Raw genomic sequence first — 144,179 nt, 5'->3', positions numbered from 1 at the left:
TCAATGTGGTTATTCCTAGAGAATAAACAAGGAGCTCAGAAGTGGGTATCAGCAGTTTTCTCAAGAAGCCTTAGAGTTAGAGTTAGAGTTAGAGTTAGAGTTAGAGTTAGAGTTAGAGTTAGAGTTAGAGTAGGATATCAACCTTTGTTACAACAAGAAACTGATGTGGGCAGGAAAGTACATGACAAGGAGGAAGCCTTATCACTCTTTGATCTGAAAAGGCAAAGGAGGGGAAAAGTAGAGCCTGGTGAGCACTGGAGATGTGGAAGAGGGATCGTCTGACAGGAGCCACAACTGCAGAGGAATGAGGCTACTGCCAGGGTGGTAAGGAGGCAAGCACTGGGAGTAGGGGATCGGGGAGAAGAGAGAAGAATAAATATCTCAACCTCTTTGCTTTCACCCTCCAATCAAACCTTTGGTGCCTTCCATTGGCCAAACTCAAATGGATTCCAAAAGGTAGGAGAGCCCAGGAGATGCACTGTTGAAAGTTATTCTCTGGAATCATAGTTCAAGGTGGAAAAGAGAACATAATGGACAAAGATTGGGAGTAGGGAAAATGGAGACTAATCAGCACAGGTGGATTGAGGAGAAAAAGGGGAAGGTAGGTGAGCAAATACATGAGACAGGAGCTGTCGTCCATAGCTGACTTTTACATGGATGCAACTTCCGTCAGTCTAGGCTGGTACTTTTCCAGTTCATCAGATCATGGATGGACAGTCTTAATTTATTCTAAGATTAATGCATTCCAAAACTTTCCTGCAGTTGGAGGTAGCTCCATTTTTCCTTCTGGCCCAAATTCTTCTCAGTGAATCAGGTGCTAGAGCTAAACAACATGTCACCAGGAATCTAACATCTTTTTAAAAAAATTGATATGTAACTCAGTGTAGATTCATTCTTTTAAAGTATAAAATTATGTAATTTTTAGCATATTCATAAGGTTCTACAACCATTACCACTATCTAATTTTAAGAGCATTTATCACCTTAAAAATAAAACTCATACCCATTAGCAGTCACTTCCCATTCCTTTCTTTCCCCAGCCCTAGGCAACCACTAATCTAGTTCCTGTCTCTATAAATTTGCCTATTCTGAACATTTTGTATCAGTGAAATTATACAATATGTGGCCTTTTGTTACTGGCTTCTTTCACTTAGCCTAACATTTTTAAGGTCTGTCTATGTTGTAGCATATCTCAATACTTCACTCCTTTTTAAGGCTGAATAATATTCCTTGTATTGATATGCTGTATTTTGTTCATCCATTCATCAGCTGATAAATATTTGGGTTGTTTCCACTTTTTGTCTATTACAAATAATGCTACGGGGAATATCCATGTATAATTTTCCATGTGCCATATGGGACATACACCTAAAAGTGGAATTGCTGGGTCATATGGCACTATATTTTTAACTTTTTGGGGAATTCTCAACAAGACACCCTGCTGCTCCTTCAACATTTATTCTCCAAAGGATATCAGGTATCCCCCACAAAGCTCAAATTTCTTCTCTGTCCATTACCTACCTTGGCATAATTATTCATAAAAACACATGTGCTCTCCCTGCTGATTGTGTTTGACTGATCTCTCAAACCCCAACACCTTCTACAAACAACAACTCCTTTCCTTCCTAGGCATGGTTGGATACTTTTGCCTTTGGATACCTGGTTTTGCCATTCTAACACAACCATCATATAAACTCATAAAAGGAAGCCTAGCTGACCCCATAGATCCTAAATCCTTTCCCCACTCCTCTTTCCATTCCTTGAAGACAGCTTTAGAGATTGCTCCCACCCTAGCTCTCCTTGACTCATCCCAACCCTTTTCATTACACACAGCCAAAGTGCAGGGCTGTGCAGTCAGAATTCTTACACAAGGACTGGGACCACGCCCTGTAGCCTTTTTGTCCAAACAATTTGACCTTACTGTTTTAGACTGGCCATCGTGTCTCCATAGAGCAGCTGCTGCTGCCCTAATACTTTTAGAGGCCCTCAAAATCACAAACTATGCTCAATTCACTCTCTACAGCTCTCATAACTTCCAAAATCTATTTTCTTGCTCACACCTGATGCATATACTTTGTGCTCCCTGGCTCCTCCAGCTACATTCTCTTTGTCGAATCTCCCACAATTACCATTTTTCCTGGCCCAGACTTCAATGCAGCCTCCCACATTATTCCAGATACCACACTTGACCCCCATGACTGTATCTCTCTGACCCACCTGGCATTCACTCCATTTCCCCATATTTCCTTCTTTCCTGTTCCTCACCCTGATCACATTTGGTTTATTGATGGCAGTTCCACCATGCCTAATCACCACTCACCAGCAAAGGCAGGCTATGCTATAGTGTCTTCCACATCTATCATTGAGGCCACCACTCTGCCCTACCTCCACTACCTCTCAGCAAGCCAAACTCATTACCTTAACTCAGGCCCTCACTCTTGCAAAAGGACTACGCGTCAGTATTTATACTCACTCTAAATATGCCTTCCATATCCTGCACCACCATGCTGTTATATGGGCAGAAAGAGGTTTCCTCCCTACACAAGGGTCCTCTATCATTAATGCCTCTTTAACAAAAACTCTTCTCAAGGCCTCTTTACTTCCAAAGGAAGCTGGAGTCATTCACTGCAAGGGTCATCAAAAGGAGTCAGATCCCATTGCTCTAGGCAATGCTTATGCTGATAAGGTGGCTAAAGAAGCAGCTAGTGTTCCAACTTCTGTCCCTCATGGCCAGTTTTTCTCCTCATTGGTCACTCCCACCTACTGCTCCAATGAAACTTCCTCCTATCAATCTCTTCCTACACAAGACAAATGGTTCTTAGACCAAGGAAAATATCTCCTTCCAGCCTCACAGGCCCATTCTATTCTGTCATCATTTCATAACCTCTTCCATGTAGGTTACAAGTCACTGGCCCATCTCTTAAAACCTCTCATTTCCTTTCCATCATGGAAATCTATCCTCAAGGAAATCACTTCTCAGTGTTCCATCTGATATTCTACTACCCCTCAGGGATTGTTCAGGCCCCCTCCCTTTCCTACATTTCAGGGTCAGGGATTTGCCCCTGCCTAGGACTGGCAAATTGACTTTATTCATATACCCCAAGTCAGAAAACTAAAATACCTCTTGGTCTGGGTAGACACTTTCACTGGATGGGTAGAGGCCTTTCCCACAGGGTCTGAGAAGGCCACCACAGTCATTTTTTCCCTTCTGTCAGACATAATTCCTTGGTTTGGCCTTCCCACCTCTATACAGTCTGATAACAGACTGGCCTTTACTAGTCAAATCACCCAAGCAGTTTCTCAGGCTCTTGGTATTCAGTGCAACCTTCATATCCATTACCATTCTCAGTCTTCAGGAAAGGTAGAATGGACTAATGGTCTTTTAAAAACACACCTCACCAAGCTCAGCCTCCAACTTAAAAAGGACTGGACAGTACTTTTACCTCTTACCCTTCTCAGAATTAGAGACTGTCCTTGAAATGCTACAGGGCACAGTCCATTCGAATTTTTATATGGACGCACTTTCTTGCTTGATCCCAACCTCATCCGAGACACCAGCCCTCTAAGTGACTATATTCCAGTCTTCCAGCAGGCTAGACAGGAAATTCTTCAGGCTGCTAATCTTCTCTTGCCTACTCCAGATTCCCAGCCATTTGAAGACACCCTAGCTGGACAATCAGTTCTTGTTAAGAATCCGACCCCTCAAACTCTACAAGCTCGATGGACCGGACCCTACTTAGTCATCTATAGTAGCTCAACTGCCATTGCCTGCAGGATTCTCCCCACTGGGTTCACCATTCCAGAATAAAGCTGTGTCCATCAGACAGCCAGCCTAATCTCTCCTCTTCCTCCTGGGAGTCACTTCCCTTAAACTCACTCACATTTCTGAAGAATAGTAATAACCCTTATGAGCCTAATACATCCCTTCGTTCTATTAGGTCTGTTCGTCCTTACCCTACTTTTTGCAACAGGGCTTTACGCAGTCACCCCCACTACTTGGACTGAGCCCTAAAAACTAGTCATCCCTACTATCTTCTGTCTAGTCATACTCCTATTCATCGTTCTCAACTACTCATAAATGCCCTCCTCTTGTTTACACTGCTGGTTTACACTGTTTCTCCAAGCCATCACAGCTGATATCGCTTTGTGTTATCCCCAAACCATCACTCTTAACTCCCTCTTAGAGTGGATAGATGATCTCTTCTCGCAGGGCACCCTCCAATACTTCCACCCTGATGAAGTTGTATTCTTTACTTTTATACTCACTCTTATTCTCATTCCCACTCCTATGCCACCCTCTACCTCTCCCCAGCTATCTCCAACATACTGTCAATCTTACTCACTCTCTCTCCTAGCCATTTCTAATCCCTCCTTAGTGAACAATCACTGGCTTTGCATTTCCCTTTCTTCCAGCACCTACACAGCTGTCCCCACCTCACATACAGACTGGGCAACATCTCCTGTCTCCCTACACCTCCGAACTTCTTTTAACAGCCCTCACCTTTACCCTCCTGAAGAACTTCTTTACTTTCTAGACAGGCCCAGCAAGACCTCCCCAGACATTTCACATCAGCAAGCTGCCGCCCTCCTCTGCACTTACTTAAAAAACCTTTCTCTTTGTATCAACTCTACTCTCCCCATATTTGGACCCCTCACAATCAAACTACTATTCCTGTGGCTGCTCCTTTATGTATCTCTCGGCAAAGACCCACTGGAATTCCGCTGGGTAACTTTTCACCTTCTCAATGTTCCTTCACTCTTCATCTCCAAAGCCAAACTCACACATCACTGAAACAATTGGAGATTTCCAGCTCTGTATTACAGATAAGCCCTCTATCAATACTGGCAAACTTAAAAACATTAGCAGTAATTATTGCTTAGGAAGACACTTACCCTGTATTTCACTCCATCCTTGGCTACCTTCACGTTGCTCGTCAGACTCTCCCAGCAGGCCCTCTTCTTGTTTACTTATACCCAGCCCCATAAATAACAGTGAAGAGTTGCTCATAGACACTCAACGTTTTCTCATACACCATGAAAATCGAACGTCGCCCTCTACGCAGTTACCCCATCAGTCCCCATTACAACCTCTGATGGCTGCCTCCCTGGCTGGATCCCTAGGAGTCCGAGTACAAGACACTCCTTTCAGCACTCCTTCTCATCTTTTTACTTTGCATCTCCAGTTTTGCCTTGCACAAGGTCTATTCTTCCTCTCTACCTACCTACATGTGTCTACCTGCTATTGGACAGGCACATGCACACTAGTTTTCCTTACTCCCAAAATTCAATTTGCAAATGGGACCGAAGAGCTCTCTGTTCCCCTAATAACACCGACACGACAAAAAAGAGTTATTCCACTAATTTCCTTGCTTGTCAGTTTGGGACTTTCTGCCTCCACTATTGCTCTGGATACTGGAATAGCAGGCATTTCAACCTCTGTTACAACCTTCTGTAGCCTCTCTAATGACTTCTCTGCTAGCATCACAGACATATCACAAACTTTATCAGTCCTCCAGGCCCAAGTTGACTCTTTAGCTGCAGTTTTCCTCCAAAACTACCGAAGCCTTGACTTACTCACTGCTGAAAAAGGAGGACTCTGTATATTTTTAAATGAAGAGCGTTGTTTTAACCTACATCAATCTGACCTGGTGTATGACAACATAAAAAAACTCAAGGATAGAGCCCAAAAACTCCAAGAAAGTAATCATGCTGAACCCCCTTGGGCACTCTCTAATTGGATGTCCCGGGCCCTCCCAATTCTTAGCCCTTTAATACCTATTTTTCCTCCTTCTTTTATTTGGACCTTGTATCTTCCATTTAGTTGCCCAATTCATCCAAAACCATATGCAGGCCATCAACAGTCATTCTATATGACAAATGCTCCTTCTAACAACCCCACAATATCACCCCTTACCACAAAATCCTCCTTCAACTTGACCTCTCCCACTCTAGGTTCCCATGCCATCCCTAATTCTGCTTGAAGCAGCCCTGAGAAACATTGTCCATTATTTCTCCATGCTACCCCAACACTTCAATACTATTTTATGTTATTTTTCTTATTAATATAAGAAGGCAGGAATGTCAGGCCTCTGAGCCCAAGCTAAGCCATGATATCCCCTGTGACCTGCATGTATAGGTCCAGATGGCCTGAAGCAAGTGAGGAATCACAAAAGAATTGAAAATGGCTACTTCTTGCCTTAACTGATGACATTCCACCACAAAAGAAGTGAAAATGGCTGGTCCCTGCCTTAACTGATGACATTACCTTGTGAAATTTCTTCTCCTGGCTCATCTTGGCTCAAAAGCTCACTGAGCACATTGTGACCCCTGCCCCTGCCCGCCAGAGAACAATCTCCTTTGACTGTAATTTTTCACTACCCACCCAAATCCTATAAAACGTCCCCACCCCTATCTCCCTTCACTGACTCTCTTTTCAAACTCAGCCCGCCTGCACCCAGGTGAAGAAAACAGCCTTGTTGTTCACACAAAGCCTGTTTGGTGGTCTCTTCACATGGATGCGAGTGAAAGATCTACCATGCAATGTCCATGTTAACATGTTCCATCAGTCTGAGAGTGGTGAGTGGATACTAGAGGGCTTTGAAAATATTCTTCAAAACTGCCATACAAAGTGGGTAATGGAGAGATGAAGTTCACGGACAGAAAAAATATGCCTTGATAAGCAAAATAGAGGTAGTGAGAATAGAAGCACATGCTGTATAGAAGAATAGTACATCACTGGTGAACTACAAATATCATAATGGTATGGGAGCAGACCCGGTGAAAATGAAGTCTACGTGAGTGAGTCCCAGGGTAACAGAAGTGGGTACAGCTATTCTTTAGTTACTGACCAGATGTCATAGGTGCTTAGTCATTGGATGGGTTATATCAAAAGTGGGGCCAACAGAAGTGACTTCAGACTGAGGCAAAAGTTTTAAAGTGTGTCATATGAAGACTTGTTGTAGGCAGCCCTGGATTCAGATGTCTCTAGTTAGGAATGACACGCAGCCATCCCTGGCAAGTAGTGCTTCTTTGTCCTTCTTTCCAAGGTAGCCCTCAGGCATTGCTATGCATGGAATTCTTGGGTGATATCAGCAGAAAAGAGGGCCGTTTGGACCCAGGAAGGAATAATCTCATTTGACTTTAAAGAAGTTGTCAAGGATTGACTCTGTCTCGATCTCTCTTTTAATTAATGTTTGTTTTATGCTGGAAGTTTGTTTTTTAAAGGAACTAGCAATGGATTAGCACATTGAGTATTAGAGATAATTTCTGATAATAACTAATAATAATAATGGTTAGCAGGCTAAGGAGATTTGTGCAGTAATTGCTAATCTGTTTTACAAGTTTTTCTCAATAAGTATAATTAAATGTGTGACCCAAATAAGCTTTGAATCTGAACACATTATGTATTTTTTTGTATGTGTAGAAACTTTACTATAGATAATTAAGAAATGATCCCTAGCCCCAAAATATCAGTTTCCATACATATGAGATTAGAACACTGCATAACTTGAAGCCTGTAATATTACTTCAGCCAATTCCCTTACTTTAGCGTATTAATAACATTGTTCATTCTAATTCTTAAAGAGGAGCAAATGAAAAAACATTAAAAACTCAAACTTGTTTTTAGAGTGGACTTTTATCACTGCATGCCAGTTTCTCAATTTCTGAAATAATGTGTTGCTTAAATAAATTGGGCATAGGAAAACAAGGCTTATTCATCCTGGTAGAGAGCAGAGGTAGAATTTAGAAACAGCTTTGCTAGAACTTCATTAGTCATTCTCTTCAATTCTTCATGTCAATTGTGTAATGCTGTTTTGGCATCACTCTTAATAAGAATAAGAATTCTTCAACCTCTCTAGGAAGCTTTAAATATTCAGAAAACAAACAATGCCTTAGAAGCTTCAACTGGTGAATGTGAATAGAAAGTGCAAACCATAATGCTTCAAGAAGGTTTAAGCAAATTTATTGTTAATGTTCCCTGCTATTCCTAGAAAACTCTGATTTCTAAGGTAAAGATGTTTTCAGAAAAAAATTTGCTGGCTTCATGCAATTTTTTTTTTTTTTTTTTCTCGATCTGTCGCCCAGGCTGGAGTGCAGTGATGTGATCTCGGCTCACTATAAACTCCGCCTCCTAGGTTCACACCATTCTCCTGCCTCAGCCTCATGCAATTTTAATAAATAACCCCAGGGTTATTTTAATAAATGACTTCAGGATCATTTATTAAAATGCTATAACTATTCTATTGTGAAATTAAATATCTATATGATTAAAAAATTAGAATTGTTCTATCAGAACCCAGTTGTGTTTTTCTTTTTCTTTTTAACAGCTTCATTTAGATATAATTCATATACCATAAAATTCATACTTATAAAGTATACAATTCTGTGGATTTTAGTATATTCAGAGTTGAATATACTCAATATAAATATGCACATATCTATATATAAATATATTTAATTATGTGGATATACCACATTTTATTTATTTATAATGTACAGGAGATGGACATTTGGGTTGTTTCCACTTTTGTGTCTTTATGAAAAATGGTGCTCTGAAAATTCTTGTGCAAGTCTTCGGACATATGTTTTCAATCCCAGTGTTTTGAATGCACATGTGCATAGCTTGTTGGCGTGCTTTTTTTCTTCTGTGTGCCTTCGGAAATGAGAAAGATACTTTTATAATCATTTACGCTCTCATATGCTGTCTTTGACCCTGAATAAAGAAGAGAGAAGGTACTGGGGAGGGGAGGCAGGTGAAAGGAAGAGGGGTCTGAAACCCCAAACACACTTTTTCTGATGTAGAACCAAGGGTGAGTTCGCCACAGTTGTTTTATAATGGCACATTTCTTTTTTTTCTGTGAAAAAAATGTAAGCAAGCAAACTAAAAATACACACACACCCATGTGAATATATATATATATTACATGAGTGTGTATATGTATATGTGTATGTGTATGTACAAGCTTTATCCAAAAAACAAATAAAAAGTAATTGGTAAAGAAGACTTTCAAATCTATACATTAATGTTGTTTTTAAAGTATCTCTTTTGAATATCTAATTTCTAGGGCTTTTTGAGAAAACCAACTTTGTACAACTAGGTCTTGAAAGGTTTTATTTTACCCTTATTTTAAGAAACCATACGCCCACTCAGGCCCAGTTTTATAGGATAAACTCAAGTGAAATAAAGATACTTTCCACTTGCCTATTTTCTAAATTTAATTGCTAAATTGTTTTTGCTTTTATAAAGCCTATTACAAAATTCTTGTTCTGTTGCTTTTGTCTATAATCAATAGAACAATGCTCTGGGCATAATTTCCACTTCACACTGCAAAGTGAGCTGGCTATACTATACTGACAAAGTCAACTCATCAGCAGACAGAGACCGAGGCAATACTCTCACCTCCTGCTGGGCCTTCTCAGTATAACAACGTGCATTATCTTTTTACTGATTTCAGACACTGTGCACTGTATCATTACATATCCATTTTGTCTTAGGAAACATTATCCTCATTTCACAAATGAACAAACGGAGGCTTAGAGAGGTTGCCTAACTTCCCAAAGTCACCTGTGGAGCTCAGATTCAAACCCAGGTCTTTCCGACTTTTCAGATCTAACCCCAGAGCTCAAGTTTTTACCCATTCCATTATAGTAACTTTATATGTTATGATCTAGATAGGGGCAAAGAAACCAGGAAAACAAATTGTCAAAGAATTTCATCTGTTTAGGACTAAACTATTTGGCAAGCTTCTTTGAATAAAATATAGCCGGGAATCAGGAAAGAAACAAAAAGGATGTATAAATAGTCAAAGCAGATTTTATAAACTTCATGCACTAAAATTCACACTCATTGCTCATAGGAAAATTCCTCAGATTCCCTCTCAGATACTTTTTAAAAATTACAGTAAAAGACACATGACATAAAATTTATCATTTTAACCATTTTTAAGTGTACAGTTCAGTGGTATATTTATACTGCTCTGCAACCATCACTGCCATCCATCTCGGAAACTCTTTTCACCTTGCAAAACTGAAACTCTATCATCAATAGCTCCCCAATATATTCTTCCCCTAGCCTCTGGCAACTATCATTTTACTTTCTGTCTCTATGACCTTGACTACTCTAAGTACCTCATATAAGTGAAATCATACAGTTTTGCCATTTTGTGACTGGCTTATTTCACTTGGCATAATATCCTCTAGGTTCTTCCATGTTGCAGCATATGTCAATGCCCTCCTTTTTAAAGCTGAATACTGTAACACTGTATGTATATAGCATATTTTGCTTATCCATTCATCCATCCATGAACACAAGGAGTTGCATCCTCATTTCAGCTATGGTGAATGATACTGCTGTGAATATGTGTGTACAAACATCTCTTCAACACCCTTCTTGCAGTTATTTTAGGTATATAACCAGAAGTGCAACTGTTGGATTAAATGGTAATTCTATTCTTAATTTTTTGAAAAGTAGCCATATTGTTTTCCACAGTGGCTGAACAATTTTACATTACCACCAATAGTGCACAAGGGTTTCAATTTTCCCACATCCTCAACAAAACTTTGTTTATTTTATAGTAGCCATCCTAATGGGTGTGAGTTGTTACTCATTTTAGCTTTGATTTACCTTTTCCTAGTGATCAATAATGTTGAGTCGTTTGTGGGGTTATTGGTCATTTGTAATGTTGTCTCTTGAGAAATGTCTATTCGAGTTCTTTGCCTATATCTGAATCAAGTTGTTAGTTTTATAAGTACTCTATGTATTCTGGATATTAATCCTTTATTAGATATGTGATTTATGAATATTTTCTCCCGTTCTATGGGTTGTTTTGTTACTCTGATAATATTGTGATTTTTTCCATTTTTTGTAGCAAAATACACACAAGATTTACCATTTTAACAATTTTTAGGTATACAGTTCAATGACATTAAATACACCTATAATGTTGTGCATCACCACCAATAATGACTTTTGATACACAAATTTTTTAATTTTTTCATGAAATCCAATTGTCTAATTTTTGTTTGTTGCTTGTATTTCAATGATTTTGGCAAAATCACTGCCAAATCCAGTGTCATCAAGTTTTTGCCCTATGTTTTCTAATTATAGCTTTAGGCATTACATGTTACATCATGAGCCAATTTTGAGTTATTTTTTGCATATAGTGTTAAGTAAAGGTCTAATGTCATTCTTTTCCATGTAGAGATCCAGTTTCCCAGCACCATTTGTTGAAAAGACTATCTTTTTCTCCATTGGATTATCTTGGCACCCTAACTGAAAATAACTTGACCGTATTTGCAAGGGTTTGTTTCTGGGCTCTCTAGTCTATTCCATTGGTTGATATGTCTGTCTTTATTCTAATACCATAGTATTTTGATTACTGCTGCTGAGTAGTAAGTTTTGAAATCAGGAAGTGTGAGTCCTCCAGCTTTGTTTTTTGTTCTTTGTTCTTTTTGCTTTGGCTATTCAAGGTCTCTCGAGATTTCACGTAAATTTTAGATGGGTTTTTCCATTTCTGCAAAAAAATAATTTGGATTTTGATAGGAATTACATTAACTCTGTAGGTCATTTTGGGTAGTATTGACATCTTAACAATAGTAAGCCTTCCAATCCATGAACATGGAATACCTTTCCATTTATTTTGCCTTCTTTAGTTTCTTTCAGCAATGTTTTATAGTTTTCATTGTACAAGTCTTTCACCCCCTTGGTTCAGTTAATCCCTAACTAGTTTATTCTTTTGATGCTATTATAAACAGAATTGTTTTCTTAACTTTTTTGGATTGTTTATTTTTAGCATATAGACATACAACTGATTTGTGTGTGTATGTATGTATGTGTGTATGCATGTTGACTTGATATTCTGCTAATTTTCTTAATTTGTTTATTAGTTCTAACATTTATTGGTAGAGTTTTTGAATTTTCTACCTATAAGATTATATAATCTACAAACAGATAATTTACTTCTTTCTTTTCAATTTTGATGCCTTTTATTCCTTTTCCTTGCCTAATTGCTCTGGCTAGAACTTCCAACACTATGTTGAATAAAAGTGGCAAAAACAAGCATCGTTGTCATGTTCCTAATTTTAGAGGAAAACTTTCAGTCTTACACCATGGAGTACAATGGTTGCTGTAGACTTTTTATACATGGATTTTATTATGTTGAAGTAGTTTCCTTCTATTGCTAGTTTCTTAAGGGTTTTTATCATGAAAAGATGTTGAGTTTTATCAAACGATTTTTTTCTATATCAATTGAGATGATTATGTGGTTTCCTTCCCTCATTCTGTTAATGGTGTATTACACCAGATCTGTATTATATTGATTGATTTTTATATGCTGTGTCATGCTTGCATTTCAGGAATAAATCTCACCTGGTTATGGTGTATAATCCTTTTGATATGCTACTGAATTCAATCTACCAGTAATTTGTTGAAAATTTTTGCATGTTCATAAGAAATATGAATCTGTAGTTTTCATTTCTTGTAATGTCTTTTGTTTTAGCATCAGGATAATGCTAGCCTCAATAAATGAGTTAGGGCTGGGCACAATGGCTCACACCTATAATTCTAGCACTTTGAGAGGCCAAGCCAAGAGGATCTCTTGAACCCAGGAGTTTGAGAACAGCCTGGGCAACAAAGTGAGACCCTGTATCTACAAAAAACTTAAAAAGTAGCTGGGTGAGGGGGCATGTACCTGTAGTCCTAACTACTTATGAGGCTAAGGCAAGAGAATTGCTTGAGCTCAGTAGTTTGAGGCTTCAGTGAGCTATGAGCATACTACTGCACACCAGCCTGGGTGACAGAGTGAGGAACTGTCTCAAAAAAAAAAAAAGTTAGGCGGTACTTCTTCCTCTTAAAATTTTTGAAAAGTTTGACAAGTATTGGTGTTTGTTCTTTTTAAAAGTCTTGGTAAATTTCAACAGTAAAGCCATGAGGTCCAGGGATTTTCTTCAGTGGAAAATTTCTAATTAGTGATTCAATCTTTTTACTGTAGGTTAAGCATCCCTAATCTGAAAATCCAAAATTCAAAATCTTCCAAAATCTAACTTTTTGCGTTCTCATATGACATCACAAATAGAAAATTTCATACCTGACTGTCATGTGAGGGTTGCAGTCAAAACTCAGTCAAAACCTTATTTCATACACAAAATTATTTAAAATAGTGGATAAATTATCTTCACTTTATATGCATAAGATGTATATGAAACATAAATAAATGTCATGTTTAGACCTGAGTCCCATCCCTAAGACATCTCATTATGTATATGCAAATATTCCAAAATTCAAAATCTGAAACACTTCTGGTTCCAATCATTTCAGGTAAGGGATACTCAAACTATAGTTGTAGGTCTATTCAAATTTTCTATTTTTTAGTGATTTAGTCTTAGAAAGTTTTGTGTTTTTAGGAATTTGTCCATTTCATCCAGGGTAACCAATTTGTTGCCCTACAGTAATTCATTTACTCTCTTATAATCCTCTATATTTATGCAGAATTGATGGTAATGTCCTCACTTTCATTTCTGAGTCTGGTAATTTAAATCTTCTCTCTCCTTTTCTTAGTTTATCTGGCTAAAGGTTTGTTAATGTTGTTGATCTTTTCAAAAAACTAGCTTTGATTTTCTTGATTTTCTGATTTTTCCCTCCCTGTTTTCTTTATCTCTGCTTTAATTTTTACTATTCCCTTTCTTCTGTTAGCTTTTTGTTTAGTTTGTTCTTCTTTTTCTAGTTCTTTAAGTTTTAAAGTTAGGTTGTTGACCTGAGGTCTTTTTTTTTTAATGAAAAAAAAATTGATAGCTATATTTCCCCTTTAGCACTGCTTTCACTGAATCTCCTGTGTTTTAGTATGTTGTCCTTTCATTTTCATTCATCTCTAAGTTTTTTCTAATTTCCCTTGTCACTTCTTCTTCAATGCATTGGTTGTTTAAGAATGTATTGTTTAGGCTGGGCGCTGTGGCTCATGCCTCTAATCCCAGCACTTTGGGAGGCTGAGGCGGGTGGGTGGGTCATGAGATCAGGAGTTCAAGACCAGCTGGCCAAGATGGTGAAACCCTGTCTCTACTAAAAATAGAAAAATAATAAAAAATTAGCTGGGCATGGTGGCAGGTGCCTGTAATCCTAGCTACTCAGGATGCTGAGGCAGAGAATTGCTTGAACCCAGGAGGTGGAGGTTGCAGTGAGCCAAGATCGCACCACTGCACTCCAGCCTGGGCAGCAGAGTGAGACTCCATCTCGAAAAAAAAAAAAGTATTGTTTAATTTCCACCAATTTGTGAATGGTTTTCCTTTTCTTATTGATTTCTAACTTCATTAGGTTGTGTTTGTAGTATATGCTTTGTATAATATTTAGCTTTTAAAATCTATTAAGGCTTTATTTGTGGCCTAACATATGGTCCTGTGTTGTGTTTGTAGTATATGCTTTGTATAATATTTAGCTTTTAAAATCTATTAAGACTTAATTTGTGGCCTAACATACAGTCCATCCCAGAAAATGTCCCATGTCCACTTGAGGAGAATGTGTATTTTGTTGTTGGGTAGACTGCTCTACATTCATCTATTAGATCTAGTTGGTTTATTGTGTGGTTTAAGTCTTCTATTTCCTTGCTTATCTTTTGCTAGTTGCTCTGTTATTGAGAGTGGGATATTGAAGTCTCAATTTCTCCTTTCAATTCTGTACATTCTTGATTCATAAATTTTGATAGTCTGTTATTAGGTGCTCAGACATTAATAATTGTTATATCTTTTTGCTGTAGTGGCCTTTTAATGTATATATAATGTCACTTTTGTCTCTTGTAATCTTTTTGATATGTCTATTTTCTCCGATATTAGTTATAGCCATCCCAGCTCTTTTCTGGTTACTATTTGCATGAAAGAGCTTTTTCCATCTTTTCACTTTCATTCTGTTTGTCTGGATATAAAGTTAGTTTCTTTAGACAGCATATAGTTGGATGATGTTTCTTTTTTTAATCCATTTTGCCAATCTCTGTGTTTTGATTGGAGAATTTCATCCATTTATATTTAAAGTAATTACTGATAAAGAGGGACTTACTTCTGTCACTTTGCCATTTGTTTCCTATGTGCCTTACAGCTTTTTTGTCTCTCATTTTCTGCATTATATCTTCTTTCATGTTTAATCAATTTTTTTGTAGTAAAATATTTAAATTTCTTCTTCATTTCTTTTTGTGTATATTCTATAGCTATTTTCTATATGGTTACCATGGGGATCATAACACTAACGTTATAACACTCTAATTTGAATTTATAACTTCAATGACATATAAAAATTATACTGTATATCTCCATCCATGCCCTTCAGTTGTTGAGGTGACACATCTTTATACATTTTGTGTCCCAAAACATAAACTAATATTTTTTTAAATGCACTAGTCTCTTAAATTATGTATCCTTTCATTTCAACCTACAAGATTTCCTTTAGTATTTCTTGTAGAGCAGGTCTAGTGGGAGCAAAGTCCCTCAGCTTTGTTTATCTGTGAATGTCTTAAATTTTCCCTCACTTCTGAAGGCTAATTTTGACAGGTGTAGGATTTTTCATTGACATGTGTTTTTCTGTTTAGCACTTTGAATATATCAGTTCACTCCCTTCTGGCTTCCAACGTTTCTGATAAGAAATCTGCTGATATTCTTATGGAGGATTTCTTGTATGTGATTAGTTGCTTCTCTCTCACTGCTTTCAATGTTCCCTTTTTATATTTGTATTTCAACTGTTTAATTACAGTATGTGCTGGTGTGGGTGTCTGTATTAGTCCATTCTTGCATTGCATAAAGAAATACCTGAGACTGAGTAATTTATAAACAAAAGAAGTTTAGACTTCAGCAGGCTGTACAGGAATCATTATGCTGGCATCTGCTTGGCTTCTGGGAAGGCCTCAGGAAACTTACAATCATTGTGGAAGGTGAAGGGGATGCAAGCACAGAGCAGTGAGAGAGAGTGAGGGGGGAGGTGTGACATGCTTTTAAACAACCAGATCTCACGAGAACTCACTTACTGTCAGGAGAACAGCACCAAGGGGGTGATGCTAAACAATTCATGAGAAATCTGATCCCATGCTCCAGTCACCTCCTACCGGGCCCCACATCCAACATTTGGGATTACAATTGAACATGAGATTTGGGTGGGGACACAGATTCAAACCGTATCAGTGTCTTTGAGTTTATCTTATTCAAAGTTCATTGTGCTTATTGAACTTTGATTACTCTAAGTACCTCATATAAGCGAAATCATACTGTTTCGTCATTTTGTGACTGTCATTTTTGTGTTTATAATAATGTCTCTCATTAAATTTAGAATGTTTTGGCCACTATTTCTTCAAATATTCTTTCTGTTTTTTATCTTTTTTTCTTCTTGGACTCCCGCAGTGCATGGATCAGTCCATTTGATGGTGGTCCACAGGTCCCTTATATTCTGTTCACTTTCTTCAATTTGTTTTCTTTCTCTTCCTCAGAGTAGAAAATTTCTTTTGTCCTATCTTCAAGGTCACTATTTCTTTCATCTGTCTGCTCAGATCTGTCTTTGAATCCCTCTAGTGAAATTTTATTACAATTATTATACTTTTCAGCTCCAGAGTTTTTTTGTGGTTTCTCTTTAGGTTTTCTGTCTCTTTACTGATATTTCCATTTTTGCATACATTGTTTTCTTGACTTTCCTTGTGTCTTCCTTTAAACCTTTGAGCATCTTTAAGATGGTTGTTTAAATTTTTTGATCCATTCAGAATTAGGTGTTTTTCAGGAACAGTTTCTCTTGGTTTATTGTTTGTTTTTTCTTTTGTTATCATTTTTTTTTTTTTTTTTGAGATGGAGTCTTGCTCTGTCGCCCAAGCTGGAGTGCAGTGGCGCGATCCTGGCTCACTGCAAGCTCCGCCTCCTGGGTTCATGCCATTCTCCTGCCCCAGCCTCCCGAGTAGCTGGGACTACAAGCACCCGCCACCGCGCCGGGCTCATTTTTTGTATTTTTAGTAGAGACGGGGTTTCATCGTGGTCTCGATCTCCTGACCTTGTGATCCGCCCGCTTCGGCCTCCCAAAGTGCTGGGATTACAGGCGTGAGCCACCGCGCCCGGCCTTGTTTTTTCTTTTGAATGAGTCTTTCTTTCTTGTTTCTTTTTATGCCTGGTGATTTTTTGTTGAAAACTGGACGAATCTAATAATGTGGTAACTCTGGAAATCATATTCTACCCCTTCTCCAGGGATTTTTTGTTTTTGTGCACATCTATCTCTGTGCTGAGGGTCAGCCAGAGGCATAAACCTAAAGTCCTCTCAGGGCTTTTCTGAGCCTCTGCCTTTCCCTGGGCAAGTACTATGACTTTCTAATTTCTCTGTATATGTAGTTGCTTTTGGATGTTCTAGTTTTTAATGTATTGTCCCCAAAGAGGAAAAAGACAAAATGAAGGGGAAAAAAATGCACCAGCCATTTAAATGCTCTGGAAATCACTTCAGCCAGAGAAAGAGGGACTTCCAATAATAGAGAGAGGTGCAACAATAGTGGCTTCCTGCCCCTTTGTTTATACCTCCTTAATCAGAAGCAGCAATCAGCAAACAGGTCCCAAACACTAGGAGGACAGGGCCCTTTTTGCCCATCCTACTTCCCTCAAGCTGTGTGCAGTCTGCTCCAGGAACATGTGTACAGCTGCCTGCCAGAGGGTTGAGGTAGCTGTTACTGTGCCAAGAACTGAAATGGACCAAAAGTAACTGTAATTTACTTTCTGAGCCTTTCCCTGGAAGTTGCAAGCCTTGGAGATACTCCAGAATTCCAAAATAGTTACATCAGCCAGATTCTGCCATTGTGATTGTTGTGTAGGTGGGGAGACAGACTCCTGGTGCTTCCTATTCTGCCATTTTCCCAGAATCCTCCTTTCAGGGACCTTTTATTGTGATTTTACACACAATTCTGACAAGGTTAAGTATCTGGTATCCAAGCCTATAGTAGATCAGAAGTGGCAATTCAGAAGGAGGAAAGTAAGCTTCAATGAGCAGGCCCACTGCCTCACTTATACTCAGTGGTGCCTAAAGCAATGCTCTCCCTGCCTCAGTGTCTGCTGTTTGAGCCATCCCCGCTCCACCGATGGCTACTGCTCTGCTACCCACACACCCCTGCTTGTCCTATTCACTCTAGACTTTTTCTCACTTTCCAGCTGGTGAGAGACATCTGCTTTTCCTAGTTAGAGACCAGCCATTTCAGAGAAAGGTAGCCACAGCAGAGATATGCTGCACATGATACAGTTCTTCTCCTTCCTCTACTCCTTAATCACCATCTTGTCTTTCTAAACCCGCAGAACACCAACTCTTTCCAGCAACCCAGACCCTGCAGTTAAGCCTGAACCACTCTGTCCAATATATATCTTTATACTAAGAGAATTTTCCTTAAAGGCTCAATTGCCTCTTCCTGAAGTTTAGTGATTTTTGTTTTGGGGGGCGGTTCTCTCTTTTACCATTAAAACTTTCTACACATTGTAAGCCCCAGTTGTGAGCTGAATTCTATCTAGTTCATTTACCCTGAGTTTCTGGATCATTGTAAGTTGAGAGATAAAACTGAACATCTAGCAACAACATTCTAAGGGAGTTAAATTTCTGGAACTTTCTAACGCAGGTAGGAAATCGGTCAGCCCAGATCAGGCAGATGACCTCTAGGGGGCAGTGCTTCCTAGTTCCACAGGCCAGCCTATCAGAGACTTTGCTCTGGCTTAGCAAAAAATATTCTTACATCATCTTTAGCGTCCCATCAAATTAGTGAGCATACACAAACACAGGCACGTGTGTACATGCGTGCACACATGCACACATGCACACACACACACAAATTAACTTTCATATTCAGTCCTGGCAATGCTACAGTAAAACTATTGCTTTCAAATATTGATGATGATATTGGCAGGTATTTGGAAAGCAATACCCCATAATATGTCAAAAATTCTAAAAAATGTTTGCTGACATAGTAATTCTGTTAACCTATATATGGTCTCAAAAGATCATCTAAAATGTGGGGACAGGTATGTCCTGCATTATTTATAATGTTAAAAACTTTAAGAAAATTAAAGGCCAATAATAGATTAAAGATATTATATGACCTTTATCCAATGGAATTCTATGTTGATATTAAAATAATTAACATAAAGTCTATGTAACACTATATACATGGTACAATAGCTACCATTTATTAAATGCTTACTATGTCCCAAGGTGTATATTAGATATGTATGGATATTACTTCTTTTCTGTCTCACAATAACCTTAGGAAGCAGAGTTTAAGGCTCTCTCTCGTTTCTTTTTTTTTTTTGAGATGGAGTCTTGCTCTGTCGCCCTGGCTGGAGTGCAGTGGCATGATCTCGGCTCACTGCAACTGTATTTTCTTAGTAGAGACGGGGGTCTCATCATGTTGGCCAGGATGGTCTTGAACTCCTGACCATGTGATCCTCCCTCCTCAGCCTTCCAAGGTGCTGGGATTACAGGCATGAGCCACCGCGCCCAACCTGTTTAAGTCTCCCTTAAAGGTTCTTCCTTCGTGGCCGCTTCCCTCTTCCTATCTAGCTAGTCTGACTTACCTTTTCCACCTGATAAAAAGAGAACTCCTTATAGAAGCTTACAGCTGACTCCAGAGCCTGGGAGTTTAACCACTATTCTAAACTGTCTCCTATCTAGTATGATATTAAACACAAAAGCAAAAAGGAATTAGATTTACAAAATTATTACATCCACTACAATTAAAACTTGACATATGTTGCCTTTAGAAAAAATCTTGAAAATAAATACACAGGATTGATGACAGTTGTTTTAGGGTAATAGGATGCTATTTTTTTCAAAATTTTTTAGTAATATAGTTTAACTGTTCTTATAAGCTTAAATATTTTAAGGCTCCAAAATGAAAATAATTGGGTTCGCAAATGATGGATCATTCTTTCCTTGCTCTAAAACATTCATCATGGTCATTGTAATATTTTCACATTTTAAAAATATGCTAAGCAATTAAAAAATTTTCCACAACATATATGAAAGTAATGGTGATTAAGCATTGAAGCTTTAGAGCTTACGGGGAGAAATATTGATAGTCTCACAGAAACTCATCATTATAGTGCTGTGTAGGGTTTTATTTTATGTACATGGGCTCATTTGATCTTTCCAATGCCTGAAAGGTAGAACTTCAACTTTCTGAAAGTTGTCCAGAAAGTTAATTCCCTAAAGGTTCAATGCAGTCCCAGCTCTACCATATTACTGGCTAGTCTACATGTCCCAGAAAAAAGCCACCAGGGCGCTTTGCCCATCCCCACTTAGCACAGCTGGAAACACAGCTGCAGGATGCAGCTGGCCGAATTTCTCAAATAATCATCACTGAAAAATGCTGAAGAGGAAGGCCGTTTTGAAGATTCCTCCTTTATCACCACCCCCTCTGCCTGTCCCTGCAGGCTGGCTTCCCTTTCCCACTTAATAGGAAGAACACTTCTGCTTACTGTTGTTAAACAACTAACCTCTGGTGAAAGAGGAGGCACCTGACTTCTTTCCCGCACTTAAGACTCCCACAAACATAAATGCAACTGCAGAAATTTGGGGGGCTAATATTGCCCCCACTGGGCAAAATCTCAGCAGAAACTGCAGCTTTTTTTTTTTTTTTAAAGACAGAGTTTCGCTCTTGTTGCCCAGGCTGGAGTGCAATGGTGCGATCTTGGCTCACAGCAACCTCCGCCTCCCAGGTTCGATTCTCCTGCCTCAGCCTCCTGAGTAGCTGGGACTACAGGTGCGTGCCACTATGCCCAGCTAATTTTTTGTATTTTTAGTAGAGATGGGGTTTCACCATGTTAGTATGGTCTTGGATGTCCTGACCTTGTGATCCGCCCGCCTTGGCCTCCCAAAGTGCTGGGATTACAGGAGTGAGCCACCGCGCCTGGCCAAAACAGCAGCTTTAATTCAGACTTAAAACACCTAACAGGGAAAACAAACTCTAAATGCCGCTCTTCTTTCTTAAAAGTAGGATTTTTTTTTCTGATTATAAAATTAATGCCTCATGTAGAAAAATGCAAAAATGAAAATGAGTTTAAAGAACATAAAATCACCCTAAGTGCTTTCACCCAGAAATAGCCTCTAATAATATATATATATATATTTTTAAGAATCCTGACCTTTAAAAACTATGTGATTATATATATTTTTCAAAACCATACATTTACATGCGCTTTCAAATTCTGCCATTTGAGAATCATACTGCATATACCAGTTTCCTAATTTATTTTCAGTTAACATTACTTGGGTCTTCCCATTTTATTAACTAAGCTGCAAAATTACATTTTTAATGTTTTATGAATAATATCATAACTTTAGAAACCATTCCCCTACAGTTTTGTTGTAATATTAGCACCATCTGACTCCTTTTCCTGTATTCCTTAACTCCACTGTATCCTCATGGGCATTTAACACTCTCTGGCTTCAATGAGAATTAAGCACAGGAAAAGGAAAAGCAGGCCATCTGTGCAGGAAGGCAAAACCAGTGTAAATTAAATGGGGTGTGAAAAAAAGGCACTTATGCTCTTTAAATATGTGCTACTTGAAAGAAATGCTTACCTATGTACAGAACTAATCACTGGACACACAAGCTTCAGGTGAATGATGGGTTCTAAGTGTTCTTTGTTCACAAAGCAAAAGCAGTCCTATTTTTCAAAATAAGCTTTATAGCTCCAAACTGAACCCAAGAGATTTTGATCAAATCTTAAACATTTCAAGGACATTAAGCCAAATACAGAACAAACCTCTACCTCTGGTGATGGTGCCACTCTCCTCCCGGCTCTACTTATCAGCTCAGTTATTTTTGACTCTTTCTGTTCATCCAGAGCTGTTTGCTCACACATTGCCATCTCCTTCTCACTGATGAGTTTTTGTTCTTCCATTTTTTTTCTACTTCTCCCACCACTCATCTCCTCCTTGTCTTCATTGGAACACTTGTAGTGGAATAGCGTGGTGATAGAGAATGTGGGGTTTGAAGTCATGTTGAGCTTTCGAATTCTGTCTGTGGCAACTTATGCAAATAATTTATCCTCTCTGTCCCTCAGCCTCCAATTTTACAAATAGGGATGACGGTACGTACCTACCTCATAGGACTGTTGTGAGGAGTACATGTGTTACTTTCTGTAATGCACTATTAAAATAGTGCCCAGCACACAGTGAGCACTTGACCAATATTGCTATTGTTCTTACTACAGGAGGAGCTCCCTCAACGTTTTCTCTGCTTTCAGGCTCTCAACCCACACACAAGAATAACTATAGTGACCTCTGTTGCCAGCTAAGTGCCTCTTATGTGCCAACTTTGGTCTGAGCTCAATACATGTTTTATTTTTATTCCTTACAACATTCTGCCCACTAGATATTATGCTCCATTTTACAGATGGGAAAACAGACTTGAAAAAAATTACAGTCCATCTTTTACAATTTCATTAAAAAACTGCAACATCCATTTTAGTCACATGATTTATTTGTTCAAATGTCCCTAAGATATTCTATTAACTGCACACACCCCTCTCATCCACCTTACTTCAGCTTTCCAATCACAGATATTGGGTTAGTGTCTGTTAACTCATTCTCAGTGCAACACAACGTAGCCATTCCAAGTCTCTCTCTCTGCCTTCTCAGCTCCAGTCCTGAGATTCCTTTTTATTTCGCTCATGCTCCTTCCTTTCCTTGTTACCATTTTTTATCATAAGAAAAGATTTAAATCTTCACCTTCTTCTAGAAAGGCAGTGAAATACTCTATTCTTGTACTTCTGGGAGTACTTCACTCACATTGAACGCCCCTAATTTAACTATGGACATCTTTTTAAAAATGAATGCATGCAGTCAAAGATTAAATTATTGGTATATGTTGGTGGAATTTTGGAACAAGACATTGTGATTTTAAGATTTTTCCAGCCACTGACAGAGAAGCATAATTTAGATGGCTGAGGTGGTCAAGCTGGCAGTGATGGTTTAGAGCTTCTGAGACTTCAGTGTGCACTGCAATCACTTAGGGAACTGGTTAAAATCACTTAGGGACTGCTTAAAATCGCTCAGGGAACTGCTCAAAATACAGATTCTGATTCTGCAGGCCTAGAGTGGAGCCTGATGTTCTGCATATCTGATAAAGTCTCAGGTAATGTTGATACTGTTGATTCTTGAGTAGCAAAGGTTGAGGAGACATTCTCAAGGAAAAAATGGAAAAACTAATTGAGAACCATAGAAAAATACTAACTAATAAAGAGATAAAAAGCAAAAGTAACCTACAAATGACAAATATTTGCCAAGGAATAGAAAGACCCAAAGTTTTAAGGGATTTCAGGAATAAATTTGACTAGATGTACTTTTCATCTTTTATATTAACTTTAGATCCAAATTCTGCACGCCTCTCGTGCACCTCTCTGTCACATAGGATTTATCATCTGCACCCTCTCCTAGCACTTTCTGGTCACTCCTGCATTCCATGTCCACTAGCACTTTAGAATAATGTTTAAACGCCTCTAGAAGTCAGCACCTTTTACAGGTAAATGTGCAAAGCATTTAGGAAGTTGCAATGGGTTGAAGAGGGAGGAAAAGAACAAGATCAGGAGTTAGAATTAGAGATTCTTGGAAGCAGGGTGATGTTCTAGAGAAACATCTTCAAACAAAATCTGGGACCAATAGATTTGGCTATTCACAGTAGAATAGCCAAACTGAGCACAGATCATATATTTGAAAATTTGAAGCATGGGACATATAGTCAAAACACATATAGAAAATAGTTGAGGACACTAGAAGTACTTATGCTGAGGAAGAGGGAAAAAAGACAGATTGGCAGGGAAGGAGAGGAGAAGGGCATGGCAGAGAGAATACATGAGAAGCTACCGCAAATATCTGGAGTATCTGTCATCTCATGAAATAACTGTTTATTTCCAGCCCAAGGGGCTGGAAGACCATTTATCAGGAAGTGATTATAGAAAATTATCATATGGAGAAATATATTATGAAGAAAATTCCAGCATCCCAGCTTGGATTGCTGTCTTTCTATGATGGTTTCAAGATCTGGCCACTTATTCAGCTGACACCTGCATTGCCACTGGTAAGTCTAGTCTTTTCAGGGACTTTGCAAGCTTCCTGAGAGGTTCAACCCCACAAGTAAATCTCTTTCTCCTTCTTCTTCTTCTTTTTTTTTTTTTTTTGACAGAGTCTCGCTCTGTCGCCCAGGCTGGAATGCAGTGTTGTGATCTCAGCTCACCGCAACCTCTGCCTCCTGGGTTCAAGCGATTCTCATGTCTCAGTCTTCTGAGTAGCTGGGATTACAGGTGCCTGCCACTGTGCCTAGCTAATTTTCATGTTTTTGTTAGAGACAGGGTTTCGCCATGTTGACCAGGCTCGTCTGGAACTCCTGACTTCAAGTGATCCGCCTGCCTCAGCCTCAAAATGCTGGGATTACAGGTCTGAGCCACCGCATCCCGCCCTCCTTCCTCTTTTTAGTGTGTCCTCTGCCCCACTTCTCCTTTTCTCCACCTAAAAAAGTGAAAGTTTCTTGTGGAACAGAAGTCAAAGAGACTGACTAGATGTCTGGTGATAACATTTTTAAGGCAAATATAAGAAGCCCTGCTTTGACTTATGATTTAGTAACAGAGCCCACCGTTGATGTGGGTTGTGTCTCCCAAACTCAGCATATATAACCCCAGCCCCACCAGAGGAGTTGCAGGTAGAGTCGGAATGGTTTCCCTGCTCCACTTGCGGCAGGCTGTCACCACAATGGGGACAGGTATTGAAGAAAAGCGGAAGGACTGGAGGCAGGGAAGCAATGAAGCAAGCATTGCTCCTTCCTCCTCGAAAAAAGGAAAAGTTCCCCTATGAGGTTTCCTAGTTGAATTTATCAGCAAATACCTTAATCAAAGTTCATACTTTAGCAAGGACTCTTCTGAAATTCACTGGATCCAGGGAATGGACATAGGGGAGGCCCTGGGGTGGCAGTGGAGGGTGGGAGTGGCACAAGGAAGGAAAGAGGCTGATAAGGGAGGTAAGGAGGGCACTGGGATACTCTGTCCAGAGGTGGCTGTGCCACAGGTTGCCCTTTCCTCTTCTGTTATCTTGCCCATAGATTCCGTACAGGAGTTATCTCCCTTTCTCAGATAAAGAGCTGAGGTGGAGAGTATTTTAGTTGGAGAGTAGTGCTTTGATGGTTTCCCTAGAGAAGGAACTGCAGCCAATTGGACTATGTGTAACGTGTGTATGTGTATGTGTGTGTGTATGTGTGTGTGTGTATACATACTAATGTGTGCATGTGTGCCTGACAGCTTGTGTGTTTTGCAACTTCAACTGATCAGAGGAGCACATATCTTTAACGACCCAAGTAGTAATGATAATGATGATGGCTAGGATTCACTTGGCTCTTTCTATGTGGTGCTATTCTAGAGGCTTTACGTACATTAATTCACTTAATTTTCACAAGAACATTATGAGCAGGAGCTGTTATAATCTGCACTTTACAGGCAAGGAAATTGATCGACAACATGGTAAAGTAACTTGCCCAAGGTCATACAGCCAGCACGGGGCAGAGCCTGGGTTTGAACCCAGACTGCCTGATTCGAATCTGCTTTTTTTTATTTAAAAAAATTTTAATTGATACATAAGAATTGTACTTATTATGGGGTACATGTGATATTTGGATACATCCATACAATGTATAATGATCAAATCAGAGTATTCAGGATATACATCATCTCCAACATTTATCATTGCTTTGTGTAGGGAACATAGAAAATCTCTTCTAGCTATTTTGAAATATACAATAAATTGTGAATTATAGGAACCCAACTGTACTATTGAACACCAGAACTTACTCATTCTATCAAACTAATGTTGATTACCCATTAATCAACCTCTCTTCATCCCCCTACCTTGACCCTTCCCAACCTGTGGTAACCATCATTCTACTCTTTACTTCCATGAGATCAACTGTTTTAGCTCCCACATATGAGTGAGAACATCTGTTATTTGTCTTTCTGTGCCTGTGACTTCCAGCTCCATTTATGTTGCAGCAAATGGCAGGATTTCTGTTTTTATGTCTGAATAGTATTCCATTATGTTTATATACCACATTTTCCTTATTTATTAATCTGTTGATGGACACTTAGGTTGATTCCATATCTTAAGTACTGTGAATAGTGCTACAATCAACATAGTGTGCAGGTGTTCTTTTGATATACTGATTTCCTTTCTTTTGAATAAATACCCATTAGTGGGATTGCTGGATCATATGGTAGCTCTATTTTCAGTTTCTGAGAAACCACCTTACTATTTTCCATAATGGCTGTACTAATTTACATTCCCACCAACAGTGAGTAACTTCTCTTTTCCACATCCTTGCCAGAATTTGTTAATAATTTTTATAATAGCCATTCTAACTGGGGTGGGGTGATACATCATTGTAGTTTAATTTGTATTTCCTTGATGATTAGTTATGTTGTTTTTGTTTTTGTTTTTGTTTTTGAGATGGAGTCTCGGTCTGTTGCCAGGCTAGAGTGCAGTGGTACAATCTCAGCTCACTGCAACCTCCACCCCCCAGGTTCAAGCAATTCTCCTGCCTCAGCCTCCCAAGTAACTGGGATTACAGGTTCACACCACCATACCCAGCTAATTTTTGTATTTTTAGTAGAGATGGAGTTTCACCATGTTGGCCAGGATGGTCTAAATCTCCTGATCTTGTGATCCACCCGCCTCGGCCTCCCAAAGTGCTGGGATTACAGGTGTGAGCCACTTGTATGTCTTCTTTTGAGAAATATCTATTTATATCCTTTGCTCATGTTTTGATATTATATTTTTTCACTGTTAAATTGAATTCCTGTATATTCTGGATATTAGTTCCTTGTCAGATAAATACTTTGCAACTATTTTCTCTCATTCTGCAGGTGTCTCTTCACTCTGTTGATTGTTGCCTTTGCTTTGCAGAAGATTTTCAGTTTAATATAGTCCTATTTATCTTGTTTTGTTTTTATTGTCTGTGCTTTTGAGGTCTTAGCCACAAAGTCTTTGCTTATACCAATGTCCTGAAGCATTTCCCTTATATTTTCTTCTAGTAGTGTTATAGTTTTGAGTCATACACTCAAGTCTGTAATTCATTTTGATTTTTTATATGGTGAGAGACAGGAAATTCATTTCTTTTTTTGGTATATCGTTGTCCAGTTTTCCCAACACCTTTTATTGAAGAGGGTGTCCTTTCCCCAATGTACGTTCTTGTCTTTGTCAAAAATCAGTTGGAACCTGGTCAACAAAGGGAGACTCCATCTATGCAAATAATTAAAAAATTTAGCTGGGCGTAGTGGTCCATGCCTGTGATCCCAGCTACTTGGGAGTCTGTGGTAGAAGTACCACCTGAGTTTGGAAAGTCAAGGCTACAGTGAGCCGTGATTGTGCCACTGCACTTCAGCCTGGACAAGAGAGTGAGACCTGGTCTCAAAAATAAATAAATAAATAAGTAAATAAATAAATAAATAAGTTGGCTGTTGATATGGTTTAGCTGTGTCCCCACCCCACTCTCATCTTGAATTGTAGCTCCCTCATTCCCATGTGTTGTGGGAGGGACCCGGTGGGAGGTAACTGAATCATGAGGGCAGATCTTTCCCCACCCTTTGTGATTCAATTTGGAGGGAAAAGTTTGGAGGGCTCAGAAGAAGACAGGAAAATGTGGGAACATTTGGAACTTTCTGGAGACTTGTTGAATGACTTTGCCCAAAATGCTGGTTGTGATATGATAATTAAAGTCCAGGCTGAGGTGGTCTCAGATGGAAATGAGGAACCTTTTGGGAACTGGAGCAAAGGTGACCCTTGTTATGTTTTAGCAAAAAGACTGGTGGCATTTTGCTCCTGCCCTAGAGATTTGTGGAACTTTGATTTTGAGAGAGATGATTTAGGATATCTGGTAGAAAAATTTCTAAGCAGCAAAGCACTCAAGAGGTGACTTGGGTTCTGTTAAAGGCATTCAGTTTAATAAGGGAAGGAGTGCATAAAAATTCAGAAAATTTGCAGCTTGACAATGTGATAGGAAAGAAAATCCCATTTTCTGAGGAGAAATTCAAGCCACTGCAGAAATGTGCATAAGTAATGAGAAGCCAAATGTTAATCCCCAAGACAATGGGGAAAATATCTCCATTGCATGTCAGAGGTCTTCATGGCAGCCCCTTCCATCACAGGCCTGGAGGCCTAGGAGAAAAAAGTGGTTTCATGGGCTGAGAAGGGTCCCCATGCTGTGTACAGTCTAGGGACTTGGTGCCCCATGTTCCAGCTTCTCCAGCCATGACTAAAAGGGGCCAAAGTACACCTCAGGCTGTGACTTCAGAGGATGCAAGCCCCAGGCCTTGGCAGTTTCCATGTGGTGTTGAGCCTGCTAATGCACAGAAGTAAAGAATTGGGGTTTGGGAAACTCTGTCTAGATTTCAGAGAATGTGTGGAAATGTCTGGATGCCCAGGCAAAAGTTTGCTGCAGGGTCTGGGCCCTCATGGAGAACCTCTCCTAGAGCAGTGCAGAAGGGAAATTTTGGAGCCCCTACACAGAGTCCCTACTGGGGCACCACCTAGTGGAGCTGTGAGAAGAGGGCCACTGTCCTCCAGAACCCAGAATGGTAGATCCGCTGACAGTTTGCACTGTTCACCTGGAAAAGCTGCGGACACTCAGTGCTAGCCTGTGAAAGCAGCCTGGAGGGAAGCTCTACTGTGCAAAGCCACAGGGGCAGAGCTGCCCAAGACTATGGGATCCCACCTCTTTCATCAGCGTGACCTGGATGTGAGACATGGAGTCAAGGAGATCATTCTGGAGCTTTAAGATTTGACTGCCCTGCTGGAATTCAGACTTGCATGGGGCCTATAGCCCCTTTGTTTTAGCCAGTTTCTCCCATTTGGAATGGTTGTATTTACCCAATACTTGTACCTCCATTGTTTATAGAAAATAACCACCTTACTTTTGATTTTATAGGATTATAGGCGGAAGGGACTTGCCTTGTCTCAGATGAGACTTTGGATTGTGGGCTTTTGTGTTAATGCTGAAATGAGTTAAGATTTTGGGGGACTGTTGGGAAGGCATGATTGGTTTTGAAATGTGAGGACATGAGATTTGGGAGGAGCCTGGGGTGGAATCATATGGTTTGGCTGTGTCCCTATCCAGCTCTCATCTTGAATTGTAGCTCCCACAATTCCTATGTGTTGTTGGAGGGACCTGGTGGGAGATAATTGAATCATGGGGGTGGGTCTTTCCCCTGTTGTTCTTGTGATAGTGAATAAGTCTCAGTCACAAGATCTGATGGTTTCATAAGGGGGAGTTTTCCTGCACAAGCTCTCTCTTTGCCTGCTGCCATCCATGTAAGAGTGATGTTCTCCTCCTTGTTTTCTCCCATGATTGTGAGGCCTCCCCAGCCATGTGAAACTGTAAGTTCATTAAACCTCTTTTTCTTCCCAGTCTTGGGTATGTCTTTATCAGCAGCATGAAAACAGACTAATAGAGCTGTCAAAAACATGTGTATTTACGTCTGGGTTCTCCATTCTGGGTTCACACATTTATTGATTTGTGTATGTTGAATCACCCTTGCATCCATGAGATGAATCCTACTTGATCACGGTGTATTATCTTTTTGATGTGCTGTTGGAGTTGGTTGGCTAGTATTTGGTCAAAGATGTTTGCATCTATTCTCATTAGGAATGTTAGCCTGTAGTTTTCTTTTTTTATTGTATCCTTGTATGGTTTTGGTATCAGAGTAATGCTGGCCCTTAGAATGAGTTAAGAAGAGCTGCCTCTTTAGTTTTTTGTAACACTTTGAGAAGAATTGGCATTAATTCTTCTTTAAAAGTTCTGCAAAATTCATCAGTGGAGTCTTCAGTATTGGGCTTTTATTTATTAGAAGACTTATCATTACTGCTTCAATCTCATTACTCATTATTGTTCTGTGCATATTTTCTATTTCTTCCTGATTCACCCTTGTTAAATTATATATATTCAGTAATACATCCATTTCCTCTGAGTTTTCGAGTTTGTTAGCATATAGTTGTTCATAATAGTCTCTGATGATATTTTGTATTTCTCTGGTATCAGTTGTAATGTCTCTTCTTTCATTTCTGATTTTATTTATTGGTGTTCTCTCCTTTCTTGGTTAGTCTAGCTATCAGTTTATCAATTTTGTTTATCTTTTCAGAAAACCAACATCAAGTTTTCTTAATCTTTTTATCATTGTTTTTCAGTCTCTATTTCATTAAGTTCTGCTTTGCCATTTATTATTTATTTTCTTCTACTAATTTTAAGCTTGGATATTCTTGCTTTTCTGGTTCCTTGGTGTGGATTGTTAGGTTGTTTATTTGAATCTTTCTATATTTTTGATGTAGGTGCCATAAAATTATAGCAATAAGCTCTTAGCTATGTTTTCAGTGGTTATTCAGGAACATGTTGTTTAATTTCTATGTATATGCACAGTTTTCAAAGTTTCTCTTGTTCTTGATTTTTAGCTCTATTTCATTGTAGTCTGAGGAGACACTTGACATAATTTTATTTTTAAAAATGTGTTCAGACTTGTTTCATGTTCTAACATATGGTCTATCCTGGAGAATGCTTTATGCACTGATGAGAAGATATGTATTCTGCAACTGTTGGATAAAGTGTTCTATAAATGTTTGTTAGGTCCATTTTTTTTAACTTCAGAGGTACATGTGCAGGATGTGCAGATTTGTTACATGGGTAAATGTGGTTTGCTGCACAGATCATCCCATCACCTAGTTATTAAGCCCAGTGTCCATTAGCTATTATTCCTGATGCTCTCCCTTCCCCCACCCACCCATCCAACAGGGCCCAGTGTGTGTTGTTTCCCCACAGTATGTCCATGTGCTCTCATCATTCAGTTCTCACTTGTAAGTGAGAACCTGTGGTGTCTGGTTTTCTGTTCCTGTGTTAGTTGGCTGAGGATAATGGCTTCCAGCACCATTCATGGGTCCATTTGGTTTAAAGTGCAGTTTAAATCCAAAGTTGCTTTGTTGATTTCCTGTCTAAATGATCTGTCAAATGCTAACAGTGGGATATTCAAGTCCCCAACTATTATTGTATTGGAGCCTATCTCCCTTTTGAACTAATAATATTTGCCTTATATATCTTGGTGCTCTAGTGTTGGGTGCATATATATTTAGAATTTTTGTATCCTTTTGCTAGTTGATCTATTTAACACCGTATTATGAAACTCTTTGTCACTTTTTATTGTTTTTTACTTAAAACCTGTTTTATCTGATGTAAATATATCTACTGCTTGCTTTTGGTTTCCGTTTGTGTGAAGTATTTTTATCCATTCCCTTTGCATTCAGTCTATGCATTCAGTCCTTACACCTAAAGCAAGTTTCTTGTAAGCAGCATGTAGTCAAGTTTTTTTTTTAATCCATTCAAACAATTTATCTCTTTTAAGTGGGGAATTCAATTCATTTTCATTTGGTTACTAGTTATAAGTGAGGGCTTATTTCTGTCATTTTATTAATTGTTTTCTGGTTGTTTTGTATATCATTTTTCCCTTTATGTCTCTTGTGTTGTTTATCATTGAAGTTTGGTGATTTTCTGTAGTGGTAACATTTGAATTCTTTCTTTGTCTCATTTGTATCTCTGTGAGTTTTACACTGCTAGTGAGTTTTATATTTGTGTATGTTTTCATGAATGTAGATATTGTCCTTTTGCTTTCAGATGTAGGACTCCCTTAACCATTTCTTGCACGATCATTCTAGTGGTGAATAAATTCCCTCAGTTTTTGCTTATCTGGTATAGATTTTATTTCTCCTTCATTTTGGAAGGATAGCTTTGTTGTCATCACTGGCAGGCTTTTTTTTTTTTTTTCCTTTGGGACTTTTATTTATTTATTTATTTATATTATACTTTAAGTTCTAGGGTACATGTGCACAATGTGCAGGTTTGTTACATAGGTATACATGTGCCATGTTGGTTTGCTGCACCCATTAACTCGTCATTTACATTAGGTATTTCTCCTAATGCTGTCCCTCCCACAGTCCCCCACCCTACATCAGGTCGCAGTGTGTGATGTTCCCCATCCTGTGTCCAAGTGCCCCCACCCTACATCAGGTCGCAGTGTGTGATGTTCCCCTCCTGTGTCCAAGTGTTCTCATTGTTCAATTCCCACTTATGAGTGAGAACATGCAGTGTTTGGTTTTCTGTCCTTGTCATAGTTTGCTGAGAATGATGGTTTCCAACTTCATCCATTTCCCTTCAGAGGACATGAACTCATCCTTTTTTATGACTGCATAGTATTCCACAGTGTATATGTGCCACATTTTCTTAATCCAGTCTATCACTGATGGACATTTGGGTTGGTTCCAAGTCTTTGCTATTGTGAATAGTGTTGCAATAAACATACCTGCGCATGTGTCTTTATAGTAGCATGATTTATAATCTTTTGGGTATATACCCAGTAATAGGATCACTGGGTCAAATGGTATTTCTAGTTCTAGATCCTTGAGGAATCGCCATACTGTTTTCCATAATGGTTGAACTAATTTACACTCCCACCAACCGTGTAAAAGTGTTCCTATTTCTCCATATCCTCTCCAGCACCTGTTGTTTCCTGACTTTTTAATGATCGCCATTCTAACTGGTGTGAGATGGTATCTCATTGTGGTTTTGATTTGCATTTCTCTGATGGCCAGTGATGATGAGCATTTTTTCATGTGTCTATTGGCTGCATAATGTCTTCTTTTAAGAAGTGTTGGTTCATATGCTTTGCCCACTTTTTGATGGGGTTGTTTGCTTTTTTCTTGTAAATTTGTTTGAGTTATTTGTAGGTTCTGGATATTAGCCCTTTGTCAGATGAGTAGATTGCAAAAATTTTCTCCCATTCTGTAGGTTACCTGTTCACTCTGATGGTAGTTTATTTTGCTGTGCAGAAGCTCTTTAGTTTAATGAGATCCCATTTGTCTATTTTGGCTTTTGTTGCCATTGCTTTTGGTGTTTTAGACATGAAGTCCTTGCCCATGCCTATGTCCTGAATGGTATTACCTAGGTTTTCTTCTAGGGATTTTATGGTTTTAGGTCTAACATTTAAATCTCTAATCCATCTTGAATTAATTTTCATATAAGGAGTAAGGAAAGGATCCAGTTTCACCTTTCTACTTATGGCTAGCCAATTTTCCCAGCACCACTTATTAAACAGGGAATCCTTTCCCCATTTCTTGTTTCTCTCAGGTTTGTCAAAGATCAGATGGCTGTAGACGTGTGGTGTTATTTCTGAGGGCTCTGTTCTATTCCATTGGTCTATATCTCTGTTTTGGTACCAGTACCATGCTGTTTTGGTTACTGTAGCCTTGTAGTATAGTTTGAAGTCAGGTAGCGTGATGCCTCCCGCTTTGTTCTTTTGGCTTAGGATTATCTTGGCAATGCGGGGTCTTTTTTGGTTCCATATGAACTTTAAAGCAGTTTTTCCCAATTCTGTGAAGAAAGTCATTGGTAGCTTAATGAGGATGGCATTGAATCTATAAATTACCTTGGGCAGTATGGCCATTTTCACAATATTGATTCTTCCTATCCATGATCATGGAATGTTCTTCCATTTGTTTGTGTCCTCTTTCAGTTCATTGAGCAATGGTTTGTAGTTCTCCTTGAAGAGGTCCTTTACATCCCTTGTAAGTTGGATTCCTAGGTATTTTATTCTCTTTGTAGCAATCGTGAGTGGGAGTTCACTCCTGATTTGGCTTTCTGTTTGTCTGTTTTTGGCGTATATGAATGGTTGTGGTTTTTGCACATTGATTTTGTATCCTGAAACTTTGCTGAAGTTGCTTATCAGCTTAAGGAGATTTTGGGCTGAGATGATAGGGGTTTTCTAAATATACAATCATGTCATATGCAAACAGGGACAATTTGACTTCCTATTTTCCTAATTGAATACCCTTTATTCATTTCTCTTGCCTGATTGCCCTAGCCAGAATTTCCAACACTATGTTGAATAGGAGTGGTGAGAGAGGGCATCCCTGTCTTGTACCAGTTTTCAAATGGAATGATTTCAGTTTTTGTCCATTCAATATGCTATTGGCTGTAGGTTTGTCATAAGTAGCTCTTACTGTTTTGAGATAAGTTCCATCAATACCTAGTTTATTCAGAGTTTTTAACATGAAGGGATGTTGAATTTGTTGAAGGTCTTTTCTGCATCTATTGAGATAACCATGTGATTTTTGTCATTGGTTCTGTATATGTGATGGATTACATTTACTGATTTGCATATGTTGAACCAGGCTTGCATCCCAGAGACATAGTCAACTTGATTGTGGTGAATAAGCTTTGTGATGTGCTGCTGGATTCAGTTTGCCAGTATTTTATTGAGGATTTTTGCATCTATGTTCTTCAGGGATATTGGTCTAAAATTCTCTTTGTTTGTTGTGTCTCTACCATGCTTTGGTATCATGATGATGCTGGCCTCATAAAGTGAATTAGGGAGGATTCCCTCTTTTTCTATTGATTGGAATATTTTCTGAAGGAATGGTACCAGCTCCTCTTTGTACCTCTGGTAGAATTCAGCTGTGAATCCATCTGGTCTTGGACTTTTTTTGGTTGGTAGGCTATTGATTATTGCCTCAATTTCAGAGCCTGTTATTGGTCTATTCAGAGATTTCACTTCTTCCTGGTTTAGTCTTGGGAGGGTGTATGTGTCCAGGAATTTATTAATTTCTTCTAGATTTTCTAGTATATTTATGTAGAGGTGTTTATAGTATTCTCTGATGGTAGTTTGTATTTCTGTGGGATCGGTGGTGATATCCCCTTTATCATTTTTTATTGCATCTGTTTGATTCTTCTCTCTTTTCTTTGTTAGTCTTGCTAGTGGTCTATCAATTTTGATGATCTTTAAAAAAAAAAAAAAAGCAGCTCCTGGATTCATTGATTTTTTGTAGGGTTTTTTGTTTCTATCTCCCTCAGTTCTGCTCTGATCTTAGTTATTTCTTGCCTTCTGCCAGCTTTTGAATGTGTTTGCTCTTGTTTCTCTAGTTCTTTTCATTGTGATGTTAGGGTGTCGATTTTAGATCTTTCCTGTTCCTCTTGTGGGCATTTAGTGCTATAAGTTTCCCTCTACCCACTGCTTTAAATGTGTCTCAGAGATTCTGGTACGTTGTGTCTTTGTTCTCATTGGTTTCAAAGAACGTCTTTATTTCTGCCTTCATTTCATTACCTACCCAGTAGTCATTCAGGAGCACGTTGTTCAGTTTCCATGTAGTTGTGCAGTTTTGAGTGAGTTTCTGAATCCTGAGTTCTAATTTGATTGCACTGTGGTCTGAGAGACAGTTTGTTGTGATTTCTGTTTTTTTACATTTGCTGAGGAGTGCTTTACTTCCAACTATGTGGTCAGTTTTGGAATAAGTACAATGTGGTGCTGAGAATAATATATATTCTGTTGATTTGCTGGGGAGAGTTCTGTAGATGTCTATTAGGTCTGCTTGGTGCAGAGCTGAGTTTAAGTACTGTATATCACTGTCAACCTTATGTCTCATTGATCTGTCTTATATTGACAGCGGGGTGTTAAAGTCTCCCATTATTATTGTATGGGAGTCTAAGTCTCTTTGTAGGTCTCTAAGGACTTGCTTTATGAATTTGGGTGCTCCTGTATATTTAGGATATATATATATATATATTTAGGGTGCATATAAATTTAGGATAATTAGTTCATCTTGATGAATTGATCCCTTTAACATTATGTAATGGTCTTCTTTGTCTCTTTTGATCTTCGTTGGTTTAAAGTCTGTTTTATCAGAGACTAGGATTGCAACCTCTGCATTTTTTTGCTTTCCATTTGATTGGTAGATCTTCCTCCATCCCTTTATTTTGACCTTATGTGTGTCTCTTCATGTGAGAAGGGTCTCCTGAATACAGCACACTGATGGGTCTTGACTCTTTATCCAATTTGCCAGTCTGTGTCTTTTAATTGGGGCATTTAGCCCATTTACATGTAAGGTTAATATTGTTATGTGTGAATTTGATCCTGTCATTATGATGTTAACTGGTTATTTTGACCATTAGTTGATGCAGTTTCTTCACAGCATTGATGGTCTTAAAATTTGGCATGTTTTTGCAGTGGCTGGTACTGGTTTTCCTTTCAACATTTAGTGCTTCTTTCAGGAGCTCTTGTAAGGCAGGCCTGGTGGTAAAAAAAATCTCTCAGCATGTGCTTGTCTGTTAAGGATTTTATTTTTCCTTCACTTACGAAACTTAGTTTGACTGGATATAAAATTCTGGGTTGAAATTCTTTTTTTAAGAATGTTGAATATTGGCCTCCATTCTCTTCTGGTTGTAGATTTTCTGCCAAGAGATCTACTGTTAGTCTGATGGGCTTCCTTTTGTGGGTAACCATGCCTTTCTCTCTGGTTGCCCTTAACATTTTTTCCTTCATTGCAACCTTAGTGAATCTGACAATTATGTGTCTTGGGGTTGCTCTTCTCGAGGACTATCTTTGTGGTGTTCTCTGTATTTCCTGAATTTGAATGTTGGCCTGCCTTGCTATGTTGGGGAAGTTCTCCTGAATAATATCCTGATGAGTGTTTTCCAATTTGGTTCCATTCTCCCCATCACTTTCAGGTACACCAATCAAACGTAGATTTGGTCTTTTCACATAGTCCCATATTTCTTGGAGGCTTTGTTCATTTCCTTTTACTCTTTTTTCTCTAAACATCTCTTCTCATTTTATTTCATTAATTTGATCTTCAATCACTGATACCCTTTCTTCCACTTGATCGAATTAGCTATTGAAAATTGTGCATGTGTCACGTAGTTCTCGTGCCATGGTTTTCAGCTCCATCAGGTCATTTAAGGTCTTCTCTATGCTGTTTATTCTAGTTAGCCATTCGTCTAATTTTTTCAAGGCTTTTAGCTTCCTTGTGATGGATTTGAACATCCTCCTTCAGCTCGGAGTAGTTTGTTATTACTGAACTTCTGAAGCCTACTTCTGCCATCTTGTCAAACTCATTCTCCATCCAGCTTTGTTCCCTTGCTGGCGAGGAGCTGTGATCATTTGGAGGAGAAAAGGCACGCTGGTTTTTTAGAATTTTTAGCTTTTCTGCTCTGGTTTCTCCCCATCTTTGTGGTTTTGTTTACCTTTGGTCTTTGATGTTGGTGACCTATAGATGGGGTTTTTGTATGGATGTCCTTTTTGTTGATGTTGATGCTGTTACTTTCTGTTTGTTAGTTCTTTTTCTAACAGTCAGGTCCCTCAGCTTCAGGCCTGTTGGAGTTTGCTGGAGGTTCTCTCCAGACCCTGTTTGACTGGATATCAACAGCAGAGGCTGCAGAAGAGCAAATATTGCAGAACAGCAAATATTGCTGCCTGATCCTTCCTCTGGAAGCTTCGTCCCAGAGGGGCACCCACCTGTATGAGGTGTCAGTCAGCCCCTACTGGGAGGTGTCTCCCAATTAGGCTACACAGGCGTCAGGGACCCACTTGAGGAGGCAGTCTGTCTGTTCTCAAAGCTCAAACACCATGCTGGGAGAATCCGTGCTCTCTTCAGAGCTGTCAGACAGGGACATTTTAGTCTGCAGAAGTTTCTGCTGCCTTTTGTTCAGCTATGCCCTGTCCTCACAGGTGGAGTCAACAGAGGCAGCAGGCCTTGCTGAGTTGCGGTGGGCTCCACCCAGTTCGAGCTTCCTCGGCTGCTTTGTTTACCTACTCAAGCCTCAGCAGTGGTGGATGCCCTTCCCCCTGCCAGGCCGCTGCCTTGCAGGTTGATCTCAGACTGCTGTGTTAGCAGTGAGCAAGTCTCCATGTGTGTGGGACCTGCCGAGCCAGGCGCAGCACATAATCTCCTGGTGTGCAGTTTGCTAAGACCATTGGCAAAACTCAATATTTGATGGGAATATCCCATTTTTCCATGTACAGTCTGTCATGGTTTCCCTTGACTGGGAAAGGGAAATCCCCTGACCCCTTGTGCTTCCTAGGTGAGGTGATGCCCCACCCTGCTTTGGCTCCCTCTCTGTGGGCTGCACCTACTATACAACCAGTCCCAATGAGATGAATCAAGTACCTTGGTTGGAAGTGCAGAAATCACCTGTCTTCTGAATCGATCACACTGGGAGCTGCAGACTGGAGCTCTTTCTATTTGACCATCTTGGAATGGCCTTCCCTTGGCACTTTTAATATATCATCCCATACACTCTTGGCCTGTAAAGTTTCTGCTGAGAATTTGCTGTTAGTCTGATGGGTATTCCCTTTTCTGTGATTTGACACTTTTCTCTTGCTGTTTTTAAGAGTTCTGTCTTTGTCTTCGACTTTCAACAGTTTGACTATAGTGTGCATTGGAGAAGACCTTTTTGAGTTCAGTCTGTTTGAGGTTCTTTGACTTTGTTGTGTCTAGATGTTTATATCTCTGCAAGACTTTGGAATTTTTCACCTATGATTTTGTTAAATAGGTTTTCTGTGCCTTTGTCCATCTCTTTTTCTTATGGAACATTACAATTTGATAATTTGGTCACTTTATGGTATCCCACATGTCACAAAGGGTGTCTATGATTTTCCACTCTTTTTCTCTCTTCCTTTCTTCTTTCTTTTGTTTTGTCTGACTGAGTTATTTCAAAAGATTTGTCTTTAAGTTCAGAAAGTCTTTCTTCAGCTTAATCTAGTCTATTGTTGAGGTTATCAATTATATTTTTTATTTTACTTATTGAATTCTTTAGTTCCAGGATTTCTAAATTCTTTAGTTCCAGGTTTTCTGTTTTTCTTTTTTCCATGACATTTATCTCTTTGGTGAACTGCTTATTCACATAATGAATTGTTTTTCTACTTTCTTCATATTATTTATCTGTGTTCTCTGGTATCTCACTGAGCTTCTTTATTATTTTAAATTCTTTTTCAGGCATTGCATAAATTTTTTGTTGGAACCTGCTACTGGAGAATTATTGTGTTTCTCTGAATTTATCATGTTTTGTTGCTTTTCTTTTTCTTTTTTCTTTTTTTTTTTTTTTTTTGTACTTACATTGATATCTACTCATCTGTTATAACAGTTACCTCTTCTAATTTTTTGGTCTGGCTTTCATAGGTAAGGATTTTTTCCTGCAGATGTATCTGTGGTGTTGGTTGGGTAAGGCACTTTAGCTTTGATTCTGGGTGGATGCAGCAGTGTAATCTCTGTATGATTTCTTTGGCTGTAGACAGCATCATGTGATTTCCTCAGTGGCTTAGGCTACAGTTGTTAGCGGAGGCTGTCATGAGGCTTTGCTGGGGAGGGGGATACCAAATGGACCTGTCCTAAGGCCCCAGTAGTGGTGGAAGTAGGCCAACATGCCTTTCCTTGAGCTCTTGGGTACAGTTTTAGCTGGTTCTGGGGGGACACTTATTGGGCCTCCAGGTTGCTTTTCTGTGTACCAGCAATGACAGTGGTAAGTTGGGTGTGTGGGCAGGTTCTTGGGCCCTTGGACAGTATGCATGGCATCAGCAATTTCAGTAGTGGCAGCAAGCCAATCCTTAGGCTCCCAGTCAGCACACATTAGCTTCAATGGTAGCAGCAATGGGTTGAATGGGCCAGTTCTCAGCCTTTGTGGGATGGTGCAGGTGGGTGTTGGTGGTGGTGGTGGCAACATGCTGTGCAGGGCCATCCTCAGACTCCTGGGATGTGTGCATGTGTTTGTGTGTGTGTGTATGTAGTGGTGGTAGGCAGGACGTGACAATCCCCATCCCTCTGGACAACATGCTTGGGCAGTGGGGGTTTGAGTAGTACCCATGGGGTCGGCTTGTCCTAAGGCCCCTGATAATGTGCTCAGGCACGGTCTGTGATGGGCAGAGTGGAGTGATTTCTAGGCCCCTCGGATAGCATGCTTGGGTGCTGGCAGCAGGCAGTCTGGGCCTGTTATGAGGCCCCTTGATGGTGTAGGCACATATCAGAAGTGGCGGGTAGGGTAGGTTGATCCCCAGGCCCCCAGATGCCACACTCAGGGAGTGCAGGGAGCTATGTCAGATAAAATCGGCCTGTCCTCAGGTCCCTCAATGGTGCACACAGGGGCAACTGTGGTGGCTGGGTTTGGGCATTCTTCAGGCTCCTGTATGGCATTGCATGCTTGGATGCTGGCAGCAGGCAGTCTGGGCCTGTGTTAGGCCCCCAGATGTTACACGCATGTGTCAGATATGGCAGGCAGGACAGGTTGATCCCTAGGGTCCTGAACACTCAGGCACTGTAGAGGGTAGCACAGGGCAGGGTAAGCCTGTTCTCAGGTACCCCGATGGTGCACATGGGCCAGGCTGTGGTGGGCAGAGCAAGGCAATCCCTGGGCACCTAGTGGTGGCGGCAGTGAGCAGGGTAAGCCTGTCTTCAGGCCCCAGGATGGCATTTGGGCAGGTCAGTCCTCAGGCCCACTGCAGGCATGTGCAGGTGCATGGCAGCCCCACTACTGAAGGTGTGGGAGAGCAGAGTTGCTGTCAGTGGCCATGGCCTCAAACTCTGGGGAGTGCACACTTTTGCTCTTTTTGTCCTGGTGGCATCTTCTCTGGTGTGCTATACTGCCCATTTTTTGGGTGTAGGACACTGTGGGCTAAAGTACTAGGGACCTGGCCACACTGCTGGGTCCAGCCAGCATTGTGCCACTGCAGCCCTCCAGGCAGACTTGGGAGGGGGTCAGTAGGGCTCCATGAATGTGGAAATACAGGGATTATTGGGTTCCAGGGCAGGATGCAGTCTGTTGGGGGCTGGGATCTCAAAATGGCATGGTGCTGCAGCTGCTTGGGGTGTTTTGGTTTTTGTTTTTGAGACAAAGTCTTGCTCTGTTTTAAGGCTGGAGTGCGGTGGTGCAATCATGGCTCACTGCAGCTTCGACCTCCCGGGCTCAAGCAATCCTCCCACCTCAGCTTTCCAAATAGCTGGGATTACAGGTGCACACCACTACATATGGCTAATTTTTGTATTTTTTGCAGAGGTGGGGTTTCTCCATGTTGCCCACGCTATTCTCAAACTCCTGGGGTCAACAATCCACCCACCTCAGCCTCTCAAAGTGCTGGAATTACAGGCATGAGCCACTGTGCCTGGCCAGCTGCTTGGGTTTTGAGGGATGTGTGGGACCCAGCACAAACTATCTGTCTGGAACAATGCTGTGGTATGGACCTCAGGCAGTTCCCTACACTAGTCTCAGGGCCTGTGAGGGCTGAGGGGCTTTCCTATGGCTAGCACTGTAGGAGTCCATGGTGGGAATGTGGACCACTAGGAGTCTCTCACTTACCCTTTTGCTGCACCAAGGAGCATCTCCTGGCTCCCAGTTGATGCCAGCTGGACCAGCTGATGCCAGCTGGACCAGCTGCCTTGCTTCTCTTTCCTTCCATGCCTCAGATGTTCCCTGTCACTTTCCTGATGAATTCCAGTGTTCTTTCACAGACACTCTGTTTGAGGTGTGATTACTTGCTGTTTAGGTCCTTCCTTTGGGAGGAAGTGAGTACCTGGTACTTCTATCAGCCATCTTGAAGCCACTCCTCCCGTATCAGGTATTTTTAAATGTTGCTCTTTTAACCCTGTAATTCTACTTCCAGAAATTTATCTTATGGACATAATCAGAGATTGGGACAAAGTATTATACGTACTTACACAAAATGAAAATCTGAAATTAATAACTATTATAAAACTATATGGTAGAATATTTTGTAGTTAATAAAATTTAGGTTTTTGAAAAATTTTAATGATATAATAAAATGATCATAATTTAATGTCATATACAAATATGAAATTGGACATGATTCTGAATGTAAAAAATACATGCATACAAACAAAACGAACTAAAAATCAATAGTGGTAACCGCAGTATATAAATTTATAGATGGTTTTGATTTTCTTCTTTACATTTTGCTGCATTTTCCAAGTTTTCTACAGTGAGAATAAATTAATTTTGTGAGTTGATGTGGGTATTTAAAGAGTGAGTGGGAAATAAAAGTTTTGAAATTTATTAACCATTCTTTCAAAAATCTTGGCTCTTAAATAGAAGAAATATGAGAGCCATAGAAAGAGAAAAATGTAAATTCAAAGGATATTTCTTCTCTTTCTATTCCTGTCTCCCCTTTCCTCTCTTCTCCCCATCTCTTTCTTTCTTTTTTAATGAGAGAGGCTTGACGACTTTACAGTCAATACAAACGAGGATGAAAATATAAAAGCAAAAAATAAATTAAGGAGGAAGTTTCCAGAGGAGACAAGAATCAGATAAAGAGTGCTGCAAAAGGAATTAGCTTGGAATATATTCATTGAATAAATGAATAAATAAACAAGTGAAAACAATGCCAAGCTGTAAGATGGTTTTCTACCATTCTATTCCTTTTCATCACTGAAAAGGAAAGATCAGTGCAGTTCTTTTTTGAGCTAAGTAACAAGATTGAATAAAGAAAAATAATTGTTGACTCCATTATTAAGCTGATTTTGTGAAATGGTTCATATCTGAACCACAATGCTTTTCCAAAATACTAATTGTTATAAAAATAGCAACAAGAAACAACAGAACAAATTAACCGGTAACTCTTCTTTTAAAGTACAAAATTTAATTAGACTTCATTTACAAATGTTCATTTCTTTTTCCTTTTCTTTTTTTTTTTTTTTTTTTGAGATGGAATCTCGTTCTGTCACCAGGCTGCAGTGCAGTGGCGCAATCTCGGCTCACTGCAACCTCTGCCTCCCGGGCTCAAGCGATTCTCCTGCCTCAGCCTCCCAAGTAGCTGAGATTACAGGCACACGTCACCATGCCCAGCTAATTTTTGCGTTTTTAGTAGAGAGAGGTTTCACCATGTTGGCCAGGATGGTCTCGATCTCTTGACCTCATGATCCACCCGCCTCGACCTTCTGAAGTGCTGGAATTCAAGACATGAGCCACCGCGCCTGGCCACAAATGTTCATTTCATACCAAGAAAGTGACTTGGAGAATGCTGGCACTTATCCAGATGATTCTGGAAGCAAAAACCACACTTACTCTTAAGGAAGATAATTTTTAGGTGATTGGGGTTCTGAATTCTCCAGATAATTTGCATAAATTAGAAAACTGTTAAATGAAGTATGTTACTTTTTAAATACAGACTGTTTCTTTTTTCCTTTAAAAATGACATTCAATAGGCACTTAGTGCTGATGTTTTAAAATTATAATTTATTCACACAAGATTCCAAAAATAGTTACAGTTCCAAATATTGCTATTCATTCGATGTGTGCATATAGCCTACTAAACTTTAAAAATTTAGCTAAATGTATATTTGATATTTCATATTTTTTCAATTCTTCCTCCTTTAAGGACTTGAAATTTAAAGTAAATATAAAATAATTAAAGGTATTTAACTGTAAAAATATTCTGTTTACTCATTTATCCATTCAACAAATATTTATTGAGCCTCTGTTATGTGCTATGTGCTGGGAAACCATTAAGAACATGGCATCTACCTTTGTGAAACTTGCAGATTAGTGGGGAAGGCAGCCTCTGAATAATTTCAATGTAGGGTAACACATAAACTGGGGGTTTCAGAAATGGCCTTCTGTGAAAGTAATTTCTAATCTGTAGTAGAGACATTAGGTGCCCAGGGGTGGATGGAGGGATTCCAGTTAGGAGACTCTTGTGGAAGGCTAAGAAAGGGTTACAAAGTGGACTGCAGGGTGAAAATATTGGAACTTCTGTTCAGGTTACTAGATTGATGGTGGCCCCGTTAGCCCATACATCAAATGGCTCCCTGTCACTTACAGTACTCAAGGTATCTCGAAGAAGACACAAAGGAATACAGTGATGCCCTCACTAACTTGTTCTCTTTGGCAGATTTCAATGTATTATAGTTCTGTGCACTTAGTTGAGGGAATTTATAAATTACATTATCTAGTTTAGCTTGTCTTCCCAAATAGACAAGTAGAGTTAGAAGATTCCTCTAAACTTCAGATTTTAAAAATAATAATAACATGAGAATAAAGAAGCAAGAAAAAGTAGAGCTGACACTTCTAGTCCTATTAAGACCTCTTTTGCCAGCCACAATGTCAGGTAAAGCAATGGCCCTCTAACCGACTGTGGAAAAGAATCTGTCAAAACAAATTCAGAATTATGAAGTAGGTTTCATGGGTTCACATTCATAATTATTAAGAATGACTCTCATTTTAGTGTCCATTTGCAGGCTAACAATGAAAAATAAGCAAGTCTTTGTAAATTAGTGAACGGGATTGAGAAATGAATGGCTTGATTTGGGAAGTATAGCCAATAGGGCACTGCCCCCACTGGGTCTCTGTGAGGTCCCTTTTCAGCTATGACAGCCATTACATGAAAGAATCAAATTTGAAAGCCAGATTTGAAAGTACACTTGTGAACTGCTGTATCACAGAGTATTAAACTAAGATTTAAAAAATGATATTGTATAGTGAAGCAAATTTCTCTAACATGAAAGTATCTTAATGACAATTAGGAATATATGTTTAGTAATAGAATAAAGTATTGTTATCAAATAAATAAATGTAAAATCTAACATTTGAATTTTTAATTTTTTGTGAATGCTTTTAATGTACATAATAAATAGGATAGTAATACATATATATTATTGTCAAATACATACATGAACATATTATGTTGGGGAGGTATATGTGGTATAGTTTTAATGAGATGTGTTATCAGTGCCCTATGAGGGAAACTTCCCCCACAGTGAGCTGATGGAGGCCCATACCAGTGAAGGTTGTGAGGATGGAGGAAAGTGAACAGATGTCAGAAATATTTAGGAGGTAAAGTAATAGGACTCATGATATTCCTCTAAAAATGTACACTGGATCATGTCCATCACCTGCTCCTTATTAAAATCCTTAGCATAAACAGAATAGAGTCCAAACAAGGGTCACATCCTCAGGGAAGTCTTCCTTGATTCCTAGGTCAGAACATGGTCCTCTGTTCCTCTCACAGAGCCATACTCCTTTCTGCAGAGCACTTATCTCCACCTGTAACTTGTACATTCACTGGCAAGATCATTTGAGTAATATTGATCTCTCACTCTAACTCCAAGCTTCAGGAAAGACTAGCAGAAGGCCTGGCATTTAGTAAATGTTACTCAGAAGAGTGAATTAATTAGATGTGAAGAGTGAAGGGGATGAGCCAAAATACCCCCATCCTTCTAGCTTGAGCAACTATGCCCATGGTGGTGCCATTTCCCAATACGGGGTTTATGAGAAGAGAAGAGGGTTCGAGTTGGAAACACACACACACATACACAATGATTTCAATTCTGGACATGTTACTTTTGAATCAAAAACTTTGAACATTTTATTTTAGGAACACATAAATATGTGTATAAATAACTATAAATATATGTCAACAGAAGACTATCAATTCTAAATCTCATTAAATTAGCCCCTTTGTGATTATGAAATAGCTTCATATGCCTAAAATATAACCAAATAAAGAGCCCTTCAAAATCAAGCACAGTGAATATTATGTGGTGTTTCTTATTTTAAGAACAATCATGGGCCGGGCGTGGTGGCTTATGCCTGTAATCCCAGCACTTTGGGAGGCCACAGCGGTTGGATCACCTGAGGTCAGGAGTTCGACACCAGCCTGACCAATATGGTGAAACCCCGCCTCTACTAAAATTACAAAAATTAGCTGGGTGTGGTGGTGTACTCCTGTATTCCCAGCTACTCAGGAGGCTGAGGCAGGAGAATCACTCAAACACAGGAGGCGGAGGTTGCAGTGAGCTGAGATCACGCCACTGCACTCCAGCCTGGACAACAGAGCAAGTCTCTGTCAAAAACAACAACAACAACAACAACAAAAAAAAAACCAAAACAAAACAAAAACAAAAAAAGAACACAATCATTTAGAATGGAAGCTTATTTTAGTAAAGCATGTTACTCTACTCAAGTAATAAATAGAATTCTTCCTCCGAAATACTGCCAGCAGAAAAAAAATTTTTTTAAATGCTTCTTCCCAAAGGCACCTTTTCTTTTCTTTTTTTTTCTTTTCTTTTTTTTGAGATGGAGTTTTGTTCTTGTTGCCCAGGCTAGAGTGCAACGGCATGATCTCAGCTCATCACAACTTCCGCCTCCTGAGTTCAAGTGATTCTCCTGCCTCAGCCTCACGAGTAACTGGGATTACAGGCATGTGCCACCACACCCGGCTAATTTTGTATTTTTAGTGGAGAAGGTGTTTCTCCATGTTGGTCAGTCTGGTCTTGAACTCCCTACCTCAGGTGATCCGCCCACCTCGGCCTTCCAAAGTGCTGGGATTACGGGGGTGAGCTACTGCGCCCGGCTCACTTTTACTTCTTAATTAACACATTCTTATAGGTTCAAAACTTATCTTTCTCACCTTAAAGTTAAGATTGAGAGTTGAATTGGAGGCCTAACTCTTCTTTAATACCTTCTTTCTCCTCATTCCCACTGTACGAGAAATGGGAGTGGAGGTGTGGGCTTAACAGCTGTTTCAGCATGAAGTGAACACAATGGAATACCTTGTGCCTAAAAACTTGGACTTTAAAACTTCATTGCCCCATTTTTATTTCTGCAAAGTGTGCAAAATAATAACAGGTACCATTTATTGGACACTTATTATATACCCAGCACTGTGCTTAGGTACTCTGTAGACTTTGAGTCATTTGATCACCAGATGGGTATCTGTATTAGTCCATTCTTGCATTGCTATAAAGAAACACCTGAAACTGGATGATTTATAAAGAAAAGAGGTTTAATTGGCTCACAGATCTGCAGACTGTACAGGAAACATGGGAGCATCTGCTTCTGGGGAGGCCTCAGGGAGCTTTTACTCTTAGCAGAAGCCAAAGCAGGAGCAGGCACTTCACATGGTGAAAGCAGGAGCCGGAGAGTGAGAACAACTAGATCTCTGGAGAACTCACTCACTATCATGAGAAAAGCACACAAGGGGATGGTGCTAAACCATGCGTCAGAAATCTGCCCCCACGATCCAATCACCTCCCAACAGGCCCTACCTCCAACATTAGAAATTACATTTCGATATGAGATTTGGGTAGGGACACACATCCAAACTATATCCGTATCATTTTCCCCATTTTGCAACAAGCTAGGGAACTGCACTCACAGTTGATCTGCAGAATGTTGCATATCAGACAAGTTAGATATTAAACTTCCAGGACTGATTATTTGGTCCTGGGTCTTTAGTTAACTTGAATAAATGTCACAGTATTGCCACACAGTTGCAATTCCTAATAAACTCCACTTCCACTTCCCCTAACAGATAAAAAATAAATAAGTGACCTTACAAATATGACTCAGGCCAAAATCAGAGACAGACATTTTTAAAGCGTCTCGAGTCGGGTATGGTGGTTCAGGCCTGTAATCCTAGCATTTTTGGGAGGCCGAGGCAGGAGGGTGGCTTGAGGCCATAAAGTTGAAACCAGACTGGACAACAAAGTGAAAATCTGTTTCTACAATAATAATAATAAAGAATAACCAGGCATAGTGGCACACACCTATAGTCCCAGCTACTCAGGAAGCTGAGGCAGGAGGATCCCCTGGTTCTATCTGAGGCTGCGGTGAGCTATTATGATTGAACTACTGCACTCCAACCTGGGCAACAGAAAGATACCTTGTCTCTAAAATTAATTAACTAATAAGATAATAAAAGATAGTTTTGTTCTGGGATTTTAATTTACCTTCAGTTTAGAGTAAGTGGGGGTATTTGACCTCTTGCCAGAATCGGTTATCCATCTGGTGAGGTAGAATGTTCATTTCAATGATGGAAGAGGTAACAATAGCCCCTGACGCAGTGCTACCCACCAAGGAATGTTAGGGCACACAGTGCCATGTATCTGCAGAAGGCTGGCCAACACAATTTGGGAGCTCTTTTAATTGCAAATGTGCTTTTTCCTATCGCTGCTTTACTAACTTCTAGTGTCAAAATATTGTCATCTATGGATGAGATCCAAAGAACATCAAGTATGATAAAAAGAGTTAATCAGGCAAAAGAGAGTGAAAGTCAAGGAAAACCAATCATCTTAAAGACCATTTGTTGTTTAGGGTAGACCCTATAAATAGGAATAAAAGACTGCAGAATAAACAATTTATTTTCCAATGAGATTGGATTTGTTCATCTAATGGCTGCAGTGTTTCTGTAACAAGTAGAAGACATGCAGGACACTTGTTCTGAGATAATCTTACCAGCTGACTTTCCTACTTTTTCATCATCATTAAAAATCAGATTTTCCACTGGTAGTCCTTCACAGATTTTTAAAAACACTATATTCAGAAAATAGTTTTGATCTTATTACCCAAAACTTCTTATACAAGAAGACTGCTGGTATCAAGCCAGATGTATTTGGAAAGCTTTGAAAACCAGTGCAGGAAAGCACATATTCTCTGTAAGTGCACAGCTGGTGGTGGCCCCTTCTGCAGCTGTCTTACTGGGCAACCCAGGTAGGGAGCAAGTGCAACCCGGGTGAGTACAGGGTGAAGCTGGGATGAGAGCAGATGTGGCTTAAGTTCAGGCTGAATCCTCTTTGGGGTATAATTGATTTTTCTTCACAAAGCTGACCCACCTTCCTGGAGCCATACCAAAAAGAGCTATGGGGGCTACAAGAAAACTCTCAAGCCACCTAAAGTTACCCAATTCTCCTTTCATAGTACAAATTCCTTCCCTAACCTCACTTCCAGAGCAGATACAGAATTTTCTCAGTTCCATAGGGCAGCCTACAATCAAACCTGGTAATGTGTCCTGAATACCTTAATAACATTGGAAATCTGCTCAAATGGGAAAGGTCCACAAATAACATTAGATACTATCCACAAGGCTCTTGAATCTCACAACCCTATTACTGAGATAACTCCCTGAAAACTCCTGTTACTGAAAAAAAATCCCTGGACTCTACTAAAATAGGGCGGTGGTTCCTATTCAGAGGGAGAGTGGCCTGAGACCCTTTCCACCCACTAGCCCTCCAAAGATGGTTATTCCAGAATCAGGGAACATTTTAGATCCAGCCACAGAAAACTGGCTTAGCAGTCAGCTCTGGATGTAAGATTTGGATGTGCCACTTAGGGCTATGTGGACTTGGGATAAATTCCCTAACCTTTGAGTCAGGGATTAGGATAGACTGCCCTATTAGGAATGTCATGAGAATTAAATGAGAGACCATCTGTGAAGTGTTTAACCTGCTGTTTGTCTCTCAGTAAGCACACAGTGAATAGAGGAATCATCCAGACATCTCTGGCCTCAATTTGAGACCACAGCAGCCTCCATGTTGATGTTTACTCTGGTTCTAGGTTGTCAACTAAAATCCAGAGGAGGGGTGAAGATCCTTCAAACTCTAGGCCCAAGAATGTCTGATTGCAAATGGTTGTAGTACCACTGTGAAGACTGAGCATGGATTTTGAATTCGGACCTGAATGGGAATCACTTCCCCTTCACTAATTACTGTCTTAGGTGAACATGGCTAATTCAACTTTGTATTTGTTTTCCTGTTTATACAATGAGGATAATATCCAATTGAGGGATTGAAAGCTTTAAATGAGATATTTACATGTAAAGTCCTTAGAACAATAGCTGCCATATCATAGGAGCTCAATTCATAACTATTGAATCCAATTCAAAAAGTGCTAAATAACTGCAGTCATTTTGGTATATAGAAACTAGCCAGTAAGTTAAAATTGGAACCAAAAGATAAGCTTGGTTCAGATAATCTTCAAACACTGATGAATACACATTCTGCCTTTAATAAGGTAAATATTCCAACAGGCCTATTAAGCTATAACTCATAGTTCATCTACTTTACCTATTCAGATTTCTTACCTTATTGTTAAGAATTATTTGTGCCAGGAAAGGTGCATACTACTTAAAATCATTAATTTCACACTAAATTAGCTTCCTTTAGTAAGGTAGAAAGAACCAACTTTTTGATGACCTATAGAATATTGCTATGTTGTGTGTACTCTTCTCCCCTTTTTTACAAATTTAGAAAACAGGATTAGTACAAAAGTTAAGCAGATGAGGGAAGCAGTAAGCGTCAGAGGAAGAAATTGAATGCAGGTCTGTCTGAGCTAGCCTGCCCATGTGTTTGCCCTTTCTGTTTGCTCTGAACTTTCCATTTCTCAGTATTTCTCAAGAGCATGCCTTCTAAATAGGATTCTCAGGAAGCCGCTATTGAATTAATAAAGGCCATTTACAGCCATTCGAAGGGAATAAGAAGTTTAGTCGGTGATGAGTTACAAATTTGGTTATCATCTCGCTTTTCCAGTGGTGATGAAAAAGCAAAAATCACTCAAATACAATGACTACTGTCTGCTTGAAACGCTCCAGGTAATTTTTGAATTATGATTCACCTTGCCCCTCCTGTTTTGATGAGCCATGAACAGGAGACTGAACCATCCCTGTCAATAAAAAGCTCGCATTTCCACCCTGCAAATTCGCGCTATAATGACAGTGTAATTGGCTGAGGCGCAGGTGGGATTTCCTGTCGCCATTTTAAGACACAACTCTTCTGCAAGGAAGTGCCCAGCCAGTAAAAGGGGGCTGTGTCTGAAACAAAGAGTAAGCGGAGAAAAAAGGGAACCAGGCCCAGTTGCCCCTGTTCCCCTCCATCGCGCTCCCTTGTCCCCAGGACTTGGAGCGCCCCAGCTCAGTTAACCTGGACGCACCAGGTCCTTCGGTCGGAACCACATGGGGTCTCCAGGCCCTCTAAGAGCTGGCCCCCGCCTCTTGCGCCTAGGCCGGTGCTTTCTCGGCGCTCAGCAGATCCTTCTGGTTGCCTCACACCCAGTCCCCAAAGCAGAGCTCCACAGGGCAGATCTCAGGAAGGGCTTGCCAGGTCTGCGGATGCTGGATCCGGAAGAAGGGAGGTGCCTCCCGCTTCAGGATAGGGACAAAGGGTTTCTAAAGGTGCCCGAGCTCCCCGCTCCCCCTGTCGCTTCGTTCCCCTTCCCGCCAACCCGGGCCATCTGCGGGCTGTACCCAGGGCCAACCCTCCGCTCCAACGCTGCTCGTAGTCCCAGGCGCTCCCCGCTGCTCTCCGGGCTGGGCTCGGACCGGCCACTCCCGCGGCCATCCTCATGCTGCGCCCTTCCCACAATGCAACTCCCTCGCTCCTTCGGCCCCGGCGGGGCTCTGGCGTACCCAAAATGCAGGCCCCAGCGAAACGCACAGCCCTCCTGTCCTCCTCCGGTGCCCCTTTAGCCACTCCACCCCCATCTCTAAGGGCTCTCATTCTCCAGCTGCCGCCGCAGCTGGGTTCCGAACACGCCGCCGGGCCCCGGGAGGGAGAGGGGCAGGTGCCAGGGCGGTGCGCAGCCTCCGCTCCCGGTGCCACCTTCAGTGCGGCGGGCACACGCGCGCCCCGCAACCCCTCCCTCACCCTTTCCCCGTTGCTCAATCTCCGCCAGCCGCGGTCGCTGCATCGTCAGAGAGCTGCAAGAGGGAGGCAGCAAGGCGCGGCCGCTAGCAGTGACACCATGTGACCGGCACGGCTCAGTGACACGCAGCTTTGGTTAAAGAGCGGGCGCACAGGAGGGGAGGAGACGGCGCGCGGGACAGGGAGGAATGTCCTGTCCCCCTTAAACCATCACAAGCCATGGTTGCGGAAGGGCCACGCGCCTCCCAGTAGGAGAATGACTCCGATTCGTGACCCTCAGCGCGGGTGCATGTGGATGTAAGTGCGAGGCCGGCGAGCAGAGTGTGAGTGGGGGTTGGTGGTGAGGGGAGATTCTGATGCAATCGGCCCGGAAAGGAGGAGGAGAGACAGGCGAGCGCGGACTGGGGCAGCCACGCCACTCCGCCTGAAGGTCGCCAGGAGCCTCCGCCCTTCACCTTCCTCGGAAATCCGCCAGGCCACGCCAAGCTCCCTGCCCAGCCCTGACTGACGGGAGCCACCTTTTCCCGGCCTCCGCAGCCAGACCTTGACACAAAGGACATCAAACTGCCGAGGGTAAAAACCCCGGAAGGGCGGACACATCCACGTCGCCTTTCGCCACCTTTCCCTTTATCTGCGGAGGTAAGGTGATTATCCGTTCCCTGGGAGGGCTGGGCAAGCGGCGAGGGGATGTTTAGATGTGGGAGGAGGCGGTAACGTAGAAATCATCTCTGCTGGCGTGAAAGCAGAGAGAGCTAGGCTGTGCCGGATGCTTTCGGATGTTGCTTTTAGGAGAGGAAAAGTCCAGGTCTCCTGTGCTTCCCGAACGCATGCGGCAGAGCGAGGAAGCGCCAGGGCCCCCGAGTTCACCTTTGCGTGGGCTGTGGCTTACTTTTTGGTTTGTTTTCCTGTGGCTTTGGTGTGTTTTCCTGTGGCTGTGGCGGAGTGTGGTACCAGATCTGGTTCCATTTTTACGAGGGCCGGGAACCACGCAGGTCTGGAGGGAGAGCGCATCTGACCCGAGGGCGCGACCCTGTTATAGGAGTGTTTGAATCCCCGACCTTTGGGGAAAATTTCCTGTGTCCCCAAGGCCCAGGGGAGATCGTGTGATGTCCTGGGGTGCTGCGTGTGGCCGGCTGGGTAGCCGCGGCGGACCACCAGTAAACCCGGGCACGTTTGCCGTCCTTCCTGGTGCTCTGCCCCTCTGTAACGCGGGGAAGTAGGAGGGCGCGAGGAGAAATTACTAAAGGATGTTTGCAAGTGACTCACTGTCCTTTCCTGCCCTGAAGAGGTTTTTCTAAAATGCAGAGGGTGGCGGGGGACAGGGATAGTGTTTTTTCGAGAGTCGGGATGTGCTGGAGCCAGCGAACAAAAGGCCACCTCTTGCGCGGTCTTGGGCGCTGACTGCTCTCGCTTCCAGTCCTACCTCCTTCCCAACCCCCGACAGCAAGCTCGCGTCCCTAAACATCGCCACAGAGGCCTTTAAATGCGTGGATCGGTGCCGGGAGGAGAGCGCACCTTCGTCCTTGTGCGAGCCCTTTGCCCCCTAAATTACCCACCTCCCGGAGCATGGGGCTCCTCAGTACCGTTGGGATCCGGTAGGTTACCCGGCTGCCTGGGCGCCGATTCCCTGCCAAATCGCCCGCCCGAGGTTTTTGCTGAACTGTAGTCAGTGAAGGCACAAGTGCATATGGCAGCAAAAGGAATTTCGCGGTAACCGCGTCACGCCGCTCCCAGTGCCTTTCACAGGCTGCCTTGGACTGGGGAAGGTGGTGCTACAATTCAGAGTCCTTTGTCTTGCTCTGCGGCGCGGACCCGAGGCTTATACAAACCCTCGTTCTCTGTTAGAAACTAACTGCCGCCAGGATTCGTTTACTTTCTCAGACGAATCCACGGTGATATATGTAGTAACAGTGAAAAAAGACGCCTCTGCTAGAAAACGGTATTCATTTGCGTTTGGAAGGGGTTTTGACCTCTCTGCAGTGGGTTTTTACATTTTTAAATACAAGGGGGAGGAGGAAAATACATTTATGGTTTGCAGAATGCAGGGCCCAGCGAGAGTGTAATTTGTCACCTTGATAAAAGAAACTGTGCAGCAACTCGTGCTTTTTCTGACGTCAGAAGGACAACGGAAATAAAACCTGAGCTCGGTGCATGGCTGGCCTCGTTGTCAGATACCTCATGCTAGTTTGGTCCTCCCGAAATCTTGCAAAACAGCCAATTCCGGGGTACTGACCTGGTGTGGACCCCCTGGATTTTGGTTCGACCCCAGCCTCAAAATGGCTTTTCTCTTGAGAGTCACTCGAGTTCTCAGTATGTTGCCGCAAGCAATTGGAAACTGGCCTAGTTTGGTTTGAGGTCTTAATCTTGAGATTTATTCGCTTTTTAAAAAAACGTGGCCAATAAACATTTTCTACAGAGGGTTTACTGTGCGACTGGTAGCAACTAACAAGATTTGTTTCACCTTCTATGAAGCTTCCGTTCTCAGGGGGAAACAGACTATATAAATGTAGGCATATACATTTCGGGTATTCTTAGTGCAATGAAGAAGTAAAACAGGATCATGTGATGGGGGAGGATGCTTGAAATAGAGTGACTCACCGGGAGGGCCAGTGTGAGGGTATAACATTTGTCCTCAGACCCGAATGATGAAAAGGGACCAGCTATTTCTATAATTGAGGGAAGAAGGCCAGCAGAAGGAACAGGAAGAAGGAACAGCAAGTACTTACTGCACTCTTCTTTGACTGTAATATAATTGAACAGAGAGATGAATAGATTTTAAAGGTGTTTTGGATCTTTAAACCTATATGTATGTTGTTTATGTATTTTTTTTTATGATGCTCCATGAATTAAGGCCGTTTAATGAAAGGAGCACCATGTTTAGGAGTCCTGACATCGGACGGTTGCTACTCTTTTCCTTACTCTGGGTGATGCTTGTGGACAAAAACCGATTTTACTCATTGTTCCTCTAATGTCCAGCACATAGTACCTGCTTAATAAATACTTGTTGGATTGAGACCTTGGTCAAGCCATCTTGTTCATCTCTTTGTGATGTTATTGACCATCCCTTCCTTTCTATATCTCATCTGTTCCCCTTCTCCTCAGTTTGAAAATTACAGTCTTTCTCTTCTCTGCTTCTCCTTCTCTTACTGCCCTCCCCACTTTGAGCAGTGACCAGGCCCTTGAAAATACCCCTCACACTTGTCCTCTTGTCTCCATTTCCACTGCCCAAGTTCAGGTCCCTGTCACCTGACCTAGACTTGGAGACATATGAAACAGATATAGAGGTGCCTTCAACAATCTCGGGGAAGTGGGAGTGGGCGGTGGAGAAAAATGCAAGCACAACACATGGTTAAGAGTGAAACAGCCAGTTACTGAGGTGCAACAGCTTTCCTGTTGGTCTCCTCCATACCAAATTATGCTCCCCTAATTAAATCGCCATTCTTTCATGAGATTTATATTTCTAAAATTCAGTTCACATTTTGTTAAAGGACCTTGCTTTTAAAAACTTCCGTGGGTTTCCATTGCACACAAATACAGTCTAAATTCCTTAGTCATGCACTTAGGACCCTTTGCAATCTGCCTCCTCATCTCTTTCCAACTTTTTCTCTTGACATTTTCTTTCTCACAGTTCACCCTATTCCCTCCCTATTACTTTTCTGCTTCAATATCTGTGTGGATTGGATTCCAGTCCAGAATGCCTACTGAAATCCTGCTTGTGATGGCCTATCCCTGATGCCACTTTTCCACCTCTTGGGAGAAGTGTTCACTGATCGCCTCATTGGCGTTTTCATAAAGATTTGTTTCTCTTTCACGTTTTGCACTATTGTTACTCCAGATGATAGAAGGTGGTGAATAGGGGTTTAAGCTCTGAGTCAAATGTAAATATCAGGCCTCAATTTACTCACCCAGGAACCTTGGGCAAGGTGTATGGCATCTCTAAGCCTCAGTTTTTTCATTTGCTTAATGGGAATGATGATGGTGGTGGTAGTGTTGGTGGTACTTTATTTGAGTTATGGTAAGAATTTAATTAAGATAATGAATGTGAAATATTTGGTATAGTATTAGCATTCCATATGTATTGAATTAAACCAGACTCTCATCTATCAGAGGAGGGAGAGAAAGTTGATCAGTAAAGTTCACTTTACCTCTGAAATTCTATGACTATGTAATCTTTTAAAAATACTTTTCTGAAAATAATATCTTAGTGGAAACTACCTGGATCTTTTTAGTATCTGGGAGAATATACATCTATGAAAGGTGGTGAGGAGATGGGAGAAGAACGTGTGCAGAAGTACTTTGAAAACCTGTGATAGACTTAGAAAAAGACATCTTGTATGCACACAGAGTAATATAATGGACTGTGGAGACTCAGAATCCAGAGGTTGGAAGGGAGGATGCAAGATAAAAAGCTACGTATTGGGTACAATGTATACAACTCAGATGACAAGTGCGCTAAAGTCTCAGATTTCATCACTTTCATTTGTATAACCACCAAAAATCACTGATATCCCAAAAGCTATTGAAATAAAAACATTTTAAGTAAAATTAAAAGATTAGCTTCAATAACCTACAAAAAGACACTGACCCTAAATTTAAAGTAAAATTTTAAATTTAAAAATATTGTTGTACTTATTTCTGAATATTGATCACATTTGTTTTCTAGTGATAACCTTACTAACAGCAGAGGAGTTCCCCTAACCTTGTTACCTTCCCAATCACTGAATTCCTCTAGTATTAGTAAGTAACTCTGTTTCAAGTGAGGTTACAATGTGTCTTTGCCAATAACTAGCTGGGTACCCTTGAGCAACTCATTTCACGTTTTTATGCCTCATTTTCTCATCTGTCCAATGCTAATAATAGTATCAGAGCTGCCTACCTCAGAGTTGTGAAGATACAATGAGAACAGAGCTGAGAAAGTCCTTGAACAATTCAAGATGATAGTTGTCTGGCATTAAGCACACTGCTGATCTTCCGGGTCAGGTGATGGTTTTAGATTAGTGAGTCTCAGAGCAGACTTCACATTAGACTCATCTAGGGTGTTTTAAAAGCTATCAATATCAAGACTTCATCTCCAGAGATTCAGATTTAATTGGCCTGGGATGGAGCCCAAATATGGGAGCTTAAAAAATATCAGGGGTGATTTTGATATGCATTGGTTTAGATTTAAAGCAAGGAAAACAAAACAAAATCAGAAATTAAATGAGGACCTCCATATGTTGCTTGACAAAGTCTTAGTCTTAGTAGTGTGAAATTATGAGCTTGACTGATTTTCCCCCTGATTTTACTAAACCAACCATTTGTTGACATCATGGAGCCACAGCCTCAGGTTACAGTTTATAACCTGAATTTTCCCAGGCATAGAAGCCTGTCCAGTGATACAGCCAGAGCCACATGAAGATTTAATGTGTGGATCTCAGTTTCCATCTCTTAGGAGTGATGAAGTTGGAAAAGAAAAAGACAATGGAAAGGAAAAAGAAAGGGATAGGCTATGGACCAAGGTATAGAAGAAAGAGGCTCTGGGCAGGAGACAGACAGGGCAGAGCACAGAGAAAACATTGTGCTTGATTTATTGAACCAGTTTTGTTTAGGTTGCAAACTGGTGGCTAGAGAGCCAAATTAAGCTTGTGAGCATATTTTATGTGACTTACACTTTCTTTTAAAATTAGTTGAAATTAGTTGCCAACTCTTAAATATCAGAATTTCACTTAAAATTTTGATTTCTGGCATTTATTGAAAAAAAAAAAAAAAAAGACTAGGCTCATTCTTCCCACTGATTGGAGGGAAATAGATGGGACACGTGTTCTCCAGTTCCTTATGTCCAGTCTGCTTTGCCCATTTATCTTGCCTACCTGAGCACTAGCTGCTTTTGTTTTAACTTTTATTCTAAATCTGGGGATCTTAACACTGGCTGCACATAAGAATGCTCTCCCCTGTACAGCATTTAAAATAACCATGCTTGGATCCTGTCCTATACCAACTAAGTCAGAGACTGTTGCCTGTGTAGTGTCCCCTTATCACTTTTTTTTTTTAAAGCTCCCCAGTTTGTTCCAGTGTCCTGTTAGACCTGAGGCCTACTGGCCTACCAAGGCAAATATTCAAGAGATTTGTCTACAAGTCCACCTTCTTATCTTTGAAAGTGATCCATTAAGAAATAGTGTATAGAATCGTTAATTCAGAGAACTGGGAGAGGTTTTTGAGAGAGCAGCCATTAATCCAATCTTCTTATTTTAAGGTGAGGAGACAGAGACCCAGAGAGGAGAAAGGAATTTTTCTGAAACTATAACAGTCATCTGGTATTGAATTATATAGTGTCTTTTATTACATTTTCTCTTTTCAAATAAAAGTCTATTTTTAAAGTTTCTTTTTATAAATGATCCTCTTTATATGCACCACTTTGAGAAACTTTAAAGTTCTCATTATTTCTGTTTTTCCTTGAGTATTTTGTTAGGAGTCATAACTTAGCTAGGGCTTAAAAACAAACACACAAAACTGTATCCATCTTTTTTAGTACAATAGCTATCCTTGATCAGAAATATCTTTAGAACAAAAAACATATATGTGCAAAGAAAGGGATTTTTCTCAAGGGCTGAAATATTCCAGGCTGTTTTCAGCTACATGAGTTTTTAGTAATTATTTAAATCCATTAATTTTCAATTGATGAGAAATATTTTTATTTTTGTTGGTATTCACACTACTCATATCTACTCACTGTTCTAATTAATTAAGATTCAATTCTTTTGGTGTTTTTTTAAAAAGGAATATACAGTCTGTCCTCCTATATCCAGTTACAGGTAGACCTCATTAACTTTAGAGTTTATTGATATTTTCTGTCTTAAATAAATTGGAATAGTTTCAAAATTTCTGAAATATAGATAAGTTAGTTACCAACATCATAAGCTGGTCACGTTGATAATGGGCATTTAAAAGGTCATATGGGAACTTGAAGACAAGAGGAATTATGGAGCGATTAAGAGCAGGTGTTGGGATCCTGTTAAGATAGGATGCAGTGGGCAATTTGTCCAAGGAAGTTAGCGGTTCATCTCCATGCCCCACAAAGAGAGGGTCCATACTCACCCCCTGTGAGCTTCCTTTAACACAGGGCTTCTTGTCCTTCACACTACTGACATTTGGTGCCAGACAACTCTTTGTTGTGTATGGCTGTCTTGTGCACTGTATGATGTTTAGCAGCATCCCTGGTCTTTCTCAACTAGATGTCTGCAGCACCCCCTCACTTATTGCAACCCAAAATGTCTCCAGGCATTGCCAAATACCTCCTGGGGGCAGGGAGAGGGACATAATTGTCCCCAGTTGAGAACCATTTCTTTAATACAACTCATTCTCTGGACTTTTAGAAATCATGCCAAGAATTCTTAAACATTCCAGGCATAGTGGCCGGGACAGTAATGATAAATACCTTCCATTTATATGGTACCTTACAATATTAAATGTATTTTTACATAAGTCCCACATGCCCAGATCAAATGTAAAGGAAATTATATGGTAAACTTAATGAAAACTGTGAGTTAGGGTTATCCACATTGCTTCATGTTCCCATTTTTGTTCTGTTTTCCATGGGGAGATGGCATTTGTGATGTTCACTGAATATATTGTCTGCAGGCAGGGGATCATAGCTTTCTTTTTAAATTTAGTCCTCATTTTTATGTTAACACGTGTTTACTGTCACCATGTACTAGACCTTTGAGGTGTATGGTCCTTGTCCCCAAGGAATTGAAATAAAAAGATTACTAAAATATGAGAGCCCTTGCCTTAAGCCAGTGAGTACACAAAACTGCTGTAAGAATTCATCACAGGTAAACAGTCAAGCAGGTTCTCAACTGGGGCAATTATGTCCCTCTCCCTGCCCCCAGGAGGTATTTGGCAATGCCTGGGTTGGTCATTGGAGAAAGGCATCACAGAAGAGTCAGCTTGAATTTTTTAAAAAAGCAAGTAAGCTGGGCTTTGAAGGAAAGTCATACTTAAGTTAGCATAGGCTTCACGGGAAGGTAGAAAGAGTGTGTCCAGGACCAGGGGGATGGTGTGAACAAAGCAGAAAACTGCGTAAGAGTAGACCCATTGCACGAATGGAAAGTCAGAAGGAATGTAGTGGGAGCATAAGTTAAAGAGAAAGCTGTCTGAGATTCTAGATATTAGACCTCATCCTGTAGAGGGAACAGTTATGATTGGCAAGGCAGAAAGAGGAATGTGCAAGACCGTGTTTTCAGGAAGAATCTGCCTCTCTAGGTGGGAGAGGGCAAGAAGCAGGAGGTAGCATGGCGGAGAGTGACTGTGGCAAAGTTCAAGCTGTGAAACTGTAAGGAATAAGGGAAAGGAAAGGGACTTTGTGAAGGAATGTTGGCAGGACTTGGCAACTGATTAGATATGAGGCTGTATGAAAGCCATACCCAAGTTTCAAGTCTGAGTGACAAGGAGAATGCGCATTATATCTTTAACAGAAATAGAATGCTGGCATGTGAGGTCAGGTAATGCGTTCTGCTTTAGGCATGTGGAGTCTGAGGTAATGACAGACATCCTAATGGAGTAGTCCAGAAGGCAGCGGGAGTCTGAAAATAATTTGTGGAAATGTTTCTGAGAAGGAAAGAACCTGAGAGATGACCTCTCCCTCCTGCCCTCTCATTTTACAGATGAAGAAACATGTGACATGTTAAGTGGCATGATCATGATCAAGTTGTATTTATGAGGGAGATCCTATTTCATAATGCAAAGGAATTCTAGTTTTATAAAGTGAAAAAGACTGGGAAGAAAGATCTGAAAGATGCTTTTGTAGAATGAAAGTTGACACTACAGCCCTGAAGCCCTAAAAAGGAAAGAATTTGGAATGCGTGGAGCAAGAAGAGTGGAGGCCCAAAGAGCTACTTCTACACAGAAAGTTGAGAGGAGGAGGGATCTGGCAGAGGAGACCAAGAAGCAGCTCTTGGGAGGATGCATTGTGGAGTTATTTGGGAGAAGTCAGAAAACAGGAACAGTGGTTACAGTAACTTACAGGACCCGGGCCAGACACTGTTCTAAGTGCCGCACATGTACCAAGTCATGGAATCTTTATGACTGTATCAGACGGGTATTTCTTTAAGTCCATTTTACAGATGAGGAAACTGAGGCAAAGAGAAGTTAACCTTCTTGCCTGGGGTTACACAGCTCCTAAGTGGTGGAGCCAGAATTTACTAATCAGGCATGATTTCAGAGGAGTGGTGGCAGTAGTAAGTAGTTTAGAGACTGCTAGCAGTAAAGAAAGGGGTGTAGTGATAGTTCAAGGTTCTAGACAGAGTTATATTCCAGATAAAGAGCTCTGAGAATGATGGCTGTCAAGAAGTCAGGGAAGGCAGAGAGGAATTAGAGAAACAAGATCCTAGTGGAGGAGCCGGGATCTTAAGCACAGGTTAAACCGATAGTCTTGGGCAAAAAGAGACTAAAACTACTTATTTTTCTGAGACCATTTACTAGTTTCCCAGGTTTTTCACTACCAAAGGCCATTTTTATTATTCCCCACCTTTCAAGAGGCCCAGATTTTCAAAGATTTTGATGATCAGCTTTAATTTTTTATTTTAATTAAAGTACAAATTATATGCAATGCAGGGTCCAGATATTAAGTATGCTGTTTAATGAGTTTTGAGTGTTGACTTTAATATATTAATTCATTTCCTATTTTTATTACTCAAAGGTATATAAAATTCCCAATCAAAATTTAGGATTATCACATCAAGTTAATGCAGTCTTGCTAACAGTATGGATACCTGACCATTTAGTTAACTTGTTTAGCCTGTTTGAGGCCTTTTGAAATATAGGTACATATTAGTTCTTAGATCCTTATCACTATCATCTATGAACGCTGAGAATCCAAGAACCCCAAGTGGGTAAACAAACACAGTCAGTTATGGGACTAGCTGGCCCGGAATTATAGGACCATTGTTGACCTTAGGCTTAACCCTTTCTTTCTCCGCTTTAAAAATTATGTGTATTTAAGGTGTGCAACATGACGTTTTGGTATACATATGCATGGTAAAATGGTTACTAGAGTCAAGAAAATTAATATATCCATCATCTCACATGGTCACTTCTTTTTTGTGGCAAGTGCACCTAAAATCCACTCTTCTAGCAAAAATCCCAAATATACAATACAGTATTACAGATATATACAGATATAACATTCCTAATCCAAAAATCCAAAACCCTGGCTGGGCACAGTGGCTCACGCCTATAATCCCAGCACTTTGGGAGGCTGAGTTAGGTGGATCATCTGAGGTTAGAAGTTCAAGACCAGCATGGCCAATATGGTGAAACCCCATCTCCACTGAAAATACAAAAATTAGCTGGGCATGATAGCATGTGCCTGTAATTCCAGGTACTCGGGAGGCTGAAGCAGGAGATTCTCTTGAACCTGGGAGGCAGAGGTTGCAGTGAGCGGAGATCTCATCACTGCACTCCAGCCTAGGTGACACAGCAGGATTTCATCTCAATAAATACATACATAAATAAATAGGTAAACACATTCTAAAAAGTCCAAAACCCACAACGTTCCAAAACCTAAAACTCTCTGAGCACTGACATGATGCCCAAGTACAACATGTTACATCTAACCTCCTGTGATAGGTCACTGTCAAAATGCAGTGAAAACTTTGTCTTATGCACAAAATTATTAAAAATATTATGTAAAATGCCTTCAAGGTATATTTGTAAAGTGTATACGAAACAAATGAATTTCAAGTTTGGACTTGGGTCTCATCCCAGTGTATCTTATAATATGTATGCAAATATTCCAAAATCCAAAAAATCCAAAATCTGAACTATTTCTGTCAGAGGCATGTGAACCAGAGCAACTCCATCTTAAATAGGAGCTGGGTAAAATGAGGCTGAGACGTACTGGGCTGCATTCCCAGATGGTTAAGGCATTCTAAGTCACAGAATGAGATAGGAGGTCAGCACAAAATACAGGTCATAAAGACCCTGCTGATAAAACAGTCTGCAGTAAAGAAGATGGCTAAAACCTACCAAAATCAAGATGATGATGAGAATGACCTCTGGTCCTCCTCACTGCTACACTCCCACCAGCACCATGACAGCTTACAAATGCCATGGCAATGTCAGGAACCCTATATGGTCTATAAATGGGAATCATGAATAACTCATCCCTTGTTTAGCAAATCATCAAGAAATAACCATAATCAGCAACCAGCAGCCCTTGGAGCTGCTCTGTCTATGGAGTAGCCATTCTTTTATTCTTTTACTTTCTTAATAAACTTGCTTTCACTTTACTCTATGGACTCATCCTGAATTCTTTCTTATGCGAGATCTAAGAACCTCCTCTTTTGGGGTCTGGATTGGCACCCTTTTCCTGTAACATCTTTCTGGCAACGACGAAGGGGCTCTAGTGCAGAAACCCCCAGTAAGTGTTGGGGTCTTGTAACATCTTTCTGGAGACCGTGGAAGCGAATATTGTGAGGAAACCTCTGGTCCAAAGGCTAGCTTTGGGTAAGTGGTGCGGTCCTATAACATCTTTCTGGCCACCGCAGAAGCAACTAGTGAGGGAACCACCCAACCCAAAAGCTAACTTTTTTGAGTAGTAAGTGGTGGGGTCTGGTAACATTTTTCTGCCAAACCCTGAAGGTACAATACTGAAGAAGCCTCCCAACTCAAAGGCAATAGACTGATCAGCCGACTTTGGGTAAGTGATGGGGTACCTGGGTAAAGAATGGGATTGGGTTAGAGGGTCCAACTTAGGAGAGTTAGAGTTTCTCCTAAGACAGAGATGGTTAAAGGGTCCTCTTGATAAAAAAGCAAGGACACTTGACCATAATGGGTTAGAGGCCCAAATTTGGAGGGTTAGAAATCCTTCCAAGATTTAGGGTGTTAGAAGTCCCTCTCAGTAAAGTCCTTCTCAGTAAAGTCCTTCTCCTCTCAGTAAAGTCCTTCTCGGCTAAGAATGGGCTTGGTACTATGGCCTGTTAACTGCTATTCTCTTTGGATTAATCTGCTTGGCAGTCTCTGCTGGTGGCTGTGGGCGACAGGACTAGGCATGTACAGAATCTTGGGGCATGGAGTGCTTTTTCCTCCCTAAAAGGGGAAACTTGAGAGCTGATGGGACTGCTGGAAAAGATCACTTCTTGACTGACAAGTGACCATCTGAACTTTTCAGTAGTGCTGCAATGGGTGGGTCTTTCTCTGGCCTCCCTGAGCATTTCGCCTTCTCCACCCTGCCACGGGCAACGTTTTTCTCTCTCTCCTTTCCCTTTCTTATCTTTTCTATTACTCAGGGTGACCATCTTACCCCAGACCACATGTTGAAACTCTTGGTTGGAGGTTGGGTTAACAATGATGGGGGCAAGTTTGAGCCTTGCCAGTTTGATATTGGGTGTTAAGCAGAGTGGCTAGTGTCTATGTTTTGTCACACATATTTTGTTCTGGCCAGATGGAAAAAGATGATTTTCCTTTGTGTTGCAGCTTGGCCCCCAGGGCAGTGATGCAGCCAGCCAGGTCTCAGGGAGAGGGAACCCAGAAGCCTGGCATGCTGGCAAAAGGGTAAGAATTTCTTACCAGCCAGACTTCTGGTCTCTGTATGTGTGTGTGTGTGTGTGTGTGTATTTTGTGTATGTGTGTGTGTGCAAACTGGATGAGGTTTCCTTCTGGTCAGTCCTTGGGAGCTTGACCTTGCAACCACGTGGCAGTATTTTCTCTTGTTCTCTGCCATTACAATGGCAGCCCGGGTTCGGGATTGAATTCCCAGCTTAAGGGATCATCCTTTGTCTTCTATTTGTCTATGTATTTATATGTATTATGTGTGTGTAATACAAAAGAACTTTAATTAATTGGTTTAATAATAATGAGTTTAAATCAAATATTTGTCACATAAGTAAAAAGTGTAATGCCTTTTAGTTCATGTGACTTAAGTAATCTTTGGGAAATAAAAACAGTTTTAAAGATTATTGGTAAAATGAAGACATTTGGTCTAAATTATGAAGGTCAGATATTAAGTTTGCTAAATGCCTTAAGGTTGTAAACTGCCGCTTTGACTCTTTTTTTGAGACGGAGCCTCACTCTGTTGCCCAGACTGGAGTGCAGTGGTGCAATCTCGGCTCACTGCAAGCTCTGCCTCCCAGGTTCACGCCATTCTCCTGCCTCAGCCTCCCGAGTAGCTGGGACTACAGGCGCCTGCCACCACACATGGCTAAGTTTTTGTAATTTTAGTAGAGACGGAGTTTCACCATGTTAGCCAGGATGGTCTCGATCTCCTGACCTTGTGATCCACCCGCCTCGGCCTCCCAAAGTGCTGGGATTACAGACTTGAGCCACCACACCTGGCCCTTTGACTTTTGAAAATTGTTCAATTTACCTACTTTGGCTACTTTGGAGCATTAAATTCTAGATAAGGCAAGGGACATGTGGAGTTAGCCACACACCGTAGCTATGCTGGAAAAAGTCAGTCCTTATCTGCATTTCTGTGTGTTATCCTAGGCTGCACACCTAGTACATAATTAAAATCCCAAACTTACCAAAGTTTTCATCAAAAGTAAAAGAGTTAGCATTGTAACATATAATTAAGACTACTGAAAAAACAGTTCTACATGCAAAGTGTGTAAGAAAAGTGAAATGTGTTTTTGGTGAAAGATTATAAGAACGTATGGGAATGTGGATTTTTCTTGCCCAAATTAAAGGATTAAAGAATTGTTTTAAGTTAGATAGAATAAAGCCAAAGGTTTAAGCAAGTTATGGAAAGTGTGTAAAAAACGAATCTTGTAAAAAAAGATTCTGTATGTGGACATTGGCTAAAACTAAAGGGGTATTATTATTCAGTTTTTCCATAAGTTAAACATTGGAATAAAAGCACAACAGGTTTTTCTTAGAGGAAAAACCTTCTCATGCTCTGCTCTTTAACAAAAATTTGTAAAGGCTTATAAAAGGTTTATGAAAATCTTACCTTATGGTCAAACTGATCAAGATTAAATACTTTATCTATAAGGTTTCATTAGGAATTAGGTTTGACATCAATGATGCATAATGCAACAGAGACATTTGGCTTTTTTGGTATAAGAGTTATGTAGGAAGCATTATCAAATATAAAATGGTGTTTGGTTTTCTTTGGGCTATATTCATATAAATATGTTACTGGTATGTGTTCCAAAATAATGGGAAACTCCTACAATTCTGATACAACTTAGTGTATGTTATTAATAATTATAATTGTTACATAAAATTATTGCATGCACAGAGGTAACCCAAATTTCCTAGTCAATCGTGGCTTTAATAGTGGCTGTTCTAAAAGATTTTTTCATCCACAGACAATCGTTTTCTTGTTTTAATCCTCTTTAAAAGGTGGTTTTATAATCAACAATAGGACTTTGACAGATGTCCTAAAATGCAAGCTTCTGATAACTTTGGAAATTGTGACATTAGAATAGAAGAAAACATTTTCAGAACTCTCATAGAGAGGTGAAATGTTCATGAATATCAAGCAGAACAGGAATTAACTAAATTAACCAAAACAATAGAAGACTAAAGTAATCTTTTGACTTTGCTTAAAATGTTGCTGACCCTTTGTTTTGTTTTTCAGAGTCAAGGAAACTTTTCTTTTGAGCTATTTACAGCTTGTAGCAATTATGTAAAGTATATTCCTCTGAACAAAATTTGGAGCATGTTTGTTTCTCTCTACCTGATTTCTCCAGAATCTGGAAACTATCTGTGAGTATTCTTAACTTTTAACAATATAGTTATTTGCATAAGTGCAGTAAGAATCTGTTTTCTATTGTAACAGAACGCGATTGGAGAAACTGGTTATTTTACCAAGGCTTTGACTGGAATAGCATGCTTTCCTTTGAGGAATCAAACTTGACTTGTAAAGCCAATAAAATCCCTTTGGGGAACTGGCCTCATATTTGCCTACACAGTCCCTGTACAGGGTTTCTAACCTGTTGTAAGAATGTCACTTTCTAATAGGTCCAGGAGTCCCAAGTTATCTTGGGACCTCAAAAGGAGAGAAATTTACCCAACTCATAGATGTTTCAGGGTTCAAACTCATTGCAAGGCTTGGTTCTAAAAAAGTCTTATCTGAGATTCCTTCTATGGAGCAGAGTTCCATCAAAGTCAAATTACAAAAGGCTTATGTGAAAAATAATTATTCTTGCTGCACTTCATACAAAAAATCAGGCCATGTATAATAAAGCAAGTCAGTGTTACTATGACTTGTCTTTAGTAAAAAATGGGAAACTGGAGAGAGAAACTGTGTTTCAAGAGCTATGCTACACTTGTTATTAAATTCTAGTCTCATCAGTTGCTTTTAAGTTAGTTCCTGCAATTTAGGCTAACCCTGCTTATTCCTGTGAACCAACCAGTGATCTCTAGCTGTTGCTCAGAAGAAACAAGACGGATGAGTAATGTAAAAATCTAGATCAATATTCTAATTCTGGACATAATGGAATCATCTAGCAATGTCATATCAGCTTGGTTCCATCAGTTGCCCTTATAATTTGGAAAGCCTTATAATTTAGTTTACTTGAGATAATTTTACTTATTTTGCTTTACTCTTGTGGAATACACTGCTATTGCACTCTGTATAGGAATAAGGATAAGCTTACTCAACGTTTTCTTAAATTGAACACTTATTAATCTTCCAAATATCACTTTTTGTCAGAACTTAAGAGTCATGAATGTCCCTCACCATACTGATGCTTTCTGACTGAGCTCCTCTCTACCCTGAACACAAGATATTTCATAGTTAGGCAGGAATACCATCACTCCTATTCAGCCTGAAGAAGTTACTAGAGATGGATCTTCATCCCTTTGCAACCCTTAGGATTAAGGGTTCTGTTATAAAAGGAAGGGGGGAAATGTCAGAGGCGTGTGAACCAGAGCAACTCCATCTTAAATAGGAGCTGAGTAAAATGAGGCTGAGAGCCACTGAGCTGCATTTCCAGATGGTTAAAGCATTCTAAGTCACAGAATGTGATAGGACGTTAGCACAAAGTACAGGTCGTAAAGACCTTAATGATAAAACAGGTTGCAGTAAAAAAGCTGGCTAAAACCCACCAAAACCGAGATGGTGATGAGAGTGACCTCTGGTCGTCCTCACTGCTCCACTCCCACCAGTGCCATGACAGTTTATAAATGCCGTGGCAACATCTGGAAGTTGCCCTGTATGGTCTAAAAAGGGGAGGCATGAACAATCCACTCTTTGTTTAGCATATCATCAAGAAATAACCATAAAAATGGGCAACCAGCAGCCCTTGGAGCTGCTCTGTCTATGGAGTAGCCATTCTTTTATTTCTTTACTTTCTTAATAATCTTGCTTTTGCTGCCGGCTGGGCGCGGTGACTCACGCCTGTAATCCCAGCACTTTGGGAGGCGGAGGCCGGCGGATCACAAGGTCAGGAGATTGAGACCACGGTGAAACCCCGTCTCTACTAAAAATACAAAAAATTAGCCGGGCCTCTCTAGTCCCAGCTACTCAGGAGGCTGAGGCAGGAGAATGGCATGATCCCGGGAGACGGAGCTTGCAGTGAGCCGAGATCGTGCCACTGCACTCCAGCCAGGGGGACAAAGCGAGACTCTGTCTCAAAAAAAAAAAAAAAAAAAAAAAAAAAACAAACATCTTGCTTTTGCTTTGCACTGTGGGCTTGCCCTGAATTCTTTCTTGCGTGAGATCCAAGAACCCTTTTATGGGGTCCAGATCAGGACCCCTTTCTTGTAACACCTCTGGTCTCAAACATTTTTGATAAGGAATACTCAAACTGTATTAACTACAGTCCTCGTGTTGTTCATTTGCTCCCTAGACTTATTCATCTTACATATCTGCAAATTTATATCCTTTGACCTACATTTCCACATTTCCTCCCCAAACTCTTTGTAACACCTGTTTTATTCTCTATGTCTATGTATTACTTTTTTTTTTTTTTTTTTTCAAAAAAAGATACCATGTATACATGAGATCCTGCAGTATTTTTCTTTCTGTTTCTGGCTTATTTTACATACCGTTATGTCCTACAGATTCATCCATGTTGTGGCAAATGAAAGGATCCCCTTCTTTTTTAAGGTTGAATAACATTCTATTTTATATATGCCTGTGTTTCTTATCCATTCACATCCATGGGCACTTAGATTGTTTCCGTATCTTGGCTATTGTGAATAATGCTGCAATGCACATGCAAATAACATTTCTATGTGCATAGAAAAAGCATGGAAGACCATACAACAATATATATACAGTGATCGTCTCTGCTTGCTGAGATAACAGGTGAACTGTTTTCTTTCTGCTTGTATTATTCCATTTGAAAAATTGTATTTTCTAACTTTTCTACCAAATCTATATTAGTTAATTCATTCATGTATTCATTTTTAATAAATAAATTAGCAAGAATGAATATATATATTATACTTTAAGTTCTAGGGTACATGTGCACAACATGCAGGTTTGTTACATAAGTATACATGTGCCATGTTGGTTTGCTGCACCCATTAACTCATCATTTACATTGGGTATTTCTCCTAATGCTATCCCTCCCCCAGGCCCCCACCCCATGATAGGCCCTGGTGTGTGATGTTCCCCTCCCTGTGTCCAAGTGTTCTCATTGTTCAGTTCCCACCTATGAGTGGGAACATGCAGTGTTTGGTTTTCTGTCCTTGTGATAGTTTGCTCAGAATGATGGTTTCCAGCTTCATCCATTTCCCTTCAAAGGACATGAACTTATCCTTTTTTATGGCTGCATACTATTCCATGGTGTATATGTGCCACAGTTTCTTAATCCAGTCTATCATTGATGGACATTTGGGTTGGTTCCAAGTCTTTCCTGTTGTGAATAGTGCCGCAATAAACATACGTGTGCATATGTCTTTATAGTAGCATGATTTATAATCCTTTGGGTATATACCAAGTAACAGGATTGCTAGGTCAAATAGTATTTCTAGTTCTAGATCCTTGAGGAATCGTCACACTGCCTTCCACAATGGTTGAACTAATTTACACTCCCACCAACAGTGTAAAAGCGTTCTTATTTCTCCACATCCTCTCCAGCATCTGTGATTTCCTGACTTTTTAATGATTGCCATTCTAACTGGCGTGAGATGGTATCTCATTGTGGTTTTGATTTGCATTTCTCTGATGACCAATGATAATGAGCATTTTTTTCATGTGTCAGTTGGCTCCATAAATGTCTTCTTTTGAGAAGTGTCTGTTCACATCCTTTGCCCACTTTTTGTTGGGGTTGTTTGTTTTTTTCTTGAAAATTTATTTACATTCTTTGTAGATTCTGGATATGAGCCCTTTGTCAGATGGGTAGATTGCAAAGATTTTCTCTCATTCTGTAGGTTGCCTGTTCATTCTGATGGTAGTTTCTTTGGCTGTACAGAAGCTCTTTAGTTTAATGAGATCCCATTTGTCTATTTTGGCTTTTGTTGCCATTGCTTTTGGTGTTTTAGTCATGAAGTCCTTGCCTGTGCATATGTCCTGAATGGTATTACCTAGGTTTTCTTCTAGGGTTTTTATGGTTTCAGGTCTAACATTTAGGTCTGTAATCCATTTTGAATTAATTTTTGTATAACGTGAAAGGAAGGGATCCAGATTCAGCTTTCTACATATGGCTAGCCAGTTTTCCTAGCACCATTTATTAAATAGGGAATCCTTTTCCCATTGATTGTTTTTGTCAGGTTTGTCAAAGATCAGATGGTTATAGATGTGTGGTGTTAATTCTGAGGCCTCTGTTCTGTTCCATTGATCCATATATCTGTTTTGGTACCAGTCTCATGCTGTTTTGTTTACTGTAGCCTTGTAGTATAGTTTGAAGTCAGGTAGCATGATGCCTCCAGCTTTGTTCTTTTTTTCTTAGGATTATCTTGGCAATAAGGGCTCTTTTATGGTTCCATATGAACTTTAAAGTAGTTTTTTTTTTTTTTTTTTTTCCAATTCTGTGAAGAAAGTCATTGGTAGTTTGATGGGGATGCATTGAATTTATACATTACCTTGGGCAGTATGGCCATTTTCACAATATTGATTCTTCCTGTCCATGAGCATGGAATGTTCTTCCATTTGTTTGTGTCCTCTTTTATTTCAGTAAGCAGTGGTTTGTAGTTCTCCTTGAAGAGGTCCTTCACATCCCTTGTAAGTTGGATTCCTAGGTATTTTATTCTCTTTATAGCAATTGTGAATGGGAGTTCACTCATGATTTGGCTCTGTTTGCTGTTACTAGTGTATGGGAATGGTTGTGACTTTTGCACATTGATTTTGTATCCTGAGACTTTGCTGAAGTTGCTTATCAGCTTAAGGAGATTTTGGGCTGAGATGACAGGGTTTTCTAAATACACAATCATCTCATCTGCAAACAGGGACAATTTGACTTCCTCTTTTCCAATTGAGTACCCTTTATTTCTTTCTCTTGCCTGATTGCCCTAGCCAGAACTTCAACACTATGTTGAATAGGAGTGGTGAGAGAGGGCATCCCTGTCTTGTGCCAGTTTTTAAAGGGAATGCTTCCAGTTTTTGCCCATTCAGTATGATATTGGCTGTGGGTTTGTCATAAATAGCTCTTATTATTTTGGTAAACGTTCCATCAATGCCCAGTTTATTGAGAGTTTTTAGCCTGAAGCACTGTTGAATTTTGTCAGAATCCTTTTCTGCATCTGTTGAGGTAATCATGTGGTTTTTGTCGTTGGTTCTGTTTATGTGATGGATTAGGTTTATTGATTTGCGAATGTTGAACCATCCTTGCATCCCAGAGATGAAGTCAACTTGATCGTGGTGGATAAACTTTTTGATGTGCTGCTGGATTCGGTTTGCCAGTATTTTATATTTGCATCAGTGTTCCTCAGGGATATTGGCCTAAAATTCTCTTTTTTTTTGTTGTGTCTCTGCCAGGCTGTGGTATCGTGATGATGCTGGCCTCATCATCATGAGTTAGAGTGGCTTCCCTCTTTTTCCATTAATTGTAATAATTTCAGAAGGAATGGTACCAGCTCCTCCTTGTACTTCTGGTAGAATTCAGCTGTGAATCCATCTGGTCCTAGACTTCTTTTACTTGGTAGGCTGTTAATTATCGCCTCAATTTCAGAGCCTGTTATTGGTGCATTCAGAGATTCAACTTCTTCCTGGTTTAGTGTTGGGAGGGTGTGTGTGTCCAGGAATTCATCCATTTTTTCTAAATTTTCTAGTTTATTTGTGTAGAAGTATTTATAGTATTCTCTGATGGTAGTTTGTACTTCTGTGGGATTGGTGGGGATATCCCCTTTATCATTTTTTATTGCATCTATTTGATTCTTCTCTCTTTTCTTCTTTATTAGTCTTGCTAGTGGTCTATCAATTTTGATGATCTTTTCAAAAAAGCAGCTCCTGGATTCATTGATTTTTTTGAAGGGTTTTCTGTGTCTGTCTCCTTCAGTTCTGCTCTGATCTTAGTTATTTCTTGCCTTCTGCTAACTTCTGAATTTGTTTGCTCTTGCTTCTCTAGTTCTTTTAATTGTGATGTTAGGGTGTCAATTTTAGATCTTTCCTGCTTTCTCTTGTGGGCATTTAGTGCTATAAATTTAAAGACACTGCTTTAAATGTGTCTCAGAGATTCTGGTACGTTGTGTCTTTGTTCTAATTGGCTTCAAAGAACGTATTTATTTCTGCCTTCATTTTGTTATTTACCTAGTAGTCATTCAGGAGCAGGTTGTTCAGTTTCCGTGTAGTTGTCTGGTTTTGAATGAGTTTCATAATTCTGAGTTCTAATTTGATTGCACTGTGGTCTGAGAGACAGTTTGTTGTGATTTCTGTTCTTTTACATTTGCTGAGGAGTGCTTTACTTCCAACTATGTGGTCAATTTTGGAATAAGTGCAATGTGGTGCTGAGAAGAATGTATATTCTGTTGATTTGGAGTGGAGAGTTCTGTAGATGCTGTTAGGTCCACTTGATGCAGAGCTGAGTTCAAGTCCTGGATATCCTTGATAACCTTCGTTCTCATTGATCTGTCTATTGTTGACAGTGGGTGTTAAAGCTTCCCATTATGATTGTGTGGGAGTCTAAGTCTCTTTGTAGGTCTCTAAGGACTTGCTTCATGAATTTTCGTGCTCCTGTATTGGGTGCATATGTATTTAGGATAGTTAGCTCTTCTTGGTGAATTGATCCCTTTACCATTATGTAATGCCCTTCTTTGTCTTTTTTGTTCTTTGTTGGTTTAAAGTCTGTTTTATCAGAGACGAGGATTATAACCCCTGGTTTTTTTTGTTTGTTTGTTTGTTTTCTGCTTTCCAATTGCTTGGTAGATCTTCCTCCATCCCTTTATTTTGAGCTTATGTGTGTCTTTGCATGTGAGATGGGTCTCCTGAATACAGCACACTGATGGGTCTTGACTCTATCCAATTTGCCAGTCTTTGTCTTTTAATTGGGGCATTTAGCACATTTACATGTAACGTTAATATTGTTATGTGTGAATTTGATCCTGTCATTATGATGTTAGTTGGTTATTTTGCTCATTAATTGATGCAGTTTCTTCACAGCATTGATGGTCTTTACAATTTGGCATATTTTTGTGGCAGCTGGTACTTGTTGTTCCTTTCCATGTTTAGTGCTTCCTTCGGGAGCTCTTGTAAGGCAGGCCTGGTGGTGACAAAATCTCTCAGCATTTGCTTGTCTGTAAAGGATTTTATTTCTCCTTCACTTATGAAGCTTAGTTTGGCTGGATATGAAATTTTGGGTTGAAAATTCTTTTCTTTCAGAATGTTGAATATTGGCCCCCACTCTTTTCTGGACTGTAGAGTTTCTGCTGAGAGATCTGCTGTTAGTCAGATGGGCTTCCCTTTGTGGGTAACCTGACCTTTCTCTCTGGTTGCCCTTAACATATTTTCCTTCATTTCAACTTTGGTGAATCTGATAATTATGTGTCTTGGGGTTGCTCTTCTCTAGGAGTATCTTTGTGGTGGTCTCTGTATTTCCTAAATCTGAATGTTGGCCTGCCATGCAAGGTTGGGTAAGTTCTCTTGGATAATATCCTAAAGAGTGTTTTCTGACTTTGTTTCATTTTCCCCATCACTTTCACATATACCAGTCAAATGTGGATTTGATCTCTTCACATAGTTCCATATTTGTTGGAGGCTTTGTTCATTGCCTTTTACTCTTTTTTCTCTAAACTTCTCTTCTCACTTTGTTTCATTAATTTGATCTTCAGTCACTGATACCCTTTCTTCCACTTGATCGAATCGGCTATTGAAGCTTGTGCATATGTCACGTAGTTCTTGTGCCATGATTTTCAGCTCCATCAGGTCATTTAAGGTCTTTTCTACACTGTTTATTCTAGTTAGCCATTTGTCTAATGTTTTTTCAAGGTTTTTATCTTCCTTGTGATGGCTTCAAACATCCTCCTTTAGCTCAGAGAAGTTTGTTATTACCAACCTTCTGAAGCCTAGTTCTGCCATCTTATCAACCTCATTCTCCATCCAGCTTTGTTCCATTGCTGGTGAGGAGCTGCAATCCTTTGGAGGAGAAGAGGAGCTCTGGTTTTTAGAATTTTCAGCTTTTCTGCTCTGGTTTCTCCCCATCTTTGTGGTTTTATCTACCTTTGCTCTTTGATGTTGGTGACCTACAGATGGGATTTTGGTGTGGATGTCCTTTTTGTTGATGTTGATGCTATTCCCCTTTGTTTGTTAGTTTTCCTTCAAACAGTCAGGTCCCTCAGCTGCAGGTTTGTTGGAGTTTGCTGGAGGTCCACTCCAGACCCTGTTTGCCCAGATATCAACAGCGGAGGCTGCAGAACAGCAAATAGTGCAGAACAGGAAATATTACTGCCTGATCCTTCCTCTGGAAGCTTCGTCCCAGAGAGTCACCTGCTTGTATGAGGTGTCAGTCAGCCCCTACTGGGAGGTGTCTCCCAGTTAAGCTACACAGGGGTCAGAGACTCACTTGAGGAGGCAGTCTGTCTGTTATCAGAGCTCTAACATTGTTGGAGATCCACTGCTGTCTTCAGAGCTGTCAGACAGGGATGTTTAAGTCTGCAGAAGTTTCTGCTGCCTTTTCCTCAGCTATGCCCTGTCCCCAGAGGTGGGGTCTATAAAGATAGCAAGCCTTGCTCCACTGTGGTGGGCTCCACCCAGTTTGAGCTTCCTCGGCTGCTTTGTTTACCTACTCAAGCCTCAGAAATGGTGGACGCCCCTCCTGCTGCCAGGCTGCTGCCTGGCTGCTGCCTGGCAGGTCAATCTCAGACTGCTGTGCTAGCAGTGAGCAAGGGTCTGTGGGCGTGGGACCTGTTGATCCAGGTGCAGGATACAATCTTCTGGTGTGCTGTTTGCTGAGACCTTTGGAAAAGCACTGTATTTGAGTGGGGGTGTCCTCCTGGTACAGTCAGTCATGGCTTCCCTTGGCCTGGAAAGGGAAATTGCCAGACCCCTTGCGCTTCCTGTGTGAGGCAACACCCCGCCCTGCTTTGGCTCACCCTCCGTGGGCTGCATCCACTGTTCAACCAGTCCCAATGAGATGAACCAGTTACCTCAGTTGGAAATGCAGAAATCACCCGTCTTCTACTTTGTTCACTTTGGGAGCTACAGAATGGAGCTGTTCGTATTTGGCCGTCTTTGAACGGAACACAACAGAGATCAAGAAATAATATTTTTTAAAAGAACCATTTCGGTTCTTCAAAATGCTTACAATATAATACTCAATGAAAAAAGTAGGCTAAAAACAATCTAAAATCACCAGTGCTAAATTAAGGAAGAGAAGGAAGAGGAACTAGAGCTAGAGAAAGGAAATAAATAGAAAAAAGGAAGAAAAAAAGGAAGAAAAATCTTAACAGTGGCCCATTTGGGGGTGGCAAATTTCTTTTACAATATCTGTTCTGAAGATTCTACAGTGAGTATGTGTTACTTTATTTATTTTTTGAGACAGGGTTTCACTCTCAGGCTGAGCACAGTGACATGATCACAGCTCAGTGGAGTGTCGACCTCTCCAGGCTCAGTGCACATGTCTTTATGAGGTGGTAATTTCATTTTCTTTGGGAATATATCCAGAAGTGAGATTACTGTGTCATATAAACCAGTAAAGTTCTACTTTTAATTTTGTTAGGAACTTCCATACTGTTTTCTATAATGGCTCACCAAATTACCTTCCCTCCAACAGTGTACAAAGATTTTCTTTTCTCCATACCGTTGCCAACACTTGTTATCTTTTGGCTTTTGATAATGGCTGTCCTAAGAGCTGTGAGGTGATAGCTCATTGCAGTGTGGATTTGCATTTCCCTGATGATTGATAATGTTAAGCACCTTTTCACATACTTGTTGGCCATTTTTATGTCTTCTTTGGAGAAATGTCTATTAATACTTTCTAAAAATCACTGACCTAGCTTTTATAATTGATTCTTAGGAGTTGAGCTAGGAGAGGTCTGATTATATTAGTTCTTCACAATAAGAAACCAATGATGATTCATAACAAGTTTTAGAATTAATTGTATGTGGCAAGATATGTAGTGCTACCCAATTTTTGTCATTATTTAACTTTGATAGTGATGCAGTGGTATTGTTTAAGAAGGGGCTTCTTGCCTTTTAGAAATTCATGCTGAGATATTTACAGATGATATGATATCAAGGACCTGCTGCAAAATAATTCCAGGTGATGGTGGGCATAAAAAATCCAACAAGACAGGCCTGAATTGATGATTGAAGTTGGTATATGGGAGTTCAGTATACCATTGTCTTCTTTTACACATGTTTAAAATTTCCAGTAATAAAAACAATTTTTTAAGGGAAAAATAAAATTAAGGATGGATATCAGTCAGGGTTTAGTTTCATTTAACAGAGATCTGTTTATGCTGAGGAAAACAGATTTAATACAGGGAATTCAGTGTCTAAAAATTTGTTAAAATTACTAGCAGTGCACTCTCTAGGCTGGGCCTCTAGGAGTAATTAGCATAACAACACATGCAACTGGCTTGCTAAGGTTAAATGCTATCTGTGCCTCCTTCAGGAAGTCTGGAAATCAGGAAGCCATTATCTCAAGTGCATGCTCCAGGAACACATCACTTAAGCCAGATCTGATGATCAGGAATCATAGCCACAACTGTTGGCGCCAGGGCTACCAGCTGCTGCTGCACCTGCTAGAATGGTACCAGCAAAGTGGATGCCTTGCTCTGGCCACCACCACTCTCCCATTGGTGGAATCTAAATTATATCTAGAACCCTAGCTGCAAGGGAGTGTGGGAAATGTAGTTTTCAACTTTGTATCCTTTATAGAACTGGGCTAAAAAGAGGTGGCAACAAATATTGAGTGGACCAATCCACCACAAAGTGTTAGCAATTAGGCTGTCAGTACTGTTCCCAGTACAAGGAAAGTCTTCCCTCTCCTCCAATCAAATATTACCTATTGTTAGACACAGTTCAGGTCCTATTTCTATTAAATTAAGCCTTACCTGATCTCTCCTGGCCTCATTGATTTCTCCACCGTTCTACTTTCCTTTCTTCTTTCCTTCCTTGTTTCCTTCCCTCCTTCATGCATGTATGCACTGTGTAGGTGTGTGTGTCTCTGAACTGGGCTTATTCTTCATTCTGCCATGTAGTTTAGTCTATATCATGCAAATGTTTTGAGGTACAGTGTCATTTTAGATAGGTTAGTCTCGCTTGGTTAAATAGGCTCTAGGTGACTTAAGGCCAGATAAATTTCTTTGTGTATCCTTTCCTTTGATGTATAACACCATGTAGTATAAATAGCAAGATTATGTATTTTACATTGGCACTATTAATAAATTGTACCAATAAGCATACCAAGAAATTGATGCCTTCCTTAAGTACCTCACAAGATTGTGGTAAGGATCAGAAATGTTCTGTGCTAAATAAATTTTAATTTGTAACCTATTATAAATGTTGACAGATAGTAATTATGATTGTGTTAACACCAAGATCTTCATATGATGACCCTAGTCTGCCTTTTAATTAATCATATAGCTTGATGATTATTTCTATCTTTCAGTGAAACTATAGTTCTTTGTTTCTTGAACTCAATCTGCACTTCCCACTTCTGTGCTGTTGACCATGTTCTCCCTCCACTGAGAAGTCTCAGCTCGGGCCCCATCTCCATCTGTCAATCTCCTCTCCACCAACCAGTCTGAATGTCCAGCAATAACCGGTTAGATATCAATTTCTGGCAGAGTTAACCAAGTATCAACAGTAGTGATATAGATCTGTGCTTACTGACATAACTCAGGATAGGAAATGATATCTTAAGAGAAAAAAATGTTTTAAAAACTCAATGTTTGGTATAATTTCCATTTTTGTAAATGTGTATATATTTTTTATTTGTACTCATTCTTTCATTTGACAGATATTTATTGAGTGTCTACTGTGTGCCAGGCACTATATCTATGTGCATAGAAAAACCCTGGAAGGCCATACAACAATATATATAGAGAGTGATCGTCTCTGCTTGCTGAGATAACAGGTGAACTTTTTTCTTTTTGCTCATTTTATTCCATTTGAAAAATTGTATTTTCTAACTTTTCTACCAAACCTGTATTAATTAATTAATTCATTCATTTATTCATTTATTTTTAATAAATAAATTAGTATTTATTAATAAATAATATTTTTAAAAGAATCACCTCTGTTCTTCAAAATGCTTATAATGTAATACTCAATGAAAAAAAGTAGGCTAAAAACAATCTAAAATCACCAATGCTAAACTTAAAAAAGAGAAGGAAGAAGAGCTAGAGCTAGAGAAAGGAAAGGAAAAGAAAAAAGGAAGAAAAAAAGGAAGAAAAATCTTAACAGTGGCCCATTTAGGGGTGGTAGAATTTCTTTTACAGTATCTGTTCTGAAGATTTTACAGTGAGTATGTGTTACTTTTATTTATTTTTTGAGACAGGGTCTCACTCTGTTGCCCAGGCGGGAGCACAGTGGCATAATCACATCTCAGTGGAGCTTTGACCTCCCTAGGTTCAGGTGATCCTCCCACCATAGCCTCCCAAGTAGCTGGGACAACAGGCACGTGCTACACACCCAGTTAATATTTTGTTTTGTTTTTTGTTGTTGTTGTTTTGTTTTGTTTTTGTTGTTTGTTTTTTGTAGAGATGGGGTTTTGCCATGTTGTCTCAAAATCTTGGGCTTAAGTGATCCACCTGCCTTGGCATCCCAAAGTGTTGGGATTACAAATGTGAGCCACCATGCCCAGTCATTGTATTCCTTTTAGAAGTAGGAAAAAAAAAATTTCAAGGTCCAATCCAAATGTGACTTTTCTATGAAGCTGCCTGAGATCCCTGCATTTAACATTTTTCAAGCTTTTTCAATCCCTTCATCACTTAGTACTCAATAAATATATGATAAGTTGAATTTATACTATTTTTTCAAGTGTGGCCTTGGTGAGAGGTGTCATTAATTTTGTTAATTTTTCCCTTCAATTTCTATTTTGATTTTCAAGAACAAGTTAGGTTTCAGAGAGGTTATTTAATAATAATAAAAAATTATTCTTTGTGATTAATTTGTACTAGCATTTGCATAATATTGACCTAATTTTAGTGGCCAGGACTTCATCTGTTGTTTTCATTCTTTTGCCTTCTTCTCTATTTCTTACTAGTTTTACACACACAGGCATGTGTGTGTGTGATATGCATACACGCACTCACATATATATACATACATATGTATTTTTTATATGAAAATTTAAACAGTAGACTCAAGATCTATTATTAGTCAATCCTTTCTCACTGCAGACAATTTTTATCTAGTGCCCTATTTCCTTCCATTTTGTGGAGAGAAAAGTCTCCTTAACCCAGATTGGAAATGCCATCCACTGAATTAACTTTCTATCAGCCCTGTAATATCACTTCAGTAGCCTGGGATGTAGTCACACAGGAGGGAGTCAATGTGGCAAGACTTTTAGAAATTACCCAGTCTAGCCCATTTGGACAGCTTTCATCAAAGAGGGGCAAGGGGTAAGAATGGGGCTCAACCATTTTAAATTCATTTCAGCTTTTGCAAAATAAGGCAGATGGTAAAACATCACCACTGCATGATGGTACCAGAAACAATCAGAGATGGGCCAGTCTCTAGCACCACCACTCTGGTTAGATGAATCAGCCTCAGACCAGGAGTCATGGGGCTCAAATCTCCCTGTCCTGGCTCTCTTCCTTCTTGAGGAGGTGCCCTGCCCTGAAGACAAGACGAGGCTCCTGGAACCTGAGATGTTATAAACATGTGTGTATTATGGCACATTACAGGATCCTGAAACCAGGGAAGTTTTATTCTAGATAGGAGACTGTGTGAATGAAAAGAATAATGTGTGGCCTGGTTATGGAAAGAGGAAAAGAGGGGGGTACCTGGAAAAGTTATCATTCTAGGGCACTTTCTGTGGATCTTCAAAATAATAGAAATTAATAAGATGCTTCTTGAAATACTACTTAGTTGGGCACATTGGGGTTTGACCCTTAACTAGGCTACAGCCATCTTATGGAATTTAGGATCAGACAAAGTTCAAAGCATTGTCCAAGGGAATTTGCTAATGACATTAAAAAAAACAAAACAACAAAAAAAACACCTCATTGACATTCTCCTTCATTCCATGGTCCCCAGCACTTTGCTGAGAGTATCACAGCGAGGCTCCCCATGCATTATAGGCCTTGCTTTTGAAGTTGCATTTGCCTCTGTGGCCATCTGCTTTTTAGACAAGATTGGGCACATTCAGGGTGGCATGGCCATAGACAAGCCATCTGCTTTTTAATTCGTGAGGCTGCTGTGCCCCCAAAATTCTTTTTCTCCCTCCCTACTTACTATGGGTGATCCCACAGAAACTTAAACCACAGTCATCCATATGGGAGAAAATGTGAACTCTGGAAGTTTTTCATTTCTGATGAGTAATATAGTAGCAGATGGATTAAACCAAATCCTTTGAGTATGAGTTTTTAATTCCCTAATTCCCTGACATAAAGTGATTTCATTGAAGAGATTGATTTAATCTCTTGCAGTTGATGGATACACTACTTGCAAAATTTCAAAACATAAATTTGTTGTTTACTGGTTGACTACCAGGTTGGGTACTTGATCCCAGGATTTGCATTTTTTTTTTAAGCTGGGATTGCTAAACTGAAGGTGCTTTTGTGTCTGTGCAGTCTGTACCCAGCTATATGTGTGCTCTGTGATCTGACACATTAAAATAACTGAATCACTTTCATTTTAAAAACACTGCTTCAGGCCAGGCGCGGTGGCTCATGTCTGTAATCTGAACACTTTGGGAGGCCGAGGAGGGTGGATCACCTGAGGTCAGGAGTTCGAGAACAGCCTGACCAACATGGAGAAACCCTGTCTCTACTAAAAATACAGAAATTAGCTGGACATAGTGGCACACGCCTGTAATCACAGCTACTTGGGAGGCTGAGGCAGGAGAATTGCTTGAACCAGGGAGGCAGAGGTTGCAGTGAGCTGAGACTGTGCCATTGCACTCCAGCCTGGCAACAAGAGCGAAACTCCATCTCAAAAAACAACAATGACAACAACAACCCTGCTTCATATCGTAAAAGGGAGTCTCTGTTACCTACAACTAACGTGATGTTCTTATAAACCTGATCAGTAAGATTATGGGACATGATTCACTGTATAGTTTAAAGTGGAAGGAAATTTATAAAAGGCATAAAATCTAGATACACCTCCATAACTTGATAGACAAAGATTGCTTTAATGCATCTAGTAGCAACATGTAAAAGTTGTATAATCAGTAAATTAACTACTTGTTTATTTGTGGTAATTTATTTTTAATCAGTAGTGTTTTCATATGTTTAGTTATTTTTTTATTTTGCTATATTTTAGGGGTGTCAAGCTTCCATTTTTGGTATCTACTTCTAAATACACTCAGAACAGGAGAAATTTGGACTAATTTTCAAACTACAGATACTTTCTAACCATGATGCATTTCAAAAGTGGACTCGAATTAACTGAGTTGCAAAACATGACAGTGCCTGAAGATGATAACATTAGCAATGATTCCAATGATTTCACTGAAGTAGAAAATGGTCAGATAAATAGGTGAGTATTTTTCCACTAACACTTCCTACCTAGTGAAAGAAATGGCTCGTGGCTCACATCTGTAATCCCAGCCCTTTGGGAGGCTGAGGTGGGTGGATCATTTGAGGTCAGGGGTTCGAGACCAGCCTGACCAACATGGTGAAACCCTGTCTCTACTAAAAACACAAAAAATTAGTCAGGCTTGGTGGTTCATGCCTGTATTCCCAGCTACTTAGGAGGCTGAGGCAGGAGAATCGCTTGAACCTGGGAGGTGGAGGTTGCAGTGAGCCGAGATCATGCTGCTGCACTACAGCCTGGGCGACAGAGTGAAACTCTGTCTCGGAAAAAAAAAAAAAAAAAAAAAAAGGTAAAGAAAAAGAAACGGCTATAAAAATTATTCTGGTTTTTAGTTATTCTGTTGAATTATTCATTAGTAAAGTTATGTTCCATTTGAAGATGCAATTTGAATTTCTTATGTGACATCTGTTGGGCATAGTCTGCAATAGCAGATGAAGCAAATAGGAAAGTAATTTATTCATCTTTTAAAATCTTTCAATTGAGACTAATAAAAATGTATGAATACACTGAACCCCAACCAAGCTCTGTATTATGAATTAAACAGACTACTGGAATTTCACTGCATCCCATATTCAAACGTGTACTACAGTCATCTGTACATATTTTAATCAAGAAACGGTCAAAGTTGCATTTGCTAATGAATCTGTGTTAAACTACAAGTGTATCATCCTTATAAGCATCATTTGTAGTATGGATTTTAAATAATAATAATGGTTGAACCCAAATGACTCTATGAGGAACTATAATAGAGACATAGTACATAAAAGAGAAAGAGAAGGAAAGCGACCACGACTGAGGGGAGAAGCAATGGGGAAGAAGTAGAGGGTCAGGGTAGGAAGAGTGCTGGCCCGGAAGCTCCCAGCCACTAGCTGTGTCCTCAGGCAAGTCCTTCCAACCCTTGGGTCTTTATTGCTTACGTTACAAGAGTAGAACCAAATGTCTTTTTGAAAAAATGATTTGGGGCATTCTTAGACCCACTGATTGTCTAATTGGCTTAGCAGGAAGCCCTCCAGCTTGGGAGTTAGCGGCACAGCCTCCTAAAAGATTAGGAAAAGAGGGTGGCATATGCAGGACTGTTAGAACACATATAATGTTATACTTTAGGAGGGTCAAAAGGAAATTGGGATGGGAAAGGATAAGAATATTAGGCCAACTAACCAGGCATCTTTGTAGGAATCATTTCTGATAGTCTACATTCTGATAAAATGTGTGATTAAAAGTCCAGCATAGGATTTTCAGAAGTTCCAGCCTTGTCTCTCCTTTTTTCCTCCTTTAAATGTTCTTAGAGGTTAAGTTCTCAACTCAAACACTCTTCCTCATTATTATCCAAGTACTGTCAACTGTGCTAGGTGATGTTTCTTACTATGGGACTCAAGTGTACTTACTTCTTTCACCTTTTTTGAGTAATTATTAATAATAATACCCATTTCTTAAGTGCCAGATATTTTACATATGCTACCACAGATCCTTATAACTGCCATGCAAAGCAGGTATTCTTCTGCAAATAAGAAAAATGTAAAATTTCCGTTTACAAATAAGGAAACTAAGGTTCAGAGAAAGAAAATAACTTATCCAAGGGTACACAAAGGTCTGTCTAAAATTTGTGTATTTTTACTCTACCCTCCTCCCTCTGGTTATAATGCTTGGGCATTGGTAAAAAGCTAGTCTTTAATAGTTCTATTAAATGCTACCAGGGCCGTTTTATGTGCTGTACTCCTGGAAGGTTCAGTAGTCCCTACTGACCTCCACTGAACAGTGGAAGGAATTCTCACAAGTAGGACATTGTGGTTTTATAAAATTATCAAAGCAATCCATTATCAAAGCAATCCAAACCCCAAGGGCCTTAAAGGTGGGAGTCATTTATAATAGTCAGTTTAGAATCTCAACTTGATTTTTAAAAGTGTCACTTACTAAAAATGTCAAGTTTTTAGATGATCACCACTTATGGTAGATGGGAGAAACATCCATTCTCACCCGCGACTTAGGCACCTTGCCCGGATGAGCTCACTTCCCTATAGTCTCCGACCAGGGCAAACATTGGTACAGAGGGAGGTCTGTTGGCTTTTGGTTCCTGTATTGCAAATGCAGTGTGATGAGTTTTTTTTTTTCCACTCCTTCTCTGACTCAGTTCATGACTCTTGTTTCATTTCTGGCTCCAAGACAATTAAAAGCAACATGTTATAGCACGAAGCTAATAAAGAAAAAGACCCTTGCCAGTTTTATTGAAGGTCCCTATTGGGTTATCTGGCTTACTGTATTGGCATATTTTAGTAGTCCATGATTCCTACAAAAACTGCACCTAAATACCCCTCATTCTTCCTACGGCTTTCTCAAATTTGTGAGAGGAGGGTAGGTCCAATTATATGAATCTAAGAAAACCACTTCTCCCCAAACAGTGAACTTTTAGGAAGCTGGAGAAAATGTTGAAAACAAACATTGATGTTGTGTTACTTGGCATCTAGCTGATAGCTCTGCCTGGAAACTTCGCAATTGGATACAATAAGAATTATTCTTTTAAGTGTGGTTGAAAATAAGAGTAGTGTCATTTGAACATTCAGACATCTGCCCTTATTCCAGTTCAGTTGTTTTATTTCATGCCTAAATTTTGGGGCTGTAGTCATAGAAACCTGTACCTGGAATGATAATACCTTTTAAAATATCCATTAGACCCGTGCTGCCAACTGGTGTTTTAATGTGTATATGAAACACTTGGAAACCTTGTTAAATGCATGTTCTGATTCAGTAAGCCTGGGGTGGGGCCTGCGATTCTGATTTCTAGCAAATTCCCAGGTGACGCCCATAACTGCTAGTCCATGAGCCAAACTTTGAGTAGAAAGCTCTAGACTCTTCCTCTAAGTGTGAACTTCTTGTGAGAAGGGACTGTCTTAATCATCTTTATATCCCTTCTGCCTATCCTAGTGTCTAGGCAGGGTGGACTGCCTATCCTAGTGTCTAGGTAATGTCTACAGGGTAGACATGTATTGGCTGAGAGAGAGGCAGAGAGAGAGAGTAAAGTACATGGCTTTGGATTTAGACTTGCGTTGAATTCTGGCTCTATCATAGATCTTATTGATCTTATGCTCTGAGCTTCAATCCATCCCTTTAAGATGGGGATAATAATAATACCTTACCTCATGGGATTGTTGGGGAATGTTTAATGCACTATTATCTGTAGGTTAAGAACATAGGCTCTCCACTTAGCCTGCTTACGTTCAAACCCTGCCACAACAGGTTACTTAGCCTATTTATTCCTAGTGTTCCATTATTGGAACGCTAAGCTTGTGGGACTTATTTATATCCTACTGCTCAAGGTCATTGTCAAGGCCTAATTTTTCACACACAAAAAATGCAACCTCCAGTATAAATGGGTTAATAGTAATGTAACTTTGGTCAAGTTACTTAATTTTCCCAAACTGGGGCTAAAAATAGTACCAACCACATATAATTATTGTGAAAATAAATGAGGAAATCCATGTAAAGTACTTGGCACAGTATCTGGCAATAGTAAGCCTCTTAGTATGAGAAAAGTCTGTCAGTAAAAATGCAGTCCCCCTTCTTTGGCAAGCACTTCTTTCTTCTCCACCTCAAGAAGCAATAACATTGCTCTAGGTTTTGGATGATTGCTAGTTTTGCTTCTTAAATTTGGTGAAACATTAGTAGATTATTCTAAGTATACCCAGACAAATATGCACGTATTTTAATATTTATCTGCTATTGCTCTTTCTGTATAGTTATTACTATTATGACCCAGGAACTATTTAACAGAATTTGATATTATTTCATTAAGATTTGTTTTTAAAAGAATTTGAGGCAACTCTTATAACTACACCCTGAATCCACTTGTCTTTATATATCTTTTGGAGTTTGTGGGCTAAATTTTTATCACTTGAGAGGACCCTTGAAAAGTTCTCCCTCTTCTTCTTCTGTGTTTTCTATACCTTAGGGAAGAAGATTCCATAACTTCTCCTTGTATTCAATTTTCATGTCAGGAAATTCTTCTCTTGTTTTCATTTCTCCTGTTACAATTAAAGTCTTTTTTTTTTTTTTTCTATTTTCAGTGGAATTTGTCCATCAAATAAGGCTTTGCTTACCTCTCAGTCTTCTCTTCTCTTTAGGTTCCTGTTTCTTCAATTCCCCCTTTTCATGTTTTCCAATCTCTTTGTTACTTGCTTCTTCCCTTTCATTTTTTTCTCTTTTTTAATACAATGTTAGCGTTTCAGGGAAAGGAGTGGGAAAGGGCATTTAAGTTCAACCACTCCTCTCTTTTATGTTATGACTTCTCAGATAAAACAGTATAATCTAGTAAGAACCTGATGGGTAGGAGATTAAAATAGGAAGATTATCTTTCTGTTGTACAACTCATCCTTAATTAGATTGTTACTGTTGATTTGTTTCTGGTTTTAAATAACAGCTTTCTGCTGCTTGCCCCTCTTCACAATGTACCTGAGTATAATAGCTTACATCATTTTTAAGGCTTTGTCTGTTCAGGGTCATCCAATCACCCATTGTAGAGTTTGTTTTGTTTTGTTTGTTCACAGAGCAATTGGCTACCTAATGGTTAATTAGATTCTGTTTTATGGGTACAGACACAGTGAGAACTCTTTTTTAATAATACTTTATATCATCCTGAGATCACATGTCAAAGGCACCTTCATCCATAGCATATTTTAAGTCAATAAAGAGAAATATTACATCAATTATATTGCCAGAGGTCGTGCTTTGTAACAAGCAAGCGCATCTTTTAAATGGTGAGATAACAGAAACTTGTGAGAAGCTGCTTGACCTAGTTATTTTGAATGGAATTTTCCATTACAAAAAGTTGGTTTTATATATTTTTTAAATGTATAGAAATACAAAGCAAAGATGTAAAGACTTAAAGAGAAGAAAAAGTTGAAACACTATATAGAGAATAGGGAGGCTTTAAGTACTTCATTCTTATTGAGCTAAATTTCCCTCCAGCCTAAGCTACTCCCTAATTTCTAAACAGAAGATGCCTATTCAGCTTATGGAGAGCTCCTCTGAGTTGTTAATGTATGGGTAGGTACATATTAGAAGGAGCTGAAAGACGGCACTGGACAATCACAATTCAAGATGAGTGCAGTGTTGACAGTGCGGTACAGATAAAGTAGTAAGTAGGTCACAGTCCAAAAATTCCAAACCAGAGTGTGGAAGACTTGTGGGTGATGAGGGTTTTGAACTGATAGGGAAAGATTGGCTGAGAGGAAGAAAGAGGACCTCCTCAAGGGAAAGTGAATTCCTACTGCCGTCTTGCTTTTCATTCTCTGCTCTCAGAATGTGCTGGTCTTATCTCAGCCCTCAGCCCTCTTAGGAGGAGCAGGGGAAGCTAAGATTGGAACATTGAGCCAAAATCAAATTAAGCAGTACCTGGAATTGCAGGGCGAGGAATTTGTGCTTAAGGCTTATTCACTGGGGGAACCAGTGGAGATTTTTGGGAAAAACTATTAAGTCTTGTTGCAGAAAGTGGACTGAAAGAGACAGAATCAAGGAGGCACTCTACAAATAATGTGTTTTAATGTACTATTTAATGGTTACTTATTAAAACAGCTCTGTCAGTCAGTATCATTATTCTCATTCTGCAGAAGTTCTGCAGGAAACAGCTGGCAGTCACACAGGGACTTACTCTTTATCCGCTTCAGCTGCACAATGTTTGACCTGGCTGAATGCGCCTTCATGTCACAGTGCCTGGATCTCTTTCTTCTCTGCTCACCTATGCTTTGCTGTCAACACAGGGGAGTGTTACCAGGCCTGGAATTTAGATCTTCCGTAACAGGCAGTTTATTGGTGTTTTGTTTGGTTTGTTTGAAAATGTTTAGGCTTTTCTATTAATTTAAATATAATGGAAATTATCTCTGGAAAACAAGTTCCTCCACAAGAAAGACAGAGGGAAATTGCTGGATAGACTTAGTAGACTTGAGTTGGTTATGAAAATTACCCAGATTAGGTCAAGCACAGTGGTTCACACTTGTAATCCCAGTGCTTTGGGAAGGCAAGATTGGAAGAATCACTTGAGCCCAGGAGTCCGAGACCAGCCTGGTCAACATAGCAAGACTCCATCCATACACAAGTTTTTTAAAAAATTAGCCGGGCGTGGTGGTGTGTGCCTGTAGTCCCAGCTACTTGAGAGGCTGAGGCAGGAGGATTGCTTGGGCCTAGGAGCTCCAGGTTACAGTGAGCTATGATTGTGTCACTGCACTCCAGCTTGGGCAACAAAGCAAGAACTTGTCTCTAAAATAATAATAATAATAATAAAATTAGCCTGACGAAATACAGTTGGCTGCCCATATCCTTGGGTTCTGCAACTACAGATTCCACTGAGGACTGAAAATCTTTGAAAAAACAAACACAAATTGACAATTTTAAAATGCAAATTTTAAAATATACTATAACAACTATTTACCTAGCATTCGTATTAGGTATTATAAGTAGTCTAGAGATGACTTAAAGTATACAGGAGGATATGCGTAGGTTATATGCAAATTCTATAGCTACTTTATGTTACGGACTTGATTTTAGTATCTTCAGAAGAGAGAGAGATATCCTAGAACCAATGCCCTAAAAATACCAAGGGACACTGTACGGTCTTTTGACAACAACACTTAAATATTTTGAGTCAATTTCATTTTGGAAAGTCCAGTGCCCACGTTTCTTAGGGCTGCCTGTGTGAAAGGAAAGGCTGCTTTCCCCTGACATTCTGCAGCCAGATCTGTAAATCTTAGTTCTGTGGAAGATTCAGAACTTTAAAGACAAAAGAAAAACCAAACCAGTCATTAGCAGCAATGCTATATACAACCACGAGAGTTTGCCTGCAAAGATACTGCTTTTATCATGTCAATCTCTTGCTAAGAACATTCTATATTATTTCTTAGGCTTTTGTCTTTTAGTTTCCTCTGGCTAATCCCAGTCTATGCTGTTTTTTTCCTTTTCTGGACTCCTTACCTCATCTTAATCTGCACAGCCTGATGTTCTTATACTGGTATTAGCTGGTATGGTCACTCCTTGGCCGGAATGTCAGCTCCTGTGTTTCAGGAGACCAAAGTTTTTCTTCCACATCCTTTTGATCCCCAGTAGGTCCTAGCCAAAAGCAGTGTCCACAGATTGTATATCTTATACCAAGTAATGATCCCAGCATAAGTTTGTAATAAGTGTATTGCCTAACTTTGGTATATCCTGGTGAAATAACACAAACTTGGAGAAATAATGCCTAAAAGAACGAGATCCCTTGGATAAAGATGAAAAACATCGATGAATAAAATCAACATCAATAATACATATGTTTCATTTAAAAACATTTTATTGTGATATACAGCATCGTTGAAAAAAGTGTATTAGAACGGGTGCAGTGACTCATGCCTGTAATCCCAACACTTTGGGAGGCCAAAGTTCAAGACCAGCCTGGCTGTCATAGCAAAACTATGTATCTACTAAAAATACAAAAATTAGCTGGGCGTGGTGGTGCACATTTGTAATCCCAGCTACTTGGGAGGCTGAGGCACTAGAATCACTTGAGCCTGGGAAGTGGAGATTGAACATCTGCACTGCAGCCTTGGTGACTGATTGAGACTCTGTCTCAGAAAAAAGTATATGAAAATCTAATGTACAGTTTAAATAGTCATGCTTCATTAAACTAGTCCAGTTCAAGTGGTTTTATATTTATTAATGAAAAATTCACTGTCATTAGTTCTAACCATGATCAGGTAATTGAATTTCCAAACTAGAAGAGCCAAAAAGCATCCCTAACATATCTTACTAATATATGCAGCAGTTTGCCTATGCATGGACTTTTAATTTTATTTAATTTTTTATTTTTATGGATTTAGGAGGTACAAGTCCAGTTGTGTTACAAAAATATAGTACGTAGTGGTGAAGTTTGGGCTTTTAAAATAGTAAACATTGTACCCAGTGGGTAGTGTTTCATCCCTTGCCGCCTCCCACCTTCCCCTTTTTTGGAGTCTCCAGTGTCTATTATTTCACTCTCTCTGTCCACGTGGAGCCATTGTTTAGCTCCCACTTATAAGTAAGAACATTCAGGTTTTGACTTTCTGTTTCTGAGTCATTTCATATAGACTTTCAGCTCTATCCACGTTGCTGCAAAAGACATGTTTTATTAATTTTTTGGTGACATAGTATTCCGTGGTATACATCTACACTATATTTTCTTTATCCAGTCATCTGTTGATGGACACTTAGGTTGATTTCATGACTTTGCTATGGTGAATAGTACCGTGATAAATATATGAATGCAGGTATTTTTTGATTTAATAGTTTCCTTTCCTTTGGGTAGATACTCAGTAGTGGGATTGCCAGATTGAATGGTATTCTATTTTTAGTTCCTTGAGGAATATCCATACTGTTTCCCATAGAGACTGTATTAATTTAAGTTCCCACCAATGGTGTATAAGCATTCCTTTTATTTCCACATCCTCACCAACATCTGTTGTTGGACTTTTCTTTGACAAAATCATTTGTTTTCTAATCGAGAATTTTTTTAAATTAGAAATTTAGGCTATAAAGTTTTGATATTCGCCCCGAATATATTTGATGATTCTCAAAGCATTTTAAATTCTTACTTCTGTATATTTGTACATCATTTACTCCATTTAGCCTGGCTGAATTGTTCCCATCTCAAGTCCCATTTCCCCCATGGAGAGAACTGTCTAACATCTATTGCTGTTACTATGTGCCAAGGGCTGGACTGATGTTTAACAATTGCTCTCTCATTTAATTCTCCCAATAACTTGATAAGATAATGTAATAGTGTTAACTTCTGTTTCCCAGATGAGGAAACAAAGGTAGCATGCTCAGGCCCTCAGAGATAGTGAGGATTTGAACTCAAGTTCTAAGTCCTTTGCTTTCTTAAAGCCCTGGCTCTGACCCTCACCATGGACCATATGCCCTGCCTCCCCACCATAATTTCCTAGTCTGAACTCCCATAGCCTCCTGTTTGCATCACTTATTACATACCCCCATGTCTCCCCAGTGCCTGTTCCAGTGACTTGCATATAGCAGGTGCTGAAGGAGTGTTTAATGGTGAAACAGTTGTTTTCTTTTCTGCAAGGGAGAGGGAATTTCTATTTAACGATTTTGTAGTCCAAGAACCTGAGCTCAAAAGAAAACCTGCCTTTAGTATCCCTTTAAATACCAGATTTATAGTAGTCTTGATATTATCTAATTTTCCACTTAGAGAAAAAAACTATACAAAAATTAATTTGTTGTATATAGTGTTTAAATGTATTATTAAAATGATTCAAAATGTATAGCTGTTTTTGACTTACGGTTGTCTTTCATTTCATCTCAAGATGAACACCTGTTATTGGCATTGTTTTGTACTAGGTAGAGTGCAGGATATAAAAATGAATGAGGCAAAGTGCCTGCCCTTGGGGCACTTATAGTTTATGTGGTAAAACGAGAATATAGACAACCCATACTGGCAAAAAAAAAAAAAAAAAATGGGAGGAGTTGGTGGTTGAATAGGGCTGTAAACTCTTAGAGAGCTGATTGGTAACTGCTCATGTATGTTTTGGTGAGTAATAAATCATTTAGTCAAGATGTCAAACTTAAAATCATTATCATAAGGTTAAATATATTACGCCTGTCTTTACAGCAAGTTTATTTCTGATCGTGAAAGTAGAAGAAGTCTCACAAACAGCCATTTGGAAAAAAAGAAATGTGATGACTATGTAAGTATCTTTAGAATGAAGTATTTTTTTAAATCATATAAATTGGGACAAATCTTTTTAATTCAAGTAGCATAATACCAAAAGCAAAACTACCTGTATTCACCAGGATATTCCTCATACCTTATGTATTTTCTCTTGAAGTCCATTCAAGGAAATAACTAGACAACTAAGAATGGATTTTCTTGAATTTTATTTCCATATTGGTTCCTGAGAGTGCCTTAAAGGCTTTGGCTTGATGAACTTTCTTGGGGATTATTTTGCTTAGTGTCAATGTTTGTTTCTTTGTTCAGATTCCAGGTACAACCTCCTTAGGCATGTCTGTTTTTAACCTAAGCAACGCCATTATGGGCAGTGGGATTTTGGGACTCGCCTTTGCCCTCGCAAACACTGGAATCCTACTTTTTCTGTGAGTACTGACGTGCCGGTACTTTCCATTTTAAAACTGAACTTTTTGTATGTTTCTGTTATTACATAGAAGAAATGTGAAATATTTATAAATAGTTTTTTTAATTAACTTGGCTAAGTTACAAGTACATACTTTGATATTTATTGCTTGAGTGATTTTCCAAAATGTACCTAATGCTTACAACAAAGAGGAAGGAGAAAATCGTTTTATTAATCAAAAATACTGAAATAAGCATTTGTGAAAAGGATTAAAACATTTGAAAAAAACTTTTTTTGGTATTTTTGGAGTCTACCTGTGACTTTAAATCTCAGTTAAAATATTAAGAGGTGTTTAACCCCAGCCAGTCACCACTTTGGCATTTGGATTGCTATGAAGCATGTACTACATCAAAGGGCAATTACAACTTTGTTTGTAATAAATATTCAAGAAGCATAGAAATTTTCAGTGTTTTGAAGATGAGAAATTAGCATGTACTTTCTTGCTGAGATTCAATGAAAACAAAATGGGCAATCTTCTTTTAAATAACTTTATCTCAAACTGTTGAATGGGACTTTCTGCAAATGTATGGAGGGCTTATTTTTGGTTGGAACAAGATTAAGTGAGATGATAGAATTTGTACTAAGAAAATTCTCGCCCAGCCTGATTCCCTCTCAAATGTCACATGAGTGTCAGTGGTGAGGTAAGAGAGAAAGCACTTCTCCCAGGATCTTGCCTGTTGTTTCCTGACTTGAAACTCATGCTCTTCATTGGCCTGGCTAGATAGTCCTTGTTGCCATGTCTTTTGACAGGAGCATCATTTCTTTAGAAGCAGTGACTGAAATGGTTACTAATTCTACTAAGTGTGGATATCCTTTAAAAACACAGGCCGGGCGCGGTGGCTCAAGCCTGTAATCCCAGCACTTTGGGAGGCCGAGACGGGTGGATCATGAGGTCAGGAGATCGAGACCATCCTGGCTAATACGGTGAAACCCCGTCTCTACTAAAAAATACAAAAAAAAAAAAAACTAGCCGGGCGAGGTGGCGGGCGCCTGTAGTCCCAGCTACTCCGGAGGCTGAGGCAGGAGAATGGCGGGAACCCGGGAGGCGGAGCTTGCAGTGAGCTGAGATCCGGCCACTGCACTCCAGCCGGGGTGACAGAGCGAGACTCCGCCTCAAAAAAAAAAAAAAAAAAAAAAAAAAAAAAAAACACATCAAAAACTGAGATAAAAGAATATTACTGCCCATTCCGTTACTCCAGGAACAGAAATGCCCATCCATGTTACCCTGTATTAGGCATTAATATTTTTGTGTGTGTAAACTAATGCATCCTTTCTAAAATTAAAAGACTGTGTAAGATGGTGAATTTGATACATTGTCTTCCATATCGTCAACCTAATTCAGTGAACCTAACTCTAGCCTCCTCTCTTGATCATCCTGAATGCATCTTTCTAAGTTGTTTTTCTGCTTGAGCTGAGTGCCAGGTTTTAGGGTAATATGGCAGAATTAGACAACATATTTCTATGGTGATTTTGGGGGGGATATGTGAAATTCTGACTCTCTGAGTATAGTAGACAGCTTGAGGAGCTACACTTCTGGTTTTCAGTGCATTTACATGAGACACCTGAGTGCTACTCCCAACTCCTCTTCTAAATGGCTATGTAGTTTTAAGCAAGTTTCGTAGCCACTCTGAGCTTCAGTTCCTTCCTCTTCAAAACAAGGAAGTTGTGCAAGAAAAATTTCAGAACCAGGCCAGCCTCCAAAACACTAGGGTTCTGTGACTATTTTCAGTCATTCCAAAGCTGGGAATATGTTCAGTTCAGAATGTGTATTACATTGATTTCTTTTTTTAAAGTTATTGCAACATATCAAGTTATAAATTAACCTAGTGTAAAAAGTCAATTCTTTGATGATTGTAACAACAGTAACTCTTGTATCTCTACAAGAGATATAAGTAGTACCTAGTAGTGCCAGTCACTACTCCAAGTGTTTTATGCAGAATCCTTACAATAACTCTATGAAGTGGCTGCTATCATTAATTTCCTGCTTCACAGACAAGGAAAGCACTGAGGCATAAAGGGTAACTTTACTTTTGGAATCTCTCTTGATCACCCTTCTGGGGATTTCCTCTACTTCTCTTCTTTGCTAGATCCATTGTTTCCTATATTCCACTTATTCTTCTTTCTGGATTTACTTACGTGCTGTTATTGTTCAGAAAAGGTGACTGAAAATAAAGTTTTTTAGACCTTTATTTCTGAAAAATATTTTTATTCGACTTTTACCTTTGATTGGTAGTTTAGTTGGATATTGAACTTTATACTAGCAATAATTTTCCTTCAGAATTTTGAAGGTATTGCTCTATTTCCTTCTAGCTTTCTTCTGTTGTGAATTCCTATATGCTTCTGATTCCTGATCTTTTATATATATCCAAGTTTTGTTAGTTTTTTTTTTCTGTTGTGAAGTCCTATATGCTTCTGATTCCTGATCTTTTATATATATCCAAGTTTTGTTAGTTTTTTTTGTTTTTTTTTTTGTTTTTTTTTTGGGGGAAACTTGTCAAATCTCTTAGTTCCCAGTATCCTGCAGTTTCACATGACGTGCCTTGAGGTGGGCCTGTTTTCATCAATTGTGTCGGGCATTGGGCGCAGTCTTTTCTTTTAGATATCCATGGCCTTGGCTGGGCTCAGTGGCTCATGCCTGTAATCCCAGGACTTTGGGAGGCTGAGGCGGTTGGATCACCTGGGAGTTTGAGACCAGCCTGGCCAGCCTTGCCAACATGGTGAAACCCCGTCTCTACTGAAAATACAAAACATTAGCTGGGCGTGGGGATGGGCACCTGTAATCCCAGCTACTCAGGAGGCTGAGGCAGGAGAATCACTTGAACCCAGGAGGCAGAGGTTGCAGTGAGCCGAGATCGCGCCACTGCACTCCAGCCTGGGTGACAGAGCAAGATTCCGTTAAAAAAAAAAAAAAAGAAAGAAAGAAAGAAAGAAAGAAAGAAAGAAAGAAAGAAAGAAAGAAAGAAAGAAAGAAAGAAAGAAAGAAAGAAATCCATGGCCTTCAGTTTGGGGAATTTTTGTGTTGATGAATTCCTATTACCCCCCGGATTTTGGACCTTCTAGACTAGCCCTCAATTTTTTTAATCTTTCCTTTATTTTCATTTCTATAATGTTTCACTGTAATTTTGGGGATATGTCCTCAATTTTTCCCCTCTTTATTGAATGTTTTATTTCTGTTACTATTTTTTATTTATAGGAGCTTAAAAACTCTAAGAATGTTTCTTTTTAATATTATTTTGGTTCTGTTTCATGATTTCAATATCTTCTCTGAGGATTCTAATGATAGTTTTTTTCTGCATTATGAAAAATTTAAAACGTAAAGTAAAGAGAATAGTAGAAAAAGATTTTTATGTTTGCTTCCTTCTATGGATGGTTGTTTTAGTCAATCCCCCACCAAGATTGTCTTGAAGCAAATCTCAGCTATTTTATTATTTCATCACTAAATATTTTAGTATATATCGCTAAAATATAAGAACTCTTTTAACTCAATATGTCATACCTAGAAACAAGTCGACAACAGTTCCCTAATATCATCAAATACACAATCAGTATTTAAATTGCTTTGATTATGTTATGTTTTAAAACATTTGAGTTGTTCAAATCAATACTCAAATAAGGTTCATACAGTGCAATTGGTTGATATGTGTGTTTTAAGACTTTTAATTTATATTTTCCCATTTCTCTCCTTCTATTCTGTGCCATTTATTTAAGAAACTGGGCCATTTGTGTAGTTTTCCACAATCTGGATTTTGCTGTTTGTGTCCCTGAGGTACAAGCTGATTTTTGTTTGTTTTGGGGTCTTTCACCTTAGACTCTTCGCTGAGATGTCAGATAATTCCTTTTTATCTGCTATCTTCAAGAATGGGGGAAAAACAAGGCTGATTTGAGCCTGGGACACATGAGTGGGGCTTGTTCGCAATAGCTTCACTTAAGATGCTCTCGAGCCCTTTAGTTGGGAACCACCAGGGTCAGTTTGTCTAGGACCCTCTTCTTTGGCTGTTCAGATCACCCAGAGAACAGCTCCCAATCCCCTGTTCTGGGGGCCTGGACCTCACCACCATCTTTCTGGGAACCAAGTAGGGGGAAAGGGCTGGAATGATTATCCCAACAGGCATGTGTTCACTCAGTTCCCAATTTTCATTAGAGTATGCCTCTTCCCCACAAATTGTGCCTTGTCTCTCACCTAGAAACATATATTGTATACTTTCCAGAGAACATATATTCAGATTGTTGTCAAGATGGGAGAGGACCAACCACTCGGCTTTATGGAGTAGAACCTGGTCTGGGGAATCTAGCTATTTCTTGAAAAAAGTTCAACAGATCCTCACTATTTTAGCTCACCCCTTTCATTATCCTCAACTTTCAATCATGCCAGCAGTGCCTTTTAGAGATTCTGAGAGGTAAACTGAGTTGGTCTTGGCTTTTTCCACTGCCAATTTATGGTTCAGGTCTTTCTGCTTTCCAGCTTTCAAAATTTCATTATTGTCTACTGTCATATTTTATCCTAGCAGCTTTATGCCTTAAAAAATCTTTTTACTGGATATCAAGGGAGAGGGAGTAAGTTCTTGTATTCAATCTACTATTCCTAGGATTCAATTGATTTTTAACTATACTGGCTGAGGGATAATTGATCCCCTATCTCATGACACTTTAGTGTCTGATTAAAGCGGAGAATTGTAAAAATTTGTTTTTGTAGTTGAAGGAAGATGTTTCCTGGATGAAACTATTATAGATCATTTAGTTATTTGTAAGATGCATGGATAACAAGCGCAACACACCAAGTCTTCAGGCTAAATCTCATGAAGGTAGTTGTACAGAGACTCAAACGTTAAGTTTCTCACTAAACTTAGAACTCTCCTACCTCAGGACAAGGACTCACTCTGTGACTGTTGTAAAACCAGCTGCTCCTACAGCTGCTCAAAGCCAAGAAGCAGTTGGCAGGATCAAGATATTTCATCTGGTACAGGGCTCCATTCCAGACTCACATTGGCCAACACAGGAAAGGAGTCCAAGACTGTCCAGGCTTCTTTGGACCAGCAGCTGGGAAGGCTCCTTGGTGTCTCCCTGAGGCTGGGTGTGGAGCCTTCTCTGCAGTCATCTGGAAACTTGTTGGTGCGATTTCTTTTTCTTGGATGAGTCTGCGACTCATTTTTTTTTTAAACCTATCCATAATGGCTGTCATCCCTGTTTAACACACTCTAATTCAGTTAGATTCAGTGAGTCCTGTCCTGTTGTAAGAGTGGTGCTGGATTTTGCATTTTTCTGAATTCTGAGGATGCTGGTGAGGACTCTCAATTTATCATAGCTCTGCAGGCATATACCCTCTATGGGGAACCAAGTGGGGCTGGACCCTGAGGCTGCCAGTCAGGGATGTACTGAGACACAAGTACCTCAGGGTAAACAGTACCTATTGAGCTGTTTTCCTAGCAGTGAGGACCCAAATGAAAGGCAATAGATGCTAAAGGAATTTCCTGCCACCGTAACTGCCTCTTTATCTGAGTCTTACCCATAACTCCATCATAGCAGAAGTAGGGATTAAAAATCAATATTGACATGGAAGAATGGTAGGTTTTGTTTTATTACATTTTGTTACATTTTCTAGAGATTTCTATTAAAGGCATACATTTTATAGGAAATTAATCTCTAGAACACATCTCATAGTACTAGGTAAGTGTGACGTTTATTACACTACACAGAATCTGATAAAGCAATAAATGCTTTTTATTTTTCTATAACTTCTTAGCATGTATTATCATTTTTTTATTTTAATAATGTAGACCTTAAGTTGAAAACCATGAAAAACGAAAGTAGAATTCACGACACTTCTGAGATATCAGTTTATTATTAACACTGAGTTTGTGAACAATCTCTTTGAAATGTTAATTGTGAAACAAAAGTACAATGTGTGTAAAACAATAGTTTAAATTTTATTTGGTTGATTATAATACCAGACCTTTTGGATTCTTGTTTTCCATTTTCCAACTCATTTGTGCTGTGGTTGTGGGAATGAAAAAGATAATTTGTCTAAAAACAGACTTTGAAAAGTGGTATGCAAGAAGACTTTTATTAGTACCAAGGCATAAAACTGCTAGGAGGAATAAATGTGTGGTGTGTGTGTGTGTGTGTGAATGTGAGAGAGAAAGAGAGATGGAGAGAGTGATAGTAGAGTGTGGTGCATAGTACACACTGTAGGTATTTGTTAAAATATTATAGTTAGTATTAGGTAGTCACTAAATAATGGCTAACATTTATTGAACAGTATCTATATATGCTATACTATCTTAATCCCTACCAACAACATTATGAGGTAGGTATTAGCCCCATTTTACAGATAAAGTAACTGAGTCTTAATAACTTACCTGTGATCACACATTAGAAAGCAGGGGAGTCAGCATCCCATCCAGACTTGCTTGACTCCAGAGCCAGCATGATCTAAAACACCATATCGCCTTTGGTGATGCCTTCTTCAGACACCAAAGTTGCATTATTACTCTACAACTTGAGAAAAACGTTATTCTTATCAATGGATGCTTGTAAGTTAGTACTTACCTTTTATTTTCCAATATAATGTACTTTTAAAGTCACCTTATAAAATCAGCCAGTGTTCCTGAATTATCTTGCTAGTGTTCCACCAATAACCACCCCCTTTATTGTCATGAAAACAGCTTGGCAATATCAAGTGTACCAAACTGTAGACTGAGAATGTCAGGTTCCTGTTCACAAGTAAAATGTATGCCTAAGGTATATTGCGAAACCAATAAATCTCTCAGCTGCTTCATATTTGTCATGTGGGTTCCTGCATGTGCAATTTAAGGTTTCCCATTGCTTTCAGGAGTCCTTGAACTCCTGAAAGAGGTAACTAAACATTTTCTAATTCAGAATTAAACACCAAGTAATAGCAAAATCAAATAATACCAAGTCTAACCCTAGGAAACTTGTTAAATACTCATGGTACTTTCATAAAATAGAGTATTAGACTACTACTTAAAAGAGTAAAATAGACTTACATGGGCAGGTGAGGAAAAATCTCCTAGGTTGTAACTGGGAACATAGTGTGTAACACTATGTTACTGTGTAGCATAGTATTATTAATACCGTGTAACATAGTACTATTACATGATTACAAACTGAATATTGGGTGGAAGTGAGCATAGAAGGAGGGTGTGTTTATATGTACACATTATATTGCCCAGAATATTTGGGGAAGGTACACAAGATAACTGTTGACAGTGGTTACTTCTGGAGAGTGAGAAAGGGTCTAGAGGTGGAGTGGAGATGGAAAGTTTAGAGTCTTTAAATTTATTTTTAACATGCTTTTAGAGGAAAAAAAGCTAGTTGAAAAAATTGGTTTTTTGAAGAACTTAACACCAGTGCAATAAGATTTTTTCCTTTTCCTCTTACCTACTAAAAACTTGAGAGAGAAAATATATTTTTGATGTAGATAGTTAGCCCATGAAGCTAGAATGAGGACTCTGTCAATGCTGTGCCACTTGTTCCAGACTGTATTTTCAATCTCTTCTCCCTTCAGATGACCTCGGCTTCTGCCACACTAACCTTCCTTTTTCTGTACAGGCTGCCTGCCTTGAAACCCTTACTTCGGTCTTTCCACCAGCCCACCCCTACCTTATCTCATTTCTGTCTTCTGAATCCTCATGGTCCTGGAAGACCTAGATCGGATGTTATCTCCTCCAAAACTGGTTGTCTGATCCTCCCAGGTGGAAGGCAGGTCTCTCTTCCTTTCCTTTTCAGTGTAATTTGTATTTTTCTAATAGTAAGTATCACTTCCATTATTTAGGCATACATTTTACCTTCCCTATTGAACGCTGAGCCCTACAAGGGCAGGATTAATGCCAAATTCTTCCTTGTTGAAATCATCCTCCTCCCCCTAACAAGTTCTAGAACAGCGTTTGCATGTAGCTGCTTCTCAGCAAAGTTTTACTGAAATGAGTGAATGGATATGTAAGAATTAGATTTTGCAAAACCAGAAACAAGGCTTTAGGACAAAACAGTGGCTCTCATTATTGTTACGAATTTATCAGAGAGGAAAAACATCAACTGAAAGATTTAGTTCACCCTCAAAATTTTAGTAGGCTGTGGAGATGTGCTGATAATAATCACAAAGTCAGCATGGGACTGGCTGCTCATTGTCTACTTTCCTAGGAATGCCTCCTTCATTTGAAAATTCAAAATAGTTCTGAGACTGCTAAGAAATACTGAGGTTGGTATTGCAAAAGGGCATTTGTTGTTAAATTACTATTTGGGAAAAGGACAGTAATTGTCATTGTCAGTTACAGCAATTACCTTCACTTTGGTGGATTGTTTACTTAATTGTAGGTGAATTCTCTGGCCCTCTCTCCCTCCCTGTCTCTCTGTCTATCTCTCAATATTTGCCTTTGTGGGCCGTTTGTAATTATCCTACCAGCAAAACAATGCACCATTGTATTGTCAATGATCCATGTTTACAAACAAACTAGTAAGTACCCCTTCCAGTAAGGATAAGTCTAAAAATATAAGGGTCTGTGTAAACTGAGATCAGACTACCAGGTTCCTTCTCTCTTTAAATTTAGTGTTTTACAATTTAGCCTACATAAGGAGCAAATAGAAATAGAATTAGAACTATGGATCCATCAGCACAATGCCCTAAGTCCTTGCTCATATATTATAGGAATTTGATCTTTATTATCCCATCGCAAAAAACAGTCTTCTCATTCTATCAGAAAAATCATATTCTTAACCAACTGCACCAGCATCACTTTCTGATGTCTCTAAATATTTTTCAGCAAATTCTACTAAGTTGCAGTGAGATTGCAGCATACCTTTATACAAACTGGGCCTATTCTTAAGCTATCATTGCTTTATTACTTTATACATATGCCAAACAGTTTGAACGACACCTACCAAGATAATAATTTTGCTCTCAGTGGCAACAAAGATGGTCTGTGTGCTATTTATCAAGTTATTCCTTATAAATGGTAAGTCCTCTCCTCTGTGCATTCCTAAGTGAGCAGTTCTTTGCCTCCTTAGGAAATACCAAACCAGACCTTGTGATCTAAAGACAGAGCAGTTAAGAGGAAGTCAATAAGGAAACCCTGCTCTTCCGGATGATCCTAGGAGGTCCACGGGGCTAGTCACATTCATCTTTCCTTTTGCCAATCAGTTTCTTGTTTTTAGAATTCTTTGAGTTATAGTCACGGTTCCTTAGAAATGATTTGAAGAGAAAATTGTCCTTTGGCTGGCAACAAAAATCGTTGGCCTCAGAGTCTGTTGTTTGGGAGTAATAACCCGGGAGAGGGAGAAATGGCACATTCAGGCTTGCCAACATTTGAAATAATGGAAAAGGGACAGTGGCAGTGCCATTGAACTCCATTGAAATCCACTGGATTAAGAAGCTTTTCAGAAATAGGGAAATGGGAAAGTGGTTAGTGTTGCGCTAACAATGAGTGCCTATTTTGTAAACAGAAATAGTTGGCATGCGTAGATGCGTAGGAGATGAGTCCCACCCATTGTTTTTAGAAGTTGAGCAGCTATTGCTAGTTTATGAGTCATCTGTGATGCATCGGATAAAGGGCTTCCAAGAATTCAATTCTCTTGGCCCCAGAAAAGTAGGGGTGTGTGCGTGTGTGTGCACGCACACATGTGCACGCACAAGAGCGTACACCCTGAGTTCACTCAATCCTATTTATGCTGAGTTGCATCAGGTGCCTTGGTCCTATCCAGGGACAACAGTGTGACCTCTGTTTTGGTACAGTGTATTTTTCTTAGCCTGCAACAGACAACTTAACTATACTGGCTATGGTTTGACAGCATTATTCACCTCATGATTTGTAGAATGCCTTCACTCGTCTGGTTTACAGTAGGCCAGGTGTGTGTTAGCACAGTAGAGCAGGTTAAGTATGGTGCACAGAGTTGGATTTTCAAGGTTAGCTTGAACTTTTATTACTCACGGAGTGGTAGTTGGTTTAATTGGAAAACTGCTCCTTTGTGGGCCAGTTAGTTTTGCTTTGTTCTCTGGCCACAGACTTTACCTTATGTCAGGCACATGATATCAAAGATCTACATCTATATCAGGGGTCAGCAAGGGACAGCCTGCAGACCAAAGTCACCCGCAGCCTCCTTTTGTGTGGCTGGCTAGGTAAGATTGATGACTTTAAATTTTATAAAGGACTTTAAAAAAGAAAAGATAGTTATAAAGTGTACATTGTTCCATCAGATCTTTATAACAACCCTGTTAATCACCCCCATTTTATAGATAAAGAAACTGAAACCGCCTTTGCAAAATCATAACTGAGGAAATTATGACAGTGAAAGAAATCAGTCCTAACCGACTCTATCTTGCTTTAACCCTTAAGCTGTCCCTGTTCATTCCTGGGCATAGGCCGAACTAACTTTGGGAAGGAATTCAGTTCATGGCTTGACTCTGAAACAAAATTGGTAACAGCCCTTTTCCAAAAAGACCCCCTTCTTGCCTGGGGTCCAGTCTGCCTTTGCAGGACTAACAAATTAACTACACGGTTAGAAATTACAGTTTAGGAGTCATGCAGCCTCTGGCTCCAAGAGTCTGAACCGCCCCAAATTGCTTCTGGGGGTAACATCACTATTGTGAAACCTAAGCTCAGTGCTTGAGAGATTTTGCAGAGCTGTGCTCAGTGGATCAGCTGACACCACCCAGACTGGTAATCTGGCCCAACCAGTTCTGCCATCGCACCTAGGAACAGAAGACAGCAAGAAAATTTCCCTTCAACCCCCTATGATTTCACATCCAACCTAACCAATCATCACTCCCCACTTCCCAAGCCCCTAGCCGCCAAATTATCTTTAAGAACTCTGATCTGCGAATGCTCTGGGAGACTGATTTGAGTAACAATAAAACTCCAGTCTCCCGCACAGCCGGCTCTGTGTGAATTACTCTTTCTCCATTGCAATTCCCCTCTCTCGATAAATTGGTTCTGTCTAGGCAGCGGCCAAGGTGAACCCATTGGGCGATTACAAAACTAAAATTAACAGAGAGGCTGAGTAACTTGTCCAAGATGACTGATATCTGTGGGGAGAAGAGCAACAAGTCTATTGGGTGCTCCTCTTAAGCCTCCTGTTTCTCCTTAAATGTGCTTTGTTACCACAAAAGCAGAAAGGGAAAATATGAACGAAGCCCCCAATCCACCTTTCTACTGGAACAAAAGTCCCATCGAGAACAGTATATTCCTTTATTTCAAGTCACATGGGGTTTTTCTGTCACTCAAGAGTTAACGTCTTTAGAGTATGATAAAGAGTAAGGATTTAGGTTTGAGGAGAAGGGAAACGACTTGTCCTTGTGGAATGGGAAAAGAGGAACGAGGACACATCAAAAGTGTCAAGAGTTATAAATGGAGCACCCACAAAACCCACAACCCTCTACCCACTATAGGTTAAAAACAGGAAGTGGTAGTGGTACATGGCTCTCTTTCTTACTGGTACAACATCCTCATTTAAGCTCAGAGCTCTCTTTAACTTTTTTACAAAGAACCAACTAAACTAAAATTCTATTTTTACCAGCATACTTCTTTTAGATTCCTCTTTCTTTTTAGGATTATAGTAGATACTATTTGAATTGGCCATCAGCAATGCATATTTCTTTTTCTAGACAAAACAAAATACCTAACTGACAGTGAGGCTAGTTTAAGAGAAGCTTTGCGCCACAAAACTTAGATTTACCTACAAGGAGAGAAATGGAATGAACTGTACAAATAATTGGTCTCCACCTGTTTCCTGCCTGGCCTTTTAAAACCACCCATTTAATTCCCTAATCTAATTTGTAAGCATTATACACGATCACATGCTACAAGGTCACTGTGTGCTGGTCTTCTGACCCTCAGAATTTTGAAATTTGATCAGAATTTAGTGACTAAGAAGTCCACTTTGGGACTGAATAATTATAGTTTCTACTCTTTTCTGTAAGTGTTTTGTGATCTCCCTAATCAAACAGGGACTATATTAATGATCTTGGGACTTAACCAAATGCAACTGTCCCCTAAAAACGGGTTAAAATAATAATACGATCACTTGAAAAGTTCTTTATATTTTTATTGTAAAACTAAGATAATCATTAAACCATTTTGAAAATGCATAAAATAAGTGAAATAAAGTATAAAGAAATCACTCAAAGTCTCTCTGTTCAGGGTGTTCAGGCTCACCTTAGACAAGCTCTATGAACATTTCAACGTATTTCATTCTAAGATTTTTGTTTTGTGCTTAGGTCTTATTTTTTACAGTGTTATTCCTCTCTGGATGTTTGACTTTAACAGACAATGCAACATGATGGGTAGGGACTTTGGAGTCATACTACCAGGGTTTGAGTGCTCTGACACTAGCTGTGTGACCTTAGACAAAATATGTAACCTCCCTGGTTACCTTATGTACCTTATCTGTAAAATAAGGATAGTAATAGTACTATTCATAAGTGAAGCATTTTAAAAAGTGCGTAGAATGGGCCTGACATATAGTGAATACCCCAACATTTGATATTATTAATGATCAGTAAAGTGTTTTATTAATTATATTGAATACCTTAAGGTAAATTAAAGAGATTGACAAAACCCATTTTCATATCAAAGATCCTTTTGAATTTTTCAAACTATTTAACATTTTCATATGAATTTAGGGACTCAGAACACCTTGTCCCTCTCTCTTCGCTTTTGGACCTGCCTCTTTCCTTCTGAGCTCTCATTAAACAAAAGATTTTTTGTTTTTTTTTTGAGATGGTGTCTCACTCTGTCACCCAAGCTGCAGTGCAGTGACATGATCTCAGCTCACTGCAACCTCCGCCTCCCAGGTTCATGCCATTCTCCTGCCTCAGCCTCCCAAGTAGCTGGGACTACAGGCGCAGGCCGCCAAACCCGGCTCATTTTTTGTATTTTAGTAGATACGTAGATACGGGGTTTCACCATGTTATCCAAGCTGGTCGCGAACTCCTGAGCTCAGGCAATCCACCCGCCTCGGCCTCCCAAAGTGCTGGAATTACAGGTGTGAGCCACCACGCCCGGCCAGGATTCTTCTTCTGTGTCTCTTTCCTCACCCCTTAAGTCTCCCATTGGCCAGAAGTCTTCCCTGGGCCAGAAACCACTATTCCTGTCCTTGAGCCTCACTGAGAGCCTCTGGTCCCTCACTTAAACCTTCTACTCATGCCCTACTTCCTGTTTCCACTGGCTGGCTGTCACACTGGCCTGGAAAACCCCTGAAGCTGAGCTTTCCAACCGCATAGACAGGGCGACACCAAATTCTTGGTCTCCATTCTCAGTTGGGTCCTCCCCACTGTCCAACCCCTCCATCATTTTCAGCTAGTGTTCTAGTCTCTTCAACAGTGTTTTCAAATCTTTATACAGGTATTTCCCCTAGAATAATTGGGGGTGGGATGGAGAAGCAGGGAGAGTTGGTGGAGTTGAAAGATGAACAGGAAAGTGCAGGGTGAAGATGCAGGAGGGTTGAGACCCTTGAGAAAGGTAGACAGGAAGTAAGAGGTAGAAGAGGGTGAGGGAGAGGCCAGCAACAGCAGAGAGGAGTGGAGAAAGATAGTTAAACTAGCCCAGAACTGATGCATTTCCTATGGTTTGTCTAAGTTCCTTGTCCCGGATTCTAAATTTTTCCTTGTAAATACTCCGCCTCAACCAGCAGCATGTCTGAAAGTTTTGGATTGAGGGCTGTGGGTTAATAGAAGACAGTGATAGATCAAAGGAGGACTAGTAATAAAGACCACTTTTACCCCAGCTCAAGGAGTTTTTATATGTACTAGCCTGCTTGTTTAATTGAGGATAGTAAAAGTTTTATGCTTCTAGCTGGATTTAGAAGAGGAAGAAATACATATTTTAGTAAGCCTCAGATCCCTTTTGGAAGGAGTGAAACATGGGGGAGGGGAGGTTGAAAATAATATTTAAATATATTTCCTGCTGAAGCAAATAATGCTTGAGGTGGGCGGATCACCTGAGGTCAGGAGTTCGAGATCATCCTGGCCAATATGGTGAAACCCGTCTCTACTAAAAAAATACAAAAATTAGCCGGGTGTGGTGGCACGTACCTGTAATCCCAGCTACTCAGGAGACTGAGGAAGAATTGCTTGAACCTGGGAGGCAGAGGTTGCAGTGAGCCAATATTGCACCACTGCACTCCAGCCTGGGTGACAGAGCGAGACTCTGTCTCAAGGGGGAAAAAAAAAAGTAATGCTTGAGGAAGTCAGCCAAACGAAGTAGACGAGACCTTACTTTTCATACTGGAAGCTAGTCAGCATTGCACAGCAATGAGAATGATTCAGCCGTAAGTGATTTCTTCACTGCCACCTTACCTGGGTAGCCGTGGGGTCTGTGTTTACAGGTAACTGAGCTGCAGTGTTGGCACAGCACCTCACCACAGACAGTGTGGCAGATGATGCACACAGCACAGTGGACTGAGAAACAGAAAGAACTGGGATGTATACGCCACATGGCCAGAACTCAGCGCTTTCAGCCTTGCTGCTTCCAGGGAGGTCCATGGACCAGTAGCAGCAGCAGCATCTGGCAGCTTGTTAGAAATGCTGAATCTCAGGTCCTGACCCATGACTTGATCCATTTTAACAAGATCCTAATTCGCACACGCGTTAAAGTTTGAGAATACCTGCTTTCAACTTTGCAAGGGAGAGTCATGCTAGGAAGGGCTGCTGGTAACGGTTCCCTCTTCTTTGGGGGAGGAATGGGTCCTGGAGGAGTTGAAAGCACTCAGCTGCACAGCAGCCCCAAACACCCCCATCCTGAGCTATTTCTGGATCTGAAGCAGTGACGGCTGCTTTACCTCCACCCCTACCAAAGGCTCTGATGCTGTGTTGGGAGGATGTCATATGATTTGTTGCTGTGTAGCTAGGCTTTTAAAATACAGTCTTGTCTCCCTTAAAGTGTCCTGAGGTTGGTTTTTGTTTGTTGGTTGGTTTTTTGTTTGTTTGTTTGGGGATATACTTTATATACAATAAAATTCCCCAATTTAAAGGGTGAGATTTGTTAAGTTTACCCAAATACAGTTGTGAAATCACCACCACAATCACGGTATAAAACATTTCAATCACATTAAATGTTTTGGTTTTATTTGTTGTCATAGCTTTCCACTTTATTAGCACATGGTACTTTTAAATATGAAAATACTAACAATATTATTCATACAATCTTTGGGTAAATTATGGAAGACCAAGTAATTACGATTCTGTTAATATGATTCAAAACATTGATAAATAACGTTTTTTCAATAGATGTTTAGATGTTCGTTGTTTAAAAGATGAGTCAAAATTTTCTTGCAGCAAAAAGAGTAAATACGTCTAGGACCACTGTCAGAAATCTTTTTCTTTTTTTCCTCATGCCACTTTGTCTAAGACACTATCAGAAATCTTTTTAAAAATCATAGAAAGCAAGAGTATCCCCAGAGGATTAGAAATAGGCTAATTTAATCCCAACTTTCAAAAATGGCAAAAAGTAGATGCCAAGAAATAGTGTAGAGAAAATTATTAAATGGCTTGTTTATGTGCAACGACTGAAGAAAAGATTGCTCTGTAGAGACCAACAGAGTTTTTCTAAATAGTCACTAAACTAATATCATCTTTTGAGATAAGGTGAGCTAAGTAGATCACAGAACTATCTTCATAGAGGGAGACTTGATTTTAGTTAAGATATTTGGCATAGTCTCATATAACTTGCCAATGAGGTTCTAATGTTTGTAAATTCACTGATTCTCAGTGAAGACTCTGTTATGTGTGTGTTTGATGTTGAATGTAAATAGGTAAATAGGTGAATTAAACTGTCATGGTCTGTCTTACAGTCTAGTGATGGAGACACATAATAACACAATAAAATAAAAAGATTACTCTGGCTGCTGGGTGGAAGATGGATGTGAGGAGACAAGTAAAGGGAGACAAGTAAAGATGATCACAGTTATCCGGAAATTAAAGATGATGGCTCACACTAGAGTGGAGATGGGAACAAAAATCCACACTAGAGTGGATTTGGGATAAATTTTGGAGGTAGAAATGATAGGGCACTTGCCAATGACTAGATATAAAGGATGAGGGAATGGGTGAGAGATAAGGTCGACTTCCAGGCTTCAAGCAGTTGACTGGACAATGGGCCATTTCCAGATGGTCTTGTTCTATTCAAAGTTGATGCCAGTGACTTGGATGAAGGTACACTGAAGATATGAAGTTAGATGCAGTGGTTAATATATAAGTAAAAAGGATCAACAATTTGAGAAGAGATCATGAGACTTGAAAGATAAAATGTAATGGAGACAAATATAGGTCTTGCACTTAGCTTCAAAAACAAACAAAAAAAGTACACAAGATAGAATTAGGAAGACAGTCTAGTAGCATTCACACCAGAAGCTCAAAAAGAATGAAAACTGTGTGGTTGCCATAAAAATGAATTCCAAAATAGATCATCTTGAAAGAAGAAAGATGTCCGACTCAAAGAATTTAAAAATCCTATCATGCTTTGCACTGTTTGGACCAAATCTGATGTTATAGCATTGTGTTCATCTCAGCACATAGCCTTTAAAAAGGATGGTTGAGGAACTGGACCATCGCTGAGATGTAAACAGCCCAAACACTTCATCACAAGATGAACAGTTCAAAGAATTAAAGATGTTTGAGTTAAAGAGCACAATCTTAAAATGAGCACCCTCAGGACTGTTAGGTAGGAGAGGTGTTAGATTTCAAGTAGATTCAAATAGGTCCAGAAGGTAAAATGAGGACCCAAGGATAGAAGTAGCAACAGTGATTTCAGCTGAGCCTCAGTTCCAGGCACAGAACTTTTCAGAAACAGAATGGGTTGCATAATATGTCCCCTTTTAAAAGACACTTTGTAGACCTGGATGCCTGTGTGTTGGCATGGAGTATAAGGGTTTCCTGTCCTGGGGAAAATGCTGTGCCAGACTAGGTCCTCTCTGAAAGTCTCTCCCCGCTTTAGGAGTCTAAAATTCTAAGTTTCTTCTCAGGAGACTCAAAAATCTACTAGAATGTCCTGCACCACATCTTTCATAATGTTGCTGACACAAAGACTCTTGAAGGTTCCTGACCACATTCTTCACAATTCTAACTGTCTTGCCACCCCTTCCCCATGACCCATGTACAGTTACATGCTCTAGATCTTCCCCTCAAAGATGAACATAAGTCTGAAATATCAACACCTTGGCAGCCCTATTATCAATCACTGAGCTGTAGTCCCCATGTAAGTACACCTTTTTTAGCAACCGGTTTTTGTCCCAGCCGTATTAATACTTGTGGTCTGTGGTTAACAATGTTGAAGCTTAAATTACATCCAGATGAAATTTTTAAAAGGAATCACTTGTGTTCCTCTGTGTTAGCACAGGAATCCCAGCATGTGTTTCTCTTCCAGGAAACCATAATTATATGTACAGATATCTACCTGGACAATTAGGGGCATAATCATGCTCTAAACAGAAGTGTTCAAACAAGTCAATACGTTCTGTCCAGTTATTCCTCTTTCGTCTTTCTCTTAGGTGTCATGGTTTCTGTGTCTCAAGACATCTATGATTTGATTTTTCTAACCCTTTCTAGAATCTATTAGAGTCAACTAGACAACATAGTCCTTCTTTCTAAGAATCTGAACAAGGAGGCAAACTTTCTAAATTTTAATCCTATTAATGCCAGATTCTGGTATAGGCTAAAGTAGTCTTAGAATTTTACTTTTACACTTTGCCTCTTAGTGATCTGATAAAAAAGGGGGTTTTGCTTTATAGTAGTTTTCAGTCTTTGAAGAGAAGATCTACATTTGGGAAAGGACTAAGAAGAGAGTCTTTGCAGATCAGACAGTTAAAGGCAAAACTGTCAGACTCTGAGTACTCTGAGGTGCAATGTTATGTCTCTTAAACATGGGAGGGGGTTGTTTGCATCACTGTGGGAGTACCTCATTCTGTTGTGTTTAAGTGGGGTGAGGAAGATAAGTGAACACTTCTAAACTCTTCCCTAATCAATACTTTTCTCCCACTTGAAAAGGAGGTATAGCAGTTTATGGTGCTTAAAGGGCCAGATGCCACAAGCATCATCTATAAAGAGATTCAACACATAGATTGTGTTAAGACACAGCCATGTGCAAGAACCATGTGGTTGCCGGGGCTACTGACTGAGGGAACACAGCAAATGTTTCCTTAGAATATTTCTTTTGCTAATAAATACGGAGTTCTCCAGGGTGAGGGCCTTTTGTAAATCATTAGGTAAATATTCATAATTATCCCCTCCTGCTAGGCACATAGATAGTTCCTACAAGGTCATACTCTTTATACATTAGCCTTGGGCCCATGGGAAAATCCCTTTGGTCACCTTTGGTCCCAGCAGAGTAGACCCAGTAGGGCACATGGTCACTCTCGAATAGCATCTGGCTCATCCTAAGATGTCACTCATTTTATCCCCGCTAGGAAGCCTGCGCTCTTCTGTGCCACACGGAAATCCTCTAGGGCCTGTCACATGTTCATGTAGAAGTGGCTACTTAGTGTTGTGTCCCTGAAAACACAAATGAACTCTGCAAGAAACCCAAAGCTTGCTTCTTTGACATAAATATTGCTTATCTTACTTGATGGAAAAAAAAAATCATGCCACAATTAGGTCCTGTATCTTACTCTGTGACAGAGCATATCAAATCCTGTTCCATTATGTATCTCAGAACTACTGGGTTGGTTAATAAATGCTTGCTCTCCATTTCTCACATCCCTCAACCTGAAAAGATAATAAGTGACCTAGCCTCTTAATCAGTGTATTAGTCAATTTTCATGCTCCTGATAAAGACATTCCTGAGACTGGGTAATTTATAAAGAAAAAGAAGTTTAACAGACTCATACAGTTCCACGTGGCTGGGCAGGCCTCACAATTATGGCAGAAGGCTAACGGCACATCTTACTTGCCCACAGATGAGAGAGAATTGAGAGACAAGCAAAAGGGGTTTCCCCTTATTAAAAAAAAAAACCATCAGATCTTGTGAGACTTATTCACAACCACAAGAACAGTATGGGGGAACTGCCCCCATGATTCAATCATCTTTCACCGGGAATTATGGGAGCTACAATTCAAGATGAGATTTGGGTGGGGACACAGCCAAACCATATCAATCAGCCTCCTCACTCAAGGATTTTAGGGAAATAAGTCCAGATCTGAATGCACTTCCTTACCAATCATATCTTAACTTAAATTCCCCTTTATTGGCAGATCAGCTGGGCCTTTACCCAAAGTGTTAGGTCTTTTGTTCTTTTTCCTAGTGCTTGTTTTGCCTCTGCTGAGCTCTGCCCCTCATTTGCTTGCTGGCCAGTTTCTGGCAGTTCATCTGTTCTGCTGCTGACCATTCTGTACACCTGGTTTATCTCCTCACGGCTGCCTCGTATGTGGGAGAAACAAAATACAGTAGGATCATAGACAGCTGAGGAGCAGTCATTCTGCCTGGAGCCAGAGAAGGCGACTGAGGGGTTGGCATATGAGCTGGGGCCTAGAGCAGCCTTCAACAGGTGTGCTGGGAGGGGGAAGGGCCAGGTGGAAGCAGCCCACGCAGAGCGAACAGCGTGATGTGCCAAGTGCCTCTCAACAGCACTTGGTGGAAAAATAATTGCTTTTAATGACTCAAACGTAGAGTCAATTGCAGTAATGTATTGTTCTAGGGATATATTTTCCCACATCAGGAAGTGAGTGGTTTCATTTGGGGACTGGATTTTTTTTCTTCTTTTTTAATAAATAGGCTTTATTTTCAATTATCATGTCTGTTTTAACCAAATGTTTCAGAAATCATCTATATAATCTCCCACATCATTTTAACTGCACTTTTTCTTGAGAAGCGTTTGATAATGAGCCAGATGTACTAAAACAAAAACATGAGTTCATCATTCAAAAAAGTCTTTTCATTATACTTGATTGTCAAATTTTCCCACTAGTTAGCAAGGGGTGCTTATTCATCTAAGAGGAACCAGGTGCAAAAAAAGTAAATTACATTATTAGCCCAATATATAGATGTTAAAATAGCCATGAAGTAATAGATGAACAGAACCCGAGACATCATTTGGCTTGTATCTTTATATTATGGGCAAGGAATCCAGAGATGGGAAATGTTAAGCAAGTTGCCCAAAGTCAGGTGGTCATTCTCCTAAGGTCACTGCCAGCCTTTCCCTTTGCTCCTCCCACCCCCCATTCTCACATTTTCTCACCCGGATGTAACAGAGAGTGCAACATAGACTACAAAAGCTTTCTTTCATAATGTTGTTTTAAAGTCATCTCAACTGAAATGCTCCCAGAGAGCTGTTTGGGCTTTGAATTACATGAAGAATTTGAACTGTTACTCAGATTCTAATGAGCACTTCTTTATTTGGTAGGACATTTTTATTGAGGATTTTAAAACAGGGATGACTAATAGGTTCCAAAATTTGGATACTATTAACAAATTGTGTTAACCATACAAATAAATCTTTGCCCTTCTAAACTGTAATGTCAGAATATATTCTTTTCTAGTTATTACAACAAGATTTATTTTCTTTGCCTTAGGGTTCTTTTGACTTCAGTGACATTGCTGTCTATATATTCAATAAACCTCCTACTGATCTGTTCAAAAGAAACAGGTAAGCTGAGGACATGTTTGATTTTGTTAAAACCAGGGTGAATTATTTTTATGGTGACATTATGGAGCAAATGATCTTCTCTCTCTGTACAGCAATTTGATTATTAAAAAGAACGACTACTTTGACCTAGAGTGATTAGAAGACCTATGGGAGTATTTATCTAGACAAACAGTTGCAGCAAAATATAAATTAAATTGTCATGGACAATGAGGAAATAATGTTGTCACTTAAAAAGTGAACCCTCAATTATATACCTGTTTTTCTAGTTTAAAATGACTTCATTTTAAAAGCTTCAGTTTTTCCTTAGGTCTTTATAAATCCAGAACAAAGATTCCATGTTTTTATATTATAGCTTCCAAGGTTTTAAAAGTAAGCAGACCTTTCATTCTCTTGTGCATATTCCAAGCAGAAAATTTTACTCCTGAGGCAATGTGGGAGTGAGCAAGCTATGAAGAGACTTCAAGTACTCTGGGCAGTGTAATACCTGAAGTGTTTATTTTCTATTTCTGGGACACTGAATTATGTTTGTAATTCTTTGACTTTTACATTAGCTAAAACCACACTGGCCAGCTATTATTATATATACATGACTCCATTTAACTGGAACATTTTATAACAAATTGAGGAGCTAACCATTGTCTAGTTTAAACATCAGTCTTATGAGAAATTAAACAAAGGTTTAATTATAGCCTGCCCCATATTGCTCTCCATGAACCTTTTGAAAATATGAACTGAACAGTTATAAAGAAATAAAACACTTTTTAAAAAGTGAATACTTTCGAATTTTAGTATTTATTGAGATGAGCTAGTTGAACATCTTCAAATTTTGCTACAGACAAATTATGCTTTTGACAGATTAGTCTTCCACTCTCTTTTATGAGTTGCATGTATTTGAACTGCATTTTATGAATGATTAGATTTTGTATGTAATGGTTATTAAAATGTGTCTAAGCTTGTTATTACATTTAGAACACGGAGGCATTGATGGGATGTTATTAAGATAATTCCTTATTAGCTTAATCAGTCATTAATTCAAAAGGAATCTTTTGTTTCAACTATTAGGATCTTTTAAAATCAAATATGTGTTTTAATGGTATGTACCAGACCTGAAGACAAAGATCACAGAAGGAATTTCCCCTTTGTAAGGTAGAGGTAGTTAAAAATAAGCCTTATGACCTAATAGGTTAATTGTAATGCTCTGGTAGCCAACTTGAAAAAGGAGAAATGATGGTTGCGTCTCACATTTTAAAATGTCAAGAGTTTGTTTTGTAATGAGGATACCTTAAACCCTGCAAAGCCAAAATGACTATTTGTGTGAGTTTGAGAAAGGCACACAGTAACTTGGGGAACTGTCGGTAGAATGACAAAATCTTGACTATTTTAGCTTTCTGAACCCTGTCATTTCTTGTGTTCTCAAATTTGATTTTTAAATAGGCTGCATGGTGTATGAAAAGCTCGGGGAACAAGTCTTTGGCACCACCGGGAAGTTCGTAATCTTTGGAGCCACCTCTCTACAGAACACTGGAGGTAAAAAGAACATGCTTTTCTATACATAACTTGAAACTAATTCTGGTGGCTAAGCGGCCGCATGAATTTTAACAGAATTCAAGCAGTTATCATCCTCATTGCTAAAATGGCACAGGGAAAGTAAAGCAGACAGCAGTCACTTATTTAAAGCCACAAATCCTGCTAGAGTAGCTGAAGTTGCCTTTGTGTCTTATTGACGGTTGGTCTAAGAACGGGTTGATAACTTTTTATATAGCTTGCAACGTAAGCCTTCGTATCTTCTTTCTAAAAATGTTCTCATTTGCCTTCAGCAATGCTGAGCTACCTCTTCATCGTAAAAAATGAACTACCCTCTGCCATAAAGTTTCTCATGGGAAAGGAAGAGACATTTTCGTAAGTTATAGATCATTTTTTAAATGATATAACTAAAATGTTTTTAATTTAAATATGGGCAAATCAAAATTCTTGCTTTATGAATATTGCAGAAAGTTTTTCCTAGGCTGGTTTTTGTTTGTTTGTTGTTTCAACAATAAATTTCTTTGGGGCTACATAAATGAAAAAAGTAGGAGATTCTTTTGAATATGAACATTTGAAAAGTAGATTTGTCTGTCATGCTGTGAGTGGTAGATACTGCATTTTCCCAAGAGCTTGAAATCTATATCTAGTTTTGGTGAAATAGAACAGATATGGAATATTTTTAACACAAAAGTGGAACATGAAAAAAAAAATTAAGACCCTAGCCTCTTGCTTAAAGAAGGGACATAGTATTTTGGAAGCAAAATTTACATGAGCCAACCTCACTAAAGATATAGATAACCCTGGAAAATGTTGCAGCTACATTTGGCACAATTGTGTTTTGACTCCCTCTTGTTTAACAGTTCTTGTCAGTCTTAGTTTCTCTGTTTTCTTTCAAGGGAGAATCATAGAAGCCAGAGTTTCTAGTGTTCTCAGGATTCAAGGTCAAATCCAAGGGATCAGGGAGAGAGAAATGCCTACCTGTGGTGACTTGTTTCTCGCTGATACTAGCCCAGCAAAACAAAAAGGAGCTTTCTCTTTAAATAATTGGTAGGACAAGTTGTAATCTGACAGAATACAATGTATGCATTCAGTTTTGAAACCATGTAAATAATTCAAAAGAATGCCACATTTAGCCATGGGAAAGAAAAAACAACAACAATATTCCTTCTTCCATTACATGGCAGTGAAGCTGTAGTAAATAAGTAGTGGTTGGGGTTAAAGTTTGGATAAGATCTGAATAATGATTTTAAAAATTAATGGATATAGTAAAAATTAATAAAAATATATATCATGAAATTTTACACTGGAGGGGGAAAAATGTCACTTTCTAAAAAAATATAACCTAACCCCTGAAATGCCTTTCAGAGCCTGGTACGTGGATGGCCGAGTTCTGGTGGTGATAGTTACCTTTGGCATAATTCTCCCTCTGTGTCTCTTGAAGAACTTAGGTAAGGACAGATTTTGTTTTTATCATATTCTGCAGTGCCCCAGTGAATCAGAAACTGAGTAAACATGGACAGCATGCAGCTTCCCCTCTGCATGCGCTCAAAGATTAAGTGCATGATAAATTGCAAGTATTAATCGGTCCCAACTTTAATATGGGATAAAAACAATAGTCAGTATGTGACCTCCTAAACAATCCCTCTACTGAGCTGTGGAGGGGAGCAGGGAGGTTCTGGGGCCAGGACAGACAGGGCTATTTTCAAAAGTACAACTTATATGCTACTCTGAGAAAAGTCCAAAAAATGGAATTCTCTTCATACGAAGTCTTAACTACCATCATTATTTAGATAAATATATTTTCAAATCTAATATGAAGACAGAAAGCTGCCTAGATTTATACCCACAAGTATTATAAATTTAGAGGGTCTAGCCAGCCTCAATTATTTCTCTTCGAAGTGGGAGAGATAAATCAAAAGTCAGAAATGGTGGATAATCCCCAAGTCATATCCATTTGGCTTTGATCTACCACTTGTTTTTATGCTTGTATTTGAAGACAAGGATGCCTGATGTTAGGGGAATTTCATACATTGAATAATGTGGCCAGACTGCCATCCAGTCAAAAACCTGTAAAATGTATTTACTTTAATTCTGGGCTAATTCAAACAAAAGTTTGGATAAAAGTTCTTCGAACAACAATTATGAGCCTCAGTTTTTGTTTTGTTTTGGATCAAAATATCAGACCTCTGTAGCTGTTCTGTGAGGTTTATAAATAGATTTTTTTTTTAACTACTTAATTTCCCGGTTTCTGCATCTGAGTTTTCCATACCTATAGAGGTAGCTCTTTTCAGTTAAGTAGAGAAAAGGTCTTCCCCAGGGTTGAAAATAATGCAGTCCTGAGAGGCTACTTAACTCTACCTTTCTGGAGGTCATGGTGGCAATTGGAGATCGCCTAGGCATTCTACAGGGAGCTAGCTAAAGATCCCCAGATACTCAATTTACCACTGGAAATTCACTTCATCTACTTTCTCTCATCTGGGGAGAAAAGTATTATAACTGACATTCGGTATGCACACAATAAGTGCATAATAAAGAGCTATTGAGGGGATCAAGGAGTAAATGGGTTTGCCCGTAGGAGTCCATCAGAGTCCACCAATACAGACTTACAACAAAAATTGGAAGGCTCTTTTCGGCTGGATTCTGGGAGTCTGTGTTCTCTAGTGTGCAGGGAGAGTTGGAATCAAAACACATAATATAATGTTTTTATTCAGAGCCCCATTTTTTTGCCAAATAAAGTAGCACTGTCAAATAATAAATCTTGTATTCGCTTGGGCATGTATGTTTATTATTGGAGCTCTAAAATATGCTTGAAATAATGCATTGAAATAAATGAGGTGATGAATTTTGAAGTAATAACAGTTTATGATGGGTAGCTCCAAAATTTTTTAAAATGGAAAAAAAGAAATAATTTATTTTTTACTTTTTTTAAAGGGTATCTTGGCTATACTAGTGGATTTTCCTTGAGCTGTATGGTTTTTTTCCTAATAGTGGTAAGTGCTGATTGAAATGGCTGGTTTGGTTTTGTGACAGTACAATGGCATGTAATAATTATTCATTATTTGGCTTTACTAAAGTCCATACTGCTTCTACTATACTTCTTAATACCAGGTTATTTACAAGAAATTTCAAATTCCCTGCATTGTTCCAGAGCTAAATTCAACAATAAGTGCTAATTCAACAAATGCTGACATGTGTACGCCAAAATATGTTACCATCAATTCAAAGGTAAGTTTCCTGATCTTTTGCAGATGAAACGAGCATTTTTATTAAGGGCATTCTATTTCTCATACTTGTAATTGCACTGTTTTGAATGTATTAGTTCTCAAAAGAACACATGGTACCATTGCTTCTAGATTACACATCTATGGAGAGATCCTTGAGAAATATACAAATATTGTATTTTACACTCTCTCTTACCATTAAGCATTCCCTGTCAAAATCTCATTCTGGATAATTGTCTCAGCTTTTCCTGTGTAGAGTGCTAGGTGATGCTTCAAAAACAGATTAGGAACATCCTTTGCCCCCTGGTTCTGGTGATGACAGAAAGGAATACTGCAGACTTCCTCAGCTTGCACAGTTGAAATGTAGATGCCACCACAAACTGACACTTAAAAGACTCTCATACTATTAAAATATTGTTGATACCGATGAGAAACAGAGGATTATAGAGTCAGTCAGGCTTGGATTTGAATCCTCAGGCAAGTCACCCAACCTCTTGAGTAAAAATAAGGATTCTATTCTGTATCTTACAAGGTTTTGTTAGAATACGCCTGGCATAGTGCATCAGCAGAGTTAGGGCATAAGATGGGCTAGTTTTCACTTCTTTTTGCATAGGAAGTTAGATTGAGTTTGAGAGTTTCAAAGAGCCTTATCTAAGAAAACTAAATAGATTGGATTATCTCTCTTTCTCTCTAATTGTAAGCATATAGCCAAAGTAGTACAATATGAAACAGATTTTCTTTTCAGAGGATATCTTTTAAGTCTGATTCCACGCACCTGATGTAGAGCAAAGAGCAGTAAACTAGAGGTGGGAGTGCTGGGCCAGTCACCTGACCTGTTGGAGGGAGCCAGGAGAATAGCCATAGTCTGCCTATTGCTTGGGATTGCTGTGGGGACCCAGTGAGCTATCCTAGGAAGAGTGCCATGTAAATGGCTCATGCTGTATAAACAGGGGTGTTGTATACCTGGAGTATATAAAATACGCCATAGATGAGCCAAATCCAAAGTCCCTCTGTGACAAGTGGCTAATGGCTCTAGCTAGATAAGCTCTCTTAGAAAAGCTGCTTCTATTTTGGAGATCAAAACCCTCCTAATAACCGAATAATCCAGGGATTCTGAAGAGCTGTCAGATGAAAAGAGCTCAGAAATACTGGAGCTGTGTCATTTTTATGGTAAAAGTGTTTTTCCTAATGTCTGTTCTTTTCTCTCAAATAGACCGTGTATGCTTTACCAACCATTGCATTTGCATTTGTCTGCCACCCATCAGTCCTGCCAATTTACAGTGAGCTTAAAGAGTAAGAAATTTGTTTAATTTTTTAATCTTAATCGTTTTACATCTCCTCATTAATAGGCAAGTGTGGAATTAAAATAAACAGACTTGTCTAATGAACGTAGGTGGATTCGTCACCTAGCTTCAACATTTACTCACATCCTGCCATTCTTAAACAAGCATTGTATTTTAAGAATCAAGAAAGCAAGAAAAATCAGAAACTTGCAGCATTTGGGGGGGTCATAAACATAAAAAGTAGCCAACCATGTGGGCTTTTTCATTAATTGGTTTTTCGAATATTGTATCACCGAGGACAGTTTAAGTATTTGTGTTGCTTTCCATTATGTATGCGTATTTTACAAGCGGGTGATAATCTTCAGATTCATCTGTAAACTGCTAAATACATTGTCTCTGATTGCCTGTTGGTTTGGGTGAAAAGGCTAGTAAATCAGACAATAAGACATCAATGTTAAGGCCACAAACTAGGAAAAGAGAATATTGTTGTTCATTTTTAACTATTAAGAAAATTCTGGCCGGGCGCGGTGGCTCAAGCCTGTAATCCCAGCACTTTGGGAGGCCGAGACGGGCGGATCACGAGGTCAGGAGATCGAGACCATCCTGGCTAACACGGTGAAACCCCGTCTCTGCTAAAAAATACAAAAAACTAGCCGGGCGCGGTGGCGGGCGCCTGTAGTCCCAACTACTCGGGAGGCTGAGGCAGGAGAATGGCGTGAACCCGGGAGGCGGAGCTTACAGTGAGCTGAGATCCGGCCACTGCACTCCAGCCTGGGCGGCAGAGCCAGACTCTGTCTCAAAAAAAAAAAAAAAAAAAAAAAAAAAAGAAAATTCTATGGATTTATTGATTTATTTTTGATTGCTGGTTTTGAGAAAATTAAGGCCTGCTTATAAACTTCTTCATGTGTTCTCTTTTTAGCCTACGGTTATCAAACATAAACAAAAATAGTCACCATAGCATAATCTTAAAAACTTAGAAAAGATAGACAATATTGGTATTTATTTCCATTTTGAAACAAAGTTGATGTCATTTAGAATTGAATCCACTCTTTTTTTCATATTTAATTGATACATGGCTAAATTTTAAACCATCTACATCTATGTATATATACATCACTCCTAGTTTGTGATCCTCTATTTGGAGAATTTAAATATATCTTTGGCATCTTTTTTTTTTTCCTGCCACAATATTTTTAATTATGTACAAAGGTCTGATATGTCACCCAGGGACCCATTTCACCCACTGCTCTGTTTGGCTGCCAGTCTTTTGTCTGTCTCTTCAGCAATGGTGAGGCAGATACCCTTTCCTCGGGGAAGAGAAATCCGTGATTTGTTGCCCTTGTCTTTGGCATCTTTTAATAGTTCAGCTTTTCGTTTTAGTTTTTAATTTTCTCAAGTGTATACTTCTCAATTTTTCTTTACTTTTTTTTTTTTTTTTTTTTTGAGACAGAGTCTCACTCTGTCACCCAGACTATAGTGCTATAGTATGATCTCAGCTCACTGCAGTCTTAACTTCCCAGGGTCAAGCAATCCTCCCACCTCAGCCTCTCAGGTAGCTGGAACTACAGGCACATGCCCGCACGCCCAACTAACTTTTGTATTTTCTGTAGACACAGAGTTTCACCATGTTGCCCAGGCTGGTCTTGAGCTCCTGAGCTCAGATGATCCGCCCGCCTCGTCCTCCCAAAGTGCTGGGATTACAGGCGTGAGCCGCCGTGCCCAGCCTACTTCTCAATTTTTCTTGTTTTCCATACTCCCATGGCATCCCAGATTCCTTGTTATGACATAATCAAATGTTATGACTATCTGTGGTCTGTTATTTATTGAATACCAGTCTTGCAGATTAATTGTTTGGGCAGTTAAAGAAACTTAGAGGGTCATCCCAACCCCAGAGTGAACTTGACCTGAGAGATGGAGCCCTTCATCATTCCAGCTGTGATCTCTTGGGCGCTTGGTGCACTGGAGACCTGCAGACTTCCAGGTGCATCCCTGAGGCCCCCCAATGGGAAAATCAGAACCTAAAACAGCAGCTTTAGAGACAGAACACCTTAGGTCAAGTTCCAGCTCTGCCGCTAATCTCTGGAGCTAGGAGAACAGCACTGATTTTTTTTCTGCATGTTTTCCTTTGTCCAGCTAGTGTGGAGATAATATCAAGGCCAAATATTTTAAAAATGCTGTCTGCCCTTCCGATGAGAACTTGATATTCTTTTAAAAGAATGGGGAAGAACACTTACGGGAGTGTAGTTCCATGAATCTCCGTGGATCAATACCAATTCGGTGTAAGACAGGTTATTTTCAACTGGCATAACTGCCAGGGGTAATTTCAGCTGTTCAGATCTTCCCTAACCTGATAGAGGCAAAGTTAAATTAATATTCTTCAATGTTAACACTGGCGCTTAAATTCAGTGATATGATTTTTAATTTTTAACATTTATTTGTTTTTAGCCGATCACAGAAAAAAATGCAGATGGTTTCAAACATCTCCTTTTTCGCCATGTTTGTTATGTACTTCCTGACTGCCATTTTTGGCTACTTGACATTCTATGGTAAGTAATTTCTACTGGTACATAAATATAAGTATTTGTAAACAAATTAGTAAAAATCAATGTTGAAATAACTTTTAACATGAAAGGCAAAGAAAGCAACAAAGCTATCCATTGGTTTTTCTAGTTTTTTCTTCTACTTAAAGCAATGGTGATCTTTACATGTTCATGCAGACTGCAGAATAAAATATTTACTAAAACAATATTTATAATTTTTTTCTCCTAACAGTGTCCTTAAAAGAAATTGCATTTTAGAAGCATGCTAACTTTACTGAGGAAGGTTTAAAACTACATCAGACAAGGCTTTCCTAATTGACACTGCAAATTGGGTCAGATTCCATTAATAGAATGGAGAGACAGAGACAGATGCTGAAAGTGAGAAAGAGCAGAGTGCTACACTCATGACACTCTGAGTTAATTAAAAATGAAACTCCTAATTGTTCACTGGAAGTCGGAGCCTTGCAAAGATCTGAAGGAATGATATAGAAAATTTTAAAAAATGAAATCTGAAAAAGGGAACAAGGTTTCATATGTAACCTTTACTGACCCTGAATGAACAGTTTACCGGCTTTTACTGCTTCTTCATCCTCTCCTATTCAAATTATCCTGAAACTTTATTTAATACCTTTCATTATCTTTATAATTGGGGACCTAATTTAAATATATATATGTGTTTATATATGTGTGTGTGTACCTATATATATATGTATATCTGTATGTATTTCACAATCTTCTCTACTAAATAATAATGCTTTGGAACTTTTTATCATAAACACAAATGTCTCAAAATTAAGCACATTTAAAAATTATTAATTCAGCCTGGAGAAAAAGGCTGCTCTGATTATACAGATGTTATTATTATCATTTTCACTAGCAATAGAGAATAGCATTGTCTAATGAATTCATAAATACCATATTTAATTTTTACATAAAAATGGTGTTGCTAAGGTGCCTACAGAGTTTCAAGGCTGCAGTGGGTATAGGGAGAGAGAGGCGGAGAACTTAATGTTAGTTGAAGTCTCACCGTTGTCTTGTTCAAGCTGTAATTTTTCTTTGTAAATGCATTATTTTCACATAGAATAGAACACCAAACACTTTTATTACTCTTGGATTAAATAAAAAGGCTTAGCTATTTTTAAGTGGTTAGTTATTTTGAATTAAGGAAATTAGAACTAGTGAGATTCGTCTTATAACTTATGGTTCTGTTTTGGAAACTGAGACCAAGCTCTATGGTACAGATTAGCATTTGAATTCCATGCTGAGAACCTTGAGACTGGTGCAGTGAGAAGCCCTTGCAGGAGACAGGAGGGGAAATTATCTCTTGTCAAAAGACTGAGCAGTTTCATACTCTATGTGACTGCCATTCTAGCTTTGTTAGTCTTTAAAATAACACTTTCTGAAGTTCTAAGTTGAGAAAAAGTTCAAAGTAGTACATAAGGCCAGGTGTGGTGGCTTATACCTGTAATCCCAGCATCTTGGGAGGCCTAGGTAGGTGGATAGCTTGAGCCTAGGAGTTCGAGACCAGCCTGGGCAACGTAATGAGACCCCCATTTCTACCAAAAAAAAAAAAAAAATACAAAAATTAGCCACACATGGTGGCACACGCCTGTAGTCCTAGCTACTTGGGAGGCTGAGGCAGGAGAATTGCTTGTGCCCATGAAGCAGAGGTTGCAGTGAGCCAACATGGCACTACGGCAACCACACTGCAGCCTGGGTGAAAGAGCAAAACCCTGTCTCAACACACACACACACACACACACACACACACACAGTAGTACATAAACTAATTTTTTTTTTTTACAAGAACAATATACATGGAAGAGTGGAATTATTTCCTGATGGTGAAATTTCAGCTAGTGCCTCTGCTGCTTGGCCACTTGAAGTTGACTTAACAAGAGAAGAGTTTGAAACAAGCTCCAAGGTGTTTTGTAGCACCCCCCCACCCCACCCCCACCCTCCCTGAGCAAGCCTGTGGTCGTTTGGCATGGTTTGAAGAGTAGAGGGAAAGTCTAGATTAAGAGCAGCTTCGTGCTTCAACTGTATGTTTCATTTTCAAGCCCAGTGTACTCCTAGGTTTAATTTAGTCTAAATTAAGCCTTCCCACCCCATGTAGCTTCTTCTAGTGATTATTTTAAATTCCTTTGCTAAGTTGCATATGCACAGTGGAGCATGTCTTACATAGAGATTTTTCTTTCCAACTTAATTGTTTTAATAGACATTTCAAAACATTACTTGCCCTTTAGTTTACAAATTCTTTGTTGTTCAGAAAAACTGATATACTTTATCTCCCTTTAAAACCCTCTTGCTTTTCCCTCATTTCAGACAACGTGCAGTCAGACCTCCTTCACAAGTATCAGAGTAAAGATGACATTCTTATCCTGACAGTGCGGCTGGCTGTCATTGTTGCTGTGATCCTCACAGTGCCGGTGTTATTTTTCACGGTGAGTAAGGGCCTCGGTGCAATATGAGAAAACCTGAGGTCTCAGCTTTCCTTCTGCCTGCAGGAGCCCATTGCAGAGAAAGCCTGCCCCAGGTAACTTTCCTTGGTTATTGAATCTGCATCTGGGAAAGATCCCAAGACTCAGTTCAGGCTGTTTGAAAAGCAAGTGGCATTCAGTGCATCAGGGAGCCTCTGATGCAGTGAATCTTCATTCTAATTAATCTGACCCTGTTCCTTACAAAGAAATGACAATAGAATGTTCAAATCTCAGTCAGACATGAAGAGAGAATGTAAAAAATCAGAAATGAACACTCAAGTCTTAGATAAATCAAAGACAGAAATTACACCCCCCCACAAAGGAAAACTCTACTATTCTATAAATAAAAATACTTTCCCTCTTAAGTCAAGCCCCAGAACTTCCAAAACTGTTAAACTATCTATAAATTCACTAGGCATTACAAAACATTTCATGAATTCATGTGCACCAATAAATCAGTTACTCTGTGGAGAAATGTCAGTGTTGGCATGCTGTAGGCATTTACAGAATCTTTGTTTTCTCTTCTTGCAGGTTCGTTCATCTTTATTTGAACTGGCTAAGAAAACAAAGTTTAATTTATGTCGTCATATCGTGGTTACCTGCATACTCTTGGTTGTTATCAACTTGTTGGTGATCTTCATACCCTCCATGAAGGATATTTTTGGAGTCGTAGGTATGGCTTCATGACTTTGTGCTTCTCATTCTACAGTAGCTGTTTGGAGGGAAAATTTCACAATAGCAATGCTAAATTTTCTCTTTTTTCTTATTTTATAGGAGTTACATCTGCTAACATGCTTATTTTCATTCTTCCTTCATCTCTCTATTTAAAAATCACAGACCAGGATGGAGATAAAGGAACTCAAAGAATTTGGGTATGTCTCTTGCCAGCCACTCTAACTTTTCTGATTAGTTTTCCATTTAAATTTACAAAATAAATAGTCCACCTTTCTATCAAGACTACTTTCAGTTGCCTTGAAAGGAGGCAGAAGCCCTGTAGCTTTGCTACTTGGGAGAGATTTAAAATATCATATCAGAATCTTCTCCCGTCCCTCCAAATATCTTTTCTGATTTTACTCTTTTTTTGTTTGAGACGGAGTCTCGCTCTGTCACCGAGGCTGGAGTGCAGTGGCATGATCTCAGCTCACTGTAAGTTCCACCTCCCAGGTTCACGCCATTCTCCTGCCTCAGCATCCTGAGTAGCTGGCAACCACCACCATGCCTGGCTAATTTTTTTTTTTTTTTTTTTGTATTTTTTTGTAGAGACGGGGTTTCACCATGTTAGCCAGGATGGTCTGCATCTCCTGACCTCGTGATCCGCCCGCCTTGGCCTCCCCCATGGTGGGATTATAGGCATGAGCCACCGTGCCCGGCCCTCTGGTTTTACTCTCATTGTGCCTCAGCTTTTGTTCTGATCCAGGGTATGGCCAGTCAGAAGAATGGACATTCATCCTCCTGTGTCTCTATAGGACAGTGTCTAGTCTTTAGCAAGAGAGGAATTGACGAGGGACTCACAGAGGTTATGCAGTCCACTGTTTCCATATGATTTCTACTCATGTAACTCCTCCCTACAGCCCAGGGAACATGCAATGCCTTAATTAAAATGTCTGAGTTAGCTTAAATAGTCTTTTTATTATTTGACAGATATGCTTTGGAACAACAGACCTGGATTCAAAAACTGCCTTTCTATGTTGGGATCCTTGTTTCCAGGTCTGATGAGGTTCAAGGGCATCTTGAAGGTGGTGCACTTGGAGACAGTGAGGGAAGCAGGGGTGAAGTGGCTGGTACCTGAGTCCCTTCTGGAGCTCCATTTTGCTTGGCCTCAGAGAAGGCTTCCTACTTGCCCTCCCAGCTGGTGAAAGCACTGCAATTGTACCTGTTACCTGAGTCAACAGATCCAGATGAGAAGTGTAGGCAGGAGGGTCATCCCTGTGCATTTAGGAAAAGCAGCACTGATGCTATTAGAGCATCCAGTTCTCCAACATGATCACCCCTGAAACCTTAATTCCCAAATCTTTCTAAGACTTACCTGTAGGGGCTTAATGAGGACAGAGAGGATGAAGCAGTCACTCTGGCACAATGGGACAGTATATTCAGACTAAATCTGAAAATGGTGGAGGCCTGCTGTCCATGAATTCTGAGCTTCTCCAACCCTGGTCCCATAATAAAACGAGTAGTAGGGTCTGCCAAATGGCATTAGACAAGGGCTCCATCTGTGTAGGGATCACTGGGAGTTAGACTGAACCCAGGATGATATGCCATGTGCAGCCATCTCAACCCCCAATTCGCTCCTCTCCTTCCCTAGCTCTTTCTCCTCCTCCAGTTTCCAGTCCAGCCCTGTTGGCTCTCAGAATGCATCATCCTTCTCCCTGCAGCGCTCTCACTGAACATGCTCAAGCACAAGGAACATATAATCTTGTGTTCTCTGGATTCTGGATTTAGTAATCTGTATTAGTCTGTTCTCACACTGCTAATAAAGAAATACCCGAGATTGCTTCCAAGATAGCCAAATAGGAACAGCTCCAGTCTGCAGCTCCCAGCAAGATTGTAGAAGATGGGTGATTTCTGCATTTCCAACTGAGGTACCTGGTTCATCTCATTGGGACTGGTTGGACAGTGGGTACAGCCCACGGAGGGCAAACTGAAGCAGGGTGGGGCATCGCCTCACCCAGGAAGCACAAGGGGTCAGCGGATTTCCCTTTCTTAGCCAAGGGAAGCCATGACAGACTATACCTGGAGAAACGGTACACTCCTGACCAAATATTGCACTTTTCCCACAGTCTTAGCAACCAGCAGACCAGGAAATACCCTCCCATGTCTGGCTCAGTGGGTCCCATGCCAGTGGAGCCTTACTCACTGCTAGCGCAACAGTCTGAGATCGACCTGTGAGGCTGCAGCTTGATCCAGGGGGGAATCCACCATTCCTGAGGCTTGAGTAGCTCACAGTGTAAACAAAGAGGCCGGGAAGCATGAGCTGGATGGAGCCCACTGCTGCTCATCAAGGCCTACTGCCTCTATAGAGTCCACCTCTGGGGACAGAGCAGAGCAGAAAAAAAGGCAGCAGACAGCTTCTGCAGACTTAAATGTCCCTGTCTGACAGCTCTGAAGAGAGCAGTGGTTCTCTCGGCACGGCATTTGAGCTCCAAGAACAGACAGACTGCTGCCACAAGCAGGTACCTGACTGGGAAACACCTCCCAGCAGGGGCTGACTGACACCTCACACACACAGGTGCCCCGCTGGGACAAAGCTTCCAGAGGAAGGATCAGGCAGCAATATTTGCTGTTTTGCAGCCTTTGCTGGTGATACCCAGGCAAACAGGTTCTGGAGTGCATCTCCAGCAAACCCCAACAAATCTGCAGCTGAGGGGTCTATTAGAAGGAAAACTAACAAAGAGAAAGGAATAGCATCAACATCAACAAAAAGGTCATCCACACCAAAGCCCCATCTACAGGTCACCAACATCAAAGACCAAAGGTAGATAAAACCACAAAGTTGAAGAGAAACCAGAGCAGGAAAGCTGAAAATTCCAAAAAGCAGAGCACCTCTTCTCCTCCAAAGGATCGCAGTTCCTCACCAATAAGGGAACAATACTGAATGAAGAATGAGTTTGACGAGTTGACAGAAGTAGGCTTCAGAAAGTCGGTAATAACAAACTTCTCCGAGCTAAAGGAGGATGTTCTAACCCATTGCAAGGAAGCTAAAAACCATGAAAAAAGATTAGATCAATGGCTAACCAGAATAAACAGTGTCGAGACGACCTCAGATGACCTGATGAAGCTTAAAACTACAGCACGAGAACATCATGACCCATGCACAAGCTTCAATAGCCTATTTGATCAGGTGGAAGAAAGGGTATCAGTGATTGAAGATCAAATTAATGAAATAAAGCTAGAAGAGAAGTTTAGAGAAAAAAGAGTGAAAAAAAATGAACAAACCCTCCAAGAAATATGGGACTATATGAAAAGACCAAATATACGTTTGATTGGTGTTCCTGAAAGTGACAGCGAGAATAGATCCAAGTTAGAAAACACTCTTCAGGATACTATCCAGGAGAACTTCCCCAACCTAGCAAGGCAGGCCAATATTCAAATTCAGGAAATACAGAAAACACCATGATACTCCTCGAGAAGAGCAACCCCAAGACACATAATTGTCAGATTCACCAAGGTTGAAACGAAGGAAAAAATGTTAAGGGCAGCCAGAGACAAAGGTCAGGTTACCCACAAAGGGAAGCCCATCAGACTAACAGCAGATCTCTCGGCAGAAACCCTACAAGCCAGAAGAGAGTGGGGGCCAATATTCAACATTCTTAAAGAAAAGAATTTTCAACCCAGAATCTCATATCCAGCCAAACTAAGCTTCATAGGTGAAGGAGAAATAAAATCCTTTACAGACAAGCAAATGCTGAGAGATTGTGTCACCACCAGGCCTGCCTTACAAAAGCTCCTGAAGGAAGCACTAAACATGGAAAGGAACAACCAGTACCAGCCACTGCAAAAACCATGCCAAATGGTAAAGACTAGTGATGCTATGAAAAAACCACATCAACTAACGAGCAAAAAAACCAACTAACATCATAATGACAGGATCAAATTCAAACATAACAATATTAACCTTAAGTGTAAATGAGCTAAATACCCCAATTAAAAGACACAGATTGGCAAATTTGATAAAGAGTCAAGAACCATCAGTGTGCTGTATTGAGGAGACCCATCTCACATGCAAAGACGCACATAGGCTCAAAATAAATGGATGGAGGAAGATCGACCAAGCAAATAGAAAGCAAAAAAAAAAAAAAAAAAAAGAAAAGAAAAAAGAAAAAAAATGGGAGTTGCCATCCTAGTCTCTGATAAACCAGACTTTAAACCAATAAAGATCAAAAGAGATAAAGAGGGCCACTACATAGTGGTAAAGGGATCAATTCACCAAGAAGAGCTAACTATTCTAAATATATATGCACTCAACACAGGAGCACCCAGATTCATATAGCAAGTCCTTAGAGACCTACAAAGAGACTTAGATACCCACACAATAATAATGGGAGACTTTAACACCCCACTGTCAATATTAGACAGATCAATGAGACAGAAGGTTATGGAGGATATCCAGGACTTGAACTCAGCTCTGCACCAAGCAGACCTAATAGACATCCACAGAACACTCCACCCCAAATCAACAGAATATATATTATTCTCAGCACTACATTGCACTTATTCTAAAATTGGCCACATAATTGGTAGTAAAATACTCAGCAAATTTTAAAGGAACAGAAATCACAAAAAAAACTGTCTCTCAGACACAGTGCAATCAAATTAGAACTCAGGATTAAGAAACTCACTGAAAACCACACAACTACATGGAAACTGAACAACCTGCTCCTGAATGACTACTGGGTAAATAACGAAATGAAGGCATTAATAAAGATGTTCTTTGAAACCAAAGAGAACAAAGATACAACATACCAGAATCTCTGGGACATATTTAAAGCAGTGTGTACAGGCAAATTTATAGCACTAAATGCCCACAAGAGAAAGCAAGGAAGATGTAAAATCGACACCCTAACATCACAATTAAAAGAACTATAGAAGCAAGAGCAAACACATTCAAAAGCTAGCAGAAGGTAAGAAATAACTTAGATCGGAGCAGAATTGAAGGAGATAGAGACACACACACAAAAAAAACCCTTCAAAACATCAGTTAATCCAGGGGCTGGTTTTTTGAAAAGATCAACAAAATAGATAGACTGCTAGCAAGACTAACAAAGAAGAAAAGAGAGAAGAATCAAATAGACACAATTAAAAAATGATAAAGGGATATCACCACCGATCCCACAGAAACACAAACTACCATCAGAGAATACTATAAACACCTCTACGCAAATAAACTAGAAAATCCAGAAGAAATGTATAAATTCCTGGGCACATACACCCTCCCAAGATTAAACCAGGAAGAAGTTGAATATCTGAATAGATCAATAATGGGTTCTGAAGTGGAGGCAGTAAATAATAGCCTACCAACCAAAAAAAAGTCCAGGACCAGAAGGATTCACAGCCGAATTCTATCAGACATACAAAGAGGAGCTGGCACCATTCCTCCTGAAACTATTTCAATCAGTAGAAAAGAAAGAATCCTCCCTAACTCGTTTTATGAGGCTAGCATCATCCTGTTATCAAAGCCTGGTAGAGACACAACAAAAAAAGAGAATTTTAGGCCAAAATCCCTCAGGAATATTGATGCAAAAATCTTCAATAAAATACTGGCCAACCAAATCCAGCAGCACATCAAAATGCTTATCCACTACGATCAAGTCAGCTTCATCCCTGGGATGCAAGACTGGTTCAACATATGCAAATCAATAAATGTAATCCATCACATAAAGAGAACCAATGACAAAAACCACATGATTATCTCAATAGATGCAGAAAAGGCCTTTGACAAAAGTCAGCAGTCCTTCATGCTAAAAACTCTCAATAAGCTAGGTATTGATGGAACATATCTCAAAATAATAAAGAGCTATTTATGACAAACCCACAGCCAATATCATACTGAATGGACACAAACTAGAAGCATTCCCTTTGAAAACCATCACAAGACAGGATGCCCTCTCTCACCACTCTTATTCAACATAGTGTTGGAACTTCTGGCTAGGGCAATCAGGCACAAGAAAGAAAAAAAGGGTATTCAATTAGGAAAAGAGGAAGTCAAATTGTCTCTGTTTGCAGATGACCTAATTGTATATTTACAAAACCCCATCATCTCAGCCCAAAATCTCCTTAAACTGATAAGGAACTTCAGCAAAGTCTCAGGATACAAAATGAAAGTGCAAAAATTACAAGCATTCCTATACACCAATAATAGACAAACAGCCAAATCATGAGTGAAATCCCATTCACATTTACTCTAAAGGGAATAAAATACCTAGAAATCCAACTTACAAGGGATGTGAAGGACCTCTTCAGGGAGAACTACAAACCACTGCTCAATGAAATAAAAGAGGACACAAACAAATGGAAGAACATTCCATGTTCATGAATAGGAAGAATTGATATCATATAAAGGGCCATACTTCCTAAGGTAATTTATAGATTCAATGTTATCCTCACCAAGCTACCACTGACTTTCTTCATAGAATTGGAATAAACTACTTTAAAGTTCATATGGAACCAAAAAAGAGCTCACATAGTCAAGACAATCCTATGCAAAAAGAACAAGCTGGAGGCATCATGCTACCTGACTTCAAACTATACTACAAGGCAACAGTAACCAAAACAGCATGGTACTGGTACCAAAACAGATATATGGACCAATGGAACAGAACAGAGGCCTCAGAATTAACGCCACACATCTACAACCATCTGAGCTTTCAAACCTAACAAAAACAAGCAATGGGGGAAGTGTTCCCTATTTAATAAATGGTGCTGGGAAAACTGGCTAGCCATTTGTAGAAAGCTGAAACTGGATCCCTTCCTTACACCTTATACAAAAAATTAATTCCAGATGGATTAAAGACTTAAATGTTAGACCTAAAACCATAAAAACCCTAGAAGAAAACCTAGGAAATACCATTCAGGACACAGACATGGCCAAAGACTTCATTGCTAAAACACAAAAAGCAATGGCAACAAAAGCCAAAATAGACAAATGGGATCTAATTAAACTAAAGAGCTTCTGCACAGCAAAAGAAACCACCATCAGAGTAAACGGGCAACCTACAGAATGGGAGAAAATCTTTGCAGTCTACCCACCTGACAAAGGGCTAATATCCAGAATCTACAAAGAACTTAAACAAATTTACAAGAAAAAAACAACCCCATCAAAAAGTGGGCAATGGATATGAACAGACACTTCTCAAAAGAAGATATTTATGCAGCCAACAGAGATATGAAAAAATGCTCATCATCACTGGTCGTCAGAGAAATGCAAATCAAAACCACAATGAGATACCATCTCACACCAGTTAGAATGGCGATCATTAAAAAGTCAGGAGACAACAGAGGCTGGAGAGGATGTGGAGAAATAGGAACGCTTTTATGCTGTTGGTGGGAGTGTAAATTATTAGTTCAACCATTATGGAAGACAGTATGGTGATTCCTCAAGGATCCAGAACTAGAAATACCATTTGACCCAGCCATCCCATTACTGGGTATATACCCAAAGGATTATAAATCATGCTACTATAAAGGCACATGCACACGTATGTTTATTGTGGCACTATTCACAATAGCAAAGACTTGGAACCAACCCAGATGTCCATCAATGATAGATTGGATTAAGAAAATGTGACATATGTACACCATGGAATAGTACGCAGCCATAAAAAAAGGATGAGCTCATGTCCTTTGAAGGTACATGGATGAAGCTGGAAACCATCATTCTAAGCAAACTATCACAAGGACAGAAAACCAAACACTGCATGTTTTCACTCATAGGTGGGAGTTGAGCAACAAGAACACATGGACACAGGACAGGGAACATCACACACCGGGGCCTGTCATAGAGTGGGGGGCTTGGGGAGGGATGGCATTAGGAGAAATACCTAATGTAAATTACAAGTTGATGGGTGCAGCAAACCAACATGGCACATGTATACCTATGTAACAAACCTGCACGTTGTGCACATGTACCCTAGAAGTTGAAGTATAATTTAAAAAAATACCTGAGACAGGGTAATTTATAAAGGAAAGAGGTTTAATTGACTCACAATTCCACACGACTGGGGAGGCCTCACAATCATAGTGGAGGGCAAACAAGGAGCAAAGGCACATTTTACATGGTGGCAGGCAGAGAGCATGTTCAGGGGAACTCTCCTTTATAAAACCAACAGATCTCATGAGATGTATTCACTATCACGAGCACAGCATGGGAAAGATCTGCCCCCAGGACTCAATTACCTCCCACCGGGTCACTCCTATGACGTGGGAATTATGGGAGCTAAAATTCAAGATGAGATTTGGGTAGGGACACACCAAACCATATCATCATCTGTCCACCTATGGCCTTCATCAGCCCTTCAGGTAACTTAGTTTTTGACACCTGTTTCCTATTTCACTTAAATCTATTTTGCTTTTGTATGTTTTTTTCCACTTTTTCATACAGAAATGTTTGCTTGCCAGTGATAAGCTAGGTTGGTAGGTAATGAATAACAAAATGACCTGGATATTTTCTAAGGCCTTTTTTTCCCCTTTGGTTGTAATATTAGTTTGAGAGAAGCCATAAGGATACCCAGTCATTTGTAGAATGGATACATACACTTGAAGTGACCATGAAGTCAAAGAATGGGACATAGAGGACTACTCTGCTTAGCTTGTTTTTTTTTTTTTTCTATTTTCCCATCCTTGCAGAATCAGGTTCATACAATTTTAGAAAGATTCTCACAGTTCAGCCATGGTTGTGACAAACTCTGAATACCAGGGGACACAAAGGGAGAGGGAAAACCATTCTATTTTTTTTTCCCCAGGTACATGTGGAAAATTTTTGCTGCACTGAAAATAACCGTTGCCTTTCTCTTGCTCCAGGCTGCCCTTTTCTTGGGCCTGGGGGTGTTGTTCTCCTTGGTCAGCATTCCCTTGGTCATCTATGACTGGGCCTGCTCATCGAGTGGCGACGAAGGCCACTGAGACCCGCCAAGAAAAAGAAACAGCCCTGTTGTCTACTCAGTCAAGTCCCCACACATCAGCAATCTCTCACCACTTATTCTGCAAGTTTACAGAAGCAAACAGAAATGTACAGAATACTTAAAATGGAATAATACTTTGGTTGCAAAACAGAGACGTGTTTCTATAATGCTTCATGTCCCTCCAAGATTTGGGATCAATTTAGGGATTGTGAATTTTTTTTTCAGTTTTCATACAATCATATTTCCCAGTACTTTTCGCAGTCATTTTTTACCCGTCTAACTCTATGTTTTGTGGCTTCCCAGTCTCTTAGAACTTTGGAAACATGATGTGCAATCATGTTTATTTATTATACATCCAGATTCTGAAATAATTTTCCTACTGATGTTCAGCTCACACTATCTGTACCTTTTTAGAAGAGAAAAGAATCTTGAATTGTATATATTTATTTTGCTTTACAGAAAAAAAATGGTTTCGTAAATAATTTGCCTATTTTGGTTAACATAGCACACAGAGATAATGATCTGAAAGTTATAGGGCACTGCCACTGCTGAATCAGAGCATGCCCAATATTTGAGGTGGCTCTGATCACCTGGCAGCTGAACTCGGGTAGTCCAGTGGACTAGCTGGTACCACATCCATTCCCATCCAGAGACATTCTCTGGCAAGTGTTCTCAGCTGAAAAGTCATTGGGGATGATTCTTACCTTGGTAATTAAATGAAGCTACACTTTTGGGTAATCTAGCAAATGAAGTATTGTTTCCCTCTTGGCAACTTGTGTCAGAGTTACTCTGGTCTGAGTCAACTTTCGCTGGGGAAAACCTATAGAACCTACTGCAAAATGATTGTCCAAAATGCCTAAGAAAATACTACTCTGATGCGTTTAGCCTTCAACCCTGTCTCGCTGAAGGGAGAAAAATGTTTTAGTACATTACAGGCCCAGCAGCTTTTATTCATGTCCACCAGCTAGTTGCACAGAGAATCATGTGTACCTAAGTAAGGATGATCTAGGATAAGTAACTCCTGTTTTATATTGAGTACTTTAGGGAAGTCTTTAAAAGACTTGTTTTATATCTATAAATCTAGGTTATTACAAATACAAGATTTTTGTACCTTAAATAAGCCTCATTTCCATTTCTTCTTCATTAATTCTCCATCTAGTCTTGTGGGAAAAAAAAACCCCTCAGAGAAAGTCTTTGTGAAGAGCTTCTGACAGAATCACTGAGTACCTTCCTTCCGCCAGATGAGGAAGACAAGGGGGTCTCAGTGTCTGTGCTGTCTCCTCTTCTCTTCCCCAACCAAGGACTGTGCCATTACTGCCCATCTCAACTGTCCATGCAGGAGGACAGAGTTGCCTGGTACTCTTACCCTAGTCCCTCTCCTAAAGGGAGCACGAGGAAACTGAAGAGGCTGAAAAAGAGCAGAGTTTGTAGCTGAAAAAGGAATAGGGATAGCAAGGAAACCCAGAACTGCATTCCCCTAAGTGGGGCCATGCCCTGTGACTGAATTGTCCGTAGCTTGCAGATGGTGAGAAATGTGCATGCTCCGTGAGCTGGCCTCTTGAAACAGGACTTATGTTTCCTCTATATTCTGGTTGAATTTTCCAAACACATCATTTCACTGAGCACAGATTTCTTATCCAGAGATAAGTAGAATCTAACTGCAGACTGTTTGCAGAGTTTCCAGGCACTTAGCCATGTTCTCTTCCTGACTCAAATCCCCAAAGGCCTTCACTCTCACTGAGAATCACACTAATGTCCCATAGATACGGCAGGCATTGAAGCACCTGTCGTGATCCTCTTGGGGGGAGAATGAAAGGTTATTTTCTGCATTGCATCATCATAGCTTTTAATATAATGCTACAGAATCATATCCACATTAGGTCAGAGTTCAGATATCTAGATATGAATACCTACCCTAGCCATATCTATGGTCATCTCTGTCCTTTTCAGCGATGTTTTCCATATTATATAAGCAATGACAAACAGAACAAGCCAAGATTCAGTCGGTTCTTGGGAGCTTGTCTAGAGCACCAGTAATGAAATAGCCAGGTAGTGGGATGACCTTACCTTTAAAAATACATAATTTAGTTCACAAGCTATATTATGCTACTTTGTATTTTCCTTGTTACTTTATAGCAATTCATTTTACACTCACAAAGTCAATTTAGAACATTATCATTAACTGGGATGTGTAGGATATTTTTGGGCCTCTGGGTTTCACGTGTCAATACAAGGAATATTTATTTAAAATAGATTTGTTTAGAGGAGGCACACTGTTGTTGCTGTGTGTGATACCACACATATTTTTAAAAACCTTTGTATGTTTATCTAAATTTGTTGTTGACTGAATGTAATAGACCTACTGTGATTTGTCCAATATCACTGATTAGTTACATCCTTTGTGTGGGATTAGCTGTAAAGTGTACTGCTCTTATTCTTGTTCAGAATAGTGAATTGGTAGCCAAAAATACATGTATCACAGATGTTAGGTCGAATTTAAACAGCACAGTCAAGTGCTCTGGAAGTTTTTCTGCTAAATTAGTAGATTAAAGAATACTGTACCTTAGCCATGGGAAGCAGCACGTTTTCCTTTGGTAGGTAGGATCTCTATACTAGTGAACAGTGCCAGTTTCACACTTTGGATTTAGAACTGTTCTCTAGTTATTGTAACACAGAATACTGTCAATCCCTAATTTACTTAATGTTACTTATTGGAAGTGGGGCTGTTGAAATACGCACAGGAGGGAAACCTACTCTGTTTAGGCACAGGGAGCCCCAATATATAAGGAGATCATATTCCAAAGGTTGTCAGTTGATCAGTTGATTGTTTGCAACCTGGAATGTATTTTCCTTTAGAGACCACGTTATCCACGGTGGTTAGGCCCCTGGAGCAGCTGGAAAAGATGATCAAACCCATAGTTTAGCTGAAATCGAATAATGTAATAGGTTTGCTAAAGAATCTAACCATCAAATATAATATTGTTTCCAGGGAGGGTGTTTGTTCAGAGTTGCCTGTTAGTAGAATCTGGACTGTCCATCCCAGCCACATCCCACCTACTGGACAGTGGGGGTAGAGATGCCACCAGACTACAGGTGACCAGAGTGGCCTGAAACATGGTGTCCAGCAAAAATGGGGAGGAATAAGTCCATAACTGCAGAGAGCCTGATGGTAGGAGGAGGGTGAAGGAGGGTGAAGGGGCCTCTCATGGGTCAGAAACCTCCAGGGACATCCGTCAGCTGCTACCTCTGCTGTTGTCTGGAAGGTTCAGGCATAGTCTGCCTTCTTCTGCTTGTCTGACTTTTGGCTCCTATGGCCCATATCCTGCCCTGCCCACCACAGAAAAGGATGCTGCTGCACAGCTTCCCCCATGTACCAGTCATTGAGGCCAGCGCACAGCACTTTTAATGTTTTTAGTGCTAGTAACCATGTTTGAACTCTCCAGGAATCAGCTGGGAGGTTAGAAAACAAGAAAAAAGAAAAAAAAAAAAAAGCTTTCCACCCACTTTCCTTTTTTACAGGTACAGACCCTGTTGAGAAAAAGAAGCACCCAGATGGGTGATGGTGATAGGGCTTATGGTGGACACAGGTTGTGGTAAGATTCCTCAGTGTTTCAGAGAGCACCTAAGACTGTTACCCTGAAACTGACTGCTTTTTGGAGCTTGATTCATGCCTCTAAGCCAGTGGTTCTCAAAGTGTGGCCCCTAGACCAGTAGCATCAGCATCATCAGGGACCTCATTAGAATGCAGATTCTTAGCCCCCTCCCAGACACAGTGAAGTCAGAAGCTCTCAGGGAGGGACTCAGCAGATGATTCTAAAGTGCATCAAGTTTGAGAATCACCCTACGTCAATGAGTCTCACTTTTACTTCCCATTCATCCTACCTCACAAGATGATTCCTAGGACTCATGGTGCAAGATACAAGAGAAAGGCTTTAGGGAGGGGAGGAAAGAAGCCTGGCGGCAGGGGTCTCTGCAATGGCAAGAAAGCGAGTGAATCCAGGGATGCCACCTGGTCATCCCCTTCTCGTTGAAAATACCAGTGCAGGTGCACATCCCTAAACACAAGCTGCTTGCACTCGGTGTTACCTCGGGTTGAGGCATGATAATATTTTATTTTTTAAAGCTGAGAGGAAATGAAAGTGAGGCTTTAGTGGGGGCGGGGCAGTTGTGAAAGAAATTAAAAGAAAAGACCCTTTGTAAATGCAGACTTAGAAGAAATACTAAATTTGCCAGAAGTAAGCTCTCCAGTGTTTGTGTTAATCGTGTGATGATAATCCTGTCCTCCTTTTAAAGCGAATTCTCTACTGAAAGGTCTGCTCTGCTTAAGGAGCTACAAACTGCTCTCAAAAGAATGAAATAGCGAGTTCCAATTCAGTGGGGCACGGTGTTGGACTATGGCACATTTAGTTGGAGTCGGGGGGAGGTCAGGAATATGATCAGATATTGGATTTTATACCTTAGAGTGAAACCTGTTTGTCTCTCTCAGTTTATCAATTTAAATGGCTTTAGGCTTAGAGGGGGTGTAAACTTTAAGAATATAATTTAGGCTGAGAGGGGGTGTAAACTTTAAGAATATGATTCTCCCATTCAAATTCACAGCAAACATCTAGCCACCTTCAAAACGAAGATACAGACCATCATTTAGCAATACTAATACATGATTTTCCTTGGGGATGGCGGGTTTGAAAATTCTTTAGCAACAGGACATACTTCCCCTAAATTACAGTGAATTATTTATAACGAGATAAAGCTTTCAGGTACAAACTGAAGGCAGGGTGTCTAACAACTAACAACTATCACTAAATCTCAAAGAGAAAGTTCTTGCAAAATATGTAAAGTTCACAAGGTGCGGACATTTTCCTTCTTTAGGTTTTTATCTAAGGAAGGGCTATGAAACTGGGCCCATCTGTATACAGGCTCGAATTTACATTTTTAAAGGAAGAATCTATGCAGCTGAGGCTTATTGCAGGAAATACTTCATTTGTATGTAAATATTATTGTAAATAAATAGGAGGCTGTATATTTTTGCAGTTGTTGATCCACACTGAAATAGAAGTCTCTAGGATCTGCATATAAACAATAAATGTTTCCTAGATATTAGTGGTTTTGTTTGGGAATTAGAAAAATTTACATTCTCTCCCAGGTAACATAATTCTCTCAATGTAAACTTGGAACCTAAAACCCTACTTAATTGTTTAGAGAAAGAAATGTCTGAGAAATAGTTCCATTGATTTCTTGTGCTGGCATTAAGATCAATTATTTAACAGATAGTCCTCTGAGATACAAATAAGGAATATTTAGACACAAATCCTTGTCATATAGAAACAGATATACCCAAAATGACAAATTGTTTCTTCATAATGATCTTCCATTGTTAACACTGATACCACTACATAGTACATGTGAAAACAGAAGTTGGAGAGAAGAGTGTTTTTTTCACAATTGAATTGCTGCATTTCTCAAACTTTGGGATCTATGAAAGCGGGGAGAGGGAACCTGAATATGAATTATGAGCACAAATTTGAAGAAAAGAAAACAAAGAACCATTATCTAATCACGCTTTGAAAGTCCTGCATGTTTGCCTTTTATTTTAGTGTTGACGCCAACATAGACTGTCTTAGGTAATTTCTTCCCCAAACACTTGAATCTTGGTCATTGGTATGTAATCCACTCTCTAGAGTCCAGTGTACTTTAGACTTCATCTGAGTCCGGTACGTGTAGCACACTACTGTTTTATTAATGTAAAAACCTTGTAAATGAATTTCAGATGGGTGATTTAAGTGAGTCACAAGTCACAAAACTTTGCTATTCATAGTTAATCAAATAGAATTGGGTTTTTTTCAGGGTGTGGTGTAAATAAAGAAATGTAAGAAGTTCTCTTCTATAACTGCTCTGTTAACATAGTTTTTAAACATTAAAAAATGTGAACTAAAAATATTTACAAATTTTGTACTTGTTCTTTTGCAATGCAATACTAAACTGGGGCAGTTGAGTACTATATACACTATTCAGGATTTCTGGAGAAGGATTGTACACATTTGTCAGTGTTCTAGATCATAGAAGGTTATATATTTAAGAACCCTAACATAAATATTTTTAAAAATACTTCTGATAGAAATCTATCTGGCCTGAAATATATCCTACATTTCTCCATTCTTCATAATCAGAGTAGATTGACCATAATATTTTCTTTTTTAAGTCAAGTTTATGTTTATAAGTATAAATTTCTGCCCTATGTTGTAGGAAGGAGTTGAGTCTTCCTCTACCCACGTTGCTGCCACCTATAAAATAGGAAATTCTATCAACGCTTTCTTTTCTCAGTAACTATTGGGTCAAAGCTAGTGAAGCCTCTTGTCTTTTCTTTATCCATCATCAGCTCCTCTCCAGCATCTTAGAAAGGCTTTACCAGATCAGCAAGATGGCCAAAGTCTGCTATCCAAGTTCTTCTTGTGGACAGGGCTAGCACAGGAATAGCCTGGGTCTTTTACGGTGTGGCTGGGGATGAAGACCCCCTTGATGAACTCCTCTGGCCTGCCCAGGTGACAGCAGCGCATTCTGCGGGGCCTTGGTGGCACACATGCAAAACTCAAAGTAGAAACCTGGGGCACGGGAGTCCAAGTCATGTTCTCCAACCTAACTTCATTCAGAATAAAGCTGATATTTTTATCCTTACATGCCTCCTATGCCTACTTCTTAATTGATCAAAACCCCAAGGGCAAAGGGTGTGAGTAATTATCACTTTTAAACTCAAGCAGTGGTAAAAGTTAAAAGACTATTGAGAATCTGAGCAGATTTTGTTCCAAATCGAAAGGACCAGTCCTGCAGTGCCTTTGATAGTTCTGGCTTCTTCCTTCTACTCTCCCTCCACGAGTCTTTGCTAATACTGTTCTATTCCGTCCTTTTTTACACAGAATTGCCAGGGAAGAACTATTCTCCCCCTTTCCCATGGAATAAACTGTGGGCTTGTATTAGTCAGGGCTCTCCAGAGGGACAGAACTAATAGGATATATGTATATATGAAAGAGAGTTTATTAGGGAGAGTTGGCTCACACCATCACAAGGCGAAGTCTCACAATAGGCCATCTGTAAACTGGGGAAGAAAGAAGCCGGTAGTAGCTAAGTCCAAGTCCAAAAGCCTCAAAAGCAGGTAAGCTGACAGTGCAGCCTTCAGTCTGTGGCCAAAGGCCAGAGAGCCCCCGGCAAACCACTGGTGTAAGTCCCAGAATCCAAAAGCTGAAGAACCTGGAGTCTGATGTCCAAGGGCAGGAGGAATGGAAGGAGGCACCCAGCATGGGAGAAAGATGAAAGCCAGAAGACTAAGCAAGCCAGCTTAGCCCATCTTCTTCCGCCTGCTTTGTTCTAGCTGTGCTGGCAGCTTATTGGATGGTGCCCACCCACACTGAGGATGGGTCTTCCTCTCCCAGTCCACTGACTCAAATGTCAGTCTCCTCTGGCAACACCCTTGCAGACACGCCCAGAAACAATACTTTACCAGCATCCTTCAGTCCAATCAAGTTGACACTTAATATTAACCATCACGGGGCTTAATGATAACTTTGCAAATCAGATGTCCTGTTTTCTTACTTTCTAGATTTGTAATTGTGTTTTGCCTAGTTTGGAAAGGGTGGATGAGGCCCAAATAACTAGGCCAATTTTTGAATATCAATTTTTAAAAATCTTTTATTAGTTTACATGTTAGGCTAATCCAAGTTGGTAGAAAAATCTGCTCATTGGAAGAGTCAGTACAACATCAAAATAACCTGCCAAATTATCCAAATGTATTATAAAGCCATAGCACTTAAAACAGACTTGAACTGGGTGCAAATAAATAAATAGATCATAGTAGTGAATGCATAAATGACCCAAATAATACCAGAAAGGTGGTCTTTCAAATCAATGGGGAAAAATAAAGATTACTTAATAAATGATAGGAAAAAATACATAGTTTTTGAAGAAAATAAAACCAGATTTCTATATTACCCCTTATGTCTAAAGAGAACTTAGATATATTAAAGACTTTAAATAACACATGATAAATCTATCTATTTTTATAAGCATGAAATCATGAGTCAAATAAAGTATGTGTCAAAAGATTGAGTTAGCTTATTAATTAAGAAACAAGTAATTTGTTTAAAAATTGGTCCAAAGGAGAACTCAAAGAGCAAATACATATATCAGCAATCAGGAATGCTAAAATGAATTTGCTAGTAGATGCAAGACTGGCCTGTCCACAGAAGGAAATTAATTGCATCTTAATCAGACAGAATTATTCTGTATGTCTGGACAATAATCATTTCCATCTCTCAGTTTTCCACAATTTAGAGGGTTATAAAGTAGCTCAAAAACCAAAAAAAGGGGGTGCGAGGCAAAATTCTTATAGAATCAGATAACCCAGAAGCAGCATATAATATTTCGTTGAAAGTACACCTACCCAGTAATCTTTTTTGCTTCTTTTAAAGTCTTTCCAGTTTCCCTAATAACTTCCCCTTTGTGACTATAAAAATCTCAAAGATTATTCTTGGTCATAAAAAGAATGGTCTCATTAGGCTTGGCCTGATTATTTGCATGGGTGTGGCAAGAGTGTTAATTAACCACATAAGCTTCCTTGAGTTTGCTTTGCAAATCTACAGCTATGTACTATTGAACAGCTACTGGAACCATAGAACTGCACTTTTAAAAGTCTCTGTGGGGTAAGGGGGCAGTGGGTTGAGGGGGGAAAAGTCTCCATCATTTGCTAGCTCAGGGCTAGGAAGGCAAGCCTGACACACTCCACCATATTCACCTATACCATCTGTAGATTTGGATGAATTCCTCTGGACTTGAGTTCCCTTAAATTTACTAAGGTTCATGACCTGCCAGGAAGTGCTCTTTGTCACCACCCTTCATAATAGGATCCTATAGACCAGTTTAGGTACTAGGCTATAGGTTACAACCCTAGGAGGTTGGTACTAAGCCAGGGTTTTGTAGGCATTGGCTACGGAAGTAAAATTAACCTTTGTTCCTTGGAGTTGTTTGACATACCTGTTAAATGACCATCATCCTCACATAACAATCTTCCAAGTAAGGCCATGGTGACATTCAATTTTGTCCAGTTATGTACCGGGAAAGCAAAAGACTCTTGTTGAACCTGTGCAAATAACTACATTGCTGTGAAAAAGGTAACTCAGTCACAGTGTTTAAACTCAGGGTGGCGGAGAGTTCAGTGAGAAGCAAAAAAAAAAAACCAAACAAAATGTTTAGTTTCATTTTACAAAATCAGAGTCTACTGAATTGTTGTAGACTGAAGATAGCCTAAGAAGAAAGAGAAATGGCTTCCTTATATATCCAGCAAATATAGCCTTAAAACAACATCAATACAACCACAGTAAAAATTTTCCTCATCAGCTCATTCTGTCCTTTGTAATTTTGTTTTGCTGAATTTTGGATTAGCATTTCTGCATTCAGAAAGCTATGTGCTTCTGCATTGAAAAGACTCCTGTAAATTCATACTCATTACACAGGTACAGACTGAAAATTGTCTAAATACCATCAGCTCAGGGTTTGTACACAAGAGTCTATTCTTTGAATAGACTTCAATAGTTTTAAGTTTTAAGCACAGTCTTTTTCCATGAGACTCAAGAACCAAATTTTGACTTGTAGTTAATAGCAGAGACTAAGGAAAGTTTCAGAAAGTAGAAACCTGTTTGATAATAAGACCAAAAGGTTGTAGTTAATTTACCTCAGTAACTAATAGTTATCCATCATATCTTAGGTATCCTTATCGATAACCTTGAAGGACCGTGTGGTATTCCACTGAAAGGTCACCTAATAATGTGTTTTGCCCATTTCAAAGTCCTTCGCAATTTTTCTGTTGCAATATGTATATATATATATCTTATATAGATAATAATACCTTGGAGTGCAGAAGACCTTTCTTGTTACAAAACATAGGAGCCACAGAGGAATTAATTGATCAGTAAATATTTTGAAACTCTGTATGACATATAATAGTGCTAACAAGTAAAAAAATCTGACAATCCAAATGGGATGCAAAACTAACATTTGCCACTCACATGTTGCAATGGATGGGACCTGCCTCTTTAGTTTGAGGTTCAAATTATTCAAAGTATTCCCCTGGCCAAATTGCCAGGATGCCTAACACCTCTTTCTTTCCCACTTCCAAATGGTGCAAGAACCCAGAGGTGTCTGCTTCCAAACTCCAGGCAGAGAGAGAACTGGTGAATGTAATCAGTTCACGGCAGGCTTCTTTCCCACCTCAGTCACTTCTGTCACTGTCACATGATGTCCCTGTTGAACACCGGCCCTGTGCAATGTTACATCTATGTCTGCTGCTGCAATCATGTCCTCACAGGTCCACAACTCAAGGAGGGCTGAAGCAGCAGAGGAAGGTTGACCCCAATCCACACAGTGCTATGGTAGCTGTCACTTTCGGAGCCCAAGCAAGGAATGGCTCCTCAGTTTGCCACCAGCTCGCTCCCAATCCATGGCCTCCATTCTGTCTGGCTCAGGAGGGACTTTTGTTTACAACCGCACACTGTGTTAAAACCAGCCTCTCACTTTCCCCCAACCCATGGGAGTTGAAACTTGATATTGATTCCAGGTTCTACTCCTGGTGTCCTCATGGTGAGTTCCCCTGTACAGCTCTTAGGACTGTTTCCTGCTCCTTCCACGATTATCTTCATCCACAAGTGAAGTATAAAAAGTAGCAAAACCCAAAAGGGAAAAAATTGAGTAGGAGACAATATTATTTTCCCAGGAGCCATCCTGGTGCCTCTTCAACTTTGCCTGACTCAATAATCTTTGGTGCAGAAATGTCTGACTTGGGGCACTCATGTTAAACCACAGAAACACTGTCACATCCTTCCTTTGGAGTGATGCTTGCCTGATTAGCTCCTTTTTTAAAAATCCCCTTTTCAAGAAAATTTGGCTCCTACTGTCTCCTTTTTTAAAAATCCCCCTTTCAAGAAAATTTGGCTCCTATTCAGAATTTAAGGGCCATTCGACTTTTCTCTTGTTTAAAAGTGACTAATTGTCTTCACAAAGAAGCACCTAGAAGCTTCTTAAAGTTTCCCTAAGCAGCCCTTGGCTATGTAGCATAAAGCTAATCTCCTTAAAAAATCAAGAGCTTCTAAAAATCACTAAGAAGGAAAAAAATAAGCTGTAGAAATATAAAAAAGGAGCTACCAGAAAAAGAAATACAATAAACACTTGAGATGTGTTCAATCTAACACTCTAACTCTTAAATACATGCAAATTAGAATATCTGTATGATACCTTTTTATTTATTTTTCATATTGGCAAAGACCAAAGTGGTTGCTGTTATAGTTCTGGTAAGGATGTAAGAAACAGGCATTTGTGTATGCAGTCGGTGAGAATGTGAACTGTTGCAAGCTTTTTGGAGAGCAATTTGGCAATATCTATGAATATTGTAAATGCTCTTTACTTTTGTCCCATCAATTCTGTGTCCGTGAATTTTTCTAAACTCACAAGAAAGTATAAGAACACATGAACAATAGAATGTCGATTCTCATCTTGTCTCTTTACC

General features: G+C 39.7%; 1 protein-coding gene across 13 annotated transcripts; it reads left to right on the top strand.

Annotated features, from left to right (window-relative positions):
• The first annotated feature begins 51,349 nt into the window (after positions 1 to 51,349).
• SLC38A1 (solute carrier family 38 member 1) lies at positions 51,350 to 133,751 on the top strand. Of its 13 annotated transcripts, XM_077952544.1 has the most exons (20): positions 51,649 to 51,870; positions 62,851 to 62,908; positions 63,685 to 63,762; positions 65,792 to 65,919; positions 77,502 to 77,618; positions 80,975 to 81,190; positions 90,870 to 90,945; positions 91,236 to 91,351; positions 111,899 to 111,972; positions 113,407 to 113,499; positions 113,790 to 113,871; positions 114,862 to 114,944; positions 116,428 to 116,486; positions 116,605 to 116,721; positions 117,931 to 118,010; positions 120,446 to 120,546; positions 122,866 to 122,984; positions 123,552 to 123,693; positions 123,795 to 123,892; positions 132,534 to 133,751. In XM_077952544.1, the coding sequence occupies exons 6-20, from the start codon at positions 81,069 to 81,071 to the stop codon at positions 132,633 to 132,635; spliced, it is 1,464 nt and encodes a 487-aa protein (XP_077808670.1). In that variant the 5' UTR covers positions 51,649 to 51,870; positions 62,851 to 62,908; positions 63,685 to 63,762; positions 65,792 to 65,919; positions 77,502 to 77,618; positions 80,975 to 81,068; the 3' UTR covers positions 132,636 to 133,751.
• Positions 133,752 to 144,179: the final 10,428 nt, after the last annotated feature.

The sequence above is a fragment of the Macaca mulatta genome, chromosome 11 (genome assembly GCF_049350105.2).
Source record: "Macaca mulatta isolate MMU2019108-1 chromosome 11, T2T-MMU8v2.0, whole genome shotgun sequence".
NCBI classification, from domain to species: Eukaryota; Metazoa; Chordata; class Mammalia; order Primates; family Cercopithecidae; genus Macaca; species Macaca mulatta.
The sequence above is the reverse complement of the archived record's forward strand: the minus strand, read 5'-3'. Positions and strand labels throughout refer to the sequence as shown.

Excerpts from the sequence above, each read along its gene's own strand:
- SLC38A1 (XM_077952541.1), top strand. The coding sequence starts at position 81,069 with ATGATGCATTTCAAAAGTGGACTCGAATTAACTGAGTTGCAAAACATG. Across the intron at positions 111,973-113,406 it reads GATCTGTTCAAAAGAAACAG|GCTGCATGGTGTATGAAAAG; the intron begins GTAAGCTGAGGA and ends ATTTTTAAATAG. Across the intron at positions 122,985-123,551 it reads TGCCGGTGTTATTTTTCACG|GTTCGTTCATCTTTATTTGA; the intron begins GTGAGTAAGGGC and ends CTCTTCTTGCAG.